The following is a 144,179-nucleotide window of genomic DNA, read 5'->3' as shown; positions in this document are numbered from 1 at the left end:
TCAAATGGAGTTTAAAAGCTGACATGATGGGGAAGACAAGCTATCTAGCTGCAATTTTCCCTGATGACCCATTCATTGTCAGAAAGTGGGGTGGCATGGTGGCTCAGTGGTTAGCACTGTTCAATTCTAGCCTCAGATGACACTCTGTGTGGAGTTTATTCCGGATGCTCTGGTTTCCTCCCACAGTCCAAAGATGTGCAGGTTAGGTGGATTGGCCATGCTAAATTGCACAGTGTGCACGCTTGTTGGATTAATCATGGGGAATACAGGATAGAGGGGTTGAGTCTGGGTGGGATGCTCTTCAGAGAATTGGTGTGGACTCAATGGGTTGAAAGACCTGTTTCCACACTATAAGGATTCTATTCTATGAAAATCTGCTCTTGAAGCTGCAGGGCCAAAGCTCCTCAATCCTGAAGAAGTAGCAGGTTCCTGTCTCAGATTAGTGAAAGAGGGCATCTCAAGATGAAGGAATCTTCAATCCAATCCTTTAAACTATCCAATTTCTCTCAAGAGACAACAGCATCACTACAAGGCCAGTATTTGTACCCATTCCCTCAATGCCTTTGAGAAGTTGAGCCAACTTTTTGAAATGCTGGAGTCCATCTGGTTAAAAAAAATCCAACTGAAAAAATTTAAGCAAATCAATGGCCAGGCCACTACTGTGGAATATCTCCATCGGATAGCTGCAGTGGAAGCCAGGCAGGAAGAGACAGCCTCAATGCCTGCATGGGAGTGCTAACCATCGTTTGTTGCTGATCAGGGCTGTGCACAGACAGGATGTCCTTTAAACACCACCAAGGACCAAATAGTTTTGGCCCAAGCAATCTGTCCTGAGTTGCCACTTGGGTCAATGCAGTCTGAGTGATCTGGGGGAACACACAATGGGGAAGAAGGTTAATGATCTTCTCTACTCTGCCAGGATATGTGCTACCATATTTTCTCTGATACATTGCACTTACTCTTTCTCTGCCACTGTTCCCACCTCCCATCATGGGTCATGTTCCATCACTTTCACTATTGCCTGCAACATCTCCATCACTCCCTGATACCACTAACTCTCTATGTCCTCTGCTCTGCTTATTCACTTGCTTGGAAGCATCTTTCCATCTGCAGGAGAAAAGGATGCAAGTAACATTTATCCGGTCTGTAGAATACTGGATACTTTATTTTGGGAAAATGTTTCCTCCTTAGCAGTTACCCAGCCTGAGAAACAAATGGGTAAACAGACTTGCTGGGTCTTTCAAGATCCCTACTATCCCAGCATGGGAGAAGCTTGTTGCTGATTTTTTGATACCTCGCACTATTTCCAACTTTAATTTATTTTGGTGGAGAGAAGACAAATCTTTCTGCAGGCAACGTGGGACAGCAGGGTTTCAAGAGAAACGGTGTGATTGTTCTACATTTGGACAGATGCTCCTGGCTTTATGCTAACAAGTACTTTGAGCAGTTGTTATTCTATCCATTCTGCTAATAAAAAGTCTGGATATTGTTAATCAACCCGTTCAAAGATATTACTCCATGATGCTGGATAAGGTAGGATTTAAACCCTAGTCTCCTTGTCTCCAGGTGGGACACCAGTAGGAAGTCTACATGGCAAGAATTATAATTACTCCAACTCCAATCAAAATTATTGGTCCAATTGATCAAGTGGAAATGAGCAATGTATGTCATTTTGATTAATGTTAGTCACCATGTGGGTAGCTAACTAATTAAAATATTAAATATAAAATAATACAAATAGTTATATAAAATAATTACACTGTACTGATCTTCAGGAGCTAATATTTTGCCAAATTACTCTTGGGATTCACTGACATTTTTATTTTCCAAACTGCCACCTGATAAAAGACATATGGATAATATTTAGTTTTCATGGTATTCTTGTTTTGATTTGGATAATCAGAGCTGGCCAACATGAAACTTGAAAATATATGCAATAGGTCCAAGTTTTATCTTCCAGTTACTTTAAAAGTGAATATCTGCTATTGGTTGTTTTTATATATCTGCTGTTGATTAGGAATGATCTTTTAAGAATAATGTTTGATGCATTCACTGACCTCTAAGTAGTTCAACCAATAAAATGTTTCCTTCATGTCATTAGGTGAGCACTTAGAAGCCACTAAAATGTTTTCTAAAACCAGGCATATTTTTAAAATAGCAATTTGACACAAGAAACTCAGTGCTGCAGGATACTGGAACACTAACACATTGCATAATCAGTAAAAATTAGGTTTTTCACTTTGCTGAAATGGGACTACTGGAATAATTATCACTTTACTTTCAGAATAGCTATTGAGCATGTGTATAAGGGCTATGTGGCAGTGATGTGTTGCTGGAAAAGTGCAGCAGGTCAGGCAGCATCCAAGGAGCAGGAGAATCGACGTTTCGGGCATGAGCCCTTTTTCAGGAATGCCCGAAACGTCGATTCTCCTTGGATACTGCCTGACCTGCTGCGCTTTTCCAGCAACACATTTTCAGCTCTGATCTCCAGCATCTGCAGTCCTCACTTTCTCCTATGTGGCAGTGATGTCAGACCATTCACATGGAATTAGAGTCTGCATCTGTAGGGCTCTAGAAGGATGTCCTTTCTTACCACACCTTTATACATACAGTATTCATCTTTCATAAAACTCATTAATTTTTACTTATAAGAGTGCTGACCATATTTTCTGACAGAAACCCTTCCTTTTACTTAGAGGAAATGTAAAATCAGAACAATTGCTTACTCATCGATCACTTCAAAGGAGACAATATATTAAATTGAGGATGATTGCTCTGAAAATTCAGCAGTTACTTTGTTCATTACAGTATGATGCTGGCAGACCAAAAGGAGACACTCAAACATTATCAAATGAAAAGCAACCAACAGGTGCACACACAAGATTAAACATATGTACTCATTATCACCTTTAACAGGTGCCTTTGCATGTTTGTGAATCCTATGTGCATATAATAATGTTGTAAATTCAACTTATCACCTGACAACAGCATTTTAACTCAATAAGTTTTACTATCCCTAATTTACTAGCCTATTTTAAATAATAATTGTCAGAAAATTTGATTTGTTCAATTAATTTTGCATCTATTAACTATAGACCATTTTTACTTAAATGTTTTACTTCAATCTTTGTTTATTTTTACCCAACTTCCCCTCCTCATGCCTGTGTCCTTGTACTTTGGTCTACAAGTTGTTTTGGCACTCCAGTACTTGACTTTCATGACAAGTCTTCACACCCCCTTTATCTTTTAAACATTGATAGCTAATTGAACATTGAGCAGTTGCACCCCTGACTCATATTTATCTGTCTACACAGTCACTTCCAACAAAAGTAAGTAGATAATCGAAGCCTGAAAGTGTTCAGAAAGTTTTCTAAACATATTATTTTCAAACTTTTGCAAACTTTTTCAAAATGACTTGGAGGTGCCAGTGATGGACTGGGGTGTACATCACCCGATGAAGGAGCAGCACTCTGAAAGCTAGTGCTTCCAAATAAACCTGTTGGACTATAACCTGGTGTTGTGTGATTTTTAACTTTTTCAAAATGGTGCACTGTAATCTGAATCTGCCAGCTAAATAAATTATAAATGCTGCAATGACATAGCATAAATCAAATCTACACCATGAAAATAGAAAACTTCAGCCACCTCTTTATTACCGCATAAATGGAAAACTATTCACTCTGAAGCAATTAGATTTCCTTTCTTGGATATTAGACCACAAACAGTTAGAATGACTTAACATTTGAATGGGCAAGAAAATTCCTATTTTTGGTTTTGTTGTTCCATTGTAGACAGCAGTTACTTGCATTGCACACCAATTTGTCTTTTCATGGTAGTTGGATTCCTGAATTTAATTCAACAATTACTTTTTGTTTTATTGAGCAGTGATCTGTTAACTCATACCACTATTGCTAAAGAATCTACTAGAACAGAATAAAGCTGGAACAGATATTTGATTTCAGAAAGTCAAACTGAAGTGGATCATAATGACTGATTGTAACAATGTTATAATCAGTTTGTATGTATTGTATTTCTCATTTTGTCTTTTACAAAAATGATTCCATTTGTTTTGTATCAAGAAAGCTCTCACATCCATGCCAATATGATATTTTGTAACTCTCTTGTGGGATTTGGAATGTATTGGAGCAGCATTTAGCATTCAACTCTAATTGCACTTGAGAAAGTGATAATTGAGGATGAGTTGCCTTCTTGAACCATTGCAGTCCACAGAGTGCTTTAGGCACTCTGATAACACTGTCAGTGAGGGAACTTCAGTCTTTTAATCCAATGACAGTGAAGGATTGCTTTTATATTTGAAAATCAGCATGCTGTTTGTCTTGAATGGAAACTTGTAGCGATTGCATATGTTGTTCTTGTCCTTCTTGATGTAAATCTCACAGGTATGGGCAGTGCTGTCAAAGATGGTACATGATTCGGAGATGCCAGTGTTGGACTGGGGTGTACAGAGTTAAAAATCACACAACACCAGGTTACAGTCCAACAGGTTTAATTGGAAGCACACTAGCTTTCGGAGTGACGCTCCTTCATCAGGTGATTGTGAAGGGCTCGATCGTAACACAGAATTTATAGCAAAAATTTGCAGTGTGATGTAACTGAAATTATACATTGAAGAATTGATTATCTGTTAAGCCTTTCACTTTTTAAATTGGGCTCAAAAACCACATAGATTCATGTCGAACTCTGAGCTCAAAAACTGCATGAATTTATGTAAAACTCTGTTATTTCACTTTTTAGATTGGAATCAATCTAAACATCAGGTCATAGACAGAGAACACAGAGGGCTAACACCTTCAACACATTGTCTAGCTATCACCATTGTTAACAGCTAACCCGAGAATGCAACTTTAAAAAAAGGGTTTTGTGATTTACACATGAAAGAAGTGAAACTATCACTGTATTCTAACAGATGAAAGGCTTAACAAACAATCAATTCTTCAATGTATAATTTCAGTTACATCACACTGCAAATTTTTGCTATAAATTCTGTGTTACGATCGAGCCCTCCACAATCACCTGATGAAGGAGCGTCGCTCCGAAAGCTAGTGTGCTTCCAATTAAACCTGTTGGACTATAACCTGGTGTTGTGTGATTTTTAAAGATGGTACACATTGCAACTGAGTGTGTCGGTGATATCAGGAATGATTGTCAGGACTTTGTTCAGTTCCTTGAATATTTTCAAAGTTGCAATAAACTGGACAAGGGGAGACTATTCCATCATATTTCTGTCTTGAGCCTTGTAGATGGCAGAGCAGCTTTGGCAACTCAGTAAGTGAGTCACTCTTTCCAGAATATTTTTCTAAATTATTCATTCACAGGCTGTGTTCAGTATTTGTGGCCTTGGGAAAGTAGTGATAAACCACCATTTAGAATTGCTGTAGTAAATCCACAGTGCCGTTGGGGAGGCAATTCTAGGATAGTGCCCCACCAACAATGCAAGAATGATGTAGTTCCAAGTCAGGCTTGTGTGTGACTCAGTGTGGAATTTGCAGGTGGTGATGTGCTTTCAAGCTTGTAGAGGTTGCAGGTTTCCGAGGTGCTGTCGAAGAGGCTTGATGAATTGCTTCAGTGCAACTTCTTGTTGGTACATACATCTCTACTGTGTCAGGGTAGAGTGAGGGATTACAGCAATCAAATCAACTGCTTTGAACCCAATGAAGTCAAATTTGTTCAATGTTGTACTCCAGTCAAGCAGGAGTATTCTGTCACCTTGTGTCTGGTAGATGATGGTCTTGCTTTGGGAAGTTAGAAGTTGAGCTACTTGCGGCAGAATTCCCAATCTTTTACCTACTCATGTAGCCACAGTAATTATGTAGGTGTGCCAGCTGAGTTGAATATGACTCCGAATAGGTTGATGGCAGGGGATTTTGTTGCAGTAATGACATTTAATATCAAAAAGAGGTAGTTTCCTGTCAGACATTGTCATTCTTGGCACTTGCATGGCATTAATGTTGATTGGTACATAAGAACCCAAGCCTGCACAGCATACAATTTTTCAAACGTGAAGGTACAGCCTGCTTCCTTATTTGAGAAGTTGTGAATGGAACTGAACATGATCTAATCATCCCCAATCATTGATGGGTGAGACGGTGTGTTAGAGTAATGACACTGGATTAGGAATCCAGAAACCAGAAATAATGTTCTGGAGACATGGGTTCAAAACCCATCGTGACAGATTTGAATTCAATAAAATCTGGAATTAAAATCTGGCCTGATGGTGTCTGTCTAATCACTGTCAATTAAGTAAAAACACACTTGGTTCATCAATGTCTTTCAGGGAATAAACCTGCCATCTTTGCCTGAATTGGCCTACATGCATATCCAGACTCTCAGCAAAGAAGCTGATTGTTAGTGGCATTCTGAAATGGGTGGCATCGTGGCTCAGTGGTTAGCACTGCTGCCTCACAGTGCCAGGGAACCGGGTTCAATTCCCACCTTGGGTGACTCTCTGTGTGGAGTTTAGACATTCTCCCCATGTCTGTGTGGGTTTCCTCCCACAATCCAAAGACATGCAAGTCAGGTGAATTGGCCATGCTAATTTGTCCATTGTGTTAGGTACATTAGTCAAGGGTAAATATAGGGTAGGGGAATGGGTCTGGGTGGGTTACTCTTCAGAGGGTCGGTGTGGACTTGTTGGGCCAAAGGGCCTGTTCCACACTGTAGGGAATCTAATCAAAACCATTCAGTTTCACCAAGTCAAACTTCAAAGTCTAAACCAAAGAATGAAACTGGACAAACTACCTGACATTGAGCTAGGCATTTGAAACAACACCACATGCGAAACCCTCTTAACCCACATATCTTCTGCTAAAATTATGAGAGCTGCCCAATGGCCTCATCAAGAACAGCCTAACATTGTCATATTCAAGATGTCATACATTACAGACAATGAGGATGGGGATATTTATGAAGCTCTCCTCCAATGACTTGTTTAATTGTCCACCAACATTCATGACTGGACATGGCAGGACTGCCAAGAGTAGACCTGATCTATTGGTTGTAGGATTGGTTAGCTCTCTCCATCACCTGCTGTTCATGCTGTTTGATATACAAGTAGTCCCATTTGGTGGCTTCACCAGGTTAAAACCTCATTTTTATGTATTCCTGGTGCTGCTCCTCACTCACCATTGGGTAAAGAGTGATGCCCTGGCTTGGTAGTAATGAGTGAGGGAAATGCTGGACCGTGAAGTTGCAGACTATGCTGGAGTACAATTCTGCTGCTGTTGATGGCCACAGTGCTTCATGGATCCCCAGTTTTGAGTTGTGGATCTGTTTGGAGTTTGACCCATGTATCACGGTGATAGTGCCACGCGACATGATGAAGGATATTCTCAATGTGAAGGTGAGACTTCGTCTCCACAAGGACTGTACACTGGTCACTCTTATTGATACTGTTATGGATAGATGCATGTTCAGGCAGCAGATTGATAAGAATGAGTTCAAGTATGTTTTTTTTCCCTCACCACCTATTATAAATTCTGGCTAGCAGCAATGTCATAGAATCATAGAGATGTACAGCATGGAAACAGACCCCTCGGTCCAACTCGTCCATGCTGACCAGATAGCCCAACCTAAATCTAGTGCTGTAGGACCTGACTATTTTGATTAGCAGTGCTGCTGCTGAGCCACTCTTGGTGGTGGACATCAAAATTCCCACCCAGAGTACATTTGGTGCCCTTGCCATCTTCAGGCTTTGAAAATGGAGAAAGATTTCCCAACTCTTATATTCATTCCTCTTGCAATAAATGCTAACATTGCCTGACTGATCACTTCTCGTACCTGAAAAAAAAACTAATCTTTTTTGTGATTCATTATTTGTGATGCATGTGAAGGGCATCTTAGGAGCCCAATGTCTTGTTCTTTTCCTGCTCTTCCTCACAGTTCTCATTAGCATGTCTTCAGAGAGTAGCCCTTGTCCTCACAGAGCCAGTCTCTGATATTCCATAAAGAATTGGAGACCAAAGAGATGTGACTGTATCAGAATGAATAAGTCATCACAACTTCCTGGATATCTAGTGCTAATGTGGTTGGTTACCTTCTAGTGATCACAAGCTGAATGAACTTTGAGGAAATGGAGTATGCTGTGATTGATGAATACCCCAAACTGATCTCAGGACATATTGATTGCTGTGTGTGCAGTCAACAATACTTTGCACCCTGAGGAAACCCAATCACTGTAGCAAAGCCAATGGAGCTCTGAGTCTGACAGCCATCCTCCAGGACAAAAGTTGTGGCCTTGGAATCAGGGCATCAGTGACCTGGGAGATGTGTTATAGGCAACAGATTAGAGATCCTGAAGATGTCACTAGCAGGTACATGCAAGGAGGTGATAGCAAAAAAATTCAGAGCTGTTATGAACTTCCTGCCCACTGACAATTAGTGGCCACTTTGCCAACTATGGGGTGTTCTTCCAAGAGGTTGCAGATTTCAACAAAAATCTGTGTTAAAACCTCAGCCTCTTTTCACATGTTAGCTGGGTCATTTTGAAGAAGTTGATCCTCTGTAGACTGGTTTAGTCTATGGTCTCCTTTGACATGCCACTCTTGTGCCTTCTATTAGTGGTACGTTGGTGTGGAGAAGGCAAATATATCTCCCTAGCGCTGTTGCTTGTTACTCCTCATCAGAAGTCAGGGCTACTGTTGCAAAACTCGCTGTCCTGCTGCATTGAAGGCTAACAGCAAGGAGATTGAAATAAACTCCAAAGAAACCTTTTTTAAAACCCTTGGAACTGACCAACAAAGTATAGTAGAACCTCCCTATCCCCGGATTTGGTTTCCGCAGTTTCAATTATCTGCGGTTTAACGCGGCCTGAAAATATTATATGGAACATTCCAGAAATAATTCTAGTAGCTGTCAGGGAGGTAAATTTCCCAATTTAAATGATAGAGTTCACTACTATCTGTGGTTTCGAGCATCTGCGGTAGATCTTGGAACATATCACCTGCTAATACAGGGTGGGGGGGGGGGGTGGGGTACACCTGTAATAAATTCAGTCTCTCACAACAAGCACAAACCTTTTATTAAGGCTTATAATAAACTTTGTAATTTCACTCTTTGAAAGCTCCCTTACATATCTTTTAGATTGTTCGATGTTCCGATTGTTGTTTCAACTTGTTGACTCTGGTGAATTTCACATTGGTTAGCATTTGCTGTTGAAAACAGAATGTTGGGTTAAATACAGAGTTAACTGCCACTTTGTACATTACAGGTACCTAACAGCTGCACTGGAGTTTCCTACTGTCTACAAACTGATCGAGATTTAATCTCTAAAATGAGTGGGATCATGTCAGATTCTCAAACTCATGTCACTTTCTGAGACTTTAACCAAGTGCCTCCCCTTATCATTGAAAAATCTGCTCCATGTCTCTTTGCCTGCATTTGTAAAGTTGTGAAACCATTGAGGAAAGTTGCTACCATAGTTTAAAAAAAATGAATCTCCAGTAAACAACCTTGCAAAACTTGACAAAATACTACACACATTTTAATGTTACTCCCATTTCGATTGTATATGATACCAGATAAATCAGAGTGGGATCAGGTCCAAAATTGACAATTTAAGTCAATCACCCCAGCTTCTTTTAAATAAGAATTCTTCCCATTAGTCACTGATGTCTCATCAAACCAATTAATACCTTTTCTCTTAACTTCAGTAGAAACAAGTAAAATGGCATAGTCCTGGAGAACATTACCCAGAAAGTTACGTTAATGTACATATTCAAATGCAGTGTTAATTACAACTTTGATTAACTTAAAATACAAACATTCCCAATATAATGTTAATCAATCAAAAACAAATCTTGAATAGAGAATCAAATATTTATTATTTTTCAAGACTGCATTTTGAATGACAGTGCCCAGGTTGGTCTTAATTTTTTTTTAAATTAACAGATGTAAGCAGATATTGAATACCACTTTTTCATAAACATATATTTTGGAAATGAGCTGAGAAAACAATCCCAGAGAAAAGGACCTGTTTCTGAAACAGTTAAAGGCAAATACATCTTCCCTCAAATGTTGTTACTTTGAGTGTATGGTTTTACTGGATTCATTAACACAGGCTGAAAGTCAACTGCAGCAAATTAACCAAGTGATAACTCGTATTTATTCGAGAATTAGAAAGCAATAATTTGGCAAAAGTATGTTTAACAAGTGAAATATCACAGGATCAAATAAAAATGAGAAAACTGCTAAAATAGGAGAATTGTGCTTAATAAAGTTACCAAAGTAAATCAACACACACAAGGAAATTTCATTATTACAAACTTGCAGAGACTGGCAATATGGTTCAACTTATTAAGGATTCATCTTATTGGAATTCTGGCTCCATCACTAGTTATTAATGCAGCTGCCACTGGGACCAATAAAAGTAACCTATAAACAACAGGGTCAAGCAACAACATTTATATTAATGAGGTTTCACTCCAGAAATCTATTACCTTACATTTAAGACAGACTGTTTGCTATCAATTATGCTATTTTTAAATCTTTGGTGTATCTAAAATATCTGAGTGGCAACTGTTAGATATATTTCAGTTTTACAATCAGATTATCGATAAAATGTAATTAATAGAATTCCCTAAGCAATTATCAGTTCTTTATAAGGCATGATTATACACATAGAACTCAAGCAAATCAACTGCACAATTGCTTTAAAAATAATTGAAATCAAAGAGAGATTCAACACACCGAGAGGATACTATTGAGTTCCTTGGGTGCAAAAGCTACAATTTTCAGCATGGCTCTGTCTCTGCATTTCCTGCTGATGTAGTCGTACAAATCTCACTCCCCACATAATTACCCAGGAATTACAGGCCAGTTAGTCTTACTTTGGTGGTAGGCAAAGTAATGGAAAGGGTACTGAAGGATAGGATTTATGAGTATCTGGAAAGACACTGCTTGATTAGGGACAGCCAGCACGGATTTGTGAGGGGTAGGTCTTGCCTTACAAGTCTTATTGAATTCTCTGAGGAGGTGACCAAGCATGTGGATGAGGGTAGAGCAGTGGATGTAGTGGACATGGATTTTAGCAAGGCATTTGATAAGGTTCCCCATGGTAGGCTTATGCAGAAAGTCAGGAGGCATGTGATAGTGGGAAATTTGGCCAGTTGGATAGAGAACTGGCTAACTGGTTGAAGTCAGAGAGTGGTGGTAGATGGTAAATATTCAGCCTGGAGCCCAGTTACAAGTGGAGTTCCATAGGGATCAGTTCTGGGTCCTCTGCTGTTTGTAATTTTTATTAATGACTTGGAAGAGGGAGTCGAAGGGTGTCAGTAAATTTGCAGATGATACGAAGACTGGTGGAGTTGTGGATAGTGAGGAGGGCTGTTGTCAGCCTCAAAGAGACTTAGATATGATGCAGAGCTGGGCTGAGGAGTGGCAGATAGAGTTCAACCCTGTCAAGTGTGAGGTGGTCCAGTTTGGAAGGACAAATAAGAATGCGGAATACAGGGTTAACGGTAGGGTTCTTAGTAAGGTGGAGGAGCAGAGGGATCTTGGGGTCTATGTTCATAGCTCTTTGAAAGTTGCCACTCAGGTGGATATAGCTTGTAAGAAGGCCTATAGTGTATTAGCGTTCATTAGCAGAGGGATTGAATTCAAGAGTCGTGAGGTGATGTTGCAGCTGTACAGGACCTTGGTACGGCCACATTTGGAGTATTGTGTGCAGTTCTGGTCACCGCACTTTAGGAAAGATGTGGAAGCTTTGGAGAGGGTGCAGAGGAGATTTACCAGGATGTTGCCTGGAATGGAGAATAGGTCGTACGAGGATAGGTTGAGAGTGCTAGGCCTTTTCTCATTGGAACAGTGAAGGATGAGGGGTGACTTGATAGAGGTTTATAAGATGATCAGGGGAATAGATAGAGTAGACAGTCAGAGACTTTTTCCCCGGGTACTACAGAGTGCTACAAGGGGACATAAATTTAAGGTGAAGGGTGGAAGGTATAGGGGGGATGTCAGGAGTAGGTTCTTTACCCAGAGAGTGGTGTGGGCATGGAATGCGCTGCCTGTGGGAGTGGCAGAGTCAGAATCATTGGTGACCTTTGAGCGGCAATTGGATAGGTACATGGATAGGTGCTTAAGCTAAGACAAATGTTCGGCACAACATCGTGGGCCGAAGGGCCTGTTCTGTGCTGTATTGTTCTATGTTCTATGTACCTCAACACTGTGTAAATAATATACCAACCTGACCAATGTGTCTGAACCAAACCTGTCAGACATTCCATAATCTGCTGTTTACTATCATAACATGAACAGTAACAGCAGGATTTAGCAAATATGCCTCCCTTAAAAGACCCCCCATTGGACTGATTTGTCACGCTGAGCAGGAGGAGGAAGAATCGAGTTGGACTTGCCGAAGACAGGAGCAGACCATAGACGCCATAGATCCAAGCAAATTCTGAGGGAAGATGGTTAAAGATCCATTTGCATTCCTATACTGTTTCAGAAGTCATTGGGTCTTCTAATTACACTCCTAACAGACCCCTATTGCCGATGCTTGCCAATTGATAAAATATCTATCATGGAAGCGCCTCAGTAGCCATGTGGAAGTGAAAAACTGTACTTCTACAACCTAAAAGCAACCTCATTCATAGTGAAAGTGACTCCAATTCATGAAATACATTCAAGGCATTTAAACCTCAAGTGTTCAATCTGTAATAAAAGCAAACACACTTCAACTCACAACGACATCTAGCCATTTAAAATATCAAGCAAAATGTGAACTCAGCCATCCATGTGAGGTAATATGTTTGTAGCTTTTGAAACTTAACCTAGCACTCACAATAACACAACTGAATTACCAGTCCTCAACAATGTCAACAAAAATCCCCACTGCAACTGTGGTACTGATGGTCAGATTTTTTTTCAAATACACACCAGATTGTCTGTCAATAAAAACAAATGAGCTTGTGTTTTTTCTTTAAATTAAATCTCTTCTTTATATTAAAATTTAAAGAGTAAAAGATTTTTATAAGTCTCAATCATGAAAATTAAGCAAATTGTTCAAGACAGTTTAACTATACTTGATTAATCCACACCTTGGGTTAAGTTCCTTGACATAACCAAAGTGGAGGTTGTTTGAATTTAGCACGAATATTAAATGGCCCGGCTGAGTCTGTATTTCTCACCTATGTGAGTAATGCCCAGCCTCTTCCTAACACTGGAAACAATTGGACCTTTTGTATGAAAGAGATATTTGCATTTTTTTCCCACATTTTTGAGCCTCTGGAAATGGCTTGAATCTGCAAAACATGTCCCCAAGCCGAATTCACTACCTGAAATTGTCTATTTGCGAACGCCAGGTTGATTTTGTTTGGTTACTACTATGGAGCTTAGATTGCTACACATTTTTATACCATCAAGTTCATGTTAGAAATTTCCAACCACTGGTATCAAACAAATGCCATTGGCTCGCCTTGCAATCATAGTAACATTTTTTATCCCACAATCTTCCAAAGTCCAAATCTTTCATATGACAAGGGCATAACTATTATTGATTTGTATTTGAGCCAAGAAGTACTATCATCTTTTAAGATGCATTTGATATATCACTTCCTAACCTCTGTTTCCCAACTCCAATAGCATTCTTCAGCTCTCTCAATCACACTTCTGAAAATTCTCCCGTAACCTTTCCACATAACCAACACTTCTTCCTTCTAAAGCCTCTTCACAATATATCTCTTTAGTTATATATTTGAACATTATCCTTATTGTTTTCTCTGCTAGGTTAAACCTATTCCCTTCAGTTACATAATGAAATAATGTATGTTAATTACCTACATAGAAGTGAAACAGGAAATAGCATTCCCAGGACACTCTCAAAGCAAAAAGAAATACCATATTGTACCAGTCTGGCTCAGATTTTCGCCAATTAGGCAGATTGTTTTAGAATGGAAATTTCCTAAACCATATCTTTTAAAAGGGCTTTGCTAGACTTCATTTTCACCTCAGGGAATCTGATTAGATTACCTACTGTGTGGAAACAGGCCCTTCGGCCCAACAAGTCCACACCGACCCGCCGAAGCACAACCCACCCATACCCTACACCTAATACTACAGGCAATTTAGCATGGCCAATTCACCTCACCTGCACATCTTTGTGACTGTGGGAGGAAACCAGAGCACCCGGAGGAAACCCACGCAGACACGGGGAGATTGTGCAAACTCCACACAGTCAGTCGCCAGAGTTGGGATTTGAACCCGGGTCTCTGGTGCTGTGATGTAGCAGTGCTAACCACTGTGCTGCCCATAAAGCAGAACACAACGCAAACTTCACCCTCTGCCATAGTTGACAGGATTCGAACCTGAGTGGGAATGCCCCAGCTGATTTCAATTCCATCGCCTTAACCACTCGGCCACAACCACAACTACACTGCTTAGACCATTCCTTAAGGCAATGCATTGCATTCCAGATCTTAATAACTGATTGTATGAAAGAAAAACATCTCCTTATCTTGCTTTGAATTATTTGGCCAATTAATTATGGGCAGCACAGTGGCTCAGTGCTTAGCACTGCTGCATCACAGCACCAGGGTCCCAGCCTTGGGTGACTGTCTGTGTGGAGTTTGCACATTCTCCCTGTGTCTGCATGGGTTTCCTCCCACAGTCCAAAGATGCGCAGGCCAGGTGAATTGGCCATGCTAAATTGCCCTTAGTGTTAGGTGCATTAGTCAGAGGGAAATGGGTTTGGGTGGGTTACTCTTCGGAGGGTTGGTGTGGACTTGTTGGGCTGAAGGGCCTGTTTCCACACTGTAGGGAATCTAATCTAACTAAAATCTGTGCCCTCTGACTTGTGACACTGGAAATTGTTTCTCTTTGTTCATTGTTTCAGAATCCTTCATTACTTTGAACATCTCCATCAAGTCTCTCTTAGCTTGTCTGTTTTAAGGAGAAGAAGGCTTCCTCAAAACTCAAGTTAGCCATGCACACACTTCTACCCGATCTTCACTGTGTCTTCTGAGGCACTTACCAAAGTGCATTGCTCTGAATTAGTCACAGTAGCTAAGTACCAGTTACATTGGGTTTTTGGAGGATTTCTCAGCATGCAACTGAATGAGATTTCTTGCCAAATGCACCTTCTTAATGACTTATACTCCCTTATGGCATTCCTCACATCCAATTCCTTTTGCTTCATACCACACGTCATTCTGGAACAACTCACCAATCAGTGGACATCTGCTGAAAGACCAGCATCCTTGTGCTTATGCCATTTGACATCCTATTCAGCTCATGGAAAAGCCTGGCATCTGAAAGATCTTCCATTCATAGTTCCTGACATTTGCCCGCACATGTCAGATACGTGGTAATTGTTGGCCTGCCTTGTGGGCAGAGAGTTAGACGTCTTGTTTGGATGGCAATGATGCATAAGTGGGATCGAGTGTGCCAGAACCAGCCATAGAGGCCATGACACCAGACCATGTCAGCCCAGTGCCTGATAGCATTAATCAGGGTGTCCTCTGTGTAGTTTGGGTTAACTCCCCAACAGCAACAGCACCAACAGTAACAGCTGTGTCACCTACTTCAATCTCCGGTAATACCCGCCACTCCATCATTTGAGGAGGAAAACAGTCCACCATAGGGTCAAAAGGCAGGTGGTGGGCTGCTCAACATTTAGCTCCTCAAAACCTTAATCCTGATTCAGATGTCGATCTTCCGTAATTACACCGGCACCACTCCCCACCTCTTCCTCCGCTACATTGATGACTGCATTGGCACCACCTCGTACTCCAGAGGAGGTTGAACAATTCATCAACTTCACCAACACATTCCACCCTGACCTTAAATTTACCTGGACCATCTCTGACACCTCTCTCCCCTTCCTGGACCTCTCCATCTCCATTAATGACGACCGACTTGATACTGACAATTTTTACAAACCCACCGACTCCCACAGCTACCTGGATTACTCCTCTTCCCACTCTACCTCCTGCAAAAATGCCATCCTGTATTCCCAATTCCTCTGCCTCCACCGTATCTGCTTCCAGGAGGACCAGTTCCACCACAGAACACACCAGATGGCCTCTTTCTTTAGAGATCGCAATTTCCCTTCCCACATGGTTAAAGATGCCCTCCAACGCATCTCGTCCACATCCCGCACCTCCGCCCTCAGACCCCACCCCTCCAACCGTAACAAGGACAGAACACCCCTGGTGCTCACCTTCCACCCCACCAACCTTCGCATAAACCAAATCATCCGCCGACATTTCCGCCACCTCCAAACAGACCCCACCACCAGGGATATATTTCCCTCCACATCCCTTTCTGCCTTCTGCAAAGACCGTTCCCTCCGTGACTACCTGATCAGGTCCACGCCCCCCTACAACCCACCCTCCCATCCTGGCACCTTCCCCTGCCACCGCAGGAATTGCAAAACCTGCGCCCACACCTCCTCCCTCACCTCCATCCAAGGCCCTAAAGGAGCCTTCCACATCCATCAAAGTTTTACCTGCACATCCACTAATATCATTTATTGTATCCGTTGCTCCCGATGAGGTCTCCTCTACATTGGGGAGACTGGACGCCTCCTAGCAGAGCGCTTTAGGGAACATCTTTTGGACACCCGCACCAATCAACCACACCGTCCTGTGGCCCAACATTTCAACTCTCCCTCCCACTCTGCCAAGGACATGGAGGTCCTGGGCCTCCTTCACCGCCGCTCCCTCATCACCAGACGCCTGGAGGAAGAACGCCTCATCTTCCGCCTCGGAACACTTTAACTCCAGGGCATCAATGTGGACTTCAACAGTTTCCTCATTTTCCCTTCCCCCACCTCATCCCAGTTCCAAACTTCCAGCTCAGCACTGTCCCCATGACTTGTCCGGACTTGTCCTACCTGCCTATCTCCTTTTCCACCTATCCACTCCACCCTCTCCTCCCTGACCTATCACCTTCATCCCCTCCCCCACTCACCTCTTGTACTCTATGCTACTTTCTCCCCACCCCCACCCTCCTCTTACTTACTTCTCCACCCTTCAGGCTCTCTGCCTGTATTCTTGATGAAGGGCTTTTGCCCAAAATGTCAATTTTACTGCTCCTCGGATGCTTCCTGAACTGCTGTGCTCTTCCAGCACCACTAATCCAGAATCTGGTTTCCAGCATCTGCAGTCATTGTTTTTACCACAATGATAGTTGCCAGTATAGCCTGAAGTACATCTTGAAATGCAGCAAATCATTATAAATGGTTCAGAAATGTGCCATGAAGGTTCTTAGAGGTTTGCACATGTTGGATGTCAGTATCTGTGCACATGGGATTGATGTAACTGGTGCTGATGGAGGATGCCTAGAGGTTTTGGTCCCCAAAGCCGAACATGGATGTCCTTTGGAACAAGCAGTAAGATGAAGTTGCCAGGTCCCCACCCCAATTCCCATTTGTTGGTGGTAAGAAATGAAGCGGAATATTAATGAGATGCTATTCGTAAGCCATTTATAAGCTATAATCCTCCCATACCTGGCACATCACAACTTGCCTAGTGAGAGACACACCTTGCTGCTCAGTAGATGGATAAAAGATGGAGCAAAACTCTCTATATATAGAGATAGCCTCACTGAGCTTCTCAAGCAATTCTGTCATGGATATCACCATAGGTCACACCTCTTAGATCCCTATCAGGTTCCACCCAAAATGCCAACAAGAGCTAAATAATGATTTTTAAAGATTTAGGATAATCTCCATGCTTTTGTACACTATAAAGTTTATAACGATTTTTCCATCATCTTGTCCTGCCATCATCATAGATTTGTGCACATACACCATGAGGTCTCTGTTCTGCATTCCATTAAAAACTATTTCATTTAGTTTATATTGCTTGTCCTCAGACACCGCTCCAAAATGCATGACTTTACCACTTCCCTGTTTGAAATATCATTTACCATGACCTGAAAGTTCCCCAAAATTAGCCAAGTTTAAATTTTGAGGTCTTTCGAGCAAGCTTTCTCCCCATAAGCTTTAGCAAGTTATCTCACCAAAATCCTTGCTGCTGACCTCATTAATTATACACAAGGTTTCTATGGCAGCATTCCCATGATATCTTACAGTCACTAGCAGTGAGTGGTGTGCTTACTGCTGCTGGGATCTTCAGGCATTTCTACGCCAGCTTGGCATCATCTTTCAAGCCCAGCTCTGCACCAGGTTAGCCATTGCCAATCATGAATACCATGTTAGAGTAGACAAAGTGGGAAGAAAATGAATAAAAGAAAAGCTTCTGGGGGAATATAGGTGGCAGGTGTGACACTTCATTGTAAATGGAATGCTAACTTTTATTGAACAACAGGAAAAACAAAGAAAGACAAACAAAAGCTGCATTTACAGTAAACTTGGCTTTCGAGCAACAATACTTTACAGTCAAGGAATGATGATGTGTTCACCCAAAGCAGCTTTATTGGAAACCTATCTGTCTTGTTACACGACATGAGGCACTGCTCTATCATGTTGAAGGTGATTTCCCTCCTGCTCAATGACCTCATGTACCTCATTAGAAGACGGTTGCTAACACTCTCCTAGCTCTTCAGCATCCAGCACATCCGCTCTTTGTCTGCTTCAGTTGTGCAGAGTACAGTGTGCAAGATTATGCAGGACACTCTCTGCAGACTGCAACGCGAGGACTGCCTCCCAGACTGATCCAGAAGGCCTATGGTTAAAGCATGGACTGCAGTGCATCTATGTTCAGGCCCAGTTAGGATGTTACATAATGAAGTAATCAGCCATAAGTGCAGCCCTTGTTTGCCAGTAAACATCCTTATAAAGCATCTGGCCCTTGAACTAAAACAAGATGTGAGCTTTTTCAAGGATAAAGACATCTTCATAGATGTCTAAGCTGGAGTACAAATGATCAAAGATGATGTAGACTTAGACTTTGACTGTACAGAATCCTTTTCTGTTGATGAAGTTTGCTGTGTTATCATATAGCTCTCTCAATGCAACATGTATACAAACTATTGCCACGCATCTAGAAGAAGCCAGCTACATTGACAAAGCTTACTGACTGGGCTGCAGCATCGATGTCACAGCATTATCTGTGTAATATTAATGTACCATAGTGTAAGTCATCCCTTAATTATTCACTGCAAGCATGACAGGATTATTATCCTTTTGTGTACCAAAAGGCAAGGCAAGACAGAAAACTCTGTCTACGATTCCTGCATGAGGCAGAAAAGCACAAAGGGCAAGGCAAGTTCAGGAGAATGTTCTGTGAGCATCAAAACAGGAGCAAAGTAAATGACCACTAAGAGAACAAGCTAAGGTCTCTGCTTGAATAAATAAGATGGATGACTGTTCCTAAGCATAACGTGTTGTGGCAGCAGCTTTGTAATAAAACTGGTCAGTAAGAACTGAACTGTATTATGATCGAGTCCAAGCGTGCCCGAGGTGTTGCAGCTGATGCTTGTGTGAGGCCACCTTCAGTGGATGGTGTGTTGTGGAAATGAGCAATCGGTCACTGTCCATGGAGTTTGCCAGGTGGTGTTGGGGTATACTGGCCAAAATAGATGCCCAGATAAGACGTAAGAAAGATGCAGCCATCAGGTACCTGCTTAGGCTTTCATTTGGGAAATAGTACCAACTAGCTTCTCACAATTGACTGGGAGAATAGCAACCAGCATAAAAATCAGCTGAGATTATATCATAATGAGATAATTCTGCATGAAAATAGACATTCTAGTAAGACTGTCATCCAGCCACCAAAACCTTGGGTGGAAATTCAGACTTTTTTGTCTCAAAATCATGAATCTCATTTGCCAAATTAACCATATTTCCAAAGTTATGTGCCTATGTCATACAGGAGCTGAGAAATTTCTGCCCACTGTGTCTGCTTAATTAGGGTCTGTTTCTATCTTCTACATTGTTTACTACATTTTGAGTTCCATCTGATCTGTAAACTTTGACAATATGTGTTACATATGCAAATTCAAGCCATTATAATAGAATTGGTTCTAATATATAGGGACAATTGCATACCTCCATCCAGTCTGAACAACAATCACCCCCTTTGCTTTCTATCCCTTAGTCAATTCCATCACTGCCTGTTTAATCTCAAGAGGATCAATTTTATCATATCTATTATGCAACACTTAAGTTTCTTAAGAAAATCCATATGCATAATATCAACTGTACTATCTTCTGCAGTCACTCCATTGCTTCAAAGAACTCCGGACTGGGTAATCAAACAGGGTTACAATAAAACAAAGAACTATAAGACCATAAAACATAGCAGCAGAATTTTGGTCATTCTGCTTTGGCATTCAATCATGGCTGTTACATTTCTTAACTCCATTCTCCCGCCTTCTCCCTGTAATCTTTGATCCCCCTAATAATCATGAACCTACCTATCTCTGTCTTAATGACCTGGCCTCCACAGCTTTCTGTGGGAATGAATTCCATAGATACACCATTCTCTGGCTGAAGAAGTTTCACCTCATCTCCATTCTAAAGAATCTTCTGTCTCCTCAGGCACTAGTCTCTCCTGCTAATGGAAATATCTTCCCAACATCTACTGTATCCACGCCTTTCAGTATTCTGTAAGTTTCAATTAAACTGCCCCATCATCCTTCTACACTCCATCAAGTAGTCCCAGAGTCTTCAAACATTCCTCATGGGTTAAGCCTTTCATTCCTAGGATCATTGTTGTGAACCTCCTCTGGACCCACTCTAGGCCAGTACATCCTTCCTGAGGTATGGGGCCCAAAATTACTCTCACTATTCTAAATGTGGACTGACCAGAGCCTGAATAAAGCCTCAGGAGTACACCCTTGCTGTTATATTCTATTGCTCTAGAAATAAATGCCAACATTGTACTTGCCTTCTTAAGTATCAACTCAACCTGTAAGATAACCTTAAGAGAATTTCTATTCCTGATGAAGGGCTTTTGCCCAAAACGTTGATTTTCCTGCTCCTCGGATGCTGCCTGACCTGCTGTGCTTATCCAGCACCACTCTAATCTAGACTCTGGTTTCCAGCATCTGCAGTTCTTGTTTTTATCTACCTTAAGAGAATCCTGGTCTAGTACTCCTGGTCTGAAGTGCAAGTCCCTTTGCACTTCAGATTTCTGAATTTTCTCCCCATTTAGAAAATAGTGTATGACTGTATTCTTCCTGCCAAAGTGTATGACCTCATTGTTGCCCATGTTGTATTCCATCTGCCACTTCTTAACCCACTTTCCTAACATGTCTAAAATCCTTCTACAGCCTCCCCGCCCCTTCAATACTACCTGTCCCTCCACCTATCTTTGTATCATCTGCAAACTTAGCCAGAATGCTCTCAGTTCCTTCATCTAGATCATTAATGTATAAAGTGAAAAGTTGTGGTCCCAACACTGATCCTTGCAGTACACAATTAGTCACCAGCAGCTGGTGGATGTGGATGCTGACAGACCTGAAACAAAAACAGAAATTGCTCGTGAAATACAGCCGCTCTGGTGGCATCTGTAAAGAGAAAACAAAGTTAATGTTTCATGTTTAGCGACCAATTTTTATTCTTCAGGATTCCTGAAGATGGGCTGATGCCCGAAACGTCGATTCTCCTGCTCCTTTGATGCTGCCTGACCTGCTGCGCTTTTCCAGCGACACATTTTTCAAAACAAAATTTTCTTCACTACAACTGACAATCTGGAAAAGTGACATTGTTTATTTTTCATCTCTTTTGCAACAAATTCAGACTGATCAGAAATGAATACTTATATATCTACAAGTTCCAAACCTTTTCAATCAAACCTATTAATCTGGAACAGCTTCAATATGGAATCAACGTTTTCACTGACAAGAAAATGTTTTTCTCAACTATCTGCACTAGCTAACCCAAGTAATTTACATTTAGTAAAAATGTCAACTATCTAATGACAATTTTGGAATAGTGTCATCACTGGACTCGAAATGTTAACTCTGTTTTTTCGAAATAGACTTTGCTAAACATATTGAGTTTCTTGAGCAATTTCGAGAATCAAACAGGGTTTACTTTTAACTCAGGAGAAAATTAATGATAAAAGCGAAGAAAAGGCAAGTTAAAACTCAATCCATAAAATTAACTTCCTTTTCTAATTTAGATCTTGTTTAAACAGACATTATTAGAAAACGATTTATGTGATAACATTTTAAGTGATTGGACAGTGATAGCAAAATCAATAATTTTAAAATGAAATATGTAAATCAATACAATGTCTCAGTGTTCTATTCATTTGTTGTTCACCTTATCTGTCTATGCCCACATGTCTTGTGGTGTACAAATAGCATTCAATAGTATCTGATGAAATCTTATATTAAATGTCTTCTTTCAAAGAGTTAGAGGAATTTCAACAGCAAAATATCCAAACCCTGCTTTCAGATATTGCAGTATAACAAGGCTTTTTTGTTCTGTATGGAGTTACCTACTTTATCTAGATAATGAGTTCAGTTACTTCTTTCACATTTTATCAACAGCAAACTTAATATTTTGAATTTCTAGCTTTTTTTTGTAAAATTCAACAACTTTTCTCAAAAGCTAAGTTGAACATTCCTTTACTAGTTTGAAATCATTTACCAGCTAAAGCTCTCTGGTAAAGGAGTTGGAGTAATGGTATTTTAACTGACCTGATGATCAGTGACCTAGGTAATGTCATAGGGACACAGTTCATATCCCAATATGGAGGATGGTAGAATTTGATTTTTCTTTATTCACTTGTTGGACTCACTGCTCATCCCTTAATGCCTTTGAGATGATGGTGGTGATCTGCCTTCTTAAATTGGTGCAGTCCACATGCGGTAGGCTGACCCACAGTGCTCTTAGGGATAGAGTTCCAGGATTTTGATGTAGCTACAGTGAAGGAACAGCAATATATTTCAAGTCAGGATGGTCGGTGGCTTGGAGGGTTGCTTGCAGGTAATGTTTCCATGTATCTGCTGGCCTTGTCCTGCTAGACAAAGATTTGTGGGTTTGGAAGGTGCTGTCTAAGTACCTTTAGTGAATTTCTGTACTGCATTTTGTAGATAATACACACTGCTGATACAGAGCATCAGTGGTGGAGTCGGTAGATGCTTGTGAATGTGGTGCCAATCAAGTGGGCTGCTTTGTCCTGCATGGTGTCAAATTCTTGAGTGTTTTTGGGGCTTCACCCATCCGGTCAGGTGAGGAGTATTCCAACCACACACATGACTTGTGCCTTCTAGATGATGGACAGGATTTGAGGGAGTCAGGAGGTGAATTACTCACTACAGTATTCCTAGCCTCTGACCTGCATTTGCAGCCTTTTTTTATATGATGAGTCTATATAAGCTTCTGGTCAGCAAAAACAAATCAAAAGATGCTTGTTGCATTGTTGCGTAGCACTTGGAATAGCAGAGCATCTTTAAGGCATTTAGATAACATCACAACATGATCAGGTTAAAAGGCTTTACTTTGCCTTCTGGAGTCACCATGTATTGGAGTCAGTACAGAGTGTGGTAAGTCAACCAGTCATGTCAAGTGTTACCGGCATATAATGTAACCATACACCAGTAAACACAGACCCACACTGAGATCTAAAAGCAATGTAAACTGATAGCGTTGTCAATAAACTTCAAGATGTCTTTCTCAATCAGAATCCAGTCTTTGTTGTATATGATACATCAGCTAACATATAGGGAAATCCTCAAACTGTATCACACTGGCAGTGGTGTTTGACCCAAGAAACGACTTCGGAGCTCACAATGAAGTTAGATCATTATCCTTTTAAATAACATTATTGGGCAAATGTTTTGTGCCACTGATTGCTTGAACTAGAGGGATTGCATTAACTGATCTTGTATGATCCAATATGGAAGATTATGTATAAACGTATTTTGAGAGGCTGTTTTGCTACACATTCTACATGTTTTTGGCACTCTTTAATCCAAAAAAAATCCTTGAAGCACTTACACTTTTGAACCAAGTTATTAATTGATGAAAAGAACACAGCTGAAATATGAATATTGTGAACTGTATACCATTTGGACACAGTAATTTTTTTAAAATTTAAGTGACATCATTTTCTTCAATTTTAATTCTTTATCAGCTGTCTTCCCACCTAATTGTTACATCTTCTATCCTTGTGGTCTTTCACTTTTACTGGTGCACTTCTCTGAGGATACAGAAGGCAAATTATTGGTTAATATCTCTAGCATTTTTCCATGCTCCATAAGAAGACTTTTTTAAAAAAAATTGAGCAGGTCGACCTTTAGTGTAACTAATCTTTAATTTTTAATGTACTTATAATATTCTGTACTACTTCCCTTCATATTACACATGCCAGGTTTTCATATAACTACTATTGGCCTTTCTAATCTCATTTATTGCTTTCCCTCTACTTTTTATATATTTGGCTTGATTAACTTTATTACTACTAAGGTTGTAATATGATTTCTTTTAAGCTTCATTTTAATTTGTATGCTCGTCGAAGGAGCTCCAGCCTTTGCTGCATCACCTTTACTTCTTTAGGGAATATGTCTATTCTATACCTTAATCAATCGAATATAATACAAAGACTCAAGAGATTTCCAGTCAGAGCTGGTAAATGGAAAGTGTAACTTCTTTGTGACCTAATGTATCAGAGATTCCATGAGAGGCAATGTTCCTTTCAACACGGTGTTCACAAATGACCTACATCATGCGCATAAATGGAAGATATAATAACCTTAGAGACAATAACTGCAGAATGATTCCTAAATACTGAATAAAGGGGTTAAATATGTCATTTTAAAAGGCTCCATTCATATTAAAGAGATGAGGAAACACTTAAAAAATTGATTAGTTGCTCAACACCTTTCTGGAGAAAGAACTTTTAAAAGTTGGCTTCCTCAACTGGTTCTTGGTGGAAGAGGAAATCCCACCTCTCACCACCCTGTCCAGCAGGACCTTTTGGTGTCTTCCCCCAAAGCTGGACATCAACGTTCCCCATATCTGGGAAAATGTCAGGAACTGTTCAGGGCAACATTGGACTGACCATGCTTGTTCGGGTACACAATGGCCTCTTAAAATGGTGATGGAAATGTGTTGCTGGAAAAGCGCAGCAGGTCAGGCAGCATCTAGGGAACAGGAGAATCGATGTTTCGGGCATTAGCCCTTCTTCAGGAAACCTGCTGCGCTTTTCCAGCAACACATTTCCATCTCTGATCTCCAGCATCTGCAGACCTCACTTTCTCCTCTTAAAATGGTGCCATCATCAGGGCTGCCGGTCAATTCTGGGATATCCACTGAATGGCGAGTTGTTCCAGTATTGGAGCATGGTAAGATTGTTTTAGAATTGAACAAGAGGGATGCCATAGAGAGGATTAGGTAGTTGATGAGGCAAGTTTCAAAGGGTACAGTAAGAAAACTCAGTGGACTTCATGGCAAGAAACCGTCAAGAAAACTCACTTATCCAAGAAACATAAGGTGGAGCCACATGTATGTTATTGCCAGAACTGTCAGCTGCATTTGTATCTGTTCAGTGTGATTCTACTCGCTGAAATGAACATGACAGTGGCAGCAGGAAAATGGTTGAAAACCATTCTTCTAATATCTATGTCATCAAGTAATAGACCTTTAATGTTGCTAACTCACCTGAGGCATTGCATCCCTCTGTTTGACTTTGCCATTATTGTTGTCATTTGTCACCATCCATCACTGTTTTTCTACCTTCTAAATTATTTCAAAACAAAAAACATCACAAAAACAGACATACAGTATACAGGGCTAGTGATAATTTACTGTGCTAAAAATACCATGAGGTATATAATGCTACATCAATGAAGTGCTCCACATGGCTATGTGACTTAGTAATGGTATTATTCATTCATGCTGTAAAAGTCATAGGTTGTCTCATACAATGAGGCTAAGTCCATTGGCACATTGATGTTATGGTTAGATTATTTACAGTATGAAAACAGGCCCTTTGGCCCAACAAGTGGGCTTGGATCGGCGCAACATCGAGGGCCGAAGGGCCTGTACTGCGCTGTATTCTTCTATGTTCTATGTTCTATAAGTTCACACTGACACTCTGAAGAGTAACCCACCCAGACCCATTCCCCCTGACTAATGCACCTATCATTGTGGGCAATTTAGCATGGCCAATTCACCCGACCTGCACATCTTTGGACTGTGGGAGGAAACCGGAGTACTCGGAGGAAACCCACACAGACACAGGGAGAACGTGCAAACTCCACACAGAGAGTCGCCCAAGGTGGGAATTGGACCTGGGTCCCTGACACTGTGAGGTATCAGTGCTAACCACTGAGCCACCATGCCACCCCACGGTTATCTGGTGACCTTTCAACTAATATATTGGTTGTTCCGTATATAGTTCTTTATGTCGCAGATCTGGATATAATCTTAGCTGAATTTACTGTTGGAAATTATCCTGAGGGTTAGGGTTGTAGTGACTTTCTTAAACAAATGGATAATAGGTCAAGGGGAGGGGAGTGAGGAGATGTTGTCAGGAGAAGTAATCATTCACCTTTCACAGTTACTATGCCAGATACTAGGTAAGTTCAGTAATGACAAAGATACTCACAAGTAGAAGTAAACGTCACAAGGAGGAGAAATCAGTTCTCCTCTGTTAACCCATTTTTTGTTTGTGTTATAATTCCAACTGATGTAATTACTGACAAATCAGACCCCAGACAGAAACCTGGCTGGACAGATCGTAATTTGATTTGTTTTTGTTTTATTGAAGTGATCTCTCACAGAAATATAATCATGTAATGTCATAGATTTTGCTTTGAAAATAAGACAGAACTTCATCAACAAATAAAGAAGCTAAAGTAGAATAAACCAAAGCATCTACTTACAATGCAAATTCAAATATCATTAAACACACAGTATAAATATAGTCTCATTCATCCCAACACACCCCTATATACATTGAAATGAAACAAAAGAGCTTTTGCACAGTACCCAAAACACACCTAGTACAGTATCTAAAACATCACTTGTACAACACTTATACCAGAGTTGCTGATTCTAACATCTCTGTAGCTTTAAGTCACCTGTGACTTCAACTTTTACACTGAAGTTGCAGATAGCTTCTTTAGGGTCATAAATCTATGGACTTTATTACCCGAGAGTATAAAGAATATTGAGACATTCAGTAAATTTAAGGAGGAAACAGACTGATTTTTAATTTGTAAAGGGCTGAAGGGTTATGGAGAGTGGGCAGGAAAGTGGAGTTGAGGCCGTGATGGGATCAGCCATGATCATATTAAATGACAGAGGGACTGAATTTCCTCCTCCTGCTCCCAGTTCTTATGTTCCTGGAGCCATTATATAGCTGAGCTTCTATGTATTCAGCTTTAAGTAAACTCTTTAAGGTTTTATCATAACCCTTTCGGTGTAGGACTAATGCTATTCTTTGCTCAAAGACAATCTAGTTTATTGTAACTTTTATTCCTCAGGAGTACTGGTCTATGCAGTCATTGGCACTCCAAAGATTTCACAGTATTGTCCAAAACTCAAAGTAAATCTCAAACCAAAGTTCTTTACTCTCTACGCTATGGGTGTTTATTTTAAGCTTTAATAAAGAAAACACCTTCCATTAGTCCAACTGAGATCCAATTGTTTTTCTTACTGGCTTGCAAAACAATCTAAGTTAAACAACCACCTTCACTCTAAAACCAGGCCTCAAAAGCTGTTTTAAAAGAAATCACCATTGCTACAGAAGTATTTTCAAGTGAATTATTAACCTGAGTCACACAAAAATCCCAGCAGTTATTAACTCAAGACAAACATCCAAATTTACAAGAAATTACATTAAAAATATACGTAATCCCACAGATAACATCACAGATGGTTGAAACAAATATTTTTATTTCTTTTTTGACACATAGTTATCACATTTTACTTGAAACATACTTTAAAAATCACTTTAGCCCTGAAGGTCTCAGGTATTAAAATCGGTTGATTTAAGTTGAATATTGATTGTCAATATTTACCATTATCATACCTATAGGCATTCACTGGATTCAGCCCATTCAGTTTATTCAAGTACACATTTTATTCTGTGCCCCAATCAATATTGTGTTCCATGGAGAGAATCCCTGTTGTTGTGGTTCTGTTCGCCGAACTGGAAGTTTTTGTTGCAAACGTTTCGTCCCCTGGCTAGGCAACATCATCAGTGCTTGGGAGCCTCCTGCGAAGCGCTTCTTTGATGTTTCCTCCGGTGTTTATAGTGGTCTGTCCCTGCCGCTTCCGGTTGTCAGTTTCAGCTGTCCGCTGCAGTGGTTGGTATATTGGGTCCAGGTCGATGTGTTTGTTGATGGAGTTTGTGGATGAATGCCATGCCTCTAGGAATTCCCTGGCTGTTCTCTGTCTGGCTTGCCCTATGATAGTAGTGTTGTCCCAGTCGAATTCATCTTGTTTGTTGTCTGTGTGTGTGGCTACTAAGGATAGCTGGTCGTGTCGTTTCGTGGCTAGTTGATGTTCATGTATGCGGATTGTTAGCTGTCTTCCTGTTTGTCCTATATAGTGATTAGTGCAGTCCTTGCATGGTATTTTGTACACTACATTCGTCTTGCTCATGTTGGGAAATTTCATTTATATACTTATACTCTTCTGTGAATTGATACTTCTTCATATGATGGAATGGTGAGAAGAAAGCTTCAGTAATACATGAAGCATGCTTCTCCTTCACTACACAATCCACATTTTCTTCTCCAGGGTGAGAATGTAGGATTGTTCAGGCTACAACACCCACCTTTTCTTTGGAAATCTCATTTGCGCGTTTGCTCAATAGATAATTATAGTGCTGTGGAGAGAATATAAAATAGCTCTGAGCAGATGAATTTAAAGATAAATATAATGAAGAAAGATGCCTAAATTAATAAAAGAAACGCAAAGTAAAGCCACATCCATGCATTCTATAATCCCAATTTACGTCAAAAATTAAATACATAATTATGTTGAGATTTACATTTCTAAACAAGTCCCGACTATAAAATCCTTCACTTCCTTGTTTAGCATTTATGAATAATGAATGGGTGTATGGGATGCTCTACTCATTTGAAACAATGAATGTTTGTAAGAACAGACAAAATTTGTTTACATTAGTATAGGTGTAGATTAATGTTTCATCACAAATCATTGGGAAAAAATATAAACTATCATCATATAAATCAAGGATTCACTTACAATGTATGAATTTTATACTATCTCGTGTTGTTACTTTCATATCCTCATTAATGGGGTATTGTGCTGAATATATGGCCAAATGGTTCATTCACATTGCCTTAACTCACCCAAAACTGGCTTAATTAGAGGAATTGTGTCAGACCTCATCATGACTCCAGAATGCTATGGTAATCAGTCAGCAGGTTTTAATGAACTTCTGTTGCTCTTTTCTTCTATTGCTGAAGTAAAATGTAGTTTTATTATTATCCTTTGGGCTATAAGGACCTGATTTTTCCTCATGAATCTTTCATCCGCTGTCTTTTTCCTGGCATTTGCATCTTCCTGCCTTCTTATCTTCAATGGGTATCACTGAGTTATACAGCTGCCAACTTCCTGTGAGTTAAGATATTTCATTTCCATCTACCCCTTTCATATTGCTTTATCACAAATCTAATTACGATACCGCTTAAAGCATACTCCTACAGTATTTTTTCAACATCATTAGAAGATGTTCTCCTAATTAAAGCAGTCATAATCTTTGATTCACAGCTAATGTTTGGCATTCAACTTCAAAGGAAAGGAGATCTGTCAAAATGATAATAGATTGCTGCTATGGGGTTCATAAATGCTAAGTGGCAAGACCTTCGCATCACTAGAACATAGGCATAAGGATAGATTGTTCAGCCCCAGAGCCAATTCTGTTTTTCAATTAGATCATTTCTGATCAACTTCCTTACATGCCTTTACTCTGTATCCGTTGACACTGACACCCAATGAAAATCATTTTAATCCCAGTCTTGAAAACTCGGGCCAAAATTTGTTGCCTTTCACACTATAGTTTTCCTCTTCCATTAAATGCAAAATGCTACCTGATTTCATTTCTAAATGACCTTGATGTAATTTTAAGATAGCATCTCCTGGTCTGGGATTCTCTCACCAGAGGAAATAATCTCTTAGCATCTATTTTTATCACTTTTAAAGACCTCAAATAGATGATCTCAGATTACCTTGAACAGCAGAAAATGCAGACCAATTCTATGCAAACTATGCAAGACTATAACTTACTCTTTTAAATCTCAGAATCTACCAACAGCTGTGCTCAAGTCTGGCATCCTTTTCTGTTTATTAATTCTCCTGTGGGGTCATGTTAATCGGGGGATTTGGGTTACCTGAGTTACAAAAATTTCACAACTCAACTTGGCCTCCAACACTTTGGGAGTTAGCAGGATTGAGATAGAAAAAGAGATCAACTTACTCCCAGGAAATAGGTTGGCTATTGAAGTGAGGCATTGAGAACGGACCTTCAAAATTGCAGATTTAGTCCTGCTCACCCAGATTTTCCTAGCCTCCAGAAATTCAGCATCTCTAGGGATGTAAGAACAGCTTCTGAGAAGAAGTAAATGCCTTTCCAGTGTACTTGTGGACCAGGAGAAGAAATAGCTTTTTCTCCAACCCATTAAGCTACCTGGTTCCTTGTCTTTGGACCACACCTCATCATTAAAATTTTGTCTGACACAAAGGTGACGCACTGCAGAGTGTGGATTGAACATTCCAGAGGCATGGATATGGATAATCCCTCATGCCCCAGTGGATTCAAGCATTAGAACCCCCACACTCCCACAGGAGTGGACCATTTATTCACTCAGGCCTGTTCTGCCTGTTCAGATAATTGCTACTCTGCAACTCGATTACTTGCTGCCTCAGTATCCCTTCATACTTCGGTTAGTAAAGTCTACCTATTTCAGTTTTAAATTACTAGTTGATCCAATTTGAATTGCCATTTGTGAAAGAGAATTCCAAATTTCAACCACTTCAGGTAAATAAATATTTACTAATAGATCTGGCTCCAATTTGTTTTCTGATGCTTGCTAGTCCTTGGTTCCCAATCCAATAGTAATGGTTTCTCTCTGTCTTCTTAATCTGTCCTTCAGTATTTTGAAAACTTTGATTAAAACGCTCCTTCTGAATTTTAAGCAAGACAATCATGGTTTGTTTACATTCACAACTTATTGTAATATTCATTATGGTAACTCTAAGCTGCACTGCCTCCGAGGCGTTTTCAAAGTCTTGGCTTAAGTCATTATTAACACAGTTCGAGAAATGTAGGTGAAATGCTGTGTTGAACAGTGTAGGATGCAAATCCTGTACATCAATAATTTTTACAGTGTCATCGCTCACTATATGTTGAAGATAGTCATATCTGTGAAGCTGAAGTAATCACAGGATATCTTAAAGATGTCACCTGTGGGCTACAAATCACAAAGAAAATCTAGAATTTTGTAGTCATGATTTGGAGATGCCGGTGTTGGACTGGAGTGTACAAAGTTAAAAATCACACAACACCAGGTTATGGTCCAACAGGCTTAATTGCAAGCACTAGCTTTCAGAGCAATGCTCCCTCATTAGATGGTTCAAACACCTGATGAAGGAGTGGCGCCCTGAAAGCTAGTGTGCTTCCAATTAAACCAGGACTATAACCTGGTGTTGTGTGATTTTTAACTTTTAGAATTTTGTAGACTGCATGAGGGCAGAGAACAGATTTCCTCCCCCTTGCAACTGTAAGAATTTGTCAACATTCTTTGATATGCAGTGCTGACTTTCTTAGGTGTATGGATCCGGGGAGAAAACTTGTCGGTAATCATGCAGCCCTTACACTCTCCGACAGTACTTTTGAGACAAAGCTTGTGTTGCGTTCATCAGAGGAAGATACCTCTGTCGTTGATCCAGGTAAAAGCATTTGATAGCCTTCTTTGTTGGACTGTTCCATGTCCTGCTGTAAGGAGGAATCTGCTAAATCATCACTTGGGAATGATGCAAATACTTACTGTTCACATTACTAAGGACTAGTTTTGATTCTCGTATTTCTGAAAGAGCTTCATTGGATATGTGACCAAAGGATCCCGCCACAGCAAGTATTATCATTGCGGTTGTTGTGGTACGTCAAAAAAGCAACAAAGCTGAGGCAGAATGGATATAATAGCAAGCCCAGGACCACCAACAACCTTGGGCAGTTGCTGAAAAGACTCCAGCTGAAGACAACACAGCTGAAGGTCTCCTCAGGAGACATACAGGAGGCCCAGAGTCTATCATCCTCAATACAATTTCCTGCAGATAAATGAGGTGCAGTGTTGTGTGCAGACTAAGGATGTCCGAGGACACTGTCACAGAACAATGGCAATTGCTGGAGAGGGATTAAATGAAGAAGAGCTGCAGAAAGCTGAAATACTAGGAGGTTTGGGGATACTTGTTCCTGAAACACAGAAATCTAGCACATAGCTGCAACAGGTAGTCAGAAAGGCGAACGAATGTTGGCCCTTTTTTCAAGGGGGTTGGAGCATAAGTGTGGGGAAACCTAATTACAATTGTACAAGGTGCTGGTGAGACCACATCTGGAATACTGTGAGCAGGTCCCCTTATGTAAGGGGATACTTCATTTCATTGGAGGCAGCTCAGAGAAGGCTCATGAGGATGAGCTTTGATGTGGAGGGATTGTCTTATGAGCAACAGCTAAACAGGTTGGGATTTTGCTCGCTGGAGTTTAGATGAATGAGAGGTGATCTTATAGAAACATTCATGATACTTAAGGGGCTTGACAGGGTAAATGTTAAGAGGATGCTTCCCCCTCATGGGAGAGTTGAGAACCAAAGGACATTGTCACTGAATAAAGTGTCCCAATTTAATATTGAGATAAGGGGTATCTTCTCTCAGAAGTTTGACAGTCTTTGGAATTTCTTGCCACAGAATTGTGAGGCAGAGTGCTTGTGTATATTTTAGGCTGAGATAGAGAGATTTTTGATCAGTTGGGCAATCAAAGATTATGGGAAAAGGGCAAGAAAGTGGATGTGAGGAATGTCGGAGCAGCCATGATTCTATTGAATGACAGAGCAGCTTAAGGAGCTAAACGGCCTACTCTTGTTCCTACTTCATATGGTCTAATGGGATCTGTAATTGAAGGAGTGGTTGTTCATCTTATATTGTTGGATGTCACGTTGACAGCTGTTCTAAACTTTTATACAATTGCCTATTTCCAAGGATCCACTTTTTACCTTTATGGGATCTCATGACTCTTGATTTTCAAATGTATCAATGCTTTCCTGATGTAACAGATCATACCATGTCACCTTATTTTCCTTTGACGAGGTTTGCAGTCTGGGCAGCAGACTTTACCAACCTAACTGCTATAGAGTTTGCATGTGTTGCATTGAGAGTGCCATATCACAATCCAAGTGACCTCATGAATCATAAAAACTCCACTCAATCAGGACGAGACAGCATACCTCAAAATTAGGGGGAACAGATTTAGGACTGAATTGTGAAGGAACCTCTTCACCCAGAGGGTTGCGAATCTATGGAATTTCCTGCCCGGTGAAGTAATTGACGCTACTCCAGCTAAGATAGAGTTTTTTGAAAAATAAATAAATTAAGGGATATGGTGAGAGGGCGAGTAATTGGCACTGAGACCATAAAAAGATCAGCCATGATCTTATTGAATGGCAGAGCAGGCTCGAAGAGCCAGAGGGCCTACTCCTGATCCTAGTTCTTATGTTCTTATGAACAAGTCATCTGTGAGCATCAGTAGCACATTTCAGAAAACCAGATATCCTGGGAGCTGTTGATATTTTTATGTTCCTACTGCGTTTCAAAGCTCAGAAGCCTAACAAGGTTGACTACTTGGAGATAAATGCAAAACTAGATTCAATGGGAGCCGGTGCAAGGGCAAGCTCTCCACTGATGGGAATCATACCAAGCAAAAATATGTTAGTTGTGGCTATTATAAACCCATCATCTAAACAGCAGGCAGTCCTGCATCCATTTGTGAAGTTGATCCAATCATCTTCATTTGCTTCTTCAATGGCTATCCCTTCATTATAAGGTCAGGTGGGGGTGTTTGTTGATGATAGCACACTAGGAGAAAGTGAGAACTGCAGATGCTGGAGGTCAGAGTTGAAAAGTGTGGTTCCACATTCCTGATCTCGACAATGATGATGATTGCACGCTATTCAGTACTGTTCACAACACCCAGCTGTTGTGCACCCTCCAAACGCTCTAGGCAAGGACAGCAAGTAGAAGGGAGCATCACCATCTGCAAGTTCCCTTCCAAGCCAAACACCACCCTGACTTGAAACCATGTCACTATTTCTTCATTGTCACTTGGTCACGATCCCAGAACTCCTTCCCTAATGGCATTATAGTTCTACGCTTTCTCTATGAACTATTGCGGTTTAAGAGGCAGTTCACCACAATATTCTCAAGGGCAACCAGTGATGGATAATATGTGCTAGCTTAACCTGTGAATCTATCAAAAGATTTGCCCATCCATTTACCTACTTAGCCAGCTCACTAACCAAACTAACAACCTCATCCACTTGCACATTTACCTCACCCATAGGTTTATGATACATTCAACCATTCGCTAATATTGAAAGACTGACTATTTAAATTTACTGTGTAGATCTACTTTCATAAGATTTGTCTTGTCTTCCCCAAACTCTGCTCTGCCTTAATGGAATTGCCTGATTCATGCTGTGCTCTACATTTCTGGAAATAACGTAAGTGGACATTCATGGCAGAAATGAAGAGCAGCTTCAAGTCGGAGCAACTTTTGATCCGATGTACAATTATGCTTTAACTTCAATACCAAAGCTAGCAGAATCTCTTAAATTTATATCTGCTATGGACTGCAATATAGCACCCTCTAGATTTTTGTTTAACGTCCAAATTCAGTGAGTGCTTTTTGACTGTCAAACTCTGTCAGACATAATTGGCTACCAGCTATTGAGTAGAGTTACTAGTATTTAGCATTTCACTTGGTCATTTCACATTTAAATAAAATAAGGTATCATTTTAAAATCTGGTTTTATAATAAAAGCTGCAATTTGTTTATGAACAGTTGAGGTGCTGCCCATATTCAGGAAGAAAGGACGATTTTCATTTTTGTGCAGATCTTTTTGACCTCAGGATGTGCCAAAGCTCTTTACTGTCAATGAAGTACTTTTGAAGTGTATTTACTGCTATAACGTAGAAATTGTCACTGTCCTATTGTAGAAAACATAAATATAATCTTGTGGAATGTGCAGAACTGAACATTTTAAATGATATTTTAGGAAGAGTAATACATGTGTGCAGAATAACAAAAAACAAAGATTAACAAAAAGTAATTGATGGGTTAGCTTTATGCCACTTACATTGTGCACAAAATTGAAGATAAACTTACACTTGGAGAATATGGAGAAAATGCAGTGTGGAGAATTTGAAATTCAAAAACTGCGTGGGTTTGGGTCTGGTGAACTGGATTTTTTCAAAAATTCAATCTAGAATCCTCCTTCACGAGCTTTCATGGGAGTTGGGCAATCAAATCTCTTTCAGAACCTGGTGTTCTTCTTGGTCTTTTTCATGAGCTTGTGTGCCTCAGGTTTGATCTGTATCATTGATTAATTTAGAAAGTGAGGTGACGATTGTTTTATGGAAGATATTTGGAGAAATACATTAAAGGGCACTGTTCACTTATTACACTGCTCTAAGTTACTTTCACTTTAGATTGAGGACTCATGAAACACACTGCTTAAAATAAGTTATCAGAGGTGTGCATCTGAAATTGTATGGACAGCGAGTTTTGAGAAGATTTGTACCTCAGGTTGAGGTTCTGTAGGTTTGCTCGCTGAGCTGGAAAGTTTGTTTTAATGAAAATAAACCTTCCAGCTCAGCGAGCAAGCCTACATGCAGATTGTGTGGATGTTTAGAACTGAAAAAAGAGTCACCTACTGTAAGAAACAACAAGGAGCTGTCCGCAACATCAAATTACTGGGTTTATCTGAAAAGCTGTGAACTTTCGAGTCCCTAGTGCTGTGAAAATAAAAAGCAATATGAGTTGGAAATGGAACTTTTACCAGATTCAGAGGCAAAACTATTAAATAGCTACAGAATTAAACAAAAAACCTGAACAAATAAGTGTAGTTATTCTGAACACAGAGTGTTTTAAGCTGTATTGAACACTACATCTCACTGAGGACAGAGAAGGTAGACTGAAGACTTTGAAGATACATTTTTAACATTTACTAATGTTACTTGTGAGCAACATGTGTTCGACATCAGAGTTCAGGGTAGAAGGAGAATATTGATTGGTATCCGATAACACTGATGCACAGAGTAGAATTGTGTCAGGTTTGACAACTGAAAGATGATCTCATTAGATAGAATAACCTTAGGCAGAAGAAATCCTGCTGTGGGAGCCCACCTGCTGAGAAAGGAGAAATTTACTTTCAAAAAAGCCATCAACATGTCCAAAAAATGATTGTCAGTCATATGCTAAAGAGTATTAATTAGAAACCAGATGAAGCTGCATATGAATTTGAAACAATTAAAGTATAACATAACAACATCATGAAAAAGAAGCAGAATGATCCAGTGAGTAAATATTGCAGTTAAAAGGGGAGATATGTCAACTATATCCTTAGTCTGTTCAAATCCTCCATTACCAATGCAAGTGTTCCTACCCCTCCACTAAAAGAAATGAGGATACAGACAGGCAGATTAGTCAAACCCCACAGTGTCTTTCCCCCGACTCAGAAAGCCTGGCAGTGACTTCAAGAGGAAGGAGTGGAAGAAAGATAAAAATATAAATAATTTATGATATAAATAATTAATAGCTAGAACAACTTTGGTGAGAGGTGTAGTATATAAGGTCATTCGTCATATGTTAATAGAGAGACTGTATCATCAATGATGTTGAATAATGTTGAGTGAAGAAGGTTCGAATGGAATGCTGCTGAACCTTGAATCTGTAAACACTGTAAATAGAAATTCAATGTCCATTAGTTTGCATTAACATGGTTTCAAATCCCTGACTATCTAAAGCATCAAGAAACCGCTACACCTCCACTCAGAAATAACTCGTGCAGTTTTTAGCTCATCGACAGTGGAACCTTTCATTCAAAAATGGTCTCACATTTTTATTCTTCTAAGTGTGCATTCTCCCTGTTCCCTGTGACAGTGCAAATAATTCTACAGAGCTGCAAGACATGTTTAAAATACAGGGAAGCTGTTACTGAGCTGAAGGCCTACCACACAACTATGCATTTGATTTGAATAAAACAATCACATATAACAAAGCAAATGAATTTGAGGCAAATCTGAGGTATGATTAACAGGAAAAGAAAATTGTGGGCACAGTGGTTAGCACTGCTGCCTCACAGCGCTAGAGACCTGGGTTCAATTCCCGCCTCAGGCGACTGACTGTGTGGAGTTTGCACGTTCTCCCCGTGTCTGCGTGGGTTTCCTCCGGGTGCTCTGGTTTCCTCCCACAGTCACAAAGATGTGCAGGTCAGGTGAATTGGCCATGCTAAATTGCCTGTAGTGTTAGGTAAGGGGTAAATGTAGGGGTATGGGTGGGTTGCGCTTCGGTGGGGCGGTGTGGACTTGTTGGGCTGAAGGGCCTGTTTCCACACTGTAAGTAATCTAATCTAATCTAAAAATAAGATGGCAACTCACAAAGGCTTGTAATAAAGAATACAATAATAGAGCCAAGATATGTCACACAAGAGTGATTCTATATCTCTCGCCTGTGTTCCAATCTCAATCTGAAACAATGCTGTCAATGCCTTGAAAGGTTTTATGAACTTCCTGGTTTTGTTGTTAATATGGGACAGGATTATCACTTGAATATACAATTGAGAGGAAGTCTTGTGGTGGAGTGACAACAGCATTGTCTCTGAGTCAGAAGCCACGGGATTGAATCCCAGCCCAGAACCTGATGGTGAAGAAGGGTGCATTCATAGATCAGCCAAATCTTTTGAGTATCTTCTGTAAATCTTTCCAACACATGTCAATGGTAAGCAGTAAGATTATGAGAGATTCCCATCATCAGTGTGATGGAAAGAAAATTGGTGCCTAAAAACTGACCCATTACAACATCTATTTTGAAAGTATATGTTGCCGTGGCAACCCAGACTCCTTGAATGATCTATAATGCATCACCATCCTATGAGTAAGAATGGAGGTGGGTGGCATGTAACTTTTCATCATTGGTCAGCAAGCCAACAGTTGGCACCATCCTTATCTCCTTGCCCAGAGCTATTATACTGGTTAGGATCATTTAATAGTCAATTATGGTCAATGATTAAAGGCAAGCTTGAACTTCCAAATCACCGGTTTGTCCTCATTTAATATCAGAAATATTGTAGCTGCCTGGAGGTAGCCTCCATGTGGCAGACCAGGCAACCAGCAGTCCAGAAAGCCACTGAGGTCACCCTCATTTACAAGTCTTCTTGTGGAAGGGCTCCTCTACTACAATGATGGCCTGGAAGATGTGAGTGTGTTTTACTGAGAAGGCATCTGAAGCTAGAGGCATAATCTCTCTCTCTCTCCCTTACCCAGATCTGCAATCCCTCCATAACAGTCATTAAAATCATTTTTGGATGCCTGCTCCCATCAATGTGCGGTAAAGACCACCAGTCAATTCCAGGGTCCCAACACAAAATATAAAATCCTACCCATGTCTTACTAAGAAAAAAAAACCAAAATCATATTTTTCTAATATTTGTTGCTATTTTTGCTCACATAACATTTGTGGCTATATTGAAAGGAGTGATTCACTGTTTGCAAAGTATTTTGGGAAATGCAAGTAAAAAGCTTATAAAAACAAATTATATTTTTCTACCAGCATTCTACCACTCTTTACCCAAATTCACTGTTTGTAAGTATTAGCATATAGCAGAGAATATGTCTTTCATTGTTCTGATTTGAAAATATTGAACGACTATATATTTAAATTAATTAATAGCTATTAATTATACATTTCAAGCTGCTTATTAGACAACCATAATCTTGTACCAACATCAATTATTCACTTTAACTCCTACCTACAATTTACTCATTATTTCTTCATAATGTCTCTTTACGGAACTATCCAATGTGCAACTCAATGTAAAATCTTATAAGCTGAAGGTAAAATATTTGTTATTATCTCTGAAAGCTTTCCCAGCTAAACGTGATCTTCAAGGAATGATAGCCCCACTAAAATGTATCTAATATTGTAAACTGCATGATAAATTCCCAAGTGCTAAAATCAGAAATGTGATTTTCCACAGCTATGGCAAATCACTACAGCCAATCTGTAAACTGTAAAAAATACTGCATACAAAATCTTTCATTCAACTTATTTTATTGAACATCAAATCAAATGCCCAAAGCTTTGTCGTGTATTTTCCAGAAACATACATAACCATGAGTAAAATTGTTAACCCCTATTGCGTACCTACATCTTCTTTGAGATTGTGCAGATTATCTCATAGATCATGGTCTTAGAATGTAAAACAGCTTATACCCTGTGTATTTTTCATAAAACTAAATACTAATTTACAACAATAAGACAATAGATACTGGAAGTACCATATATTTTATCTATGTCTCCATTAGATTGGGTGTAGATTTAGTGAAGTGCCTAGTTGTTCTAGTAGACATGACTCAGTTTTCCTCCTTTCTTATTTGTGAATTTTAGTTTATCCCAAAATAGGTGTTTTTTAAAAAATATGTTGCAAGTAATGATGCTTTCTAATTTTATCTTTCACCTCCAAGACCAAAATAAAAACAAACTTAATGCTTTTCAGATTGAGTTCAGATAACATTTAAAATATTGTACAGGTGTACATGATTTTAAAAAAAAAGCTGGATGCATTAAGCTAGGTGGAATACTGTGACGGATATAAATGCATTACAGCCTGAGAAATGCAAACCTATGCATTGCAACAAGGCATTCACATGACATGGACATGGTTGCAAATTAAATCAAGGAAACAAACCCATTTGATCTTTACATCAAAGAACACAGTCTGATCTTCAGTAAATGAAACAAGTAATTCGAATGAATAATAAAGCCTGTACAGTCTCTGTTCAGTTTGATTCTGTCTCAGCTAGTCTACAGGATCCAGTATCTGATGGCATACTGTGCATTCTAATTGCACAAGAATCCTGTTTCGAAGTCCTGGTGTACAAACCCAATTTCAACCATACAATCAATCATAAGGAGTCAGACAAGCATGTAATGCTTGCCCATGTAGACGGAGAAGAACAGGAAGGATAGAAAATGTTCTCAGTTGCTAGAAATATGATGTAATGGTGCTTAGGAACAATTCCATGTTCATCTAAGATTAGGAGTATTTCACTGTAAACAAAAGGACAAACTGAATACTTAGAAAATAGATAAATAATTGAAGAACAGTGTTGGAATGAGAAGCGTGATAATAGACAATTGTATTGCAATGAAAGAAATGTTGTTTTGTGATTTTGAACTTTATTGTAATTTCTGCATCCCTTTGCAATTTAAGATATAATGTACAAACATCTCCATCGGCACTTTTTGAAAAAAGGAATGGAGAATATTAAGTATCTAGCAGACAGTTAGATATACTGTGGCAGAAACATTCCACTTGGTTTTGAGATTTATTTGAATGCAAATGAAGGATATTCAACATTTCTTGCTATCTTATATGACATATGACTTTAGCCATTACAAATTGTGATGTTCTACTGTTATGCTCCCTATATAGTAGCGTAAGCACTGTTGCAAAGATGAAGAGATGTGACATGAAGAAAATATACTGTAAGTGACTGGGAGGCTTGATCTGACACATTTCAAGCACTGTTGTGTTTCCAGGTTTTTTTTTCTGTGGACCTAGTTATGTCAGATACTAAGATTCTCCTACAGAATAGAATTTGCTTCAATGAGACCATTCATTTCTTAGCATATCCTCTGATCAGGGTCCAAATCAGTAGCAAGTTAAAGAGAAATGCTACTTAGCAATTACATTAATATTCATGAAGACATTTCAGAGTTCTCTATTTAAACTTTCATGTTGGGCATTTCAGGATTATAGTTATGACAAAAGGTGTCTTCAATGACATGCAAGCAGTATGTGCAGGCCTTTTCCAATGTAATCTAAAGACAGGATTTTCTCCAGAGTTGCATCAGCTCTCCAGCATTATGTAAAGCCTCCTTTAAGAGGTAAGGAAATCCTTTAGAGAGATGTTTCACCAGCTGGAATTTCTTGCGTGAAATGACTAGGCATCACTCCATCTGCTCAAATGTCGGTGGGTATTATATAAGGTGCATGAAGGAAATATCACATTAACATTCAACACTATGAACTCTGCTGTTTTGCAGGATCAGAATATTTCAAGGAATGCAATCAATTTTTAAGTACTTTTAAAAAATAAATTATTTCTGCAGCCAATCAAGTTATGCTGGAGCAGGCTATCAAACTTCCTTGAAAAGAAAATTCATTTTCTGAGATGAAGTGGGCCTTCTAATTCCCCAGCAAGAATCCTGTTGAGAAATTTGGAATTGTACCTAACATAGACAGTCAGTAAGGGTAAATAGTGCATGTGTGTGTTGAACACATTCATGGCCTGCACTAGACCTGTGCACAGTGAGGAGTGGCTCAGTGGAGTGTCTGAAATGAAAGTGAGAGTGGATGATTGAAGCATTTAGGTTGCAGGGCAGTCATTGAGCTGAACTTCAGCCAGAGGTCATGATTTTGACGGGACTGGGAAAAGGTACCAACTGAGGTCAATGCTTAGAATCTAGTATTAAAAAGCTGCCAGTACTCCTACAGTATTTTTACCTTCTAAATATATTCAATGAATGTGTCAGCTATTGTAAAAGACTACATATCTTTCTTTTTAAGACCATAAACTGCAATGAAAGTCTGACGCGGCTGTATAGCTAAAATACTAGGAGAACTTTGTAACTTGGTTAAATCAAGTGATACACGTTTTTAGCTGTGCAAAACAATGTGACTTTTCAAGGCAGTGAGATGGGACATGCTCTTTCCCCAAGACCAGCAGTGGAAGCCATGACACCAGATCATGCCAGCCTGGCGCATGGTTGCCACCCAGGTTAAAGCTGTCTCAGCCATCTGAAGGAACACTCAGCACTGTAAGGAGAAGTTCAATTTGAAATGTCCATGTTGCATTAACCCACCACCCTATAACTAGCCACATATTCCTAAACTAATCTACATTCTATATTCTTAATCTACGCTGACACGTTAAATTATATTTATAAGCTAATAATATTTATAATTACTTTAATTATAATTTATGCCACCATCAACTAAAACCCAGTGATGGTATCTGCCCCAAATGTCCTCGTGCGGTTAACTGAATCCTGGCACTGTACAATTTATGGTAGTCATAAGCAGCAGAATGCCGAATACAGATTGCACTCCTCTTCATCTATCATCCAAGATATATAAGATCCCCAAAGTCAGGGCATTTGTTAAACAAAAAAAATCCTGGATGAATGACTTAAACATTGAATCCCAAGAAACATTAGGAGACTGTTCATACCACTATCACCTTACATCCACATAAAAATCAAAGGTAGGCAGGTTTGGATCCTCCAGTAAGCTCCTTGATTTCTTGGCTAAGCTGGTTACATTTCATGACTTTTTTTTATTCCAGTTGATTTCCTAAGACTTGATATGATCCTCAAATTGGATCGTAACACCAAAAACTGCGATAAGTTGATACCTTCTTAAAGATCAAGTCCGGTTTCCAAAGTTATCCCTTATGTCGTGTGTCGACACATCTTGTCCATTCAGATTTCCCCATATGCTCTTGTCTTTTAGCAGCTATCTTATTATACCATTTAATATGTATGTTTGTAATGGTCAGGCAACTATCTAAAATATGTGCTGACGTTCACAAAGGAGCTCACATCCTTGCAAGTGTATGGTCTATCTCTAGATAAAATAGTCATGGTGAGATATAAATTACATCATAATAATAACGAATTAATTGTTTTTGATGACTTAATATTGTTTGAAGATTCATCCAGATGCTTGTGTTCAAGTCTTTTTTAAAAGAATTAGTCCCAGATCTATGGCTTTTCAGGCCATTTAGTCATTTCCCAATCCCTCCATGTTCCATAGTTAATTAAAGGGACTAGCTCAGATGGTATGTTTCTTTCTCAAGGTTGTTTAGCCAGCCAGCATCAATAGATTCTCCAGTAAGGAGGAATGACCAATAATATGATAGAGAAAAATGTGTACAAACTACCAGAGGTACTCAGCCTGGTGAGGCTGTTATGGAAGACCCATTCACAAGAGTCATAGTTATTCCCACCGAAGGTACTTGCTCTACCATGCTTGTTATTGCCTGCAGCACGTTCACTAACACTGTCACATGCCCAACCCTCCAACATCATAAACCTGCATGTCTTCAGTGCTACTCACTCATTGTGACCCCTTCCCACCAGCACAACACTAACAGTTGTGTACACACTTTCATGTCTGAGTACCAGCAAGTCTTTCATTCCAGTAATGGGTGAGCCCTTAGAAAACAAGGAAACAGACTGGAGTTGTAGCCTGGACAATTCATGAGCTTCATGTCACTGAGTCCACAATGGCCTTGCTGCAGCATTACCACAAAGTCTTTTGAAACAAGCAATGAAGTCACCAAGTACCTGCTCTGGCTTCCATGTTGGGCTTTCTTGACATTTTGCTTGTTTAGAAAAATTGGTAAGTTGAATATGAATGAAGTGAGTTGCACTATTGTCAAGTCACTTAACAAGCTTTAATCATCATCAATTGGTAATTCATTGCTGCTTAGTGAGAATTTCACCATGTCATCTGTGAAAAGCATAAAAGATGGTCAAAATTGTTTCTGACAATAAGCTGAGCCTCCATAAGACAAATGATGTAGGAACAGAAATAGGCCACTCAGCCCATTGAGTCTGTTTTGCTATACAATGAGCTCATGGCTGATCTGATAATCCTCAAATCCACTTTCTTGCTTTTTCCCATAATGCCTGATTCCTTATTTATTACAAATCTGAATATCTGAGCATTAAATATACTTAGTGATTTTTGAGAAGATTTATAGCTCAGGTTAGTGATAAGTATGTAAGTTAGCACAGCGAGCTAACTTACATAATTAAATATACTTAATGACCCAGCCTCAACAACCTTCTATAGTAAATACTTTAACAGATCTACAAATCTCTGAGAGAAGAATGTTTTCCTCATCTCTGTCTTAAATGTGTGAACCCTTCTTTTGAGATCTTGTATGTTTCAATAAGTTCAACTCGTGTTCTTTTTATATATTCCAACAGCCACAGGCCCAATTACTCAACCTTCCTCATAATTCCATCCTTTCATGCTTGGTATAAGCCGAGTGAATCATCTCTGGTCTGTCTCCAATGGCGGTATACCTTTTTTTAGATGTGGGACACAAAACGGTATTCCAGCTGTGGTCTGAAAAGCATCGTATATACTTTTAGCAAAACGTTTTTATTTTTATCCATTCCCCTTGAAATAAAGGCCAGCATTCCATTTGACTTCAATAATCCATTAAACTTACATGTTAAGTTTTGTGATTCATGGATGAAGATTCTGAAATCCTTCTCTTCTGTAGCTTTCTGCAGTCTTTCTCCATTTAAATAATAATCAGTTCCTCTATTTTTCTCACAAAGTGCATCACTTCACATTTTCCACATTGTATTCTATTGCCTACTCACTTAATCAGTCTATGTTCTTATCAGACTCTTTGTGTCATCCTCAATACTTGCCTTCCTGCCAATTTGTGTTACCTATCAACTTGTCTATAATACATTCACCTGGCACATCAATTCATGAATGTATATTGTAAATAATTGATGCTCCAGCACTGATCCCTGTGGCACTCCACTACTTACAGGTTGCCTTCCTGATAATTCCCCTTTATCCGAATTCTGTAGCAGCCAATCAAGCTCTTTCTGAAAATCCAAATATATTACATCACTTGCTTCTCTGTCATTCCTGATTGTTACCTCTTTAAACATTTGTGGAAGATTTGTCAGACATAATTTCCCCTTTCATGAATCTATACTGACACTGCTTGATCATATTTTTTAAAAATCACACAACACCAGGTTATAGTCCAACAGGTTTAATTGGAAGCACACTAGCTTTCGGAGCGATGCTCCTTTGTCAGGTGACTATCGCTACGAAAGCTCGTGTGCTTCCAATTAAACCTGTTGGATTATAACCTGGTGTTGTGTGATTTTTAACTTTGTACACCCCAGTCCAACACTGGCATCTCCAAATCATGATCATATTTTGTTTTCCTGTAAAGTATACTATTACATCTTTTATAATAGAATGTAACATTTTCCCAGTAACAGATACTAAGCTAACTGGCCTATAGCTTTCTTTTTTGTCCCCTTCCCTTTTTAGTGAAGCTGTTATATTGGCAATATTCTAACCTTCTGTGATTTTTCCAGATTCTAAAGATTCCAATAAGATAACTACCAGAGCATTCATGATCTCTATAGTTATTTCCTTTAATATCATAGCATATATCCCATCAGGTTCAAATGACTTATTGATCTTTAGTCTAATTTGTTTCCTGATTTCTACTATTTCTCTTGTGTAGTTATTGTATTTATTTCTTTTCATCCTCTTGTCCCTTGAATATTTAGTCATTTTGGATGCTTTAGCATCCTCTATTGTGAAGATTAATGAAAACGTAGCTACTCAACTCCTCTGCCACTTCCTTGTTATTTTCCCAATTCACCCTCAAAGAAGCCTATATTCATTTTGGCTTCTCTCTTCCTTTTCATGTATTTAAAGAAGCTCTTACTGTCCGCCTTGATAATATCCACAAGTTTACTATCAAAGTCTGTTTTCTTCCCTTTTATGGGTTGTGGTGTATTTCGGGCTGAAAGCAGTATAGTTTAAACTGCATAGTAGCTGAATAGGAATCCTTTATTTTCTCATCATTTGTTAAAGTTGAGTGTGCTGCAATAAATAGAAATATTCAATAACAAAACTTGATGTGAATTGCTTTATTCCCTGAATAGCAGCCAATCAGACAAAATGGTCTCCTTAGTGGTCTAATTAGGATTTTATACATTTTGTGATGGTTTATGGATTAGCGTGGCATGCTAGTGTTGTACAGTCACTTGTATTCCTCTAACTATGAATAGACTGCAAGTGTGAGTGTTGGGTTAGGATGTCCATACTTATAATGTGAATCTCTGTAAACAAAAGCTGTATAAATGTGTAAAAATCAGTTCCAGTTCTCATCTTTGCTGCCCTACTTATTTGATTCTAACAGGCATTGTTCAGGTGCACTAGGACATCAAGGGTATAAACAAAACAGTCACTAAAGGATTGTACAATGGTAAGTATTGCTTGTTGTTTATATAATTGTTTATGTTGTTGAATAAAGTTGTTATAGCAAGGTTTATGTTAGTGGTGAAGGGGATGACATTATGGCCATTACAGATAGATATAAGGGTGGTGAATAATGGGTCCATGTACTTAAGTGACTTTTATCATTGAAAGCAGAGCCTAGTAATCTTTTGGCTTATCCCTGTCTGGTTACACGAATCTGAGGATATTCCTCACTGCCTCCACTTTTACCACCTCTTCTCTCTGAATCTTCTGCTGCTACTCATGGCTACACTGCAGACCAAAAGGATGTCATACGAGGGTTTAGTATTCCTCCATCCTCCCTGATTATAGGCACTAACCCTCAAAAATAAAGTCAGAAACATACTCTCAAGCATTTTGCAATACCAGAATTTGGCTACCTAGCTCGTTATGTAACACTAGTGTTTGCACTTTTGGAGTTGAAAGCAACATGATTGGTGGACAGAGATGTATAAATTCGTTGATTGGGACTGTATGGTCAAAGTAAGGCAAAAACCATTTGGGTTGAGTGGAATGGAATTGATTCAGTGGTCAAGTTTATTTCCTTTCCAAGTGACATCAGTAATACATGGGAAGACATGAGCAATATATCAAAAATTAAAGAGACTCAGGGGCAGAGCTGGTTATAGTGGTCATCACCAAAGGAGAAGGTCATAGAAAAGCTGAAAGGTCTGAAAGTGGATAAATCACCTGGATGGACTACATCCCAGGATTCTAAGAGAGAAAACTGAAGGGACAGTGGCGGCGTTAGTGGTTATCTTTCAGGAATCACTCGAGTCAGGGAGGGTCCCAGTGGACTGGAAAGTTGCTAACGTGATATGCATGTTTAAAAAAGGAGTAGGGCAAATGATGGTAAATTACAGGGCAATTAGCCAACCCCACGTCATCAATGTGGATTTCGCCAGTTTCCTCAATTCCCCTCCCTCCACCTTATCCCAGTACCAAACTTCCAACTCAGCACTGCCCTCATGACCTGTCTCACCTGTCCATCTTCCTTCCCACCTATCCACCCCACCCTCCTCTCTAACCTATCACCTTTACCCCCACCTCCATCTACTTATCACACTCTCTCCCACCTTCCCCCCAGCCCCACCCCCTCCCATTTATCTCTCCACACCCTCAGTTCACCGCTTCATTCTTGATGAAGGCTTTTTGCCTAAAATGCTGATTCTCCTGCTCCTTGGATGCTGCCTGTGCTGCTGTGCTTTTCTAGCACCACACTCTCGACTAATCTCCAGCATCTGCAGTCCTCACTTTTGCCTGGTAAGATTTTGGAATCTATTGCAAAGGATGAAATTTTCTGTCTGCTTGGACATGTATGGTGAAATTGGTAAAGTCAGCATGGTTTCCTCAAGGGGAGTCTAGATTAGAGTGGTGCTGGAAAAGCACAGCAGGTCAGGCAGCATCCGAGGTGCAGGAAAATCGATGTTTCGGGCAAAAGCCCTTCATCAGGAATAGCCAAAAAGTCGATTTTCCTGCCTCTATTCCTGATGAAGGGCTTTTGCCCGAAAAGTCGATTTTCTTGCTCCTCGGATGCTGCCTGACCTGTTGTGCTTTTCCAGCGCTACTCTAATCTAGACTCTGGTTCCCAGCATCTGCAGTCCTTGTTTTTACCTTCATCAAGGGGAGGTCATGCCTTTGAGGAGGTAATGAGCAGGTTAGATGAAGGAGAGCCAATGGATATTATCTACCTGGAATTCAAGAAGGCCTTTGACAAGGTGCCGGACAGGAGGCTGCTGAGTAAGATGAGAGCCTATGATATCAGAATCAAGGTACTAGAATGGATAGAAATTTATCTGTCTGTCACAAAGCAGAGATTGGGGATAAAAGTGTTCTTCTCAGAATGGCAGCTGGTGACTAGTTGAAGGAACTGAGGGCATTCTGGCGAAGTTTGCAGATGTTAAAAAGATAGGTAGAGGGACAGGTCACATTGAGGAGGCAAGGAGGCTGCAAAAGGATTTGGACAGGTTAACAGAGTGGGCAAAGAAGTGGCAGATGGAGTAGAACATTGGAAAGTGTGAGGGTCATGCAGTTTGGTAGGAAGAACAGAGGCTTGGACTATTTTCTGCATAGGGAGAAAATTTAGAAGTCTGAAGTGTCAAGAGACTTGGGAGTTCTCGTTCAGGATTGTCTCAAGGTGAACTTGCAGGTTGAGTCAGTAGCTAGGAAGGCAAATGCAATGGTGGCATTTATTTTGAGAGGACATGAATATAAAAACAGGGATACACTTCTGAGGCTCTATAAAGCTCTGCTCAGACCATATTTAGAGTATTGCGCACAGTTTTGGGCCCCATATCACAGGAAGGAGGTTCATGCCAATGATCCTGGGAATTAAAAGCTCAAAATATCAGGTACATTTGAGGACTCTGGGACCATACTCACTGGAGTTTAGAAGGATGAAGGAGGATCTAATTGAAACTTACTTAATACTGAGGTGCATGGACAGAGTGGATGTTGTTCAAAGTTTGTGAGAAGATTTGTAGCTCGGGTGCTCGTTGTTGTGGTTCTGTTCGCTGAGCTGAAAATTTGTTTTGCAGACACGTCTCGTCCCCTGTCTCGGTGACATCCTCGGTGCTTGGGAGCCTCCTGTGAAGTGCTTGTGTGATGTTTCCTCCGGCATTTATAGTGGTTTGAATCTGCCGCTTCCGGTTGTCAGTTCCAGCTGTCCGCTGCAATGGCCGGTATATTGGGTCCAGGTCGATGTGTTTGTTGATAGAATCTGTAGATGAGTGCCATGCCTCTAGGAACTCCCTGGCTGTTCTCTGTTTGGCTTGTCCTATAATAGTAGTGTTGTCCCAGTCGAACTTATGTTGCTTGTCATCTGTGTGTCTGGCTACTAAGGATAGCTGGTCGTGTTGTTTTGTGGCTAGTTGGTGTTCATGGATGTGGATCGTTAGCTGTCTTCCTGTTTGTCCTATGTAGTGTTTTGTGCAGTGGATGTTGGGCAGATGTTTCCATTGGTAGGAGAGACTAGGACCCAAGGGTATAGTGAAAGAGTAAAGGGAAGGCCTTTTAGATTGGAAATAAGGAGAAACTTCTTCTGCCAGAGAGTGGTGACTCAATGGAACTCACTTACCACAGAAAGCTGTGGAGGCTAGGTCATTAAGTATATTTAAGGCGGCGATAGATAAGTTCTTGATTGTCAAGTAGATCAAGGGTAACAAGGAGAAAGCGGGAGAATGGGGTTGGGAAACTTATCAGCTATGATTGAATGCTGGAGCAGAGTCGATGGGCTGAATGGCCTAATTTCTGCTCCAATGTCTAATGGTCTTATAGTCTTATCCCTTGAGCTGTGCTGGGAGCAACTGATAGGATGACGTGCAACCTAGGAATCCGGTCTGAGTAAGATTATCTTCAGCTGTGTTGCCTTCATCAGCCCTATATATATTATATTCACACATTGTATTTTAAATGAGTGACAAAAGGCAAAGTGGTTCATGTTGTTGTTGTTGTAATTACAGATGACATAATATTAGTATAAAGAAGGGTTGTAATGAGCATTAAAATGAAAACAAAATTCAGATAGCTTGTGATAAAAACAAAAATGATAATCTTGCCAATTAAGGCATTCTGGAGAACATCTCAGTGAAATGCAAGATGAAGAAATCTATAAAATGAATAAATGACATAAAATAATAATCACAAGAGATTTCATCTAATGCAAATGATTTGGCAAGAAGAGGTAGGAAAAGGAGAATAAGAATATTTTTTACATTGTGTTCAGATCTCCTTTCATATTTAATGAAAAACCTAACTAGAGATTAATCATTGCTGCATCTAGTAATGGGAAATGAGCCAGAACAAATAAGAAAAGGGAACATTGAGCCATATTGCTCATTATATAATAAGATTTAAAATAATTATTGAGCAATATAAAAGTAAAACAAAGACCAAAATTAATTGAATGGGTGAGAAAGAAACGAGAGAAGATAAGCCATTTTAAAAAGAAAATAACAGAGATAAAACAATGATGGGAAATATCTTAAAAGGTGATCAACAGAGTTCATGAGAATTATATTCTGCTAAAACCAAAATAACCAATAATGAAATGCAGTGGTGAATAAAATACTGAAATGAAAGACAACGGCGTAAACTGGGTACAGAGACAATAATGAAAAGCACGACAAAAGGGAATACAAAAGATGACAAAAGAGGTTAGGAGAGATGTCAAAAAAGCAATAAGGAAAGTAAATAGAATGGCAAAATTAAACTATCAAGAACTATTAAAAGATGGAAAGTATTGTGCAAGCAGATAAATAGGAAAAAAGAAAAGTCCCGGTGGAGACAGAACCACAAAGGGATTCACAAAAATAAACTCACAGGCAATTACAGTGAAGTGACAGAAATATTGAATCATTACACTTCCTTGATATTTGTCTGGAAGACTGTGCAGTAAATGAGACATTAGAACAAGAGAGAAAGAAGAAATGAAGACATTTAATTGGAAAATAATGAAGTTAACTAATAAACTTATCAAATTAAGACCATTAGACCTTAAGAGCAGAATAAGGCCATTTGACCAATCAAATCTGCTCTGCTATTCAATTACGGCTGATATGTTTCTCAACGCCACTCACCTACTTTCCCCTCCGTAACCCTTTATCTCCTTACCAATCAGGAACCTATCTATCTCAGTCTTAAAGACACTCACTGACTTGGCCTCCACAGCCTTCTGCAGCAATGAGTTCCTCAAATTAACCACCTCTGGCTGATTAACTTGCCTGTTATCTCAGTTCTAAAAAGGTAATTCCTTTACTCTGAGGCTGTGCCCTTGATTCTTAGTGTCTCTTACAGGTGGAAATGCATTTCACACATACACTCTCTTCAGGCCTCTCAGTATTGTGGAGGCTTCAAAGAGAACCTGTTCCCCCACCCCTCAAATCCTTCTAAACTCAGTGTCCTCAATCATTCTCATATGACTAGCACCTCATTCCAAGGATCATTCTTGTAAACTTTCTCTGCACCCCCTTCAATGCTAGCACATATTCCTTGGATACAGGCCCAAAACTGCTCACAAAGTTCCAAATGTGGTCTGAGCAGAGCCTTATACAACCTCAGCAGTACATCCCTGTTCTTGTATTCATTGCATTTGGCTTCCTAACTGCCAACTGAACCTGCATGTTAATCTTAAGAAAATCCTGAACTAGGACTCCTACGTTTTCTGAAGCCTTTGCCATTTTAAAAATAGTCTACACCTCTATTCTTCCTACTAAAATGAATACCCTCACATTCTCACATTCTATCTGTCACTTCTTTGTCCACTCTCCTAGCTTGGCCATGTCCTTCTGCAGCCTCTTTGTGTCCTCAACATTACCTGTCCCTCCATCTATTTTTGTTTCATCTGCAAACTTAGTTGTTAGTTCATTTATCCATATCATTAGCTCCTCCCTCATATCTTTGTAGTTACCTTTACTCAATTATAACACCGTTATATCTGATTCCAGCTTCTCCGTCTCAAACTGCAGGATGAATTCTATCATGATCAGTCGTCTCAAGGGATTCCTTCACATTAAGTTCCCTAATCAGTTTGCCTCATTACAGATCACCAAATCCAGAGTTGTGTGTTCCATAGCGGGTTCTACCACAAGCTGCAACAAAAAACCATCTTGGAGATATTCGATGAATTCCTTATCTTGGAATATGATACCAACCTGATTTGAAATGGATGAAAACTTTGTGAAGCTGCAGATGCTGGAATCCTTTTAGCGATTAACATTTAATTTGTGTTTGGATCAGGGGTCTGATTTTGGGATCAAATGCAGGTTTCCCTCCTCACTCTGTCAAGAACAGTCACCCATACTTGATTTATGTGTATTGGGCAATTAGTTGCTAGAGTCACACTTGCAATCATTTAAAAATGTTGTATGGTCTCGTGACACAGGACAGTCTGCCCTCCAGCATTGAAAGAATTGTAGTCAGGCGAGGGAGAAAGGAAGAGTGTTAGAGTGAGATCAGATCTCCTTTCAGGTGGAAAAGCTTTAATAATCTTTACTGAACGTAATTATTTAGAAAGAGCATAATCCTTCTGGATTCTGAACTCCAACAGAATCTAATTTCAGTTCCCTATGATCTGACAATCCTCTGAGAAAATTCCTTGTGTTCATGAACTGGAGCTATTCTGAGAGAGAAGATACATGTAACCCTTTCCGCTACATATCTCTCACACAAAGTCATTTAAAGTACCTTTTCAATTATTAACATTTAATTCTTCACTCCCACTTCCTTCACTATACCACTCTCCTTTGTGAGTCTCTTTCACCTTGGGATTTAATGCTATCAGCTGTCTTCAGATATATTCAGAATGTAAATATTTTCTTATCATTGCTTTGGGAGGTGGTCACATGGGTGAATGGCATATGGTGACAGCTGATTGTACAGCATTGAAGATCAGTGAATGAAGAACTGATTGAGGAGGCTAACCTCTTGTAGTTGATCTATCATAAACTCTGAAAATGATGATGAAGTGCAATTCTCCCTCTCATGTCAGATTATGATGCCTTCTGAGGCAGGGCTAAATCTGGCAGGATCAAAAGAAGAAGGAAAAGCTGGCTGAAGACAATTCTGGAGACTGGGGAAGGAAGACTGCTTCCTACTGCTCTTGGAATAAAAAAAATCACTTTGTATGGGCAGTGATATCACTTCCATGCATTTCCACACTAAACTTCAAGAGAAAGGGCAGGAAGATTAGAAGGATTTGAGGAAAATAATTTTATCCAGAGGTTGGTGGGAATCTGGAATGCACTGCCTGGGAGGGTAGTAGAGGCAGGAAATATCATAGCCTTTTAAAAAGTGCATGGATGAGCACTTGACATGGCATAACATTCAAAGCTATGGGCAGAAAAGTGGGATTAGTGTAGAAAGGTACGCACAGACTTGATGAGTTGAAGGGCCTTTACTTTGCTGGATGATTTTTATGACTCTTTTTCAGTATGATGTTGCTCCTCAACAGACAAGAACATCTTGAGAACTCCAGCAGACTGCTAACTGGGCTTCTGAGCTTTTATTCTAGCTGTCTCCTTCAGGTAGTTTCACTGCTCTAAATCTTGTTTACTATTAATGTCTTTAAACTTCTATTGAAGATCATCTTTGAGCTTCTCCAAGATACCTCTCAGCTGTTCAAGCTCTTGAGATTTGGCCTCTACTTGTTTACTGAAAAAGCCTTCTGGTGTTTCCATGGTTACTGATGAAACTCAATTGCATACTAGCAGCCATTTTGCTGGCTAATTATTTATGTTCAATATTCGTATGTTCCAGTTTTGACTTAATTGTATCCTTGTCCCTGGACAACTTTTCATTAGCCAATTACAGTTATTGCATTATGATGGGCTGTTCTAAGTTTTATCATAAAGACTTCCTTGGAATGTATCACATTTATCCCATTATTATAAGGATGCATCACATTCTGGTCATAGAATTGGAGTACTGTTTTCTCTTCCTGAAGTTTCAATGGTCCTAAATCCACATAATTTCCTGAGAACTCTGTTGTGTGTAACTTAAGATCCATTTCTAACCCCATAATTCATGGCTTCTTCAATATTATGGCCACTTTTCTGGCTTTACAAAATGTTGAAGCTTGCCTTGTTTTCACATATGATTGAACTACGAGACACTCTTCTTCAACTTCTGGACCTTTAAGTGTTAGGTCATTTATCATTTGTGCCTGCTCAATGCAGCTGTTATGAAACTGGGCAGATCTTTTCCCTTCAACTAAGTTTTCTATAACTTTGCTAAAGTCCTATTCATTTCTAGTGGACATGGGGATGGAGCTGATAGCATATGAGACTTCAGAACTTGATTCGTTTTTGCTTCCCTGTCATGTTCTTGTCGTCCACACAGAGGGAATTCAATCTTCTCATTTAGTTGCTGTTGCTGTTGTTGTATGCCATTGATGAGGTCAGTTAAATAAAAAGACACTTTTACTTCTTTGTTGCCCTCTTCAAAGTGATGAATTTTCACAAAACAAAGACTTCATGAACAATGACACATGAATCCAAGAATATAAGAAACTCTGAGACCAAAACTTCCATTAAAGGAACAAAGTGAATGATAGTTTAACTCTCGATCTCTCTTCGCATTGAAAAAGGAAGCCAAAGTCTAGAATATCCTCTTGGTGCTGGTTGTTATTACCTTTTCTTCCTGCCATTTACAGATTCTGCTTGAGAGCAATAAAGTATTCTTCCTATGTGTTGCTGAAATAGCGAGTAATTTTTTTAATGTATTGATTTCAGGTCAGTTTCTTCTGTGTGCTCAATGAAGAATATTCAAAGCCATATAAGCATCTCCACTTAATAAAGAGAAGCAATGATTAGAAATAATGTACAAGATTTGTGTTAGCTTTCTCCCATTGTAGCCAAGTGGGGCATACATTTGCCCTCTCACGCAGATTTTAATGCCACTGCGCACTGAAACTGAATGGAAAATTGACTTTCTTTGCTGCAGCCACACTATAACATCCACATTAATAGATGCGTCTGTTCTTGTATTAGATTTAAAATCATTTTCTTGCCTGTAATGATGATACCTGCATACCAGAGTTAACCTTGTGGGTCTGTGAAATTAGAGAAGCTGAAATTTCACAATGAAGAATTCTCCTTGCTCTTCAGTATCCTTCAAGTTTAAATGCTTGCAGACTACTGTGGTCTGTATCTTTTTAAAATTGCTCTGCTGTCAATGCAGCTCAAAATCATTCTTCCCTGGGCAATCGTGAAATACCGACTGGCCCTAGCTCTTGCCAGTACGCATCTTTAATGAAATCAGTATTGCCCATGCCCTGTTGCTTCCTATGCTTTCGATGGTAAACTTTGAGTATTCTTTCTTTTTACCTCATCTTTGTTAAAACCTCTAACCTGCTGAAAGACCTTATTCTTTACGATCAAGCGATTTTCTTACTGTTTGCTACATTCCCAACAGTGGACTTTTTTCTTTGCAACATTGTACAAGCAATCATTCTCTGTAACGTGGTGCCTAGGTCTGCCTTGGGTTTTATTTCTCACAACAAATAAACTGTTGTTGGCTCTTATTTAGTTGTCTTCCCCTACTATGGGATTAGATGGTCTGTTCACTTACCTCCGGTCCTGTGGATCTGATCAGCATTGCCATGTATGAGATCAGATCAACATTAAGGTGAGTAAACATTAGCAAATTTTATTACACATGACTGTTATATTGGGTTCTCTGTTTCAAATACCAGTGGCTTATGATTGGGGTAGTTCGGTACCATCAATCTTCCTTAACTGGCAGAGGACTTTTCTAATTATTAATGGTGGATGTTATAATTTAATAATTCAGATGTGATGTTTGAGACCTAATAGAATGAAGGTGATGGATATATTAATTAAGTATTAATTGGTTATGAATTGGTTGGAGAAATATATTTGTGGCTGGGGAGTTAGAAATCAGTGGGGGTGAATTTTATGGAGTGGTTAATTGAAATAGAGCTCCCACTAAAAATCTGGACTTTAAGTCAGTTCAAAAATATTTATCTTCTAGTTTATTACAATGGAGAATAAACTATTAAAGAATAATAACAAGAACAGGCACTTGACCTAAATTACAAGGTGTAATTCATGCTAGCAATACTTACAATTAACATAAACTATTATGGCATAATTACAACAATCAGGAGCCCAAGATGATATTTCTGTCTTCATTGGGATAATGTACAAGACTTCCCAGTCCTCCACCTTGCTACTGTGTTCCATTATTAGTTTAAACAGAGTTAATGCAACCTCAATAATTCCTCTTTTGAAACAATTTCTTATATAATATCTCCCCAAGTTTCCTTCCCCACATTTATGCACTTATGCACATAATTACCTTGACATTCACCATTTCCTCAAGTCTCTGACTTCACAAATATAAGTGGTCTGGAGATAACACCACCATTCTTCCAGAATGTATTGCCTTCTTTAACTGCAGACTTTTGTAGATGCTGGAAATCTGAAATCAAGGAAGAAGTTGTTGAAAGGTCATGTCAGATTCAAACTGTTAACTCTGTTTCTCTCTCTATATATATGTCGCTAGATTTGCTGAGTTTCTCCAGCAATTTCTTCTTTTGTTACTTCTGCATTCCTTTTGACTTGCCAGATTGGTAGACATTTGACTTGAGAACTGTTGATCTTTAATCTGATTCAGCATACATCTTTCATGAGCTGGAGAATCTTTTATTTCTCAGATACCCTTCATGGAAGCTGTCATTCTGCTAAAGCCAGCAGTTGGTCCTTTCCCTTCCTGAATTGTCTTCAGAGGTAAAACCTTCCCTACACATGCAAGTAGTTGCCAGAATACATAATCTGGGGGGGGGGGGGGAGTCTTCAATCTCATGAATACCTATTATGGAAGATGCTATGCGGTAGCATCAGGTACATTCTTCTTTTCAGTATCCTGGATTTCTGGACAGGCAATTTATTTCGTTAGTTTGAAAATACTCCATTTTTTTGCAGAATCCTGGATGTTCAGACCAGGCAACTACTTCTCTTTCTGTGTCCCGCTTTTTGTGGACATTGGTATAGTTTGATTGATGTTTTTTGCAACTCGTCTCCATTTTGTTTAAGCAGATTTTTACACAAAGAGTCATAGAGATGTACAGCACAGAAACAGATCCTTTGGTCCAACTCATCCATGCCAACCAGATATCCCAAGCCCAATCTAGTCCCACCTGCCAACACCCGGCCCATATCCCTCCAAACCCTTCCTATTCATATACCCATTCAGATGCCTTTCAAATATTGCAATTGTACCAACCTCCACCACTTCCTCTGGCAGCCCATTCCAGACCTCATTACCCTCTGCATGAAAATGTTGCCCCTTAGGTCCCTTTTATATCTTTCCCCTCACACCCTAAACCTAGTTCTCTAGTTCTGGACTCCCTCACTCAAGGGAAAAGACTTTGTCTGTTTATCCTATCCATGCCCCTCATGATTTTATAAACCTCTATAAGGTCACCCCTCAGCCTCAGATGCTCCGGGGTAAACAGCCCCAGTCTGTTCAAACTCTCCCTGTAGCTCAAATCCTCCAACCCTGGCAACATCCTTGTAAATCTTTTCTGAACCCTTTCAAGTTTCACAACATCCTTCCAATAGGAAGGACACCAGAATTGCACGCAATATTCTAAAAGTAGCCTAATCAATGTCTTGTACAGCCGCAACATGACCTCCTAACTACTGTACTCAATTCTCTGACCAATAAAGGAAAGCATACCAAACACTTTTTCACTATCCTATCTACCTGTGACTCTACTTCCAAGGAGCACTGTAAGGTCTCTTTGTTCAGCAACACTCCCTAGGACCTTACCTTTAAGTGTATACGTCCTGCTAAGATTTGTTTTCCCAAAATGCAGCACCTCGCATTTATCTAAATTAACTTCCATCTGCCACTTTTCAGCCCATTGGCTCATGTAATCTGGGGTAATCTTCAGATATGTCAATACATCTGAGTTGGAGTAAGTAAGATCTCTACTTCAAATTGTTAATTCATTTGGCCATCTTTGTTCCCTCTCTGTACTTGCCTTTCTGGTAAACTAAATATTTTCACTTCCAGTCATGCGTGTCACTGGGGGATCACTACACAAACAACACCATCTCCGTCACTGCATAAAGACTGTGTCTTTCTTTTTGTATTTTTAAAAGCTGTGGACTAAAATGAGAAATAATTGTTTTGTTTTAAAAAGTGTTTTAAAGAATGGCTGTAGTTTTGAAAGCAAGTAAACTAACATCATCATCAGATATTGTGGAAGTAATTGTTTCAAAAAACAATAGTTGCTTTTTTTTAGTTGCAGGTGATTTGGAGCGAAGGGGATGCTCAGGTGCAGCTTTTGCTGGCAACAAGAAGTTGATTGACCTATGGACTGGTGACCAGTTAGGAATGGCAGAGATCTTTTTGTCTGCCCATGTGCTGTGACTGGTTCTCAGGTAATTGATCGGCTTGGAACTGGGAACAATTTGAAGACAGGGAGAGAAAAAAAGTGCCCCATTCTTCCCCAGCTCCAGAGCAGTTTCTGTTCTCTCAATCAAAACTCACCATAAGCCTTGAGATAACCAAATTATTTTGCCTGCTTGTTTTATGTTATGACTTCTAGCTGAATTGTCAGAGACTTTTTATGAGTGTACCAGCCACTCTGTGTCTGTCCTCAATTATTGGAAGAAACCAGAGAAAGCTGATGGAAACAGCACGCTGTGAGTAGAAGATTCATAAGGATCATCTCAACAGAAGCTGGAACGAAAATTACTGAACTGTCTTTCCGCCTTTTCATCTATGTCCATAATTTATGTTTGTCTATCTGCGTGTGTGTGCAAGAGGAACTTTATAAAGGGATAGGCATTTACTTAGTAGCATTACAAAATGACTGTTTCAACTGTTTACCTGTAGGTAGACTCCAATTACCTGTAATAAATCGCAATTATTAGTCAGTGCACAAGACTTGATTGTGTTTACTATTCCCAATTCCTTCGTCTCCGCCGCATCTGCTCCCAGGAGGACCAGTTCCAAAACCAAACAACCCAGATGGCCTCCTTCTTCAAGGACCGCAATTTCCCGCCAGACGTAGTCGACGATGCCCTCCACCGCATCTCTTCCACTTCCCGCTCCTCCGCCCTTAAGCCCCGCCCCTCCAACCGCCACCAGGACAGAACCCCACTAGTCCTCACCTACCACCCCACCAATCTCCATGTACAACGTATCATCCGCCGTCATTTCCACCACCTCCAAACGGACCCCACCACCAGGGATATATTTCCTTCCCTCCCCTATCAGTGTTCTGAAAAGACCACTCCCTCCGTGACTCCCTCGTCAGGTCCACACCCCCCACCAACCCAACCTCCACTCCCGGCACCTTCCTCTGCAACCGCAAGAAATGTAAAACTTGCGCCCACACCTCCCCCCTTACTTCCCTCAAAGGCCCCAAGGGACACTTCCATATCCGCCACAAATTCGCCTGCACTCCACATACATCATCTTTTGCATCCGCTGCACCCGCTGTGGCCTCCTCTATATTGGGGAGACAGGCCGCCTACTTGCGGAACGTTTCAGAGAACACCTCTGGGACACCCGGACCAACCAAGCCAACCACCCCGTAGCCCAACACTTTAACTTCCCCTCCCACTCCACCAATGACATGCAGGTCCTTGGACTCCTCCATCACCAGACCATGGCAACATGACGGTTGGAGGAAGAGCACCTCATCTTCTGCCTGGGAACCCTCCAACCACAAGGGATCAACTCAGATTTCTCCAGTTTTCTCATTTCCCCTCCCCCCACCTTGTCTCAGTCAAATCCCTCGAACTCAGCACTCCTAACCTGCAATCTTCTTCCTGACCTCTCCGCCCCCACCCCACTCCGGCCTATCACCCTCACCTTGACCTCCCTCCACCTATCGCAATTCCAACGCCCCTCCCCCAAGTCCCTCCTCCCTACCTTTTATCTTAGCCTGCTGGACACACTTTCCTCATTCCTGAAGAAGGGCTTATGCCCGAAATGTCGATTCTCCTGTTCTTTGGATGCTGCCTGACCTGCTGTGCTTTTCCAGCAATACATTTTCAGCTGTGTTTACTATCAGGCAGATTGTGTTTACTATCAGTCTATTCCTGATGAAGGGATTTTGCCCGAAACATCAATTTTCCTGCTCCTTGGATGCTGCCTGATCTACTGTGCTTTCCCAGCACCACTCTGATCTAAACTCTGGTTTCCAGCATCTGCAGTCCTCGCTTTTGCCTAGTTGATTTTAACCTTACTTCGAATCCTCTTGTAAGGATGCCTACCTTGAAGAAGTTCTCCTCTCTCCACAAGAATCTCAGTGAGTCTCTCTCTTTAATATATTCTTGATGAAGGGCTTTTGCCCGAAACATCGATTTTCCTGCTCCTCGGATGCTGTCTTACCTGCTTGTTTTTCCAGCACCACTCTGATCTAAACACTGTGTTTACTATCAACCTGGCTCTGAAAATCAGGTAAATGGAGGAACTTTGTATTTTTTAAAAAATCTATAACTCCAGGAAAAGCGGGGCTTTATGTCCGGTTTGTTACCTCAGTGACTCATACCAACTGGCTCTGACTATTCTACTCGTAGAGACATTGGCAATGGGAATGGAAAATATTTCTACATGTTCTGTAAAGTGTAGAACTCCCTTCCTGTTGACAGTATGGATCAATTTCCTTATGTCAACATAGGTAGTATAGTTCTTTCTTTTCGGTTCCACCATGAATTTAGGAGGCCAGAGAAACCTTTTACCGACTGCTCCTTGAGAAGCTGTTTGAAAATAATTTGTTTCTGGAATAGTTGTTCTCATGGATCTAATCAACCTCCTCCTCTTACCACAAGCATGTTGAGGCCAAGGTACGCATGTAGGCTCAGAAGTGAGGAGTGTTAATGGTAAACCACGTGTACATTTTCAACTCTTGTATGCTGTTTATTGTGAAGGGTCACTGTGAATACTTGACTGAGTGCATGGCTTGGGGTCAAAGGTGTTGCTAATGCTAGGGATCCTGGAATGTACCGGTGATAGTGGGTACTTTTGCCTCCAATGAGAAAGAGAATCCAGCTTGAATTAGAAAAGAGGGACACGAATGGAGCATGTCACTTAATAAAGTGAGTTTAGGATGATTGCATAAGAAAACTCCTTAGGCCTTGTGGAGAGACAGTCTCCATGAAATTGACACAGCCAATTTCTCATAAAGTCCAGCCCTATGTCCTTCTCCAGCAAAAGAGCTTAAGTAGCTCATGTCTCTCTTTTAATATAATTTTGGATTTAGAGACATCACTGGAAGAAAAACACTATTATCTTTCCTCTTGACAAAAAAATCTTTTATTTACCTTATTCACATTTCTTGCCCTCATAGTTTTCAAACTATAAATTCATTGCTGTATTTAAAGCTGCAGTTTTATTGGTGGTGTTTACTTTGTGAATTCCTTTTTCAGATGCACCCTTCTGAATTCCAATACGTCCCATGGACAAGTTCCAGCACTTTGAATGAAGGTGTCCCACTTAATCACAATGGAAACACTTAGGAATTTGATTTTCACTTCCACCTTCCTTTCAGACCTGAGGAGAATATCTTGGGGCTGTCTTTTCCATTTACTCTCCCACTGTCTATCTCTCTCTCACGTTTCTGGGGATGAAAGACAAGGTTTAGTTTGATGGATCAGCTCATAATGGTCAACCACTTCCATTGCCTGGCAACCCTCTAATCTTCTACAAAGATTTTAATTACAAATGGTTTTTAATTTTTAACAAATTTCAAATGCTTCTAAGAGAATAATATTTCTGTGAGATTCACGTGTAGTTTTATTCCTGGTGCTCATATATGTCTATTGAAGTTACATTGTTTTACTTTCCAATTTTGAGATAACTTTGTTAGCTGATTTCTCAAATTCCAAACCTTCAGAGACTAACTTGTATGCAGCCAGAGTAGCCTTTATCACAGTCGAAAAGTGTGGCAGTGGAAAAATACAGAAGGTCAGGCAACATCCGAGGAGCAGGAGAAATGATGGAGTCATTCAGGAATGATGAAGGTCTTATGCCTGAAACATCGATTCTTCTGCTCCTCACATGCTGCCTGACCGGCTGTGCTTTTCCAGCGCCACACTTTTCGACTCTGATCTCCAGTACCTGCAGTCCTCACTTTCTTCTAGTCTTTACCACCACACAATAATCCATAGAAACTTCTTCTGACAATGGTGCATTAATTTCATCTGCTCAACTAGTCAACTTGTCTTGTATGGTCAACATCCAGTTTTTCTTTGGCTACTTCATTTGTTTCATTCTTTTCTCAAATGACATAAAAATGCATCTACACCTTTTTACTCAAATTTTGGTAAGGTCTGTACAAAATTAAACACTTCTCACCTGGAATTTAGATTATGACTGGAATTTTCCACATCTAAGTCTTCTGAAGTTTGATTTTAAGCCAGATTTCAGTTCAATTATTGAGACTTATAAACACTTAACTGGGAATAATGCTCTGATGATACAGGTCATGCCGTTATAAATGTGTGAATGCCCTCCAAAATTAAACCTCCACAATGATCAGCTTGCTTGAATGACTGCTATTTAGACAAAAACAATTCACACCAGCTTTGTCATGTAGCAGAAAATAATTTCAGCTATATTTAGAAAAATACATTTTTAACAAATAGCAAAGAACAACTAACAGATTATTCCTCTATAATTTAAATTATATCCCTTTAATTGCCAAATATACACACACACACACACACACACACACACACACACACACACACACACACACACAAACACTCACACACAATTCATTCATGAATAAGACAGACAAAAGGCAGTTGTGTATGTACATTTTAAGGGTAGAAACATATAGACAGAAAAATTAAATTAGGAAGATCCAAAATCCAGATCACAACAGTGAGCTAGATTGTCTCTACAGTTCTTTTTATTTAATCTGTGATGATGAGTTGTTCCTAGCATGATAGTCATTTTGAGTTGATAACGGATTAGGTGGTCACGGATCTTTTCTTATATTAGAATTCATCCCTTCAAGTTTCTTAGTTTGTTTGTCTTTTTAGAGTCATAAAGGTGTACAGTATGGAAACAGACCCTTCGGTCCAACCTGTCCATGCCGATCAGATATCCCAACCCAATCTAGTCCCACCTGCTAGCACCCGGCCCATATCCCTCCAAACCCTTCCTATTCATATACACATCCAAATTCCTCCTAAATGTTGCAAATTGTACCAGCCTCCACCACTTTCTCTGGCAGTTCATTCCATCCTACCCTCTGAATGAAAAAGTTTCCCCTTAGGTCTCTTTTATATCTTTCCCCTCTCAGTTTTGGAATCCCCCACCCCAGGGAAAAGACTTTGTCTATTTATCCTATCTATGCCCCTCATAATTTTGTAAACCTTTATAAGGTCACCCCTCAGCCTCCAATGCTCCAGGGAAAACAGCCCCAGCCTGTTCAGCTTCTCCCATAACTCAAATCCTCCAACCCTGACAACATCCTTGTAAAACTTTTCTGAACCCTTTCAAGTTTCACTACATCTTTGTTAACTTAGAGGGAAGTGAGTGTGATAAAACTCTAAATATATTAATATCATTTACTGCAGTTCTTTGAATTCTAGGACAAAGGCATGGGTTTGGTGTTAAAATTAGCTTTTAGAAACTATAACAGCCATACTTCAAAGTGAGAGAAATTTGTATTTCTAGAATTTCTAGAAAACTACCTAGATGGCTTAGGGGGAAAACTTTCATAAAATGTCATTATTAGTTTGTGCTGGAAAGTGGTGTTTGAGAGATGCCTGCATTAAAGACCAAATGGGTGAGAAGTTTTTCAATAGAGTAATATCTGCAAAGCAGCTTCTTAAAAAAAAGATTAACATAATGAAATTATCATAGAATAGGAAGTTATATTAATCCCCAACTTGAATGCTGGGATACAGTCGATGAAAAAGAAGTGAAGTTCTATGATGTTTTTTAAAAGGAGAAAAGGAATTGAAGCTGTGTCAGGGATAAAATAGCACAGAATGGAAGCTAAGTCAGAAGCATAATGATAATTAAAGAAGAGTTATCTACAGTTCCAGCATATGAATTGAAATTTAATTACTTCAAGCCAATCAAAGTATTAAAAGGAAAGAAACTGTCTCTCCTGTATTGAGTGAGGTACAGCATTAGATATTCTGCAAATTTTAATTAGAACAATGTTTGTAAGCTGTACCATGGTACACAGCTGATATACAAATTGTTGTTTATTTTTAATCTACAAAGAGTGCTTGGGTTATTTCTACTGTGTGGTTAAAATACTTTGAAGTATTAATAAAAAGAATTAAAATACTTTGGACTTGATTTACAATTCTTTTGGTTATCTTTTTTCTGTTAATAAACTTTTGTTTTATTGTTAAAATGAAGTCTGTGGGACTGCTTGTTTGTGTTTAACAAAAAGATCATTTTGGCAAGAAAAGCAAAATAAAACTATGATCTATTCAACTATGTTTCTGATGGGGATCTGACTTGTTCAGTATGAACATCAACTGGGCATTACTTTTTAACAAATGGGGCAACTAAATTATAATGACTGGAGGCTCATCATCATGCATATTTGAATTAAACACTACAAAGTAGTCCTGAGACATGAAGCAGTGTTTTGTGAAGTTTATTGTGTGATATTTGAAGATGGCTTTGAATGTTGTTTGGAGTTTTTTTAGAAGTAGAAGATATAAGAACTGATTAATTAAAATCTTTGACTAAAGCTAAACTGAAAAATTTCGCAGATACATTGAAGATAGACGTAAAACCAGGATCTCATAAGTATGAGGCACTTAAATGATTAAAGCATATTAAGCATTGGAAGAAAAAACACCTGAAACTGAGATGTTACAACTAGAATTAACTAATATACATTTAGTAATGTAAAGCAATTATAAACTTAAGGAGAAAGAGAAATTTAAACAAATTGGAATTAAAGGACAGAGAAGAAGAAAAACAGAGAAATACAGTGAGGGGTGAAACTAAAATATTATTAACTCCAAAGAGATAAGCGAATTAGAGAATGAGTTAGTAAAAGAAAAGTTTAGAATAAAGAGGAAAAAAAGAGGTAGGTGCTTAGCTGATGATACTGATTTGGATGAGGGATGTGGTTAAATAAGAATCTTTGCTTAGTCTCTACATTCAATGAGAATGGAGTTAGAAGGAATTTCACATTATTGAAAAAGTAGCCAGACAAATTAAATGACTAAAAGAGTTTTTGACCTTCATGTTACAGAGTGTGTTGACAAGTGCAGCTATGTCAGAAGAACAAACTGCAGAGAATGGCTGTCAAAAAAAACGTTCATGTGAAGTTTAAGACTGTAAGAAAGAAACCTATTCCAGCATTTGTGGAATTTGCAAGCGAGAAATAAATTCTATATGATCAGTGGTTTAGATCACTCATGCCAGATAAACTTTTGCAAATGTAGGGGAAGTAACGATTATGGAAGAATCCAATCAGTTTGCATATTGCTGCCTTCTAGCTGGAGAAATGGATGAAACTTCATGTATTTCTGCGATCACTTCAAATTGTTTGTACATGACAGCAATGAGATAGCTGTTTGTGAATGTGGAAAAGTGTCAGCTAGAGCCTATCATGGATAGGGTAAATCTGGTGAGATATCAGAAAGAAGTATTGAGAGCATATTCAATGAGAATATTGGCCCTAATGGGAGTAAGTTAGAACAAGTAGAAGGTGAACATAACAATTTTCTCAGACTAAAGTATTGTTGAAGAAGGTTAATCTGAGTGAACCATATTTCCTTTTATTTTAAGGAAAAAATTACAAATGACTAGTTGACTTGTAACACCTCAACAGACATTGAAAGTGAAAATCAAGTACCACTTAATATGAAAGGTACTGTTACTTTGATCAAAACCATTTCAAAAGCTGAAGACATATCACAAAGCCACTAACTGCAATTAGCTATGAATTTTAGCAGACTTAGATCAACAGAAGGTCTTGAGTCAATTGTGCTAGCTACTGGAAAAGCACTATGGCTAGTATAGCAGTGGCAGACAATTACTATAATCTGACTGGCCGAGTGAATAATATATTTGAACGATTAGAGATAATTGAAGACAATAGATTTATCACCTGTGTCCCACAGACATCAGACTTGACAGTTTCTGGAGGGGCTGATTTGATTGAAGGAACTTGTACTCAAAACCAAGTGAAATGTGATAACTGCTTCAAGAAAGTCTCAAAAGGTTTAGTTATGAAGGGTAGATAATTTATTAATGCTTGCACTGATTTCAGGACTAATTTCAGTTTAGACAAATACACTATGGCCAATATCCATGTTGTTGATCAAGTTGGCAACATAGATATAATTTTAATGAACAAAATTACTAGAACCAAATAGAAATATGGAAATGTTGCTTGTATTACAAAGTGGTCCGTTGTTATACTATGAAACAAGAAAGCACAAAGACGGCTAAAATCACCGCAGAGAAGAAGTACGGTTATAGTTAACTGATTTTAATTCACATGCAAAGGATTTGATTATCAGCCAATACAAAACAAAATTGAAGAAAGGTCTTGATTAACTTGAAGAGTTGAAGTAAGTGTAAGCTGCAACAGCAGTGCTTTCTTTACCTGTCTGTCACTGAAGATGGGAATCATTCATCAGACTACTGCGCTAAAATGAAGCAGAGTTACTATAGCTTTTGAAAATGCAAGATTGGATGTGTCCACAACATTGCTGGACAGTTTACAACATGATTGTTGAGGAGAGAGGCTTTAAGACCTGAGTTGTCATTTTTTTGGAACTTGGCTGAATATGGCACAGCTGTATCATCTGTTTTACAGGAAGTTAAAATTAACTGCCAGAGAACAATATAGAAAGTGCTGGAAAAGAGAATGCTTTGTGAAAGTGCATCCAGCAGAGACTCTTATGTAAAAACATTTGCTATCCCACCCTGTATATTTGTATGACTGAACTAGTGTAAAGATAATTTTGATGTGTAATGAAAATGTCTCTTTCTGATACATTTTAATTCTTCTTTAGGGTAGATGTGATGAAACTGATATTTTTACACGTATCTTAATGTTGTTTACTGTAAGTTTGGAATCTTGGAATTCTAAGTTAAACATATGGGTTTCTCTATGTATTTGGTGTTAACTATTAGTTTTTTAAAAACATGATAGCCATAATTCCTAGTTAGTCCCCAAATAACTGCCCAGAGATCTTTGGGAAGTACTTTCTAGACTCTATTTTCACTTTTAGCTTATGTTGGGAAGCTGCTTTGAGAAAGAAGCATGTCTTAAGCTCCAAAATGCTGGGAAATCTTTTGATAGAGCAACATACTATGGGAAAGAGTTTCAAGTAATGAAACTATCATAGAGTAAAAAATTATTATTAATCCCAGGCTGGAGTGGAAAATAAATGCAGTTAAGCTTTATAATAACAGTAGAAAATGAATTGAAGCTGCATCAGGGATAGTATAGCACTGGAAGGAAGGAAGGAAGGAACATTAGGAGCGCAATAATAATAAAGAAAGAGCTGTATATAGTTACAGCAAATGAGTTGAAATGTAATTACTTCAAGCCCCTCAAAGTATTCAAACGAAACAAGTCTCTCTCTCTCTCTCTCTCCTTCCCTCCCTCACTGGGTTGTGCTAGAAGTATAGCACTAGATGTTCTTAGAATTGCAACAAGTTTGGAAGCTATTCCATGGTCAACTGATTTGGATACACAGTTGTTCTGTTCAATCAACAAAAACTTGGGCTATTTCTAGTGTGTTTAAAAATCCCTGTATCTGTGTTACATGTGGGCTTTTGTTATCTGTCTTTGTTATTTGCCTTTCTGTTGTTAATAAATTCTTATTTTGTTCTATTATTAAAACAAAGACTGCAACATATTTTAGTAAAAGATAACATCAGGAATTGTGATGGTGCAAACTATTGTCAATTGTCCTAAAAATCTTTATGGTTCACTATTTTAGAAAATGCAATCTGCCAATTTACCTTCCCTTGCCTGAATGACAGATGACACCAGAACCACAGTAATCTGATTGATGCTTAAAATACCCACAGAAATGGTCAACTAAGCTGTTCTGGTGAGGGGCAATTAGATGTGGGCAGCAAATGCTCACCTTGCACGTGACACCACATCTCATAGAAGAATTAAGGAGAAAACAAATTTCAAGTATTGTTGATATTGAGGAATAACATAACAAAATACTAGAGGATATGAGTAAAGTTGCAGACATTTTATTAGCAACTAAATTTAAGCATTGCTGTGAATTAAGTATGAAATTTGACAGGAAGAATAAGAAGACCATATTGTGCTTGGATAATAATCTAAATAATTATCTAAATAATCTAAATAAGGCATAGGAGCAAAGGGATCTTTGGCTACAGATACACAAATCACTGAAGGTAGTAATGCAAGTTAATAACGCCATTGAAATTGAACAAACTAAGCACCAGGGCTCAAGTCTAAAGGAACAGAATTGAAAAGAAGAGAAAATTTGTTAAACTTGTATGGAATTATTTTTTATTTTTTTTTAATTCAGAAGATAATTGTTATTTTCAAGAATGGCCTGTTCAATGCAAGTACATTTCTTATCTTCTTGTGTTCCAACTTTAACAAATTCCAAGGGGTATCACAAACTTTTAATAACTCTTCAAGTGTTGACACTTTTGTAACAGAGAGTTATGCAACAGTAAAATGTATATAGCTTCTACAAATAGCTTTAATGATGTCAGAAGGATGGTACAATGTCAACAGGCAAACTCTCCTTGCTCTTACATTCACTTGTAACAGTAGAAAAGGTCTGAGTAATATTTGATCTGGAAGACTTTTACTCTCCTCTGGGAGAAGAGGATGTTTTGTTTTGGATTTAACAAGCATGGGCTCATTGAGTATGGTTTGTATCCTGCCTATTATTAATAACTAGAGAAGTATGCTATTTAATATATTAGCCAATCATTGGAATACGTGTATAGCATCACAAAATCAAATATCTCCTGTTAGATATTGTTAGAAACGAAAATCGCTTCTCAATAATCGCTCTAGACAAATTCAGGAAAACAAAGTTTTATTAGCAAGTCTGCAGAGTTGGGCACTCTTCTGAAAAAAGCACGCCAGGCTAACAAAGTTTTCGATTAAATACAGTTCAAGCTCCTCCCTTCTATAGCTCTAAAGAGTCACGAGGTTCACATTCTGAACATTCATTATTTTTCCATTCTGGACCTTTATCACAAAGTCTGCAGTATATGTCTCCCTAGTTGTTTTTCTAGCCTGCAGTCTTATCAGTCAAGGACTTATTCTTCTCTGTCAGAGTTAGTGGTCTTATCAATCAAGGACTTGTTTTTCTACTCTGTCTCGTTCTTTATTATAGAGAAGCATGTTTTACCCTACCCCCACGGCTCTATTCCCCTTAGACTCTGAGGTCATGCACATCTTAACTATTTGTACCGAAATCGTCTCTCACAATTCCACCCTTTCTGTTTTTAAGATGTGCATGACAAAGACAAGCGTCCTCCCATCAGGGGCCCGGGAAATCCTTCGTCTTTCGCAGCAACAGCACCTTAAGTTCCTGCGTTCCATGTTGGGGTACCGCCACTGCCTGGAGTTGGGAAATATTTTTCTGGATTAAAGATTGAACACAGGGGATCAGGCAGGGTAAGATGAGTAGAAGCATTACGCCCCCCCCCCAGCCACCAGTAACGCCGTGTGCCACCAACTACCACCTAGGAGACCATCCCACCATCCGATGCCACCAAGAGGGCGCCAGGATTGAACCGGCACATGGGCCAGTTTCCGAATTTTATCGGAAATCTTCAAAACCGCTTTACCATTATCGTCAATTTTCAGACAGCAGTTAGTCAGGTTAAACTTCCCGCACACGCCCCCTTCCGAGGCCAACAGATAATCCAAGGCAAGCCGGTTTTGGTATATAGCAGCCCTCATCTGATCCTGCTGCTTAGCCAGCAACTCCAGGGCCAGGGCGGTCTGATTAGTAATGACCTCTACGACTGCTTGGAGCCTGATAATTCGGTTTAACATATAGATAGGAGTACGGTATCCCCATGATCCGTCCTGTGCCCACGTAGCAGGCCCGTAGTATTCAATAATACGGGCCAGTGGCCACTCATCCCCCCAATCACGGACTTGGATATCCCTTGGCGACCTACGCAGGGAGTCAAAGAGTTTAACTCCCAAATCATCGCCTTCCTCCCGGGGTAATAGGAAGAATTCAGGTCTTATTAGACCCAGGAAGCATACTCCAGCCCATCCCATGGGCAGTTTGGAATATGCCTGATTACCGCATATTCAAAATAGGCCATCTGGAGCAGGCCCTCCCTGCCTCACAACGTCATCCCACAACTCCTTTACCCCAGGGACGCCCTCATAAGGACCAGGACCACTGCAATTCCAGTATTCGGATTGTTGGCCCCGTGGCAGAGTCTGGACAGGATTATTCCAGCATTGATTCCCCTGACAACCACCGCTCCACACTCTTTTCATGCCATCAGAAGGGTCAGCACTTAGCTCGTAAGAGGAGGAATCAGAACGTAACCGAATGCAATTTTGATGATCTCGGTTTGCAATGTACCAAGCAATATTCTCAGGCCACCATACTTGTGTGGTGGCATTCAATACACTCTGACAGGGACTAATTCCTACCTCCACGGTCCCCTTGCCTTCAACACATAACTGGCCCTCAGGGCTATTTGTCAGTCTCCACCCCTGGCTTTTCCTTTCGTTTACATGTGTCCAATTGTATTGAAGCAATTCCCATATGTCTAAGCTTTGCCCAGTCCACGGCCATTGTTCTGACATATATGGCCCCCCACAAACCCAGCAATTGCTAACATTTAAAACAGTGGCAATCCTAGAGGTGAGATCAATAAACAGGTTTTGTGTTACATCAGGGAGCTCAATCTGCTCTTCTACCTCTTTGTATATAGATGGCACTTTAGAGACAACGACCGTTCTCTGACGGTCGTTCTCTTTCTCTAACTCCTGTTCAGTGTTCTGAACTCTGGTCTCCTTGACTCTGTCAACCTGCTCTCTGAGCAACACGGAGGGTAGGCCCCACTGCCCATCTTTGTTAACACACACCCAGCGGTCATTTTTAGGGCACCCACGGACTTTGCCACCGTACCCTTTATTATACACTTGATGATAGGGTTTTCCATCCTCCCAACATTCTTGCCATGCATTCACATCGTAACACCGATCGTTCACATGGGAGTGAGACACAAATGATCCCGAGTAGATCTGACGCCCAAGTCTCACCGTAGTCTGACATTTGTCACATCTCCCCTCGCCCTCCCCCACATACAGGAGTAAACCGATCAATATCCCCACCAATACAGTTCAGGTAGAGTTCATTGTCGCTGTGTTTTCAGCTTTACCACCAATGGCTTGTCCCCTGGCCCGCATGTCCAAGTGCTCTCTCCTTCTGGCGGAACAGGCCCTTTATCCTCGATGTGTGGACCCACCCTTTTTCTTTCGTCCGAACAGCGGCTTCAGTTGTTAACAGGACCAGGAACGGTCCTTCCCACTGCGGCTGGAGCTTTTCGGCCCTCCAGGTCTTTACAAGTACCCAATCTCCGGGCTCCACCTTATGTAAGAGGAACTCGAGCGGCGGAGTTTGAGCCAGGAGACCCTTCCTCCGGAGTTCTGCAAAAGAACGGGATAAGGCCAGTAAATAGTCTCTGACAAATTCATCTCCCCCTTGTAGAGTGGGACACCCATCAACCTTACTCCAATATGGTAATCCGAACAGCATCTCATAGGGGGAGACCCCGATATCCCGGCGAGGTGCTGTACGTATCCTCAATAGGGCAATGGGAAGGCACTTTGGCCATGGTAACTTAGTTTCTAACATCAGCTTAGTCAATTGGGTCTTGAGCGTGCCATTCATTCTCTCAACTCGACCCGAGCTCTGAGGATGCCAGGGTGCATGGAATTTCCATTGGATACCCAGGGCAGTACAGATCAAATGGTGTAGCCTAGAAACAAAATGTGTCCCGCAGTCTGAGTCGATAGATTCCATTATGCCATATCTCGGGATTATGTTCTCTAACAATAGACGGGCCACGGTTGGTGCATCGGCTTTGGCGGTTGGGAAAGCCTCTACCCAGTGAGTGAAATGGTCTACTATTACTAGCAGATACTTCCATCTCTGTACTGGGGGTAAGTCTGTAAAGTCAATTTGGATCCTCTGGAATGGCCTAATTGCGAGGGGCTGACCACCAGTTGGCATAGAACGCATGGCTTTCTTGTTAATTCGCCGGCAAGTGGGGCATCCGACTATTTCTTGTTGGGCTAACGTGTATATCCCCCTACATACATAGTCTCTCAGGATCGTGTCACACATGGCTTGCACCCCCCAGTGGGTCTGATGGTGTAATCGGTGCAGAATACTCCGGGTGATCTGTTTGTTTAGTACTTGTCTCCCATCAGGAACCGTCCACTTCCCGTTAGTTTCCAGCCGGGCACCCAATTGATCCATTTTATCAATCTCCCCCTGGGTGAAGACGGGTTGTTTAGCGAGCCCTTCCCTCAACGGTATTAATGTTAATAATTGGACGGATTTTTCGACCGCTGCCCGCTTGGCTTCCTCATCTGCCAGCCGGTTTCCCACTGCTTCCGGTGTCGACCCCTTCTGGTGACCGGGTACATGGACTACTGCGAGTTCTGTAGGCAATGCCAGGGCTTCCAACGTTAGGCTGATCATTTGTTCGTGAGCTAATTCTTTTCCCCGGGAAGTTATCAATCCTCGCTCTTTCCAGATTTTCCCGAAAGTATGAACAATTCCGTATACATACTTTGAGTCAGTATATATGGTCCCCACTTTCCCCTCCAACAACTTCAGGGCCCTCTGGAGGGCGTACAACTCACAGGATTGGGCTGACCACTTCCCGGGCAGTCGTCCGGACTCGATCGTCCGTTTCGTTGCGCCATCTACGACCGCATAGCCACTGTACCGTACCCCATTTATGCACCGGGAGGACCCGTCAATGTACAGTTCCTGTCCTTCACCCAGCGGAGCCTCTTGCAGGTCCTCTCGGCTTTTGGTCTGTAAGTCTACAAATTCCACACAATCATGCTCCTGTTCCCCATCTGCAGGACGTCCGTATAGAAACTGGGCAGGGTTGCAACTGAGATCTTTTGCAAAATTGAGATCGTCTCCGGTCATCAAAATCGTCTCATACTTCAGGATGCGAGAGTCTGTTAACCAGCGGTGAGCCTTTTGAGCCAGTATGGTACTAACTGAACGTGGGGAGTATACTGTGATTCTTCCTCCAAAGGTAAGTTTCCGGGCCTCTTCTACTAACATTGCCGTAGCTGCCACTGCCTGGATACAGGTCGGCCATCCACGTGACACAGGGTCTAACATTTTTGACAAAAATGCAACCGGCTGACGTTTCCCTGCCCGCAGCTGGGTAAGCACACCCTGGGCAATTCCGCCGGCGCTATTAACATATAACTGGAACGGTTCCTTCAGGGTGGGTAAAGCCAATACCGGAGCTCGGATCAGTTTATTTTTAAGAATATTAAATCGCTGCTCCTCCTCATCTGACCAGTCCAGTTTTTGTTCTTCTTGTCCCAGTTTGTCGTACAAAAACTTTACTAGAGTGGTGTAACTTTCAATCCATATCCGGCAATACCCTACTAGCCCCAGGAACTGTCTGATTTCCTTCTTTGTCCTGGGTATTGGCATACCCGTAATCCCCGATATTCGTTCTGGCGTGATACGGCGATGCCCCTTACTAACCTGATGGCCCAGATATCTTACTTCTTGCTCCACAAACTGGAGTTTTGTCCTGGAGACGGGTAGGCCCTGTTTCCCCAGGAAGTTCAGCAGGGCAACGGTGTCTGCTCGTACCTCCTCTTCTCTCGGTCCTGAGAGTAAGAGATCATCGACATATTGGAGCAATTGATTCTCCGCGTTACACCGAAATCCTCCTAAGATCTGCTCTAGTATTTGTCCAAACAAGTTGGGTGACTCTGTGAATCCCTGCAGCAAGACTGTCCATCTTAACTGTCGCTTTCGTCCTGTGAAGGGATTCTCCCATTCAAATGCAAAAAGGTTCCGACTTTCTTCGTCAAGGGGGCAACTCCAGAAGGCATCCTTCAGATCTATTACGCTGAACCATTCATGTTCGGGGGGAATTTTACTCATTAACGTGTAGGGATTGGGTACCACCGGGTATCTAGCCTGGACTACTTCATTCAACCCCCGCAAGTCTTGCACCAGCCTATACGTCCCATCCGGCTTTCTCACAGGGAGTATTGGAGTATTGAAAGGGGACATACATTCCTCCAGTAGTCCATCTGTGATTAATCTTTCTATCACAGGTTGTAACCCTTCCCGTCCTTCCATAGCAATCGGATACTGTTTCCTTCTTACCGGGCCTTTTCCTGGTAACATGGTGATTTGGAGAGGTTTGATGTTTAGACCCCCTCTGTTCCCCTCCCGGTACCAAACTCCCGGGTCTATTTGTTGATCATTTTCTTCGGTGAGGGCGAACAACCGTACCACCATTTCCCCGTTACTTGGTACCGTTCCGATCCCTAGTTTGACCTGCAAGTCTCTTCCTAACAAATTAAACCCCGCCGATGGCAGTAGAAGGAGGTCTCGTTTAGTAGTTCTGTTTTCATACCCAATTTCCACGTCCTCCACTACTGGGACTTGCAATGTCTTTCCTCCAATGCCAGATACCCCCATAACTGTTCTTCCTGCTCGGGCGCCGGGGGGTATTTGGATTATACTTGATCTTTCGGCTCCCGAGTCCACCATAAATGTGATCTCCGACCCTTGGGGCCCTACTTTCAAGTTTACCAGGGGTTCCTGTCGATAGTCCTTTTGCCCCAAGGGTAGGAACCCCCGACCTCCCTAATCTTCCTCCATCAGGGCGTACGACCGCACTTCCCGCTTGCAGCGGGGGCACTCTCGCTTAAAATGTCCCTCTTCATTACAGTAGTAACATCTGAGTATCCTCCTCGTTTCCCTGTCGCGGCCTCGAGTTCCTCCACCCTTCCTTTGTTCCGGCCCCGGTCCTCTTTTCCTCTGCTCTTGCCACGACTCTCCCCTTTCCTGTTCCTGCCACGGCTCCCCCTTTTCCCTCCTTCCAGCTGTCACTTGTTGCACCGTCTGCATCATTATCTTTGTCGCCTTCTTTTGCTTCTCATCGTCCCTTCTCACAAACACCTTTTGCGCCTCCCGTAGTAGTTCACTCAGAGGTTTACTATCCCAATCATCCATTTTCTCTAACTTCTTTCGTATGTCCGGCCAGGCTTTTGACACAAACTCTACCCGTATGAGTTGCTGTCCCACTTCCGTCTCAGGGTCCACCCCAGCGAACTGCTGCAAGTTCTTCCTAATCCTTTCTAGGAAGTCTGTAGGGGTTTCTTCCGGGTTTTGATGATTCCCAAAGGCCTTGGTAAAATTGTGCCCCTTTGGGGCTGCCTGCCTTATTCCTTTTATCCAATATTCCCGCATATCCCTCATGTTGCGTCTTCCTTCTTCCGTTTGCTTATCCCACTCGGGGTCGGTGAGGGGAAATTTCTGCTCCCCTCCTGCTCCTCCCTCTCTCTCCCAGACCAACAGCGCAGCTTGTCGTATCATCTGTCGCTCCTGGCTAGAGAACAATGTTCCCATGATGGAATACATCTCATCCCACGTATAAGTATTTGGCCCCAGGAACTGATCTAATTGTTCAGCCAGGCCCATGGGGTCCTCCAGTAGGCCCTTCATCTCCCTCTTGTAATTCCATACTTCAGTACTCGTTAAGGGGACGTTCACATATCCCGTCCCTCCTTCCGCGCCTCCCATGGGCACTTCCCGGAGTGGATTCATTCTTGCAATCGGGACAGAGTTCCGTCTGTGACTCTTTTCAGCTTGAGATCTAGTCTGTACTCCTGAGGCACCTGGTGGTTCCTCCCCGCTTTCTTCCCCTTCCCCTGAATCGTCGCCACCCGAAGGACCATTTTGCGGGGCCGACGGGGTCACGTAGGGCGGCGGTAAGTGATCTAAAGGTTCCCATTCTTTCTGCCCTTTCGAGTCTTCATTGGTTACCTTCATTTTGCAAGATAGTGTGACTGGCAGCCAACAAAGGGCGTAATCACTTTCCCCCCGAGTAACATTAGGTTTCGAATTGACATATAAAATTAGAGCTTGCCGGACCCAGTCTTCATCAGTGCCGAATTTAGGCCACCACACTGAGTCTCCCTGAATAGGTGTTTGGGACCACGTTTGACAGTATCTCACCATCTTCTTTCTAGATTTTCCTTTTCTCCTACCCTGATCCCAATTATTTAACATTATTCCTAACGGACTATCGTCAGGTACCCCGGGGTATTTTTCATTGTCTACGCTCAAGCCTACCTTTCCCTTATTCGCCTTGGATCCCTTACATCCCATTGCCGAGGACTTTGAAAAATCGGAGATTCCTGTATTATCCCGTGATAATCTATCACTATTTAGCCAATTCCCGGACCTTCAGTCCCGTGATCGCCCAGGTCCCTTTGCAGGCACCCCCGGTCTTTGGATTCCTGTGTCCTATGTCTCTGTGAAACAGATCACAGGCACCCCGTAGGTCCACGTTCCTCCGCAAACACGGTCTCTGCAAAATCCCGCACAGACGAGCCCCGGTCTCTAGATTCCTGAGTCCCACGTCTCTGTAGAAAAATCTACAGGCACTCCGCAGGTCCCCAGTCCTCCGGAAAGACGGTTCCCGCAAGTCTGTTCTTACCTGGGTTCGGTGCACCGAAATTACTCGATCGTTAACCGTCCCCACTGCCTCGGCCACACCCCTCCTTTGTTCTCCTGAGCCTTCCGGATATCACTCGCTCAAGCCGCGCGGGGCGACAAGCAAGGAATCAGGGACTGCCGAACTCGGCAGGGTGCACCTTCTCCGATGTCCTTCCTCAGCCCCCCCTCGCGGCCGGAGTGTTGATCGGACGAGCCCCCAAGTTTGTTAGAAATGAAAATCGCTTCTCAATAATCGCTCTAGACAAATTCAGGAAAACAAAGTTTTATTAGCAAGTCTGCAGAGTTGGGCACTCTTCTGAAAAAAGCGCGCCAGGCTAACAAAGTTTTCGATTAAATACAGTTCAAGCTCCTCCCTTCTATAGCTCTAAAGAGTCACGAGGTTCACATTCTGAACATTCATTATTTTTCCATTCTGGACCCTTATCACAAAGTCTGCAGTATATGTCTCCCTAGTTGTTTTTCTAGCCTGCAGTCTTATCAATCAAGGACTTATTCTTCTCTGTCAGAGTTAGTGGTCTTATCAATCAAGGACTTGTTTTTCTACTCTGTCTCGTTCTTTATTATAGAGAAGCATGTTTTACCCTACCCCCACGGCTCTATTCCCCTTAGACTCTGAGGTCATGCACATCTTAACTATTTGTACCGAAATCGTCTCTCACAGATATGATTCTGTGATTAGGTATAGTGATATTTTCCAATCTGACTGCAGCCAGTATCCTGTGATATTTGTTATCTCCACCTGAATCTGGTGCTGGGTAAAGATGGTGTGGGGTCATCCCATTCAGACTGTACCAGAAGATTGCTCATATAGATAAAAAGGAAAGAAAATGGTATCCAAAGAAAGATTCTTGGAAATCAAGCAACATGTGCAAATGGAGTCCAGGGAAACTGAGATTCAACATCCAGAAATAACTAAGTTCAGAGAAATAGATAAGATAGCATATGTTAAGGCTGCCCATGACTGAGCAGAACAAAATGGCTGACAGTTGCACATGGTTAATGCAGCAGAACATGGCTGATAGTAGTTAGAGCATTTGTGAAAATATTTGATTAATACAATCTTCACAAGTAGAACAATAGTAGCTCTGTAGACTCAAAGTTACCAAATTGAGTTAGAATATGCAGCTGCAGTTGCTTACGCATAAGACATTTAATTAATGCTTGAGTTATTTAATCAATGGTTACAATACAAATAGTAGGTTTTAGTTAACATTATTCAGATAATCATAGATATAGATTCTGAAGCAGCTTTAGATCGACCTATATACAAAAAAAATCATTAAAAGCATTAGAGGAAAAGATTCAAACCAGTCTCAGTCAGTAAAAGTAGCCTCCATATTATGACAGGGAGATCAGAGAGCCCATGAAACATCATGAAGGACTGGGGATGGACCACAAGTGATATGATTAGCTTAATTGGAAATACATTGAAACTGCTGAGTGCAGCAGTATTTCCTTCTGGTAAAGGACTATCAATAGTTAAACTGTGTAACTACAGCAAGTAAAATGCTGAGGCAAGCTTGAACTGTATAAGGTGCTATACCAGAGCCAATTTCAAAATGAAAACTGGGCACTGCTGACCAGCTGACCAATAGTAAACAAAGGGGAGTATGTCTTCTTGAATTTTGAACTGTATAAATTAAGATATTCTGAATCTTTCTGAGTGTCTTATTGCTCTCGAGAAATGAAGCTATATTGAAAATAAAGCTATAACAAAAGTTTACCTGAATCCACTTCACCTCAGATTCTCATTAGAAAATATGAGATCTATTAGCCTATATTAATTTGATGTTCTATGTCCCTGAACCATCTCCTATCCTGAGATTGAGTAGTTATGAAGAGTTACAGCTTATCACAATAAATCTGGAGATGAATGAGGTCACACTGAGGATTGAGAGTCATAATAGTGAGAAGAAACAAGGAGGGACTGATACAAATGTACTCAGAGTGTTTTAGTGAGACAGTCAGAGATGTTTTCTAATTACCCTGATCAGAGATGTTATTACACACCACTGGAGCAGATGAGTCTTGAACCTAGACCTCCTAGCTCAGAGACAGGGACAATGCCACTGTATTGAGACTGTTAGGTACTTCAATGATTTGAAGATCACATTCCTATCAATCCCATAAAAATAGACCAATGATTCTTCCTCAAATCAAACATCAATAGAATAAAGAAGGAAATTTTAAAAGAGATCTGCAAGTGATCACATCAAGATGATTATCAGAGTCACAGAGCTTACAGATTTACTAAATTTTGTCATGGTGAGAGAGGACAGTTAAGAATTTGCTTACATCCCAAACATCTTAAACAAGTAATAAAGAAAAATCACTACCCAATTCAAACAATGGAAGAGATGATTCCTTCCTTGGCAGAGCCAAAGGCTTTCAGTTGAACTCAATGCTACAAATGGCAACTGGAATATGTGGCTTGCTGAGGATTCTTCAATATTAATAAGACTCATCACACCCTTTGACCAGTACTATTTCCTGCATCTACGTTGTGGCCCTAAAATGAAAATAAGGAGGTTTTCCAGGATGAAATATGTGAGACATATAGAGAATGGAAAGGTGCAGCCATTATTCATAGAGTCATACAGTACAGAAGAGGCTCTTCAGTCCATTAAGTCTGTACCAAATGGTTGACCATATCCATATAAAGGGTGAAGATGGAAAAGTCACAATCACCAACATGAAGAAATTGAGGAAACCAGGAAAGTTGATCTAAAGTTAAACATAGTCAAATACATTATGAAGGGGTTAGAATGCCATTCTTCAGAACAGTGTAAACATCTTGAGTCAAGCCAAATCTTGTAAAGGTCACAGCCATTTCTGAGATGGAAGCTTTGAGAAACAATAAGAGCTGAAAGTTCTCCTTTATTTGATCTAGTATATGGGTTTTTTTATAGGTGACAGCGAACACCTCCAAGAACTAATGGAAGAAGTTATTGATCATCAGCAATCAGAGTTACAGGTGAGAACATTCAGCAAACTCCAAGAAGTGATGTGCAAGGAGAAACCACATTAAAAAGAAGCCTGTCACTCTGAAAATTGATGTTTCTACAAAAGGAGTGGGAGTAGCCTGGTATAAAAGGAAAAACTGACAGCATTTGCATCCAAAGCTCTAAAACCAGCATAGACCAGATCTGTCAACATAGTAAAAGAGCTTTTGACAGTTGTTCATGAATCTGAGCAATTCTATAGATAATCACTATGGGAGAAAGTTCACAGTTCAAAGTGGGAAGTGATCATCTTTGATGGGAATTTTCTGCAAGAAGAGTCTGTATGAAGCACCAGCAAGTCTACTGAATTGCCTTTGAGGCTTAAGACTTGTAATTTTGTTCAATAAACTTGACAGAAGATAAATGGTATTGGCAAATATCGTTTCAGAGTTACCACAGCAGAAACATAAGATAGAGTAATTACGTCTATAGCATGAAACAGACCCTTCAGTGCTACTAGTGCACGCCAACGATGTTCCCAAACCAAACTGGTCCCACTTACCTGCATTTGGCCCACATCCCTCCAAAACCTTCCTATTCATGTACTAATCCAAACGTCTTTTAAATGTTATAACTGTACCTTCATCTACCACTTTCTCTGCCAGTTCTTGCACATATAAACCACTCTCTGTGTAACCGATTATTGGTGGGGGTGGGAGGGGGGACTGCAGTACAATCCCATCACGGTGATCATCCCTTTCTTATTTCTAAGTTCTACCCATATGGTTTCACTGGACGAACTGTCAGAAATATCCTTTCTAAGTACAGCAGTAATGTTACCCTTAATCAAAAGTGCCATTCCCCCTTCTCTCTAGTCTCCCTTTCTATTCTTCTTATAGCATCTAAAACCTGAAACATCGAACTGTTAGCCCTGTCCCTCCTTCAGCCAAGTTTCTGTAATAGCTTTAATGTCCCAGTCCCATGTTCCGATACATGCCCTGAGATCATCATCCTTGCCTGAAAGACCCCTTGCGTTGAAATAAATATAGTTTAATTCTTCAGCGTTACCCCATTCTCTGATTTGCTCTTGTCTGTATTTTATAATTAACTTGCTCTTTTCTGATTCAGAACCATCCTCAACTTTCTACTTTTACTGCTACTTAGGAACCCCACCACCACCCCACTAGTTTAAAGGCTTTCAAAATCTTCCTGCCAGGATACAAGTCTATTCTATTTAAAAATTCCATAGATTCATTATATGCTGAAAGCAGAGATTTTTCTTTTCCTGTGCTGTTACTCTGAGATTATGTCCTCTAGTCTTAAACTCTCTCACAAGAGTTAACTTCCTCTCTGTATTTATCTTGTCAAGTCCCTAAGAAACTTGTATATTTAAATAAGGCTTCCTCAGACTCCTCTGACTTTCAATGAGTAAAACACCAACCTAATCAACACCCCTTATTAGATTGGCTCTAATGCCAGAATGTCTTTCTTTAGTCAAGAGGACCAAAACAAGTGTATTCCACATATGGTCTGAATAGTGCCTTGCATCGTCATAGCTAGATCTTCAAATTTTATACTCTAATGCCTGTGAAATAATGGCCAACATTCCATTTGGCTTGAATATTACCTGTGTACACGGATGTTAGAATTTTGTGATTCTTTCACAAGGAGACCCAAATCCCTCTGTGCTGTCGCTTTCTGCAGTTCTTCTTCATCCAAATAATATTCAGCTTTTTTTATTTCATGCAAAAATGCATAAATAGTGCCTTGCATTGTCATAGCAAGATCTTCAAATTTTATGCTCTGTTGCCTGTGAAACAAAGGCCAACATTCCATTTATCTTGAATATTGGCCTTTGCCGAGAGGTGTGAGGGAGAACAAATGGCTGCTGGGAAGGTGAGTCTAACCATTTAAAACATTTACCTCAGGGATCGGGGCCTCCATTTGGCGAGAGTTGCAAGGGAGGAGCGAAGGACTGCTGGGAAGTTGCATGTTCCTCCTGCAGAATGTGGCAGGTGAGAGACACTTCACATGTCTCTGCCAACTACATCTGCAGGAAGTACACCCAACTCCAGCTCCTCGAAAACCGAGTTAGGGAACTGGAGGTGGAGCTGGATCAACTACGGATCACCTGGGAGGCTGAGGAGGAAATTCAGAGGATGTACAGGGAGGTGGTCACTCCCCAGACACAGGATAACGACAGTTGGGTTACAGTAAGGGGGAGGAAAGGGAACCAACGGTCAGAGCAGAGATCCCCTGTAGCCGTTCCCCTCAGCAATAAGCAAAACGTTTTGGATATTGCTGGTGGGGACAGCCTATCAGGGGAAAGCCATAGTTGTCAGGTCTCTGGCACTGAGCATGGCATTGTGGCTCAGAAGGGAAGAGGGAGAATAGAAAAGCGCTAGTGGTAGGGGACTCAGTAGTTAAACGGATTGACAGGAGATTTTGTGGTCAGGAATGGGTCTCCCAGAAGGTATGTTGCCTCCCTGGTGCCAGGGTCCGGGATGTCACCGATTGGGTTTACAGAATTCTGAAGGGTGAGGGTGAGCAGCCAGAAATCATGGTACATATTGGCACCAATGATATAGCCAGGAAAGGGACTGAGGATCTGAAAAGTAACCACACAGAGTTAGGTTGGAAGCTGAAGTGCAGGACGAGTAGAGTAGTGATCTCAGGTTTGCTACTGGTGTCACGAGATAGTGAGGTAAGGAACAGTCAGCGAGTGCAGCTTAACATGTGGCTGTGAGGCTGGTGCAGGAGGGAGGGCTTCAGATACCTAGACCATTGGGATACCTTCTGGGGAAGGTGGGACCTGTACATGAATGATTGGTTGCACCTGAACTGGAGGGGCACAAATATCCTGGGTGGGAGAGTTTCTCGTGTGATTTGGGAGGGTTTAAACTAGTTTGACAGGGGGGTGGGAATCAGAGCCACATATCTGAGAGGGGGACAGTTGCAGATGGGGCAGTGACAGGCAGTAATGAATCTATCGGGAAGGTTTCTCACGCGATGAAACAAAGGGATCGGTTAAAGTGTGTCTGCTTTAACGCAAGGAGTGTCAGAAATAAGAGTGACAAATTAGAGCATGGATTAGTACTTGGGGCTACGATGTTGTGGCCAAAACGGAGACGCGAGTTTCACAGGGGCAGGAATGGTTGCTTGATGTTCCAGGGTTTAGAACATTTAAAAAGACAGGGAGAGTGGAAAAAGGAGAGGGGGTGTAGCATTGCTAATCAGAGAGTGCATCACAGCTACAGAAATGAAGGTTATTGAGGAAGGTTTGTCTACTGAGTCAGTATGGGTGGAAGTTAGGAATAGCAAGGCAACAGCCACCACATTGGGGATTTTCTACAGACCACCTAATAGCAGTAGAGAGATTGAAGAACTCATAGGCTGACAGATTCTGGAACAATGCAGATGTAGTAGGGTTGTTGTTATGGGTGATTTCAACTTTCCTAATGTCAACTGGAACCTCCTAAGTGCAGATGGTTTGGATGGAGCCATTTTTGTCAGGTGTATTCAGGAGGGTTTCCTTACTTATTATGTAGACAGATCAACGAGGGGAGAGGCCATTTGGATTTGATGCTCAGCAGACGTCAGATTTAAGTGACTGCTGGACATGCACATGGATAGCAGTGAGTTTATGGGTGTGTAGGTTAAGTTATTATCTTTTACATTAGGATTAAACCTCGGCACAATATCGTGGGCCAAAGGGCCTGTTCTGTGCTGTACCTTTTTATGTTCTATGTTCTAAATATACATTTTCCACATTATATTTCATCTGTCAAGTGTTTGCCTAAGCATCAACCTGTCTATATCCCACTACAGATTCTTTCTATCATCCTCATTAGATACCTTCCCACCTTTTTGTTTGTCATACACAAACTTGCTGACAGGATATTTACTTCTCTCATCCAATTTATATTACTTCTCTCATCCAATTTATTAATATATGTTATAAATAATTTTGCCCCTACATGACCACTACTTATAGGTTGTACGCTAAAAATACTTGCTACTCCCAGCTCTCTTTCATCTATTGGGAATCCAAAGCTCTGTGCATGCTAATATACTGCAAGCAACACCATAGCCTCTTATTAAATGACTTGATATATGATACCCTATATAATTGGAAATTCAAAACCACAACTACTGGTTCCCCTTGATCTATTCTATGTATTACCTCCTCAGACAATCCTAGTAAACTTGCCAGGCATGATTTCCCCTTCATGAAGCCATGCTAACTTGGCTTGATTATTTCATGCTTCCAAATGGTCTGCTATTATATCTTTATAATAGACTCTATCATTTCCCCAATTACAGATTTTAAGCTAATTGGCCTATAGTTACTTAACTTTTTGGCTCTCTCCTTTTTTGAATAAGTTATTGGTTTTCCAGTCCTCTGGGACATTTCTAGAATTTAAGGATTCATGGAAAGTTACTACCAGAGGATCCACTATCTCTGTAGTTATTTACTTTAAAATCTTATAGCCTTTAAAATTCAGCAGGGCTACCCATCCCAAGAAATTAGCCCACCTTTATATCTCCCCTTGGCTTCTCAAAGCTAACACACCATCCATTTCCTCATCTCAACTAAGGTCCCAATTTCTTCCCTAGAATTACCTTGAGTCCGGCATCTATTGATTTTTATTTTGGGACTCCCTTAGAGACCCAGCAGCAGCCATTACCACTTTCTGATATTGTTGGGACTATTCCGCTGCTCGTCCATTGGATTGGCCAGAAATTGTTGAGAGTGGAACCATCTGTCCCTGAGAGTTGAAAGTCCCATTGTCACTTTGTTAAGGGCTCACCTAACATATTATCACTGTGGGGTAGCATGATTGAAAGTTAGCAATGTGCCTGCTTTGGAAAACCTCTGCAGCAATCTTGGCTGGATTGATGCAGCTATGTCTGTTTCTTGTCAACATGTATAGTTTTAGTGGTTGCACTGTCTTACTAGGCTGCTTTTATTCCAAGCCCTTACATTCATAATTTGTCCTTAACTTAGTCTATGGCTCTCTCACTCTTTGCAATGTCCTAAATTCTTTATTTATATTTAGATGTACAGTATACAGGTGCACAATCCTTTATCCGAAACGCTCAGAATCAGCTGGTTTTCAGAATTCATAATTTTTCGAATTTCAGAATAAGTGACAGTTTGATGGTGACATTTTTAAACATCTTGCCAAAGAACAGACGTACTGTGAGTAAAACAGGCCCTGAAACGGAATTGAGGCCTGCCAGTGCTGGGCCACGCCCCCACACATCACATTTGAGTCACATGCATCGAATGGGTGTGGAATTGGGTTAACTGCTTGCATGCCAAACAACCTTGTTAATGAGATAATAACTTCACAAAAAATCCTTCGGACTTTGGAGCTTTTCGGATTTCGGCATTTCAGATAAAGGGGTGTCTACGTTTACTTACTATAGTTCTCTCATTCTGTAACAATGGTTCTCTTTTATTTTTTGAGCCTTGATCATGTTTCTCGCTGCACTGCTGATGTAAGATCAGTATTATCCTTTACATCAACATCATTAACATCTTCATATCCCAGGTATATTGCAATACTGACTGACCATTTGATGGAGTATTAGTTGGGGTGGTGGGGGTGGAATTGTTCTGTACATTCCCTCCTCTTTGATTCTAAATTGTGTTTAGTTTGAACTTATTAGGAACAAGGTGACAAACAACCCACCCAACACCTTTTATTTAAAAGATGCTAAGAGGAGAACAAATTCATTTTTCAACAGCATCTGTCATTTTATTCTTCATGTGACATTTGCCTGATCGACTACATATAGAGACTTCAGGGTTGCTCTGCTTCAATTATCTGGTTGTCAGCAATCTGGCAAATGATACACTGACTTTGTGATGTTTATCATTTACCTTAAATAAAGAAAAGTCCAGGCTCCTAAATTTTGAATGCTGAGCAATGATACTGAAGATGCTCAATCACTGATATGACTTCTCCCCAGGTAAGATCTGTTTGCCTCACATCTTTCTCACTTTGTAGAAAGAATCCTTAATAAGCCCCAAATAGTCTGTTCCTGCTGTCACTCTTTTTGATTCTCCAAACGTTATCAAATCTCTTATAAATATCTCAAAGCACTTCACATAAAATGACTGACTTCAAAATTAACTGACTGTTCTTACAATGACAAATACAGAACAAATTTTAATACAGTCACTTACTACAGACCACAATTAATCTAGTTTTGGTAGTTGTGACTGAAAAACAAATTGTCTGGACAGTTCAACAGGACTAATCCCCTTTGAGGCAAGAATTTTGAAAAGAGGTTCAATGGAGATTCTTAAAAATTTTGATGAGTTTTCATAAGATGGATGAAGCAAGATTTTTTCTTCTACTTGGGGAATGGTGAGAGTTCATCAACTTAACATTCTTACTGAGGAACCAAGGAAAGAAATTAAAATAAATTATTTTTGAAGACAGTTGGTACTATATGAGATGTTTTGCCTCAGAGACCAATTGAAACATCTTTAACACTTAAATAATACAGGGTTAAGGAAAATAGAGTTATGACGATGGACTAGAGTTCAAATGACACTAGGTCAAATAATCTGATTCTGTGCTGTAACCCCTCGGTTTTCTGTTCAATGTAGGAGATTAGGATCTATTTAATATTTTACTCAAAGAACAGTGACTTGGAAGATGCAGCACTCTTCTGGTATCAGACAGGAATTTCAGTCCAATGTTTGTAATTAACGTAGCTGAATAGCCTTATATCTGTATCTTCTTAGATCATTTGTTGAATAAAATATTACAATACCTTGCTCATTTTTATTTAAATACAGGAGATTAACAGTTTTGGTAGAGTGGGACTCATATTGGTACTCTTCATTCTACATTTATTGCAGCAGGATCAAAGATTGTTATCAATCATTGAAAGTTCTCCTTCAGGTGATACAAACCGTGCACAGTGCCTGTCCTTCTGAAAACTCTAGGATAAGTCCTATTGAGGTACAAATTTATTGTATATGATTTTTGTTTCTGCAAAAGCTTGACAATTCAGAAATTCAGGGGGTGGTCAAAATTATAAGACATGTTTAATATTACTATTCCCATTGATCCAGCTATCTTGTATTTTACATCTTTCACTGGAATAGCTATACAGTGACCCCCCCAAAACAAATGCCTATAAATAATGTAGCCCATAATGGCACATGGACTATGCTGGAAGACACACATTATTAATATGAACTCCAACATTCTGTGAGACAGTCATGTCAATGATGATGATCAGTCTACACTAAACTAACACTTGGGGATGAATTTCCCATTTCCAGTTAAAGCATTTATGTTGAATGAGATTTGTGGTGCCTAGTCTACCATGCCTTGCAACAACTTTTCTAATGAAATCTTTTCTTTTAACATAATCAATTATATATCCAAGCTTTTGGCACCCTTCTCATGCAATTACACTGGAGGTGCAGTGGAAGTGCTCACTCTTGATAGGATCTTCTGGTGAACACACAATGGGCACCCTATTTAAAGCTCCGTTGTCCACTACTTCAGACACCGCAAGCCAGGAATCTCCTCCCCTACAATGTAATGCTCAACTGTTGTTAATAAGGACATGGCTCAGAAAGGAAAACATGCACCCAATTTCAAGGACAGAGACCTGCAGGTGCTGGTAGACAGGATGGTGGAGAGGAGAGGTTATACTGACCACCAGACCCAGCCAGACTGGACACATATTGCAGTCTGGATCAGCCTTGAGTTCTATGTTAAAAGGAATGCCCAGGAGTGCGGAAGTAAGATCATTGATCATCTTCAGTCAGCAAGGGTAAGTGTCACCAACTTTATTCTGGTACTTCATATTAATAGGGACACCACTCACTCTAACTTTGCCACTTCATATATCTCTCATACCAAAGTACATGCTAAAAGTCTGACCATTCTACACATCATGTTCTCTCAATTATTCTCACCCACTTTATAGTCTCAAACTACTAACTCTTTCTTTCCACCATATTTCATTCACTGGGTCACCTCTGTACATCTTCTGTTTCTACATTATCTTAATTAAAGAGTCAAGAGAAAGGGGCATACATTTAAAGTGAAAGCAGGAGGTTAGAGGGATGTAGCGATTGGAACAAGCAGCAGGTGAATCTCATTGACCATGAGATCCTTGATTCCTTGATTGTTGTTAACCTGGACCAGTCAGGGAATCTTGACTGACAGATATAAACAGGCAATAACTGGGATTTGAGGTTTGTCCTCCTCTCCCTGTAAAATGGTTGAACGGTAGGGTTTGGGGCCTGGCTTTGCTGCTCCTCTCCCTTGTAACATTGCTGTCTCTTATGTACAGCTGTAAATGTTTTTTGTAAACTGTTTGTTTGTAATAAAAATAAAAAAAAAATAAACAGGCAATTCAGAGAGTCTCCTCATTCTAGGGATTGGCTGGTCAGAGCCCATGTACTCTGCACATGTAAATAAAGGGGGACTTGATACTGGCTTCTGTGCAGTTAATTCAATTTTGAGGATTTGAGGGAACGTGTTTTCATAGGAAAGTATTGTCCTGTTTCCACCACGCTTCCTTCTTTTCCATATTAATGGCTTTCCCATGCCACTGGAGTTCTTCTAGATTCTGTACAGTTGTTCCAAGAGGTTCTTTCCCCAGCTATGTCCCATTCTCCTCCTCAATGGAATAATCAAGCTCTTAAATCTTTGACTCCATAGCAAAATAAATATCTTCTGTAATGAGCCTTTCAAAAAACTTCTTCTGTCTCAATGTAACAGCACTGTTAAGATGTCGTCAGTGCCATTTTAAGGTTTAGAATGTGAATGGAATTGACATACCATATTACCTATGTCCATTTGGAATTATCTTGGTACAAAACCATAAATAAAAAAAAACATAGTCAGAATTGGTACAACTGTGATTTGAAGATGTTTGCATACCCAGATGAACTTTCACATTATTGACAGTAATATCATGGGTAACATATCAGTTGAGACCTTAAATAATTGATTGCAGTCACCCATTTTACAGAAGAAGCACAATCCAACATTCATTGCTTTATTTATACATCAAATATTTAAAGCTTAAATACTGAATTATACCCTGAAATTAAATGCAACTGTTTAAAAATATGAAGGCCCAAATGCCGTGAGAAAAAACACAATGTGTAATAGTAGGGAGGGTGATGGTCCTTTTAAGAATCAGGTTTCTCTGAAATATTTCTAGTAAAGTACCTGGCTTTCACTAACTAATCATTTGATCTATTTGCCTGAAGATAAATAATAGAATATCAAATGGTCAACACAAATTTACTTATTAGGATGCATAGATGTTATGTTTGGCTCTGGTATCAAGCAGAGATTTTAGTTCAGGGAAAAATTACCTGCAGGGGAAGAAACTACTCTTCCTGGCAGAATTCATTTGAAATTCTGTGTTCTGGCTAAAAGTGTTAGAACCTCTTATTAATTGAAAGATTCTTATCAGCGAACTAGATTTCTGGGATAGTAAAGCTGAGAAGGGAGAGAGAGAAAGCAAGAGCATTTTGAATCAAGACTCCAGAGTTAAAGAATGTTAAAATCAGGAGATTACTAACCTGAGATGATTTTATTAAAATATTGATGGTATCTGTGTTGAATAAGGAGTCCAGAACCATGAGACAGTTGGAAGCAATCTGAATGGATAATCTCATCAGAAATAAATAGAAAACCCAAGATAATTCAACCCTTATAATAATATTTGAAACACTTCTGAGACCAAATGATAAATCTTCCAATTTTTGCACTTGAGTTATTGGGGATACAAGTCAAATCAATGTTTAAGTTGAATTAAGGAGTTTGCTTTAATGTATCAATATCTTTCTTCATTGTACTTTCAACATCTTTAATGCAACTGACTTGTTAAGACACTTATAGTTATTAGAATTTATACTTTTGATTTTTGTGTAGTGAAATTCTGTAAGTATGAACTTTCTCGCTTCATTCTTTTTAGTTAAATATGGGTTTTCAACTTCTTTTAAAAAAGGTTCCTGAGGTCCACTGAGGTCATAACAAAAGTGTTACTCACACAAAACCACACACACAAAAAAATTGATTAGTAACTGATTTAGCTGGTCAGCATCTTTATATGGGCAACCTTAGTCAGATATACTATGAGAAACTCTATGCACAGATTCTTTTAATTCTTAATTTTTTGTTTTTTCATGAAATTGCTTCACACTTTCGTCCATAGCTTAGCTTTTCTTTATATTGTTTCTTCATTTTGTAATCCCTACAGTGTGGAAACAGGGCATTTGGCCCAACTCGTCCACACCGACTCTCCGAAGACTATCCCACACAGACCCATTCCCCTACCCTATTACTCTACATTGCCCATAACTAATGCACCTGACCTACACATCCCTGAACACTATGGGCAATTTAACATGGCCAATTCACCTAACCTGCACATCTTTGGACTGTGGGAGGAAACCGGAGCACCCGAAGGAAACCCACACAGACACAGGGAGAATGTGCAAACTCCACACAGACAATTGCCTGAGGCGGGAATTGAATGTTTCTTTTCAGGAACATTCTCGTATTTTTACAACCTGAAATTACAGAAGATTAAAGATTTCCATTTTTTTAACGTGTACATGAAATAAGTACATGTTCCATTAGTTTCATGATTTGTACTAATGTATCTTGTAAAATTGAATTCTATGATTGTGAAAAACACATTCTTCGAAATAAAATATATAACCACTGTGGCTTAGTTGGGAGCATGCTTGCTATAGAGCCTCCAATGTCCTGGGCTCAATTCCCATTCCAGAACTAACATGCATAAAATCAAGACAGGTAGTCCAAAGGGAGCACTGCAATGTGAGAGCTGATAATGTTTGGATTGAGAGGTTAAACTGAGATACTTTGTAAAATGTCCTGTGGCACTATTTCAATGAAGAGCAGAGGGGTTAATGGTTCTGATAAATATCTATGTATCGATCAACAGCATTCACAAAATAATAGCTTTACTTGATCACTATCTCATTGTTAACAATGTTTATTAAGGAAACGTTGAAGGAAAATGAATGTTAAACATAATTCTTACACAGCCAAAGCAGAAGGCTCCATCCAAGTTCTTCAATTATTCCTTCATATATAAAATAGCAATTGATTACAAAATTATTTCTGAACTTGAGGTCGCCACCAGTCTAACATTATCAAGTAAATGACATAGTGGTGATATCTTCACAAGTGTTGAGATCTGTCTAAAGCTTTTTTTTTTGCTCTTTTTGTTCCTAGGCATGGTGTTACAACTTGTGACTGGAGTTACTATTGCCAAATAAAAACAAAATGCAGCGAATGCAGGAGATCGCAAATAAAAGCTGAAAGTGCTGGAGGAACTCAGCAGGACTGGAAGCATTTATGTTGAAAGAAACAGAACAAAAATTTTGTGTTCCAAAGTGTCATGTTGGACTCAACTTTGACCCTGTTTCTCTCTTCATGTGGCTGTCAGACTGACTAAGTTTCTTTTTGTCCTTATCACTATTGCCAGTTGCTTTTCTCTCCATACATATGCACCATAGAAGTTTGTTAAAAGACTGAGACAAGGCCTTAGTGATCAGAAGTGCAATTTATGAATTGTGGCTTTCAGATAACAGTCTATAGATACTGTTTCTACTTAAACAATCAATTGCTGCTCCTGATATTGTAGAAGTCATAATGCAATGTAAATCACGAAGCAAGTAAAAACAAGAAAGGTTATTTGGTCCATTCTTCTGCACAAGACTATGATCCTACCATTGCCATCCACAGCATTTGATAGCATCAGGAAAAGTTCCAGAGTTTTTGCTCTGTTGATACCATAGTATTTGGAGTCCCAGCTTATTCCAAAATGTCTTTTGCTTGAATAATTCTGAAATGTAAAGGGGTATTTGATCCTATCAGTTCAAAAAAAAGTTACTTGAGGAGTCAGAATTGTTGAAGGGTATCATACACTATCTGGGTAAATTCACAAAATCAGACTAGATAGGTTATCTAGCCTTTGTAGCCTTTAACTCCTATTACTTTCTTCTCTTCAACAGTTCCTCAGGATCAAAGATGATTTGATTCCATTCTACTTCAATGGTTCAGAATTGGTTGATAAGTGCATTACGTGATCATACTGTCACACACACAGCAGCTGTCCCCATTACAAGATTTATTCGTCTGGTTTTGGCTGCTGATTACTTGCTGTTCTGTCATAGATGACAACCAGTCATATAATTTCCAAGATGAGCTATTTCTGAAATTTTGCCCTGATTCTCAAGCTTAATTGATCAAAAAGCCTTAGGGTTTGAATCTAACATTACAGATTTCGTTGTTTAATTATGCCAAGTTATGTGCCACATTTGATCACTAACAAGCTCAAAATAGCTGTCTATATATAAAATATCCATGTCAGCTTTAGTGCCCAGTCTAAGCACGTCTAGAATAGCAGATATTAGTTCAAAGTACTTCCATATTCGACACAAAAATAATCATGCTTCAGGAGAATTTTGACTGGAAATATATAAAACTATAATTTATTGTGCCTCGATGAAAGCCTTTCCTTCTTGCCAGGCTATGCTGGTGATGTAATTAATAAGGACTACTATTGCATTCCATTAGAAACAGCCTCATTATGATTTTAATCCAATTTCAAATCCATTACAAGAGATTAAGGCCCTACTAAACTATGCAACTTGCTGTAAAATCTGCATTCCTAAATATTAGCACAGCTTTGCACTCCAGAGTCAAGTGACTCTGGAGTGCCTTTTAGGCCTGCAAAGTCATAATTTGCTTCTAATGGGACCACTTTGGCTAGAGATGGAAACCTACTAGCAATCTTACCTAAGTAGCCCAGCAGGAAACAAATCTCTGATTGCATCTTGGAAAAAAATATTCATACTTGAATAAAACTGTATCAAAATGCTCCAGTGACCAAAATTTTCTGCTTTGAAATAAGGATTTGCATTGAATCGAAGAGACACACTATGTTTTCCTTTTTTATAATAATCAGCTATTTTTAAAAGATTGAACTGACCTGGCAGTAACAATCTTTGATGACAGTTATTTTCTCCTACTCTTAGTATAATTTATTCAGCTTTTCTTCTATCCTGGCCTGTTATTCATAATCTCCTTGTTTACCCACCCCTTTCAGGAAGGATGTGGAAGCGTCGGTAAAAGTGCAGAGGAGATTTACCAGGATGTTGCCTGGTCTGGAGGGAAGGTCTTATGAGGAAAGGCTGAGAGACTTGGGTCTGTTCTCATTGGAAAGAAGAAGGCTAAGAGGGGATTTGATAGAGACATACAAGATGGTCAGAGGATTAGATAGGATAGACAGTGAAAGTCTTTTTCCTAGGATGATGACGTCAGCTTGAACGAGGGGGCATAATTACAAATTGAGGGGTGATAGATTTAAGACAGGTGTCAGAGGCAGGTTCTTTACGCAGAGAGTGGTAAGGGCATGGAATGACCTACCTGCTAATGTAGTCAACTCAGCCACATTAGGGAGATTTAAACAATCCTTAGATAAGCACATGGATGATTTGGGGATAGTGTAGGGGGACGAGCTAAGAATAGTTCACAGTTCGGCGCAACATCGAGGGCCGAAGGGCCTGTCCTGCACTGTATTGTTCTATGTTCTATGTTCATCTCGCTCTCTCTCTTCCTCTCTCTCTCTCTCTCTGTCTCTCTCTCTCTGTGCTCCATCTCCACATATCCACTCATCTCTCTCCCATCCCATCCCTTCCCCAAATTCAGCCTCAGCATAAATAGTTTTTTTAGCAATGTTTTCCTTGCTAAAAATAGTTTGGGTGAAGAGTTGACAGACTCGAAACACTAACTCTGCTTTCTTCCGACAAATGCTGCCAGGTCTGCTAAATTTTTTCAGCAACTTCTGTTTTTGTTTCAGATTTGCAACATCTGCTGTCCTTTATTGTATTTTGATAACAGGCTATTAAATTATGGGAAATATCTGGAATTTCATGATCTCCAGAACAAACAAAAAATCATAACTTATTTGTTTAATCATCCTCAATTTTAAAAAAAATTACAGTCTCAACAGTGCAGAAAGAGGCCATTTTACCCAATGAGTCTGCATTGAGCTACACACACACACACAATAGGAACAGAGACATGGACAAGCACATTGGGAAGCACATTTTGGAAAGGTGCAGGAGTAACAGGGTTGTTGTCATGGGTGACTTTAACTCGCCTAATATTGATTGGAACCTCTTTATTTCAAAGAGTTTGGATGGAGCAGTTTTTGTCAAGTGTGCCCAGGAAGGGCGCCTGACTCAATATGTAGATAGGTTGTCTTAAGGGGAAGTTATATTGTTTCATCATCCTCAATTTAAAAAAAATTACAGTCCCAACAGTGCAGAAAGAGGCCATTTGACCCATTGAGTCTGTATCGAGCTTCCAAAGCTTCCATGCAGTCCCATCACTCTATTCCCATTACCTCTCATTTAGCATGTACAATCCAACAAACTTACACATCCCTGGACTGTCACAGGACACCAGTGTACCTGGTGGAAACCCAAACAGCCATGAGGAGAACATGCAAACTCCACAGAGACTGTCACCCAAGGCTGAAATCATGCCCAGATCACTAGCCACAGTGCCACCCAATTTATTCACGTAATATGGGTATCAATGGCTATGCCAACATTTATTGGCCAAAGAGCAGTTAAGAATCAGCTACTTGGTATTGGTCAAGAGTCACATGAAGGCCAGACCAAGTAAGGGCAGTAGTTTTCTTCCTTAAGGACATTAGTAAAGTTCTGCAGCACAAATTGTCCAGTAAAAGTTATTCGAATGGGGGAAACTCTTAAGGAGCTAACAATGCCTCAATTATATTGCTGCTTTACAAAGATACAACATGAATCCTTCTTGAGATATCCAACTATTCCTCAACAGCTTGTTCCCTGCCGTTAGACTTCATTGGGAATTTTCTATAGATTGCCACCCCCCCCCACCCCCCCACCAATAGCAACAGAGACACTAATGAGCACATTGGGAGGCAGATTATGGAAAGGTGCAGGAGTAACTTGGGTGACTTTAACTCCCCTAATATTGATTGGAGCCTCCTTAGTTCAAAGAGTTTAGATGGAGCAGTTTTTTGTCAGGTGTGTCCAGGAAGGGTTCCTGACTCAATAAGTACGATAGGCTGACTCGAGGGGAGGTTATATTGAATTTGATACTTGGCAATGAACCATGTCAGGTGTCAGATCTCTTGGTGGGAGAACATTTCACTGATAGTGATCACAATTCCCTGACCTTTATTATTATCATGGAGAGGATTAGGAACAGATGGTATGGGAAAGTATTTAATTGGGGAAAGGGGAATTACAATATAAGCAGGAACTGGATGCCTAATTTGGGAACAGATGTTCTCAGGGAAATACACAATAGAAATGAGTAGGTTGTTTAAGAAGCACTTGCTAAGAGTACTTGGACAGGTTTGTCTCACTGAGGCAAATAAGGGATGGTAGGTTGGGTGACAAGGAATGTGGAACATTTAGTCAAGAGGAAGAAGGAAGCTTACTTAAGGTTGATGAAGCAAGGATCAGACAGGGCTTTAGAGTGTTACAAGGTAGCCAGGAAGGAACTGAAGAATGGACTTAGGAAAGCTAGAAGGGGGAATGAAAAATTTTTAGTGGGTAGGATTAAGGAAAACGCTAAGGTATTCTGTACTTAAGTGAGGAACAAGAGGATAACCAGGATGAGGCCAAGGCCTATCAGGGATAGTGGTGGGAACATGTGCCTAGAGTTGGAGAGGTAGACAAGGTCCTTAATGAATACTACACTTCAGTATTCACTACTGAGAGGTTAAAAATGACACCAAGTTATAGTTCAACAGGTTTATTTGGCAGCACCTGTTTGATGAAACTGACTGATAAGCTTGAATAGAATGATATTAAGAAGGGGAATGTGTTGAAAATTTTGAAAAACATATGGATAAATAAATCCTCCGATCTAGATGGGATATACCCTGGGCGAGGGAGAAATTGCTTTGTCTTTGGTGATGATCTTTGCGTCCTCACTATCCACTGGAGTAGTGCCAGATGATTGGAGGGTGGCAAATGTTATTCCCTTGTGCAAGAAATGGAATAGGGATAATTCTGGGAATTACAGATGACTCAGTCTTATGTCTATGGTGGGCAAAGTATTGGAGAGAATTCTGAGAGGCAGGATTTATGACTACTTAGAAAACCATAGTTTGATTAGATATAGTCAGCATGGCTTTGTGAGGGGCAGGTCAAGCCTCACAAATCTTATTGAGTTCTTCGAAGATGTGACAAAACACATTGATGAAGGTAGAGCAGTGGATGTGGTGTACATGGATTTTAGCAAGGCTTTTGGTAAGGTTCCCCATGGTACTCATTCAGAAAATAAAGAGGCATGCGATACAGGGAAATCTGGCTGTCTGGATACAGAATTGGCTAACCCATAGAAGGCAGAGGGTGGTGGTAGATGAAAAGTATTCAGCCTGGAGCACAATGACCAGTAGTGTTCACAGGGATCTGTTCTGGGACCTCTGATCTTTCTGATTTTTATAAATGATTTGGATGAGGAGGTGGGTTAGTAAGTTTGCTGATGACATAAAAGTTGATAGAATTGTGGACAGTCTGGAGGGTTGTTATAGGTTGCAATGGGACATTGACAGAATGCAGAACTCAGCTGATAAGTGACAGATAGAGTTCAACTTGGAAAAGTGTGAAATGATTGACTTTGGGAGGTCAAATCTGAATGCAGAATACAGGGTTAAAGGCAGGATTCTTGGATTCAGGATTCAGGAGGAACAGAGGGATCTTGGGATCCCTCAAAGTTGCCACCCAAGTTGATAGGGTTGTTAAAAAGGTGTATGGTGTGTTGGTTTTCATCCACAGGGGGATTGAATTTAAGAGTCACAAGATTAAACTGAAGCTCTATTCAGCCCAGGTTAGACCGCACTTGGAATATTGTGTTCAGTTCTGTTTGCCTCATTTTCGGAAAGATGTGAAAGGTTTATAGAGGGTGCAAAGAAGATTTACCAGGATGTTGCCTGGACCGGATGGCATGACTTATGAAAAAGTTTGAGGGAGCTAGGGCTTTTCTCATTGGAGTGAAGAAGGATGAGAGGCGACTTGATAGAGGTGTATAAGATGATGAGAGGCATAGATAGAGTGGATAGCTACAGACGTTTTCCCAGAGTGGAAATGGCTATCATGAGCAGGCTTAATTTTAAGGCAATTGGAGCAAGGTTTAGGGGAGATGTCAGAGATAGGTTCTTTACGCAGAGAGTGGTAGATGCGTGGAATGCATTGCCAGTTGTGGTCATAGAGTCAGATATATTAGGGACATTTAAGCAACTCTTGGATAGGCACAGGGAAGATAGTACAATGAAGGCATGCAGGTTAGGGTGATCTTAGAGTAGTGCAAAAGGCAGGCTTTAGGGCCTGTAATGTGCTGTACTGTTCTATGTTCTGAATGGACTCTCAAATTTTAAATTTAAGGCTGATTTTGTTCTTTGTGCACTTTCTCTGCAGCTAAGACATTGTATCCCTCATTCTCATTCCTCATCCTTTATGCACACTGTATCGTATGACCTGCCTGTACTGTATGGAAAAAAAAAACTTTTCACTGAACCTACCTACATGCGACAATAACAAATCAAATCAAATAAATTATTGGAACTGTTGCTTAAATTTTATTGTTACTTTTCTCTCAGGGCATAGATTGAGACATATGCTTTATTGCTGTCATTTTGTTGGTGGATGATGCCATAGCATACCATATGAAATGATACTTAAATGTGTCATATTGTAAAAAAGAAACTACAAAGATACACAGAATTCGGCTACATGTTCATTGTCAACTAAATAATATGCTAGAAGAGGCAAAATTTGCTTGAGTCACCTTGAAAAAACAACCAGGTTTTACTAAAGAGGTAAGTATCAATCTCCATTTCATTCATTTTCACGCATTGAACTTTATTTACTGAAAATATTAAAAGGCTTTAAATAACCAACAATTGCCAATAACTAAATTGTTTCATCATATTTTAACCAATGAATCATCACCCCATAATCTTATATTGCATTGACTCAGGAGCAGTTGTTATTTACGCAGTATACTCTGAAAACTAATACCTTTAAAAATTGTAGAAAATTAAGCAATTTCCTGTGGAGTTCTGTATGGAAAACAAGGCCAAGTGTAGCCTTCAAATGAAGCAGATATAGAGAAAAATGGTTAACTGAGCAAGTTAAAATGCTGATGTCACAGATTCCAAAACTAACATTCTATAATACTTTAGTAAAGTAGTCACAGAAGATCACTCTCTTATTGGACAGAGATGACAGCTTTTTTTTAACGTGAGGGTCACTATTCCTCAGGCAAGGGGAGAGGGTGAGAATGCAGCACACATTCATGGTAATCTCAGCTCATGCAGGAATTGAACCTGTTAGCATCATTTTGCATTGCAAACCAGCTGAGCTAACCAATTCCCAATATACTTTACTACCAATAAATTGGAAAATATTTAATTTGAAAAGCAGGGAAATAGAATTGCATCAAACATAAGAGCTTCTCTATATGCTGAATCTTACAATTTTTTGGTTGAGTGCAACTTGCGCTGAGTTTTTGGAGGGGTTTTTGCCTCGAGGCTTAGTGCATTTTCTCACCATTTCTTACCAAACTCATCTCATTTACTAATTGCCTGTTCCCATTTTAACACATGGAATCCTCAAAACAACTCACCACTGCCAGGATATCCAAGAATTGACCAGCATCTTTAATGGTTGAGCTATGTTTAGAAGCCTGCTGTGCACCCAGAGAGGCTCTGTCAGTCCAGAACTGCCCTATACAGTTCTTGACATTTGCCCCAGACATGGCAGGTCTTGTTGGGTGGGGTTGTGGAGAGGTGAGGCTTCCTTATCCATCAGGACCAACAGTGGAAGCCATGACATTGAGCAGGCCAACCTGATTACAAGTTGCCATCCAAAACCATATGAAGAAGATCAATGACCTTCTTCACTCACCCAGAGTAAGTGACATTGTCTAATCTCCAATATCTCACATTTACACTATCCCTGCTACTTTACCCACCTCCCACAAGGCTCATGCTGTGCCATTCTCGATTTTGTCTTTAACATCTTCCCTCACTCATTCTCACCCACCCAATTCCTGACACCATTAACCCTGTATGTCCTCAATGCTGCTTACTCACCAACTCAGGACACCTCTCCATCTGCATTGAAAGTACTAGCTGTGCCACCTATTTCTATATTGCGTACTACTTGCGTCTCTCATTCCAGCAGGAAAACCAGCCCCCAGTGTTGCAGATCCACTCAAGCTGGGTGCCCCTTTGTTACCCCTTTAATAGGGAGCCTCCTGATTCTGTCCACCCGAAGTGGCTGACTGACATCTCCAAACTCCCTGGTCTGCTATCAGAGGCTGCTCTTGTCTGATTACACTGAGACCCACTGAGTGAAGGTTATTCTCCTTAATTCAACTAAAACCTCCTGACAACCATGCCAGAATCCTTGCTTTTGGCAGAGAAAGCAAAGTTTAAAAAGGCAACACAGAGATGCTATGAGCATCCAGGTAGACTTTGAATTGTGAGTACTATGAAAGTGAATGAAGAGCCAGAAGGTGCTGCCTGGTCTTGTCGATCAGTTCTGTGTGTGCATCTGAGTGCAGTATGTCCTTGCAGCTGCGCTACAATGATAATTGCCAGTGCAGCAGGAAGTCCATCACTGAAGTGCAGAAGTATCTAGTAAGTGGATCAGAGATATGCCATAAATGTCCTTACAAACTGGCAAATATTGGATACCAATGTCTGTGGATGTGATGTTAGTATAACCAGTACCCCAGGAACACATCTTGAGAGTTTGGTGCCTGGTGCCCAAGCTGGAGGAAATTGAAGTTTCTAGGTAGCTGCGCTGACTTCCATGGTAACATTTCTTGATATTTAGCTTGCTTGCTGCATTTCATAAGCTAATCAATGATTATTAATGAGGCAAGTGAGATGTTAACATGGTATTAATCAAGCAATAATCCCTCTTAATTGGAAGCTCACCACTGCTAATGAGAAACTCACTGTGGCGGCTATCAAAAGCATAAGGAAATACAGAGCACATTGGGAGCAAGATGCTCCCAATTTTGAGACAAGCTGTGCTGGACTTCATATTCATAAGTAGTGTTTTGATTTTTTTCCTCCAACTGTTTGAATTGAGATTGTGACTGGAATCTTCATCAAACTTAAACAGACATCTATGTTTCCTTAAAAAAAAATGTGAATTTGTTTTGAGTGTTAACCTTGATGCATTTGTTATTTTCTACAATAAAATGTAATCATTCTGTGAATGAATCAGTTTTATTGCCGAACTCTTAAAATTCTTCAAGTGTAGATCGGTACTGTCTACCTGAATACACCGAACAGATAATAATGAGTTCTTGTTTGTAAGTGCTTATTAAGTTGCAATTAAAGAACAATGAGCAAGTTTACTCAGTTTAATTGACGCATGTGAATTCAAATATGTTTGATTAAAGTTGCTTTAAATTAAGCACCGGAGGGTGTTACCAGAGTTTAAGAGCTGAACAGATGAGGACTGAAGTGAAAAGGAGATGTGTGATGAAAAGAGTAATAATGACATAGTACGAAGCTGATCTTTACTAGAGGTGTTACAGAAGATGGGGAGATGGCCTCAGTTTCTGAGGTCCAATAGCATGTGGACATTCAGAATACAATTGTGAATGAGCTGTCCATCAATTGGCTATCAACGTTTCATTAGGATATGGGGCAGTAAAAGTGCTTATGATGATTTGTGAACCTCTGAGAATAAACTGTTTTGACATAGATGTGATTGCTGACCTCTTATCAACTTATGCAACTAGATCGTAAACTAAAAGCTGTACTCTCTATTGATATGGAGCACCAGCTGGGAAAAGTAAATTTGAATTTTCCCATGCAGGATCAGACATAATTGATGGCAATCAAATCACCACTTCATAACTGTATACAGTGTTCCAGTTCTTATCACCATAATGGGTTACTGCTTACAGAATTCACATGTAAACATATAAATCATTTGAATCTTTTGTATTAATGGTTCATTGTGACTGTACTCACCATTTAATAAGACACAGGGAAGCACGGTAGCTCAGTGGTTAGCACAGTGCCTCACAGTGCCAGAGATCCAGGTTTGATTCCAACCTCGGGCAACTGTCTGTGTGGAGTTTGCAAATTTTCTGCATGTCTGTGTGGGTTTTCTCCGGGTGCTCCGGTTTCCTCCCCACAGTCCAAAGATGTGCAGGTCAGGTGAATTGGCCATGCTAAATTGCCCATAGTGTTAGGTGCACTAGTCAGAGGGAAATGGGTCTGGGTGGGTTGCTCTTCGGAGGGCCAGTGTGAACTTGTTGGGCTGAAGGGCCTGTTTCCATGCTGTAGGGAATCTAAACTAATCTAACACGAGCTAGATAACTACAGAAAGACATGGATTATTTACTCCAAACATAGATGAAATGCTTATGTGGAATCCTTGGGTTCCTCAAGAAGGGTTTATGTTGTACCTTTGTAAAGCAGAAACATAGTTGAAGCACTTGTTAGTTTCTTAAGACTTTCTCTCGTTCAATTAACAGTCAACCCTTGCTGCAGGACTATGCTATACAGCTGAGTGCTACAATTTGTAAAACAATCAAGTTCATGCTTGCGAATTATTACCTCTTACGTTTTCAATATTATGGACTAGAAACATATTAATTTGGTATGGTCCAAGCTGAAGTGCAAAGGGACTTGGGAGTCCTAATCCAGGTTTCTGTCAAGGTAAACTTGCAGGTTGAGTCTGTAGTTAGGAAGGCAAACGCAATGTTGTCATTCATCTTGACAGGACCAGATAATAAAAGTCAGACCACATTTAGAGTAGTGTGAGCAATTTTGGGCTCCAAACCTCTGGAAGGTGTACTGGTCTTGGAGCAGGTTCAGAGGTGGTTCACGAGAATGATCCCGGGAATGAAAGGCTTAAGATATAAGGAAAGTTTGAGGACTCTCGGACCATACTCAATAGAGTTTAAAGGATGGGGGGATCTGATTGAAACTTACATAATACTGAACAGCCTGGACAGAGTGGACATTGGGCAGATGTTTCCATTGGCAGGAGTGACAAAAAACTAATGGCACAGCCTTAGAGTAAAGACAAGGCCCTTTAGAATGGAGATAAGGAGAAACTTCTTCAGCTAGAGAATGGAATCAATTGCCACTGTGGAGGCCAGGTCATTGAATATATTTAAAATAGAGATAGATATGTTCTTGATTACCAAGGAGATCAAAGGTTACGGGGAAAAGGGGGTTGAAAAATCTATCAGACATGACTGAATGGCAGAGCAGACTTTTTTTTTTAGATTACTTACAGTGTGGAAACAGGCCCTTCGGCCCAACAAGTCCACACCGATCCGCCGAAGCGTATACCACCCAGACCCATACTCCTACACTTACCCCTAACCCCTAACACCTAACACTACGGACAATTTAGCATGGTCAATTCACCTAACCTGCACATTTTTGGATTTTGAGAGGAAACCGGAGCACCTGGAGGAAACCCACCCAGACACGGGGAGAATGTGCAAACTCCACACAGAGAGTCGCCTGAGGCGGCAATTGAACCCGGGTCTCTGGCGCTGTGAGGCAGCAGTGCTAACCACTGTGCCACCGTGCCGCCCACACTGTGCCACTGTGCTGCCCACACTGTGCCACCGTGCTGCCTACGGTGGGCTGAATGAACTAATTTCTGTTCCTATGTCTTATGGTCTTGTGGTCATATGGTGTGGAACCTACAATCTGCAGCAACAGCACCTCATGTAAATCAGATCTGCTGTTTCCTCATGTAACTCATCTTTCATAAAGTAGAATGCTGGAAATATACTGCAGGTCTAGCAGTGTCAGTGGGGACAGAAACAATCTAAACTAATAATTATTTCTTAAGCTTTAAGCCAATATTATACCCAGCACATTGACATAACAGTCTGAAATATCTCTATGCTGTGGGTGTCTCCACATCCACTGTCCCTGAAGGTTCCTTATCCCCTATGTAAGGGTGTTCAAATATTCATAGAAGGTGCAATTCCTTCATTTGCATATGTGCAAATATTCATAGAAGGTGCCATTCCTTCATTTGCATATATGCATAATGGGTTATCAAATATAGCTCTCAATGTAGTGCCTAAGACCCCCACCCCACCGTGCTCCTGCTCATTCTATACAGGTAATTTATGTCAACTGATGTCAGTGATGTGATCAGCTACATCATCAAGATATGCAGAAATCTTACAATCTTTCGATATCCCCCTCAAGGTCCTGTGTACTTGACCTATGTTATTCCAGTAACTTAGCTTTACCTATTTATACATTGTAATCATTAATGTCATTATTGATGTCATTATTGCCATTATCTCCTCCCAGGACAATGATGCTGGATCATGTCTGAAACTGCTATACCACCTTGCACACGATCTTATTCAGTATAGATATAGCTGTCCCACATTCTGTGACAATCATGCTTGCTCATGCTTCTTGATTTGAGTAAGATCAATGCCTTCCCTGATTCTCCTGAATGTCCCTTCAAGTGTTCTGGCAATATAAAATCTCAGTTGATTCGTGTTTTTCTAATGACTGTGACTTCTTTTTCCTTAACCACATTTACCCCATACATCTCTCATTTTGTACAAGCTCTTCTGCTGTTATTTTTCACGAGTTGTTTTACCTTCTCATGGTCAGGTTTGCCTTGAGGCTATGTTCTAAATCTACTATATCCATTTCTTCATCTCCTTCCATTATTTTTACTGACGATGTTTGATAGTATTTCTCTTTAAGTAAAGCTTTCGGTAAAGTTAAATTTTGTTGTTTTTTAAGTTTTAGTTATAGCTGTAGAATATGATTTGATTTTTACAAGAATAAGGTACTTTGTCTACTCAATCCATTGCTGCCTCTGACAGTGCATTTGCTGTTACTTGACTCTCACCTGGATCATAAACTATTCCATAGCAAAATCTCATCAGCCTAAACCTGAATCTTTAAATGTGTGATTTAAACTTTTTGAGATGTTTTCAATCCTTCCTGATAGTGATGCTCCTTTGGAGCTAAATAAATATTGTGCATCAGTCATCAAGGTAGAAGACACTAATACCATTCTAAAATAAATAAATAATCAAGTGCAGAAAGGGAGTAAAGAAACATATATAGTAATGTCACTAGAAAAAAGAAGTACGAGGGAACTTAATAGAGTTAAAGCCTGATAAATCTTGGACCTGATTGATTGCATCTTAGGATATAAAAGAAGGAGTTATGGAGACAATGAATGCACAATAGCAATCTGGGGGAAAGTGAGGACTGCAGATGCTGGAGATCAGAGTCAAGAGTGTAGTGCTGGAAAAGCACAGCAGGTCAGGCAGCATCCAAGGAGCAGGAGAATCGATGTTTCGGGCAAAAGCCCTTCATCGGAAAGCCCCTGCTCCTTGGAATCTGCCTGATTTGCTGTGCTTTTCCAGCACTACATTCTTGGCACAATAACAACCTACAGAACACAGAGATTTTGGCTCTTTGTGTATGAATCAAAGCTCGCATACCAGTTCAGCAGGCAACAGGGAAGGGAATTAAAATGTGGCTTTAATTTCAGAGGGAATCATGTATAAAAATAGGGAAGTTTTACTAAACATATACAAGCACTAGTGAGGATACACCCAGAATACTATGAAACGTTTTATTCCCTTTATCTAAGGAAATATAGACTGGCATTGAAAGCAGTCCAGACACTGTTCACTATGTTGATGTCAGGTATGGAGGGACTGTCTTATGAGGAAAGATTGAGGCAGTTGGGCCTGAACTGATTGAAATTTAAAAGAATGACAGAAACATTGAACAAAAAAGATTCTTAAGGGCTTGCCAGAGTGAATGTGGAGCTATTACTTCCCATTGTGAGAGAGTCTAGGACCAAAGAGCATAATCTCAGAATAAGGGTCCCATAAGACAGAGAAGAGGAGAAAATTCTTCTCCCAGGGTGGCATAAATCTGTGGAAAACTTTACTGCAGAGGGCTGGCGAGCCAGGGTCATTGAGTTTATGCAAGGCTGAGGTGGATAAATTTTTATTCAGTAAAGAGATCAAAGGTTATGAGGAAAGGCAAGAAAGTGGACTTGAGGATTATAAGGTCATCCATGATCTCACAGAATAGGGAGCAACCTCAATCAGCTTTATGGCAGGCTTCTGCTCCTATATCTTCTGATCTTATAATATACTGGGATTTTCTCTCTTTCTAATGTCAAAGTCATAAAAGCAGCCTCATCATTTTAGTTTATATTATACCACATATACCATATTCTCAACTCCCTTTCAAAACTACTAGGATCACCCATCTCCTTAAAAGAATTCCATTTTTAAACCTTGTGTCCTGGCAAGCTCTGCCCCGCCTCTGGTCTTTATTTTACCAAAATGCTTGAACGATTTCTTATTGCCCAAGTCCATGTTCTTGTAGCTTCATGTATGAATCTCTCTGAACAGTTTACAATTGCCGTTTACAAAGCTGCAAGTGTCCTCCTATGTGGCTGTGATAAGGGTAAGTTTTGCTCTCCTGATTCTACTCAATCTGCATCTGAAGTTGAAAACAAATGTTTCTCCTCCCTCTCATACACTGTTATCTCTGGAGTCCCTTAATGATCAATCCTTGACCCCCCCACCCCCCATCCTATTCCTCCCTTATGTTCTTCCTCCTCATTTATTTTCACGTAAAAATATTCAGCTAAATTTTTGTATGCTGTCACCATCCAGCTTTTCCTCATCCTAATCCCTCTTTCCCCTGACTGTCTTTAAATTATTGTGCTGCTTGTTTAACATACAGTAGTGAATAAACAGGAAATTCTCCTAGGTAAGTGCTAGGAAGTTGAAAACTATTGTCTTCCATTTCATTATAAACTCACTTTCCTAAACACTAACTCTAACCCTTTGCCCACCAAGTAACGGAGGTGAAACCTGTTTGTAACTTTGGTGTTTGACCGTGACATGACTTGCTGAAAATATTTTCACTCCACAAACAATACTGCCAGCTGATACCTCTGTAACATTGACTGACTTCTCCCTGCTGACACCACCATTCATGCTTTTATTACCTCTAGGCTTAACGATTGGCTAGCTTCCCAAATTACATAACTGCATTAAATGCAGCATACCTAAAACGTTGCTATTCTTATTTTAATGCATACCAGGGTTGGTTCACCTATTATCCCTGTATTGACTGACCTATACTGAATCTCAATCTGATGTTACTTGATTTTAAGAGTTTGTCATTCATGTTCCAAATTCCTCCATGATTTTGTTCTATTCTACAACTTCCTATAGCCTCTTTGTGATCCATGTTCCTCTAACTCTGCTCTCTGGTGCTTCCTTGATTTTACTTGTCCATCTATTGGTGGTATTCCCTAAACCTCTAAACTAGGCCATGACCCTAAACCTCATCCTCTAAATCTCTCTATTTGACTTCTCCTTTTAGGTTTCTTAAAACTAATTGAACTAGCCTCTAGTTATTTGTTTACCTGCTTAATCTCAATTTTTATTTGATAATTTTCCTGTTAAACTCCTTGGGACACATTACTATGCCAAAAACATTGTGCAAATGCAAGTTGTATTGATATCCGTAAATCTCATGGTTGGCTACATCTTGTCATCTAAGTAGTTGATAATCAGGCCAGCATACAGCAGTTAAAGTTAGTTGCCCCTTTTATCACTGCTGAGGTCTGCGCATTCTACAGCTGAATTAATCCACTTTGCATTCTTTAGAGTTTTTTGCTGCTTTATAAAAGAGCTTAAGATTGATCATTAGTATTTCAGATTTCTTCTGATTGCTGACTTGCTGATTAAATCTAATACTTCTAACCTCCAAGAAAGTGACTTGACATTTTTTTGTTTTCTTATGACTGCATTAAAATGTGTGTACGAAATTGAATGTTTTTTGTTTCTATCAGAACTTGAAGAAACTCCTGGAATTTTTTTTTTGTATTCTACATTCCTATATCTGGCCTATGCAATCTGCTCAATCTGCTCAAAGCCACATGCTTGGATTGTTGGCAGTTGCAAATAACAGAAACAAATTATTTAATGAGGATGACATTAATTGTTATATGCAATACTTAACTGTCTATCAGGACAAAACCTGACTATTTGAGGACATATTGTCCATACAGGAAAATGTTCAGAAATTTTATAACTTCCCACGCAAGTAGAAAAATTACAGGCCATATAATCATTATTTCTAATGTTCAAATATATTTGTTCTTTTCTCCAAAATAAAATACAAAAAAAAATAAATTAGCAAGTATTGTATGAATATGTATTTGACAGAGTGAAACTAATCAATTTATTGCTATGAGCAAGTTTGTAATCTTAGTTTTTGTGAAGTCTGGCACAGTAATACTGTGGTACGTTAAACCCAAATTAAATGTAATTCTTTCTGTTCAGTATTACGTGAAATTAAGGTATTTATATTTCTTTTATTTAATGTGTGAACTATCAGGAGAACTGGTTAGCTCAGTTGGCTAGATGGCTAATGTGTGGTTCAGAATAATGCCATAGCATGTAGTTCTTTCATTATTCTGGCTGTTGGTAGATTTAGGAGCTGTCTTGCAGTAAGATCATGGCATAAGCTGTAGTTCAGCGATTCTTGAATCAGTAAGAATACTATTTAGATTGTAAACAGATTCTCATTCCAGCACATCTTGATATGATAATGCTATGATCCATCTTTCCTTTTAGTTTTTACATTTTATTACTCAAGACATTTTTTCTTTGTATTTTACGTATAAAATTGGAGAGCCTTTGCTTCGATTTGAACCCAAAGTTGAACTTCAGTATTTTCGTTTGAAGATTCTCCAGAAAAAAAACTTCAATATTTCTACCAACACTAAAGATAATCATTCTTTCTGATGTGATCCTCCATGAATGAGAACATCTAGTGGTTTATTTTTGTAGTTTCTCAGTGCATAGCTTTTTCCCATGTCTGTGATCATGGACAACATCACTGATAGATGGAAGCACACTAGCTTTCTGAATGTTGCTCATTCATTAGGTGATCCTTCTATCACCTGATGAAGGAGCAACGCTCAGAAAGCTAGTGTGCTTCCAATTAAACAACTGTTAGATGGAACATTGCAGTCAATGAGAGCAAAAGGTAAGAAAGTTGTAGCTGACTGTGACAAAAATGACTGTGCCTATTTCACCAAAATTCATTCCAGTCAGGAAACAAATAACCAGACCACAACAATTCTTTACATTAAATTTTAAACAAGCTGTAAGGTCCAAAAAAAAACAGAATAATAATTGAAATCAGTCTGTAAATCTGTTGGTAGGAGAGTATGTGGTTTCAATGAAAGAGAGGCTGTTTCAGTGTCAGACAATATCACGTATAGAAACCAGGATGTTTAACAGTATCCAGAAGTGCCAATTTACAAAGAAATTTATGGATTGATTATAATTGTAGCTATGTTTCTCTGGGTCTTGCAACTAGTTTAAGATATAATGTTACACTGGCTTGATGACAGGGATGCAACTGTATGTGCACAAATGGATCACAACAGCCATTTTTGCATAAATAACAGCATTCCATTTTCCCAAAACAACTTGAATGTTGAACAATAATAGCAGGCAGTGCTTGTGAGTATCGATGGATGCTTGTAAAATTCTCGATTGTTACAGTGGGGAAGGCGGCCATTTGGGCCATAGATATCCTGCTGGCTGAAGAATATGTATCCAAACCAATCACACTTTCCAGCTGTTGGTCATCAGCTCTCTGGATTTTGATACTTTGTTTCCATTTGAAATCACAATAAAAAGCTTTCATCTCTCCTATTCTGTCAAGCAATGTGTTTCAGATTACCAAAGTGCTCAGGTGGAAAAGTTACTCTGATCTCCTCTTTGATCCTTCAACCAATGACTTTACATTTATGCCATTATTATTAACTCCCCTATTTTACACTCTGTCTAGTCCCTTCAAAACTTCAATGTACCTCAATCTTCTCTTTTCCTCCTCTGTTTTAAAGAAAGTATTTAGCTAGCTAATATTTTCCAACCCAGCAAAATCCTTTTAAGTCTTCGTTATACCTGCTCTGCACACCACCACAGACAGCACATATAGATTACAATTAAATGTTTCCTCTTTTAGTTCTGATTGAACCAAGTGATGGCTCTTTGATAAAATGAAGATGTGTGGATGCTGGAGATTTGAAGCAAAAATAAAAATTTCTGGAGAAACTTAGCAAGTCTGGCAGATTCTGTGGACAGAAAGCAGAGTCAACATTTCAAGACAAGTGACTCTTCATCATGGCTCTTTGATATTGGAATTAGTAAATTATGTGCTTGTTTATTTTAAAGCTTAGGCTTCCAGTCACCTAACAAATCGTTTTAGAAGCATATATAAAATCTGACCTCACGTTGCCTTTATTTCATCTGACATCTGTAAGAAAATGCACTTATTTGTTGAGACATCGCCATGAAAATGTTTGAAATTAAGTTCTTGATAGTATTTGCATTTTTTGAAACAGATGAAAATTGTAAGACTTCTCAAATGGCACGATGGTGTTTAGATCAATGCCATTTGTGGAATATATAAATTTTTTTTGCCTTTTTTGATCCTTCCTCATTTGTAAAGAGACCCATCTATCAAATAACAGAACACTTCTCCTATCGCTAGACAGTATAACACAGAGACAGTCCTCATTAAAATCACTAATAACATTATATATGACTGTTTGACAAAGGTAAATTATCCCTCCTCATCCTTCTCAACATGTTTGCAACATTTAACATGTTGATTTCATCATTTTCCGATAATGTCTCACCATAGTTGTATAACTAAATGGGACTGTGCTTGTCTGATTTCATTCTTATCTATTTAGTCATAGCCAGAGTTTCATTTGCAATAGCTCTCTTGTTGTGTATGCATCATTCCTTTCGGTGTCCCCTAAAAATCCAGTGAGGATCTTTACTGTCCTCTCATCCTCATTCACATGGTGTCCTCAGTGATATCACCAAAAGCGCAGTGTTAGTTTTACATTCATAAAAAGAAGTGCCAGAGAAATTCAACAGGTCTGGCAGCAGCTGGGGAGGAAAAACAGTGTTGATGTCTCGAGTCCAATGATTCTTCTTCAGAAAGGATTCTGTTTGCTTCAGTTCTTCAGAATCTGCTGTTCAATTTTTTAAGTTAGTTTTATATTAATGCTGATCCATCTCATAACCATCTCGCTCGACTCATCCAACTGCATGAACTTCTCAGACTGTTGTATAATATGCGGCACTGGCTGAGCAGAAATTTCCTCCAACTAAATATTGGAGACTAAAGGCCACTGTCTTCTCTCCCCAGTCCAAATTGTGTTCCTTAGCTTCTGACCACACCAGTCTATCAGCCAACAGTCTCCCCTTCCTTGCCTCTCAGTTTACCTGTGGCTGAATCCAAAACTCAGCTGAACAGCCTTACATGTTCTATCCTCACAAAAGCTGAAGTCATCTAAAACTCTGCTACCTGTGCTTTCTCTTGAACCTGTTTATCTATCACCCTCATGCTCATTGTTTAACCAAATGCAAATTAAGTTAGTGCCTCAATTAAATTAGATTAGATTAATTACAGTGTGGAAACAGGCCCTTCGGCCCAATAATTGTAAAATGTTTGTTGTTTTCAAAGACTCCCAAGGACTTCAAACTGCTCCAGCATTGGTTGCTGTGCTCAAAACTGGTAAGGCTTTGAACACTGGTATTCATTCCCAAAATCCCTCCCCCTCTCTCCTTCAAAGTTAAAAATCACACAACTCCAGGTTATAGTCTAATAGGTTTATTTGGAAGTACAAGCTTACAGAGCGCTGATCCTTTGTCAGGTAGCTATTTATTCTAAATAATACATATTATTTATTATTTATAATAAATAGCTACCTGACAAAGGAGCAGCACTTTGATCTTTTACTATAAATTATGATCTTGATTATTATTTATAGTAAATTTATAGTAAAAGACCAAAGTGTCATACAACTGATGCAATGTATTGAACAAACCTAGAATGCTGTTAAGTCTTGAATCACTTAGAATGGGTTGTAGGTTTCAGTTCATTAATATGCAAATCCCAGAATTTCTTTCAAGTCAAATTCCTGAGATAACGTTTTATAAAAAAAGGAGACCTCTCAGCTCACACAATGCATTAAAGATGTAAGGTTAGAATCTGTCAGTATCCCACCTTTGAGTCAGACTGGTTCTATTTCCAAACTGGAAATTTATAAAATGGCACATGGACTGATTGCCTACAGATTGTGTGCTTTTTGAACAAACTATGAATGTATCTGCAAATGCAAATTCACCCCACAGGTGTGTGTGTGTGTGTGTCTGAGAGACAGCGTGTGTATGAGAGTGTGATCATGTGCAAGAGTGTGCATGTACGTGAGTGTGTGTAGTGTAGTGAGGTTGCCTGTAGTATGACATGAACCCAAGGTCCTGGTTGAGGCCATCCCCATGGATACTGAACTTGGCTATCAGCCTCTGCTCGGTCACTCTGCATTGTTTTGTATCCTGAAGTCTGCCTTGGGGGATGGTCACCTGAAGATCTGAGGCCGAATATCCTTGTCCGCTGAAGTGTTCTTCTTGTCTGCTGAAGTAGGAGGGAACACCCCTGTCTGGCAATTGTTGTGCGGTGTCCATTCATACGTTGTCATAGTGTCTACATGGTTTTGCCCTGGGGCATCCTTGCCTGCAGCATATGAGATAGACGTTAGCCAAGTCACATGAGTACCTACCATGTACATGTTGGGTGGTGTTCCCACGTGTAATGATGGTATCCATGTCGACACTCTGACATGTCTCACAGTAGTTGCCGTGACAGTTGTATGATGCTCTAATCGATGTTATCCTGAAGGCTGCGAACAATGGTTGGTTTAAGGTTTAGCAGTTGTTTAAAGGCAAGAAGTGGAGCCGTAGGGAAGATCTTGGTGAGGTATTGAGCATCAATAATGTGTTGCAGGTTGTGAAGATCATGGCATCATTTCTCTGCTCCCGGGAAGAACTGGACAACGAAGAGTACACTATTGGTTGTATCTCCCATGTCTGTCTCCTCAGGAGATCATTATGGTTTCTCAAAACAGCATGTTAGAACTGGTGATTGATGAGTTGAGCATCATATCCTGTTCTTATGAGGGTGTCCTTCAGCACGTCCAGGTGTCTGTTGTATTCCTCCTGCATATGTATAGGGCTTGTCCGCAGGGAATGGCTGTTTTAATATGTTTAAAGTTAAAGCTGGAGAAGTGCAGCATCGTGAGGTTATCAGTGGGTTTGTGGTAGAATGAGGTGCCCATTCCTGATGGAGAAATGTGTGTTCAGTAATGATACTAATTCCAAAGAGAGTTCCATGGTAAGTCTGATAGTGGGATGCAACTTGTTGATATCACCATGTAGTTGTTTCAGTGACTCCTTGCCATGGGTCCAGAGGAAGAAAATGTCGTCAATGTATCTGGTGGACAGTATTGATTGGATGACATGTGCAGAAAAGAAGATGTTTGAACCTGTGCATGAAAATGTTGGCGTATTGAGGTGAAAGTATCATCCCTATTCTGTGTTTCTGGATGAAGAAGCAGTTGTCAAAGGTGAAGACGTTGTGGTTGAGGATGAAACTGATGAGTTTTGGATGGTTCCTGGAGATTGTCAGTTGTTAGTATTGAGTGCTGACGCTGTTGCAGTGATGTTGGTTCAGAGTGCTGCAACATCCATTGTGTCGAGGAATGTTCCTGATTCGAATGGGAGCTGAGTTTCTGTACGAAATCTGTAGTCTCGTGACAGAAGCTGGGGGGTCCCCTGTCCAATGGATTTCAAGATGCCATCAACATAGTCAGAGAGGTTCTCACACAGGACCCCATTGTCTGATACTTTGGAAATAGAACCAGTCTGACTCAAGTTGGGGATGCAGACAGCCTCTAACTTCACACCTTTAATTCATGGTCTGAGTTGAGATGTCATTTTTTTTAATAAAACCTTAAGGTATCTTGAGAATGTGACTTAAAATAAGTTCTGGGATTTACATATTACTGAATCAAAACCTGCAACCCATTCTAAGTGATTAAAGACTTAACAACAATCGAGGTTTGTTCAAAACATTGCATTGGTTGTGTGACACTTTGAGCTTTTACTACAAATTCTGTGTCCTGTGATCCTGCCTCGCAAGCTATCTGAGAACGGAGCAGCACTCTGAAAGCTTGTACTTCCAAATCAACCTGTTGAACTATAACCTGGTGTTGTGTGATTTTTAACTTTGTCTGCCCCAGTCCCCCAACACTGGCACCTTCACATCTTTCCTTCAAGGCATTCCTCAAAACATACCTCTTTGACCAGGTCTTTGCTAAGTTTCACTTTATAATTTTCTTATTAAACATCTTTTTGGTATGTTTTATTGTGACAAAGGTGCAAGAAAAATACATATTGAGGATGTTTGATGCATTCCCTTTGCAATCAATATTTACAGCAGTTCATGAGAGTGTATCACTGGACATTTTTAACAAGATTTTGCCTAATTCTATTAAACCCCATCTTCTGTAATTTAAAAGTACCAATAATATTCCACAATGCCTGATAAACTAATCTTGATTGTTGTAAATATGACACCAGCAGCTGAAAATGGTATCTGATCCCTTCCACTATCTGCCATAATACTGGATAAGATCCAGACAAATGTGACGAGGAGTTTATTCTTGTGCGTGAGTCTATACATTTCTTCTAGGATGTCAATTTAACTTGATTATTACATTAAATAAAAGTGAAAACTCTATAGTTACCAGATGGCTCATAAACAATCTTAAATCTGTGCAAATACTACTATTTCATTTTCTGGTGAGATATAGTAAATTTTCTATATTGGCCCTGTGTTCATTACATCTCATCTCGCCCTGCTATGTCTTTGTGCAGTGGATCATGGGGTATTGGGCATTATTCCTATGTTCTATTTACTACAACATCTGTTCAATGGTCTTTTGCAACTAACCCTTTTTTTACTGGCAATCTGTGGATTGCAAGCTGTTCTCTTTTTATAATATATGAAATCTTGCTGTTTTACCCTGTCATTTCAACCATTATGTTTTGGCAGCAGTTACTTCTGTCATGCTCCAGGATATTTGTCTGCAAGTTGCAATGTTCCACAGTATTCAGTGAGGTTTTCCTAGAAATTCACAGGTTCAAGCTCCTCAAATGTCTTCACCCAGTTTTTAGTAACCATAGGCATTTAATTTCCAGTATGCTCCTGTGGAAAGATATGTCAAAGAGCAGTGTCACACTCTGTGGTCAGAAGTACAACCAATCTTTATTTGAGCTCTTTACCACATGTGCAAGAGAGGCCAGAGACCACTCTGAATCTGGCCTTCACATGGGGTCAGATGCCCTCTTGATCACAGCTCAAACCTGAAGAGAGGTCAATGAAGTTCTGATTTCCCAAGTGAGGTACAATATTTTCATAAGTTTCGCGCTACAATCATTACATATGTTGTCAGTTTTCCTTCCCCCTTAATCTATACATCCAATCCAGTAAATCAGCTGATTAATGGTGGACACATGACCTCATGATGTTTACCTGGCATCATATCATCAGGCCTTGATATCTTACAATGTATCCCATTAATTATACACTCAGGCATTTCCCAGACTTGCTTATCTCTGAGAAGTATTCAAATTCTATTATTCATTGTATTCATTGTTATCCCTATCAAATTCTGTTCCTCATCTTATTTCTCCCACTGTCCTAATCACAGAAGACACAAAAGAGGGTTAACTCTTACTAATTGCTATAAGATTCATAATATTAGCTCTTATATAAAATTAGTTATATGTAAAGTTTTATTGTTACACCTATTGTTAGCATTTTATAGCTAATGAGTTGTGAGTTGTTCATTTCTCCCTGTGCCGTACTTGCCTATCACTCAAGGACCTTTTAAATCTGGTGTTAAAGTTTACTATCCTCATTATTGGACATGCAACAGAATATTAATTTTTACTTATTGTTAGAAAAGTTGTATTATCAGTTCCGATAAAGCTATATGGTTAGACGTAATGTTAGAATTCTTTCAATAATAAGCCATATCACTTGTGTCTGTTGTTGTGGGATCGTACTTTTTCTTTTTGACAAACAGAATGGCTACAAACTTCAGGCTGTATGTTCCCGCACTTATGTATAAACTTTGAAGAATGTGTTGCAATTTGTGAAAATACAGGTTCTCAAGAACAGATAGAATAATAAATACTATTAGGAAATATAATTATAGCAAACAGTGAGGAGGTTAATAGCACATTTGAGATTTAATGCAGAGAAAATCATCTAGAAGGAAGGATCAGAAGAACTGTCCCCAACAGACATCGCAATTGTTATTTTTATGGAATTCCCTGCATATTAATTTGTAAGATTCTTTGTTCAAAGTGCACCTTATTACTTTGGGATAACTCTTTCTCAAAGCTACCACTGTCCTAATTTATGGCCTCACTTTAATGCTGGACTGGCAAGCTAATTCTGTTACTGCAGCCATATTTATGCCAATGGGTGACCATATTGTGCCACCTCTGACCAGGGGCTGCCCAACACGCCTGACTGAATCCAATAGGAGGCCTTGGCAATGTTACACTTATCTTCCATACTTATCATGAAATAGAGCAGTAGTAAGACGCCTTGAGAGTAGAGCTATTTCAGTGTGCTGTTCTTGCGTAACACTTATTTTTATGTATTCCCAGAAAATTAGCCTTAATCCTGGTAATATATTAATTAACGATTAACAGTACTGTTAATATTGTTAATTATATATCCTAGTTTGTATATTTATACATGATCTTAGATATCCTTGTCAACTTATTATGGTACCTCTGATGTACATGGATGTGAACTCCCAATTCACTCTGTTTCTGAAATCCCTTTCAAATTGTATTACAGTATATAGTTTATGATGCCTCCTTTAATTTTCATTCTAAGATGATTTTCTCTGCATTAAATCTCAAATGTGCTATTAATCTCCTCCCCATTTACTATATTTACATTTTCTAATAATATTTATTATTCTATCTCTACTCTTGAGAACCTGACTTTTCACAAATAGCAACACATTCTTTTAAGTTTATATCCATGAGATTGTCCTTAAAATGCCACTTCGCCTTTTTTACATTTCCTTGTGATACGTAAAGCTTCTTTCAAATTGAAAATATGTTGAAACATTGATGTTTGCCTATATTCATTCTTATAGAACATAATCATAGAGCATTACAGTGCAGTACAGGCCCTTTGGCCCTTGATGTTGCGCCACCCTATGAAACCAATCTGAAGCACATCTAACCTACACTATTCCATTCTCGTCCATATGCCTACCCAATGACCATTTAAATGCCCATAAAGTTGACAAACCTACAACTGTTGCAGCCACTGAGTAAAGAAACTACCTCTGACATCTGTCCTATATCTATCACCCCTCAATTTGAAGAAATGTTCCGAGGTAAAAGGCTCTCACCATCCACCCTATCTAACCCTCTGATTATCTTATATGTCTCAATTAAGTCACCTCTCAACCTCCTTCTCTCTAACGAAAACAACCTCATGTCCCTCAACCTCTCCTCATCAGACTTTCCCACCATACCAGGCAATATCCTAATAAATCTCCTCTGAGCACTTTCCAAAGCTTCCACATCCTTCCTGTCATGCATTGATCAGAACTGCACGCAATACTCCAAGTGCGGCGGCACCAGAGTTTTGAACAGCTACAGCATGACCTCATGGCTCCGAAACTTGATTCCTCTACTAATAGAAGCTAACATACCATATGCCTTCTTAACAGCCCTATCAACCTGGGTGGCAACTTTGAGGGAATCTATGTACATGGACACCGAGATCTCTCTGCTCATCTACAATACCAAGACTCTTACCATTATCCCACTACTCTGCATTCCTGATACACCTTTCAAAGTGAATCACCTCACACTTTTCTGCATTAAACTCCATTTGCCACCTCTCAGCCCAGCTCTGCAGCCTATCTATGTCACTCTGTAACCTACAACATCCTTCTACACTATTCACAATTGTACCGACCTTAGTGTCGTCTGCAAATTTACTCACCTATCATTCTATGCCCTCATCCAGGTCATTTATAAAAATGACAAACACCAGTGGATCCTTGTGGTACATTTTCCATCAACCACCACCTTCTTTCTTCTTTCAGCTAGTCAATTTCCAATCCAAATCGCTAAATCACCCTTAATCCCATGCCTCCGTATTTTGTGCAGTAGCCTACCGTGGGGAACTTTATCAAACATCTTATTGAAATCCATATACACCACATCAACAGTTTTACTCTCATCCACCTGTTTGGTCACCTTCTCAGAGAACTCATTGTTCAGTATATACCACAACCTTCCCATATCTTTGATACAAAATATTCATTTTTTTGTGTGAGAATTATCTAGGTATCAAATTTTTCATTTGTTTGAATATACCATATTGGCTTTATTCTAATAATGCCGTGATGGTAAAGTACTGGTTGGTCATTCACAATGATAGTTAATGCTAACTGCCTTCTTTATGAATATTTTATTTTTATAAATCAGAACTTCATGTGTGAGGGATACTTTGAAATTTTGATGATATTTACCCATGCTCTACAGAGATATATAATGCCTTTACATGAAGCCATTAGATAAACTAGTTGGAATATGATGGTTAGTAATGCTGGCATGTGCTGATTGGGGTATTTCTAGGGATTTGCTTCTTCGACTTTCCGTACTGTGATATCATTGAACTATGGTTAGCAACTCTCAGACAATGAGGACACCACGTGAAGACAAAGAGGAAGTTTTTATTCTGTAGGAATTTGTGAATAGGAATCAAAATTCAGGAAAATTGGGCATGTGTGAAAAGTAGAGAGTGGAAAGCACAGCAGGTCAGGCAGCATCAGAGGAGCAGGAGAATCAACTTTTCAGGCATTACATTCCTGATGAATGACCTACGCTTGAAATGCGATTCTCCTCTCCTCGGATGCTGCCTGACCTGTTGCGCTTTTCCAGTACAACATCTCGACTCTGATCTTCAGCATCTGCAGTCCTCACTTTCCCCATGTGTGAAAAGTAGTATAAATCTAGTGGCATGGAAAAATAACTTTCACCTTCTTGCTGTTTCTACTTGATAAGGAAAATATACCTTCTACCCTCAGTCCCAGTGCCACTTGGAGGTGTCATTCAGAATGTCTCATTTGACTTTTATCCAACGCATTATGAAATGATAAAGAATGAAAACATGGCCAGTGAATCAGAATGCAGATCCAAAGTATAACTCTCCAGGAAAAGCACATTTATATGCTTTGCCATAGTGAAACTCACATAAGTCTAAGTCTAATTTATACAACTATAAGTCATTTCATTTCAACTTTTTTTAGTGTATGCTTCTTTTATTTAACATATGCTAAAAATATGAGTACTTACATTTCTTATATCATATACCTGTAGTTAGATTAGGGAAAGAGACAGATCCACAAAACTATTTATTCCTTTATAGCATTGCCCTAATAAATGTCATCATTTAATTGAATTTAATTTATTAGTTGGAGCTATTGAATTATATCCTTGAAAAGAATGAGGGGAACATTCAACCAAATATTAAAATAATTGCAAGATTGTATTAGTCTAATTTGGTGATACTTTGCTCTGATTTTTTTTATGAAGGAAGTTTGAGATGGAGGTGTAAAGCTCTGGTCTCCACTCAGGGCCAATGGAGAAAACAGCATGTGAGGCCTTGGAGCTTTCTTTTAAAATTGGAACAGTAGAAACAACCTCAAGCATGGGGACAAGCTCCCACAGAAACAGGATTTTTTAGTTTTAGCTTGCCTCTTGCTCCTGGGGCATCTCGGAAGAAAGTCATCTTCAGTTGTTGAGGCTGTGATGTCCGCTGTGTCCAACTCAGACTCCAACGTTCTTTGACGATAAATGGAGGGGGAGAATCCACAGTTCCGACAGACTTTCCAGCTGTTCTGAGGGAGCAGGTACATTTTGCTCCTGCTCCATTTACGAGTTTGCATCTTTCATGGGGTTCACATGCTTACTCAGCACTGCTTCATCAAACCAAACTTTGTATGTCACAGGACGTGACCTTGTGTTGACCAGACTCTTACCCACACAGGGCCATTCCCATGATTTTGGCATCAAACTTCGTCCCTTGAAGTAAACTGTCTCTCTCACTTACAGGACTCTTGTGTCCAGCATTGGCGTTCCTGATGCCGTTTCACCCTTCCCACCCCAGGTCTGGGAAGTTCAGATTTAACCTGGTGCGGAGTCTTCTCCTATAGGCAACTCTGCTGGAGCTATCCCTGTAGTTGCATGAGGACTAATCCAATAATCAAATAGGAACTGAGACTATTGGGTATTGAGTGAAGCTGTGGCCTATTTCTTTAAGCCTGCCTTCAACATTTGGACTGCTCTTTCCACCACATCATTGGCCAATGGATGGCATGGAGCTGTCCTTGTATGCTGAATGTCATTTGACTTTAGGAGATATTTGAATTCCCTGCTGGTAAATGATGGCCCATTTTCTATGACCAACACTTCTGGGAGCCCATGTATTGTAAAAGATGCGTGCAGCTTTTTTGTCATTATCTCCGTGTTTGTCAAATGAACTCTATGAATGTCCAGCCATTTTCAGTGGGTGCCCATAATGATTAAGAACATTGAGCCCATGAAAATACCAGCACAGTTGATGTATAACTGAGTTCAAGGTTTACCCAGCCATTCCCACGATTGTGGGGGAGCTGCCAGCGGTAATGTTTGTCCTTGTTGGCACTCTGGGCACTGCCCCATCAATGCTGCTTTTGCTGCATCCAATCCTGGCCTTAACGTCTTGCTAATATCTTTATTATGGACACCCCTGGATGACCTTGGTGGAATTCACCCAGTATCTGGCAGCAATCTGTGCTCAGGGCTCATCAATCTTGCTCCCCATAACAGCACGTCCTTCTCGACAATGATCTTGTCTTGCCGGGTCCAGGAAGATTTCAGTTCAGGTTGTGATGGCCCTTTTGTTCCCCACTTCATGACCAGCTGTTTTAGTTTTGTCAGGACCTAATCTTTTTGTGGCCACTGTCTGATATTGTCAGCTGTGTATGTTTAAAACCAGAATGAACTCTTTCAGGAGCAGCACCACTGGTGGTGTATCTGCCAGTGGGAAGTGGCTCAAGGCATTCACATTTAATATTTGGCTTCCCAGATGGGGTTCCAACTTGGAATTGTACACACTTAGAATGAGAACCCACTGCTGAACTTGACCTGAAGCTATGGGCTGAACACCCTTATCTTCTTTGATTAACCCCGCAAGAGTTTGCGTTCTGTTACTATTACAATTTTACATCCACAAAGATATTGGTGGAACTTCCTCACACGGAAGATGACCAGCAAATGCCCCTTCTCTATTTGACCATATTTGCGCTCTGCTGTCAGCCAAAGCATACGTTATTGGGCTATTTGTGAGCCAACACTACCCCAATACCATCGTATGTCAGGACCAGATCTAGCTCAAGACTAAAGTGTGCCAACACCTAAGACAATACTAGCTGCTTCTTCACCTTCCTAAGCGCTCCGAGACCATTTCAAAGGCTGACCCTTTTTCAATGGCAGATGTAAGGGGGATGGAATGGCTGCCAGGTTAAGTATGTACTTTCCGTAATAAATCACCAATTAAGGAAAGACCTATGCTACGGTACAGACAAGGAAACAGGGGCACCTTTGATTGCCCTCACTTTATCTTCCAGTGGGTGTCACCTGGACTTTGTCAACTCTGTAGCCAAGAAGGTCACCAGGGATGCCTGGAACACATCTAAGGTGTATATCTGCCTTGGAGAAACATCTAAGGACAATGTCCAAATTGCTTAATAATAGCTCTTTCAGTCGCTAAGAATTTCCTGGGGGTGGAAAGGTCACTTTGGGTGTTTTGCAGGAGGTGAGCAAGGCAAAGCTTTTTCAAAATTGGCAAACAAGTTGAAATAGGAGTTGCCTGTGTCTATGAAGAAAAGGGAAATAATTGCAGCAATAGATCAACATTTACAATTGCTACAAATGCAAACAGAATTGTTGGAGATTACTAAAATGCAATGCAAATGACGCAGCTTGAATTAGGAGCAACAGCAAACACAAAAAAAGCCCTCGCAGATCAAAAAGAAAGAGAAAAGGAAATGAAACAGTTTGAATCATGACTGAAAGCAGAGGAGAAAGGAAAGGAAGGGATGGCCTCAGCAGAAGAAATGAGAGTTTTTGAACTTTTGAGGTTGGAACTAAAACTTAAAGTTGACTTAAAAAGGCAGAGGTAAAAATGAAAAGTAGGAGTAGTGATGAGGACAGTGATAGAGAGCAATCCCATTGTAGACAAAGGCCTGGAGGGGATCTGTTTAAATGTGTCCCAAATATTGCCAAAGTTTGATGAGAAGGATGTAGAAGCCTTTTTATGTTTCATTTGAGAAAATGGCTAAACAAATGAAATGGCTGGTGACCATAAGGATATTGTTTGTTCAAACGAAGTTGACAGATAGAGCTAGTGAGGTATTTGCATCACCATCAGCAGAAGTATCTGGGGAGTATGATGAGGTGAAAATAGTAGGTAAAGAAATTGAGATTTTAAGAGATACGGGAGCAAGTCAATCTTTGATGGTGAGAGAGGAGGAGATATGTAATTCAGAATGAGTATTGGCAGAAAAGGTGGTAATATGTGGAATTCATGGTGAGAAGAGCTGTGTTCCATTATATAATGTGAGATTAGAGAGTCTGGTAAAAAGTGGTGAAATGGTGGTAGCTGTAACAGAGAAATTCTCGATTCTTGAAATATAGTTTGTCTTTGGCAATGATATAGCTGGATCACAGGTGGGAGCAATGTCCACTGTAGTTGATAAACTGGGGGGAAATCAGGAAATTGAGGTGTTATAGCAAGTATATCCTGGGATTTTTCTGACTGTGTGGTAATCAGGTCACAAAGCCACTGTTGAAAACAGGAGAAGAAATCAAAGAATAAAGATAAGGAAATTGAAGTGCAATTATCAGAGATTATGGTTGATCAAATGGCTGAGAAAAAAACAAGTACATGGAGGACAAAGTAGATATTCTTCAAATTAGATTGTACAATAAGGAAATTCTCAAAAATTGAGATAAATTATAGAGTTACATTCTCAAGAAAAAAACAAAATGACATGCAAGAGTCATTACGTTCATATAAATAGATATATGGGGATAAACTAGGAAGTATTAATCTGATTATGCATGATATAACTATGGAATCATAGAATCCCAATAGTGCAGACAGAGGCCATTTGGTTCATTGAGTTTTCAACATCCTCTGAAGAGCATTCTATCCAGACCAACTACCCAACCTTGTTGCAGAATCCTGCAATTCCCATGACTAATCCATCTAGCCTGCACATCCTTGGACACTATGGGCAATTTAGCATGACCAATCCACCTAACCTGCACATCTTTGGACAGTGCATCTGTGAGAAGTGCTATTCCAATTAAGCAACATCCTTATAGACTTAACACTAGAGTTGGCACAGGTTCAAAAAGAGATGGAATGCATGCTCAAAGACAACATAATTGAAGTCAGTTGTAGCAAATAGAGCTCACTCACAGTAATGGTGCAAACTTAGATGGTACCCAACAGTTATGTGTGGACTCTTGAAAAATGAATGCAGTTACAAAATCTGATTCATATCCTATTCCATTGCTGGAACACTGTACTTAGAAGGTATAGACAAGCAATTTATATTTCAAAGTTGAACTTATTCAGATGATACTGGTGAGTACCTTTATCCAAAACACCAAAGGAAATTTCGGCATTTGTGATGCTGAATGGAATGTACCAGTTTGAAGTCATATCATTTGGTATAAAAAATGTGCCAGCCACATCGCAAAGATGAGCAAATAAAGTCATTTCAGGATTATCCAATTGTGTGGTGTACATCAACAATCTGGTCATTTTTAGTCACACATGGAAGGAACATTTGCAGCATTTATCAGAATTGTTCAATTAACTTCAGGAGGTGGCTTGGTAATAAACCTGGCTAGGAGTGAGTTCATAAAAGCCGAAGTCATGTCCTGGGCCATGTTATTGGACATAAATAGATGGACCCATAGGATGTGAAAACAAAGGTTATTGGAGAGTTCCCATACCATAGATGAAGAGGGAAGTACTACGATTCCTGGGACTGTCTGTTTTTTATCAGAAATTTGTACCAAACTTTAGCAGTGTGGTTGCTCCACTGACTGACGTGTTAAAGAAGTGCAAAAAATTTTAGTGGGTGGAGGAATATCAGAAAGCATTTGACAGCCTGAAGTGTTAACTGCTGCCCCAGTGTTAACTGCACTTCATCACGCAAAGTCATTCAAAGTAGCTAACAATGTGAGTGATGTGGGCATCAGTGCTGTACTCTTGCAAGAAGATGATGAGAAGATAGATAGATCTTTTGGACTTTTTTCAGAAAATTGAATAATCATCAACAGAAATATTCCTCAATTGAGAAAGAGATCTTGAGATTGGTGTTGGCATTGCAACATTTCAACTTTATATTGCCAGTAACGTGTCTGAGACAATTATATATACTGAACACAACCAATGTTTGGAGAAATTTAAGGATAAAAATTTCAAACAGTTTGGATGAAGCTTAATATTGCAGCCATTCAATCTGAAAATTATATGCATGGCAGGATGAGAGAGTATAATTGTTAATCCATTGTTATGAATTTAATGAAAGAAGATGGAGGCATTTGGTGGTGGGAGAAAAGTGAAGTGAAATGAACTGTAGTTGTGAATGTTTGCATGTTTACAGTCAGTGTAATATCTATGTATTGTAGAGTCCTAATAGTATAAGGCTATAGGTTTTTAAAAATGAAGCCTTCTTTGAATATTGATGGTTCCTTTCTTTAAGGGGGAGGTGTGATGATACTATGGTTTTTAGAGGTGTATTTTGTCCTGGTATTTTTTATGAAGAAAGGTTGAGATAGATGATCTTATTCCTCTCTAAAAGTTGGGGTTACAGTTTACAGCTGGGGTTCTCGTCATGTGACTAGAATTGAATGTGAGACAAATTGTTTTACTGAATTTACCTTTGCCAAGTGTGTATTTATGGGGTGTTAATAAGTAATAGTTAATATATCTATTGTTTTGTTAGGCATTTAGTAGAGTTACAGTAAAGCCAATTCTTTTCCTTTCTTTTTATTTTGTCTGTATTTTAATTTTAGTGCAAAAATAAAGTGTGTTTTTGCTTAATGTTGAATAGTTTTACCAATCGAATTGAATCTGAAACACAATATCTTATGGTTAACATTAAATTCAGAAAAAGTTTGGATTCAGGCTATCTTCTTAAAATATTTTGAGGGGGTTTGGTCTGGTCCATAACTCTAATAGAAAGGTATATGTGCATATTGGGCCTACCATAAATGAAACCTGTGTAAGATAGCTAAGATAACTAAGATAGCTTTCACCCAGAGTGACTTGCTTACTTTCTTGGTGAAAACCTTTATTTTTTTCCATTCATTATAGTAAGTTTTATTTTAAGTGCTGCATATTTTATTAGCTTCCAAAGGTTAATATTGGTTTAATACCAAGGCAATGATGGAATAAATTTCAGTAAGTGAGTTTAATGCCAAGTCTGAATGGTTAATATATTTTTGATAGCAAGACAAAAATAAAATAAATTCAAATGCATATGCTTAAGGGCAAGCTTGAATAGTTTTATTATACATAATTCTCTAATTTGGAACTCTCCTTCATTTTTAGACTGGTGTAGAGTCTGCACTGTTATAGCTTACTTCAATAAACCGTGGAAAGTTTAACCAAGATTAATCATAACCAGTTTGCTTAGATATTTCATCAATGAACACATCTTCCAGATAATGTGCCTTCATTCCATTGCATTAATGTCACTTAGTCCTGAATTATTGTTGGTGTTTGTTTTTTTAAAATGGTTTTGGAGCTGTCTCAGAGCAAGATTATTTAATAAACTTTTTTTTTGAGAAAGCATTATATAAACTCAAAATCCAACAGGATTCAATTTGGAGAGAGTAAAGAATTTGAAGTGGTAATAATTCAAACATCGAAATTCTAGTTCTTAATCACTCAGCATCACAGAGGCATTAGTATCAGCTGGGCTGTGATTAGCAAAGCATCAGGGATACTCCCATCAAACTCTTCAGAGGTCAAGAAGCTAATTAACCTCTGCCTTAATTCTTGAAGTGGCTCTCAATAGTGAAAACTGGATTCATAAAGAATTTGTGAGAATAGTCATTCGGCAGTAAGAATAGCCATCTGGCACGCTTATCTGGACATTTATTTAAGTAACTAAACCAAATGATTAGTGAGAACACTATAGGCTTTTCTTTTGCCATCATAAATCCGATGTTCCATCAAACTAAGACTTATGTTAAAGGGTATAAGATAATATGTATGACCAAGATGTCTTTATTCTGCCGTGGAAATTTGCGTTTATTCTGTATAAAAGATGGACTTTCTTAATTTGTGATATTTGTTCTTGCAATGTATCGCATGTTACATTTTTTTTCATTTGCATCTTAATTGTCATGTTGTAGGTCACCCCTTGTTAAAATTTCGGCATTTTTCTCATTTCACACACCGAGGCTGAAGTTTACAAGAAATTTACTAAGTGTCAATATTGAAGAAGTTCTCATTACGAGCTCCAGTGAAATACTCATGCCATTCTCCGAAAGTCACCTATTCATCACTATTCAAAACATCCCATCTATTTGGTCTTCCCTCTCACCAGGTGCCAAAGTACTCACCCAAAGCCAGGACCTCTGTGATTTCTGGCACCAGTGCCAGAAAAGTCATCTCATTACCTATTTGCAACACCTCTATTCAAAGCACCCCATTCATCTGATCTTCCTTCTTACCAGGGGCCCAAATACTCATCACCACTCTGTGATTTCTGACACCAATACTATTTTTAAAATCCAGCTGTTCATGGGACAAGCAGTGCCAGCCCATAGTTGTCCTTCACCATGTGTGTAATATGAGGAGAACCAAGAACAAACACTTCTTAGGGCACACAGATGGCACAGCTGACACTTTATTGCAAATGGAAATGGACATTTGTAAATTTGTTGATGTTTAAGGTCAAGTTACACACATTACCTGTCTTTGGTGTTTGTCTAGTTTAGAACCCGTCTATGGAACTGCTATTCCTTCTCCAATGCTCAGATTAGACAACATCCTCGTCATGCCAACAATTGTGCTGCACTGTTTCTACCAACCCCTATTAGAACCAGGTTCATGAGCCCTCCACATGCAGTGACCCCAGCACTGTTGTCTTAGATATTGTTTTTCCAACTTTGAAAAGTATTGCCCCTTCTGCATCCAGTCCTTAGAATTGATCTCTCCAAATTCTCTACCACAACATTGATCACTGATAACCACCCTTGACTTTCATTAAGCTGACCCTCAGGATTGAGGATAGTCTACCTCCTGTCTGATTTGATACACAGGCCTGGCTAATATGTTATAGGACCACTGACTGATTGTGTACAGCTCCTTGACTGACTTACTGAGATTCCCTGGACTGGCTGCACTTGGGCCTATAGGACTGCACAAACGTCCTGGCCCAGACAGTCTCAAGCTGCCAACTGTCCGTGTCCAAGTTTATGAACTGATAACAGAAAATGCCCTTGAATTGTTGTACTGAGGCCCATGATTGAAGTCTATCTTCTTTGGCCTATTCCGAGGACCAGTTGAATTGGACTCTAAGATACGGCCATTTTGTTGACGTGGACTGTTTATGCAAATACTGCTGGTGTGTGGTGCAGGTGTGAGATTGACGTAACACAGTATTGTTCAAGAACTTGGCCATGCTCTTGACTGATCTTGAGTGTTAAGAGAGCAAGCAAATGCTCTGAGGTAAACCCTGGTCCGATTTATAAGTTTGGGGGTTGTTTGTGTGTGATGTGTCTTTCTAACTTATTAAAATGAAAGGTACCTGTCCACTCTTAACTGAAGTGCAGACTGGTATTGTAAGTGAATCGGAAATGTACTTTAAGGATGTAGTGAGATTAGTACATGTCCAGTGCCAACATACATGGATGGTGTTGTGTGGGCAATCACTGTCCATGGAGCTTGCCCTGAGACCTTGGGCCAGAGGAGCAAATGGCGAGCTGGAGTCAGCTGGTAAACAATTTCATGTTGGAAATTTTTGCAAACTATCTTCTATCCAGTGAATGGGAGAATGAGAAACTGTATATCAATGAGGTGAGATTAGACACTAATGGGTTGCTAATTTATGCAAATTGACCTCTTGCCACATTTGGCAGGAGAATAAATGCTTATCATCACATTGAAAGTCTCATTTCTGTCGATCTCATCCTGTTTTTTCAAACTGACTTGCAAATGCCCATGTCATTTGGGGCAATGCCAGATTTCCTACCTTTGCCTCAATAAAATAGGGCCTTTTGTTCATGGTTATGCCTTGGTTCCTATTGCCATGCCCATCGACTTAGTGACCAGTGTTCTTATGCTGATTGTTAATACCTATCTGCGAATTCAAGATTACCCACATATTCAAACAGAAAGGAAAAGAATTACCTGAGTTTCTTATACTTCTGCTCTCTACCAATTTCTGCAATTTCTTTGGTACGGTTCAGTTTCTGCACGTTTGTGCATAATCCTTAGGAAATAGATTGTGGAAAGATGGATCACATAAGATGTGGGAAAAGAAGTACACAAGACAAAATCATGTAGTTTTTGAGAAGGGAGCTGGATGGTGAGGTTGTGAACTTATATCATTTTACGCAAACATGCCCAGTTGTTTTTGTATGACTACATTTTGAAATAGTTCACTGGCCTCTCTCTTGATAACATATGTCTTCACAAATTTATGGGAGAACAATAATGTTTTTAGTTGATAAGGTAAACAACATAGCCTAGCAGTTTTGTATTGGCCAATATTTCGGATTCTTAAAGAAGACAGAAAATGATCTTACAATATCATAGGGCATAAAACAGTGTATCAAAACCAGAAGCCATCTAATCCATTGAACAGATGGCAGTTCTTTCAAGAAGCTTTCAGTTAGATTCACCTTGACACCTTCCCCCTCTCCAACCATCATTTCCCCCATTGATACCCTACTCTTTTGAGATATCTCTTCAGTTTTTCTGCAATCTTTTGATTGGAATTAACATAATATGTTCAGATAAAGATTATTCTCAGATGAAATCATTGAAAGTCTACACACAGAAATAAAATGTTTTTGACTAGTTAGTCTCATTCATTGATCTTTGTAGTTGTATTGGATTGCTTAAGCCTGGGGGTGGAGCTGGTGAGTTATATAGCCACCGCACAGAGAATGTTCTGGAACTTGGGAGCTAGGAAATACAGTTAGTTTCAATGAGTTCTAAGGTTTTCTGTAAATAAATTGATTGACTTTAAAACTAGAGTTATCTCTGCATTGTTCTGAGATAAAAAACATAAAAAAGCAATACAAGAACTCAAACCAAACATACATGTTGTGATGAGAACCCAAATATAACATTGTATCAATTAATTGAATCTCTACAGGGTTATACTTTTGTACTCATAATGAAATATAAAAATGTTGCTTTTAAATTTGTGAAATCTTCCTTTTATTAAAAGTGTATGAGTGCTTGAAAATATTCATTCATTATAGGGTTTAAAATTGACAGTGTATTAATGTGGCATTTTTTCAACATTTAAGGCACAATGTACCAGATTTTGATCCGAGAGAAATAATTGTGTCTCATTAAACAGTTTTGAATATTAGTTTGAAATTACATTTCAGCACTCATTGTGGGGGTGGTTTCAACATTTTAATATCTGTACTGGAGCAGCTGAGTTTTGATGAGTAATTTTTATCAAAAAATGTGTTTTTCCCTTTAATTTAGCAATTAACTAAACATTTCTCTTCAAGTTAAGAGGAGTATAGATTTATTAAAGCCGTAAGTCAGGGTACGCAAGTTCTGAGAGAAATTGGAACTACCTAATTATTGGCTAGGTACAACCTTTTTTGAAGCTTTTTTAAAATTAATTCATGGAATGTGGGCAGCGCTGACTAAGCCAGCATTTATTGTCCATCAAATGCCCAGGGGACAGTTAAGAGTCAATCATATTGCTGTGGGCCTGGAATCACATGTAGGCCAGAACAAATATGGAAGGTTGTTTCTTTCTCTGAAAGACATTAGTAATAGTTTATAGATTTTCTGGCTTCGATACGATGCATTAGTTAAATAGAGAAAGAAAGTGATGGTGAGGGATGGTTCACACATACCAGAGAACAAACAGGCTAATGGTGCAGAATATTTTGGTCTCATTAAAATTGGGGTGGGGGAGTGGTGGTAGCATTTTGCTCTGTCACCCAGATGTTAGGGAATTCTTCCCAGGTCTTCTTTTCATCCATCCTCCACCTTAAATTGAGAAAACAGCTATCTGAGGACTTAACTTTGAAAACCACATCTAGTCACCCTGCAATAAAACTCTTCAAAACATTTTCCCTTTTAAAAAAAGCTATTTATAGGCACCAAAACTATGACTTGAAAAGATTGTCTACATTTAGGATTTTCTCATGAAGTGACTGCTAATTTAAAATATCCACCAATCAGACAGTAGCGAATAAAATTACACTTACCTGCCATCTTCAGGGTAAAGGATGAGCAGATAAAGCAAGAGCTGACAACCATCTGAATGGGTAATTCACAGCCCAACTGGACATCTGTGCAAAGTGTTTCTGAGAGCTGAAAAATTGAAAATAGACATTATGTAGCTCCAGCCTTTGTAAGGGGAGATTGATCCTTTTCTAGATCGATTTTCATAGCGCAAGTTATATTTGCATACCTGTTCTAGAATTGAGAATCTGTTGGAACATTTCCTGCGTAGTAGAAATTCATTCATCAGCATTTGCCTTATTGAAAAAGAACAATTTTTCACACTGACCTTTCTCAGAAAATGTAGTGAAATGCATTACTGATTCCCCATTCTCTGTACACACATAGTGACTTGGTGGGGCTCCGTCAAACTTTGATTAAAAACTAACCATATTGTTGTAGGACTGCAAACATTTAAAGGTCTGATAAGGCAGGAAAGGACAGCTTTTGCTTTTCTTGACGTTAGGAAAACTGAAGGACTGTTGCAACAACCTGACAGCCTCATGGTCACTTGCTGACATCAGCATGTTATTTCCACATTTTTAAAATATCTGAACTAAATTCTCAAATTTCTATGCCAGAACTCTCTCATTCTTTGATAATTGTCTGCTGTTGGGGTTACCGGTCATGACTGTAATTGTAGATAGATCACTAAAGTACCACAGAACTATAAATTTGCTCTGCAAAATTGTGAAAGTTACTACATATAATGCCCAAATACTCAAAAAGGTATCGACCCTAATACATTAACTCCCTGAATCTCACACTCTCCTAACCTGCTAAATATTTCCACCATTTTGTTTTTATTTCAGATTTCCAGCATAGAATCAAAGAGGTGTACAGCACGGAAACAGGCCCTTCAGTCCAACTCATCCATGCTGACCAGATATCCTAAACTAATCTAGTCCCATTTGTCAGCAGATGGCCCATATCCCTCCAAACTTTTCCTTTTCATATATCCATGCAGAAGCCTTTTAAATGTTGTAATCCGTAACAGCTTCTACCACTTTTACTGGCAGCTCATTCCATACACACACCATCCTCTGCGTGGAAGAAGTTGCCCCTTAGGTCCCTTTCAAATTTTTCCCCTCTCACCCTAATCATATGCTCTTCAGGTCTACCCCACCCTAGGGAAAAGATCTTGTCTATTCACCCTATCAATGCCCCTCATGATTTTATAAACCTCTATTAGGTTACTTCTTATCCTCCAACGCTCCAGGGAAAACAGCCTCAGCCTACATTGCCTCTCCTTATAGCTTAAACCCTCAAACCCTCACAACATCCTTATAGATCTTTTCTGAACTCTTTCAAGTTTCGCAACATTCTTCCATTAGGAGGGAGACCAGAATTGCACACAATATTCCAAAAGTGGCCTAACCGATATCCTGTACAGCCACAACATGAGTTTCCAAATCCATGTGAAGTATTTTGCATTTGAAATAGTCAGGGCATGATTTTGAATGTCAAAACCTGCTGAACAAGCCATTTGTCAGAATAAACAGATTATTAAAATTACGGCACAAATTAGTTACCATGTTTGCCAATACATCAGGACTGGTTGCGTTAATGCAATGTCTAATCAATACAATAACCATACATTATTTTCACACAGGAGACGGCTGCTCCTATTGCTTTTGTGCGGTGTTTTATTGCAGCTTAAATTGTGAAAATAATGTTTGCAGACCAATTAATTGAGGAAATAATATTAGGGGACCTTCGATAGCTGATGGCTGTAGCTCAAAACTATCTGTGAAGAATAGTTTCTCAATTTTTATTAGTTAAATTACACTGCTGTTGAATACAGGTCTCTAATGTCTACTTTAGATTTTCTGTCAAAAACTGTCATTAGCACATTGGATCTGGCTCGAGCTACTAGCTAGTGACTATACATCTGAGCAGCAGGTTAAGATATTGCTAATTCTTTCTTTTTGAGCCTGATTTCATTCAAATTGCAACCTTTTTGTGTTATGATGCTACTAGGTTTTGCAATTTACACTGACATTATGCCTTTTCATGTGGACTTTGATGATGTTAAGTGTGGGATTTATATATATTTTAGTATTGTTATTTGTAGTTTGGATTTTGAAATAGTGTGTGGGTTTTGGTCTGTATATAAGAGTGTTTAATGATTAACTTTCCAGTCTCTCTGGACGTTTTTCTTTAGAAACAAACTATGAGAGAGAGAAGAAGATTCCTGGAGTGATGAATAGAATATATTTGCACTGTGAGAATTTTATGATTACAAAGTGTAAACATTGAATAGCATTAGCTTGTGTGTAATTTAGAAACAGAAATTGGTTTTCTTTTCTTTTGAAAGAAAGACCCATAGATTGAAAACCTATTAGCGTCAATTAACAGAAGTAGTGATTAAAATTAGATGTAAGAACAGTTGCTCTTAGAGAAAGGATTTAGTTCAGAACTGTTAAAAAAATATGTTATCTCAGTGGAAGGACTTTAGTCTGTATGTCATTGCTTATCTGTGGCAACTCGCCAATTCAAGAGCCACCATAATTGCTTAACTAATGTTATGTCATTCCCCGGCATATCATGAACGATCAGTCAATATTTGTACATTTTTAAACCAAAAACACAAGGCTACAAACAATAGCCATCTGAGAGTCACCTGACGTTTTGTGGCTTGAGATGGTTCACTGTCTCAAAGGGAGAGCATTAACATTCCAGACAGATATTGAATCAATGTGTTTTCCTGAAACTAATCTGAAAGGACATTCTCAAATTAAATGGGTCATTTGAACACAAAGATGTAAGATGTCTTGAAATCTCATAGTATTAAGTGACAACACAGGTTGATGGAATACACACATTCCTTTGTCTGGAAAAGGACCTTGCATTTATGGAAATCACATAATGAGGGAACGATTCTTCTTTTAAGTGAGCTAGAAGTAACTTCTATAAAGATTTCCACTAAAAGTCATCGACGTAGCAGCAAGTCATCCAAGTAGCCAGGATAACAAACAGCAATACCTTGAAATGGGAGATCCAAATAAGAGGATTCACACACACACCACAACTCCCAATCTGTTCCAATTTCCGATTTACCTGACAACCAACTTCTTAACAATGCTACTGCAAGGAATCACACAGCTTGCTGAGAATCCTTTACATTATAAGACATTTCAATCTTAAAGAAACAAAACCATTAAAGAAATTACAGGTATAGCGTCAAAGAGACTGAGATATTTATCAGTCGTAACCATAAAATGCCTTCATATGTATCTAATCCTCATGTGTGAAATGAGTGAGACATTATGTTTTAAAATCTAGGATATGTTTGTGATAATGAGTGTTTATTTTAAAACTCTTAATACATGCTTTTAGAATTATTTAATTGGGATACTAAGACACTTTAAGACAACACAGTTTTCTTTTATAACAATATATTGAACATTGGCAGGAGAAGATAACGTGTACATTCTGGCTGTATTTTAGAACAGGACAAGTATCATTTTTTGAGGTACTTGGAACATTTTTCACAGCAATATATAGTAGATTTATTTTAGTAACCCAATTACTGTGTATGCAATGGATTCATTCAATTCATTATCAGATACCAAGTTGGGTAATAGGATCAATGGGAAGATGTGAATACATCATTCTGGTCCCATTAGAGTGCACTCTTTCTGGACAGTCACATTGGTCACTGAAGCTCCACAATCTTTTACAGTTAATTTTCTTCAATACGCAAGCACAACAGGAACCTTCTGGTGAAAAGGGAGCGGGGGTGGGGGACAGGCCATTAATAAAAGCAATTTTTTTTTTAACATACACTTGAAGGGTCAACATATACTATAACTTCACTGATGCCTCACTATTTCTTAAGCCATAAAAAGTACAAGAGATCTGATTAGGTCACTACACTTGAAGAAACTTGATATTGTAGCTTCAGTCTAGAACACAGAAAAATATGAGAATAAATTAAGTTATCTTTGCCCTATTTGTATTCATGTGGCATGCAAATTTGCACTAAAAGAAATGAAATTGCATATTAGCCAGACTTATTGCAGATATGCTTTCAGTAACACCATGAAAATATCAGATTATTTGATCATTATCATACTTTTCAATGGGAATTTGTGGAATGAATGGCTGCCATATTTGCTATGTTACAACAATGATTATATGTTAAAAGTGACTCATTAGTTAATAGATGAAAACATACTGCAGGTGATTTGGTTATGGGGTAGAAAAATCTTCAGTTTCATGTAAGAGCACTTCTGGATAAAGAGAAATGACAATAAAAGTATATAATTGCCTGTAAGGTAACTTGTACCATCCTGAAGTTTGGAAAGATGCTATATAAATGTAAATGTTTCAAGTCTGTGGAGGAGAGAGATTTAGTGGTTGAGGATATGTCTTAATTTGAAAATCCAGAAGGGGACTGAGAAAGCAATGATGCTTTTCTCATTTCTAACTTGATTTGATCAGCACGTATCAAACTAAACTGAGTATATTTGACCTGGCTCAATTCAACTGATTGTTTTGACATGCATATAAAGATTTGTGTCACTACTCATTCTGTTCCTGCAAATTAGATACCATCATTTGTAACTACATGAACTCTACTGTAGAGCTTAGTTGCAATTAAAGAATTGTAGACTTGATTTGTTTCTGATCAATAAGTAAGTATAACTGAAAAGGCTTGTGTTGAGGAATGCTAACAAGTACTTAATTTCCCACTCCTTAATGATGTCCACTTTGTGCCACTGCTTTCTATTTGCTATTCCAATTCATTTCTCTCCAACTGACAACACTTTCAAATTTCTCACAGACATTAGCGATGGTTGTAGACTTTGAAAGTCCTTTCACAGGAAAATCTTGATGTCAAATGTTGGTGTGACCAAAGATCTACAACTTTCTTGGGTAGCTTAATCATATGAAAACTAGTCCAGGGCTTCAATTTACTGTAAGCATCTTTCTATGCAATTTGTTATTCTCCTAGTAGGAATGGCTGACAACTTTAACACAACAGGAATTCTGGGTTATCTGATTTGATTCATCACGATTTTACTCAAACATGATGAGCTGGCTCAAGAGTGGTCGACTCACTTTAAGCAATACCTCTCTTTTCTTTCTTATTCTTAAAATTATTCAAAATAGCACATTGGAAAAGCTTTTCACCGTATTTTACCATTTTTCTCACTGTGAAATACATGTGACAATAAAACCATTAATTCGTTCAAATCAAATGCAAAAAGATGAACTCTGGCATTACTGTTCACAAAGATTTCCTCCTACAGCAGAAATGCAGCAGCTACCTTTGCGGTAATATCCGGTCGAGTGAACAACAATAGTATTCAAAATCTAAACTAAATAAAAGGGTAATATTTACTTTGTGATTCCAGAATAATCTAGCACCAGCAATGGTTGGTTAGTTGCTTTCTCTACACCAATTACATTCCTGTATGCTTTTCCTTTTTGTATGCAATGAAAGACATGAAATCAAACTGATTTTATATTATAAATTTAAAATGGGCTCAACCTGTGTTTGGATATCCTTACCATTGCTAAACATACGTCCAGGACTCAGTTTGAATTGATAAATGGCGATCATATCAGACATGGGTCACAAAAGACTATGTCAGACTGAAAAGGCTTGAAATGTGCTATTATGATACAAGTTACTGTTATTGGACAAATCAGATCCCAATCTAATTTCTGGCTTGATCAATCACATTTTGTATGCTTTTATTTCACAAGATGGTCTGCCACTAAATTTAAGCACGTAATGCAGCACATTTGGTTTTGTGATAATGAAATAGAAAGTTTGTGACCAATCCAGTTTCAACACCACCAAGACACATGAGCTTGTGTTACTATGTCTCAGTTCAATAATATCATTGTCCATCATGATCTTAATCTGTTCCCTCATTTGTGGTGATCTCTCAGAATTGAGTCTGCAAAGATGATGTGCTACTGATAATGCATTCCTCATATTAACATCATGACTGGTTAAAACCATTTTCCCTGCTTATTCCCATAAATTGATTTATGATTCTGTAGTAGCCTTCATAAGATACCCTGGCAGTTCTCTTGAAGATAAAAGCCCAGTGCTATCAAGCCATTCTATGTTATCTGAATACTGGAGGTCAACTTCAGAAATTTCAATTTCTGATTCATTTTCTGATTGCTCTCCTCTTTATATTCCACTACATACTCCTTTCACTATCATTAGTATATTTTTTCTATCATCTCTATTAAATCTCTGTAACATGTTAACATGACACACTCACTGATTCTTTGTCATGTTTAGAGTACTCACTACATAACTTAAATCTTGAATTTTTTTATGATTTGATAAGGTCCAGTTAATCTTGCTTTGTGTCTGTTAAAACAAAATTTCAAAACTTTGGTTTTGGATATTTGCTGTAGTTACATCATTTGTTGAGCACCTTTCAAATGTATTTTTAGTCAACATCTGTGCATTGGTCAGTTTCTGTCTGAAATTCAATATAAGCTGGAAGCATTGTGTCTGAGCTTTGGTTTATCATATATTTTTAATCATGAGGTTCCTTTACCTCATGTCCATATATTAGTTTAAAAAGACCAAATCCAATGGGCTAATTAGGAGCTTTAATCATAGTCTTCAAAGGTTGATGCCATCTGTCCAATGCAGTGACTTGGCTGATAAGGAAAGGATTTAAACTGTTTTTCTCTCAATCTAGCAACAATTTCTTTGAATATTTTTAATGTAAATTTTGAATGCCAACCTCTTTGGTTTTCTTTGGGTAAGCGATGTCTTGTGACAAAATTGAACTCAGTTTTTCAAGATCACCTCGGCCGCAAATTTTCTAAAGGCACTGCTTCAAGAAACCTTGTGACAACATCCCTCACCATTAAAAGATCCTGATTTTAGGTAAGAGTCCTATATTGCAAAATAGTTCTTTAAAAGCTAACATTAGAATTAAATGCACATGCTTATTAATGGCTAGCATTTTCCCATTACCCGGTATAGCTGGCAATGTTTATTATAGCTTTGTATAATCTTGGCCAAGAAAATATGTTAATATTTTAGCCTATGTTTTCCTATTACCCTATTAACCTGACATTGAAATTTTGTAAGCCACTCATAAGCTGTTTTATGATACTCAGATGGAATCATTAACTGTGGAACAATTGCCCATTCCTCAATGGCTGGTATTTGAGGTGCTCTTCATTTACTCATTGATACTTTATCTTTCTAGTAATAATGCTCAGGTATTGTTTCTAATTCAATTTCAGAGTAGACTGTTTGATATAGCAATTAATTCTGGATCTGATTGATACAGTTTGACTAAAGAAATTAAGTCTTTGAAAATTGGTTCTGGTAGTTGAATTTCCAAACCACCTCCCTTTTTCATAGATTCCTTTTCCTCCATTTAACTCTAGGGGCCTGAGATCTATTCATAATACAGTCAAGAAACAACCCAGGATATTCCTCCTGTAACATTTTAGTTTCTTTTACTTTCACTTATTTTTCCACCACCCTTGGTGAGGCCAATATTTTTGAATGACAGGTCATTTCTCAAAATACTGTCAATTTTTATAATAATTTGTTTCACTATTCCACAACATTTCCTTTTGCCAAGTCACTGTAATTTAACTCTACATGTTACAACACTGGTTTGTAATCTCTTTGTATACCTGTAATTAAGATTTTCTTCCTCACTAACCCCTCTGAAAGACCAATAAGATTAAAACTAAGCATTAGTGACTGACTTGCTACAGTGCCTCTTGATATCTTTATTAGATTAACTCCTCAATTCAAAGCATAAGAAATAATGCTCCCTTTTCAGATAAAATGCAGAATCCTAATGGTCAATTATCTTCATCATGACTGTTGTGAGTCATTTCATTCTTTCTTAATATAGTCTAAGGAAATTTTTCCTCTCTGCATGACTGCAACAGTTTTATTCACTACTTCTTTTACATGTGGCCCTTTTTCTGACGATTCCTGAGACATCCCTAGTACTGCATTTGATCTCCCATTTAAAGTAATTAACATTGGTGTGTTCACACTTAATACAGCTGAACGTGCTAACTTCTTTATGTCCCTTTTTGGTTCCAGCCTTTCTTTGACATCCTTCTATCTGTTTACTAAAACTAGTCCCTCTTCCATTTGCAGATTTTCTATTTCTCCAATTTCCTTTTTGATTTCCATAAGACTATCTCCCAATCTGTAACTCTCTCGGCAAGATAGCAGGTGTATCTACCAAAATTGCTAATCCTCTGATCTTTAATACTTGATGCTCTGCTAAATATGTTTTTAAAATCACAGGAATGACATTTCTGAATTCTTCCATATAATTTTTCACATTCTAAAATTCTGGTGATTGAAACCATTGATCTCATAGCATATTTTTCTTCCTTGCAAATGCTTCCAATTTCTGATTTGTTTTCTTTCTTGTAGATTGAAGTTTTAATTGAATCATTTCAGGAACAAGCTCAGAGTATTGAGTATTTACCTTTTGACAGCTTTGAACATTGCAGATTTTTCTTCTGAAAAATTGGTGTACATATTAATAGCTGTACCTGTCCAAACACTCTGTAACATTAAGTTCCAAACATCTTGGGGCTACACCATCTTACCTTCTCAAATAAGATAGAATACCTTTTGACTCCATCCTCAGTAAATTTAAACACTAGGCATAAGTTTCTTAATTAAATCAAATTTGTTATTAGAATCAGAATCATTATCCAAGGCAATACTTCATCTTTCCTTCTTTATTTTAAGCTTTTCTTCAGTGAAATCATGTTTCTTTAACTTCCCCATCCCTTTGGAGTTTACCTCTTTTAAAAAGAATTCTAACTGCCTTCACTTTTCCTTAGAGTTACTTTGCATTTTTCTTCATATTTCTTTTTCTTCAGTTTTCACCATCCTCTATTTCACTTTACCTTTCTACCCGCACATTAGCTAATTCCAACTGTGACAACCCAAATCTAGGTTTTCATTCTTGGAATTGCAAGAATTGGATAATTTCTTGTAACATTTCATGCATGTTGACCTTTATAGTGAGTACAGGAACAAGGACCTATGTCACTGGTGAGGTTATACCTGGAATATTGTATGCAGTTTTGATCTCCTTATCTAAGGAAAGATGCTCTTCCTGTAGAGGGAGTGCAGCAAAGGTTTGCCAAATTGATTCCTGGGATGGCAGGACTAATGTCCAAGAAGAGATTGAGTCAATAAGAAGTCAACTGGACTTTAGAAGAATGAGGTGAATGATTTTATAGAAACCTATAAGATGCAAAACAGGATTAGGCATGTTAGGTACACGAAGGATCTTCCCGTTGTTGGGAAAGTCCAGAACCAGGTATCCTAGTTAAAGGATGGCAGGTAAATCTTTTAGGACTCAAATGAGGAGAAGTTCCTTCACCTAGAGTCATGAGCTTGTGGAATTCATTGCCACAGGAAGTGGCTAAGACCTAAGCATTGTGCTTTCAAGAAGAGGGTAGATATATCTTTGTGGCAAAAGGAATCAAAGGATATAGGGGGAGGGGGCAATTAGGGTATTGAACTCAATGGTCAGCTACAGTCACATTGAGTGGTGGAGAGGGCTCAAGGAGTCAAATAACTTCTGCTTCTATCTTCTGTGTTTCTCAAACTTATGAAATCTTACTTTTACCTTCAAGTTTTATGGCAACTCTCTCAATTTATCTTTGGTCAAAGATTCCAAATAATTCATTTTAACACATCTTATTACCAGAAAACTCTGAGCAATATTTTAAGTTTTCTGCAAATTTCACACAATAAGCTTCTCCATAATGAAGCCATTTTATCTCCAGAACTATATATGTTAATTTAAAATTCCAAAACACCTCCTTTCTTCAAACATCTAATTTCTTTTAGGCCTTCTGCAAATTGATAAACAAGAGCTTTGCAAGATATGGGATTTTCCCAAAGCAAACAAAAATCCTTTTAAACAGAATGTAAGCTAACACTCCTCAGTGTTTGCTCTGTCTGCTTCTAATGCAAAGAAATTCCACAATCACTCTTGGGATGGCTCATCCCATACTGAGTTAAGCAAACCACACAACTCTAGAGTTTCTGACAAGTTACCAATTAAAGCTACTCATACATAAATCCCACATGCCACTGGTTTGAAAAATCAAACATGAAACTTTGAATTAAGTGATATTAAAATATTTTTGAACAATATGTTTTTACACATTGCATAACAATGCATATAAGTTCAAGTCACTCAATACATAAGATACTTGCTGAAACTTCTTCAGCCAGAGAGTGGTGAATCTGTGGAATTCATTGCCACAGAAGGCTGTAGAGGCCAGGTCGTTGAGTATATTTAAGACTGATATAGATAGATTCATGAGTATCAAGGGGACTAAGGGTTATGGGGAGAAAGCAGAAGAATGGGGTTGGGAAAATTATCAGCCATGATAGAATGGCGGCGCAGACTCGATGGGCTGAATTTCTTATAGTCTTTTGGTCTAATATTGTAGTATTCGATGGTAAAATATGTTTCAAATAATTATACATTTTTCTTTTGAGTGGTATATACGTTTACACTTTATTTTATAAGTTTTAATGTCAGCCCTTCAAAATGGCTGGTGGTTTTTGATTTCCTGCATGACTTTGTGAAAACCAATTTACATCGCAGAAAATTGGCCAACCACAATGCAGCAGTAATAATACTGATTTCACAGTTCTCAAGCAGCTAACAAGCCAAAAGAGAACCTGATAAGAATGCTGAGAATTTATGCAATTCAAATGTGGAGTGCAGAAAATTGAACAGCATTTACAAGTGGCAGGTCAAAATGTTTGCAATTTCCTATTTATGTAGATTCTTGTAATGCCATTTTGGGTACAGAACGCTGACCCAGAGAAATGAATGGTTGAGTGGCAAATGGTCTGCATGGGTTTGTATAATAAAAGAGTGAATTGATGAACACACAAATGAATTGTTCTCCTGCTGTGGAAACTATGGGAATGTGTAGTTAAATGCTGCAGAAGATGATTTAACTTGTATAAGATTTCACCCACCCATCTATTGTTTTTGTCTAATCCCTTGGATTTGTAATTGAAGTGTGTAGCTCTTTGTGTGCACTGAATAGATTAACATGAGGTTGTCACAGTGTGAATAGTCCCTAGTTATGTAGCTTTTGTATGAGGATGAAGAAAAGCCATGTATAAGACCTAAAATTTAAAGAATGCCCATTGTTTTATAGCAGCTATGAAATTATCTTAAAATCCTTAGTTTATGTAAATTGTTACAGTTGTAATTGTGACATCTCTGACCAAATAATCTGCAGACTGGGGTGGACAGGGCACACATCACTAAAAGTAAAGTATGTGCAGATACCTTACTTATCCTTTGTATGAAATTTCAGAAGTCAAATTTTTGTTGCTTTTGAATATTAACCAGCTTTACTTTGTTAATATTTTCATGCCCATTTTAGACAATGAGCAAATATAGATTAACAGTAAAAGCACTATTACTTTCTGCAAGTATTGTTCTCATATTTACTCCTTTTGAATATTAGTCGCAATAAGAATATATGGTCCTAAGCTATCTGCTCAGATATGAAATGGATTGCATAACAAACCACGGTAAAGGTTGCTTTGAAAATATTACAAGAGAGAATGAATAATTAGACTGTTGCATAAAACTTTGAAGAACAACAATGATAAACATTCAACTTTTCATGCACAATGTGCAGTCTAATGGAAAAGAGTAAAATGCTTGTGAATTGTATCTGACTCCAATTGATATGAATAGCAATTCCATCCTTGCGACAGAGCAAGCGTAGAGCAATCATAATGTTAAGGTGAAGTAGTTCAAGGTATACATCAAAGTGACATTATTAGTATAACTTAGGAATTTGGCCACAGATCTGTCTACTGAACAACTTAAAAGGAAAAAATGGAAAACCTTTCACCTTTCCTGCATTGCCATTCTTTCTGATCTCATCTCAAATATAACATAACTGTGCCAAACGTCCTGTAACTTAATGTAGAGAAACCTCTGCAAAAAATTATGTGTCGTTAACTTCCACTCCACCTCCGTCCATGGCTGCAATCTCAAACTTAGCCTAATATGCAAGAAAATTGGAGCATTGTCCAGCGTGTTTCTTCTCCGGTCTATTATCAAAAGCCACTTTCTTTCAACTCAGCAATTGTGTGACTTCAAATAACAAATATATTAGGGATCAGCGGTATATGCTGGCCTTTGCAGCAACAACCATATCCCATGGATGAATGAAAAAAAAACAAAACCTTACCTTCTCTCTGCCACCAAAGCTCTAATCCAATCTTTTATCACTTCAGGGCTGGATTTATTTGTCCTTACTGACTTGAGTTATAAGTTTTTGGGATATTAGTGTCAATCATGAGCAGCAAATGGACAACATCAATTATCATTACTCGCAAGCTACTGCTGCCTTGCTTGTGTTTCACAATAAACCATGCAGAAGGGACATCATTTTGTCTGATCTTGGCATTACAGTATATTCAAACCAAATATTAATGTAAAATTTAATTGTACAAAGTTTTCAACCAAGCTTTACGAAATATTTGTTACTCCATTAATGGTGCAGTGTGATGGCCAATTAAATGCTGCCCTTAGGAAAATATGCACTCTCAGAGGATGGAGATATGGACCATTGTGCTTATTTGAGGCTGAGATTGTGTTTTTTTTTAACTGTAATAGATGTGAGGGAGCTATGGAGTGTGGGACCAGGCCGAAAAGTGGAGTTGATGAAGTTCAACCATAAGAGTCATAGAGTCATAGAGACATACAGCATGGATACAGACCCTTCGGACCAACCTGTCCATGCCGACCAGATATCCCAACCCAATCTAGTCCCACCTGCCAGCACCCGGCCCATATCCCTCCAAACCCTTCCTATTCATATACCCATCCAAATGCATCTTAAATGTTGCAATTGTACCAGCCTCCACCACATCCTCTGGCAGCTCATTCCATACATGTACCACCCTCTGTGTGAAAAGGTTGCCCCTTAGGTCTCTTTTATATCTTTCCCCTCTCACCCTAAACCTATGCCCTCTGGTTCTGGAATCCCCGGCCCCAGGGAAAAGACTTTGTCATCCTATCCATGCCTCTCATAATTTTGTAAACCTCTACAAGGTCACCCCTCAGTCTCCAATGCTCAAGGGAAAACAGCCCCATCCTGTTCAGCCTCTCCCTGTAGCTCAGATCCTCCAATCCTGACAACATCCTTGTAAATCTTTTCTGAACCCTTTCAAGTTTCATAACATCTTTCCAATAGGAAGGAGACCAGAATTGCAGGCATTATTCCAACAGTGGCTGAACCAATGTCCTGTACAGCCGCCACATGACCTCTCAACTCCTGTACTCAATACTCTGACCAATAAAGGAAAGCATACCAAATGCCTTCTTCACTTTCCTATCTACCTGCGACTCCACTTTCAAGGAGCTATGAACCTGCACTCCAAGGTCTCTTTGTTCAGCAACACTCCCTAGGATCTTACCATTAAGTGTATAAGTCCTGCTAAGATTTGCTTTCCCAAAATGCAGCACCTCGCATTTATCTGAATTAAACTCCATCTGCCACTTCTCAGCCCATTTGCCCATCTAGTCCAGAACCTGTTGTAATCTGAGGTAACTCTCTTCGCTGTCCACTACACCTCCAATTTGGTGTCATCTGCAAACTTACTAACTGTACCTCTTATGTGCTCGCATCCAAATCATTTATGTAAATGACAAAAAGTAGAGGGCCCAGCACCCATCCTTGTGGCACTCTACTGGTCACAGGCTTCCACCACCACCCTCTGTCTTCTACCTTTGAGCCAGTTCTGTATCCAAATGGCTAGTTCTCCCTCTATTCCGTGAGATCTAACTTTGCTAATCAGTCTCCCATGAGGAACCTTGTCGAACGCCTTACTGAAGTCCATATAGATCACATCTACTGCTCTGTCCTCATCAATCTTCTTTGTTACTTCTTCAAAAAACTCAATCAAGTTTGTGAGACATGATTTCCCAGGCACAAAGCCATGTTGACTATCCCTAATCAGTCCTTGCCTTTCCAAATACATGTACATCCTGTCCCTCAGGATTCCCTCCAACAACTTGCCCACCACTGAGACCAGGCTCACCAGTCTATAGTTCCCTGGCTTGTCTTTACTGCTCTTCTTAAACAATGGCACCACGTTTGCCAACCTCCAGTCTTCCGGCACCTCACCTGTGACTATCGATGATACAAATATCTCAGCAAGAGGCCCAGCAATCACTTCTCTAGCTTCCCACAGAGTTCTCAGGTACATCTGATCAGGTCAGGTTGATTGTTAGCATAGGCTGTAGAATGCTGTTTCCCACTCCTTTATGTTCTTAGTCTAGGTTTGGGCAAGGACAGTGGTATTTGAAGAATTTTAAAGATCATAAGAAAGGGAAACAAGAGCAGGCTGTTAAGTTTTCTAAAACCTGCTGCACCATTCAATGAGGCCATATTGTATCTTCCACTTCAAAACTATTTTCTTGCATAATTCCCAAAAGGTCTACCCTTATTATGGGTCTCTGTCTCCTGTAAAACCCCAAATAGGGGAATCATTCTTCCAGCATCTCCCCTGTTGATCCTTGTCAGAATTTTGTATGTTTGAATGAGAACACCTCTCATTCTTCTAAACACTAGAAAAGGTAGACGTAGCCTATTTAGCTTTTCCTCCAGTGTAAGAATACACTGATCTTTGTGATACCCCTTACTCACAACATGTCAAGCTGAAATTGACAAACATATCCTTGCTCTGTTTTCCATTAATTAATCAACCCAGTCCATACCAATGTATTTGCCACTGCCTCCACGATCGCCAAATCTATGTGCTCCAATTTTATTTCACACTATCTTGAGGGAATCTTATTATAAGCCTTCAGAAAATCTGAAGGCTCAGAAAATCCTCTGCCATGTTTTCCAATAGAGGTGTGCAATCTAATGCTGATACCTCTTCTGAAGGAGACTGTTTCATTGTACTGACCTGTCTATGTGTTTCACCTCCTTCCTTTTTGCTGCTTAGAAGTTGTGTCCTACTTTTGCACATCTTCAGGAAGTGACCTCTGTTTTGTGGATGTAAAATTATTTTGTAATGGTT

The 144,179-nt window shown here is 39.4% G+C and overlaps 1 long non-coding RNA gene across 4 annotated transcripts; it reads right to left on the bottom strand.

Annotated features, from left to right (window-relative positions):
- Positions 1-35,973: 35,973 nt before the first annotated feature.
- Positions 35,974-129,528, bottom strand: LOC148147647 (uncharacterized). Of its 4 annotated transcripts, XR_015759482.1 has the most exons (5): positions 129,291-129,504; positions 129,085-129,190; positions 127,028-127,109; positions 56,083-56,205; positions 35,974-36,311 (listed from the first exon to the last, which is right to left on the bottom strand). It is a non-coding gene; the product is annotated as an uncharacterized LOC148147647 (long non-coding RNA). The 4 variants fall into 4 exon arrangements; XR_015759483.1 differs by lacking the exons at positions 35,974-36,311; positions 56,083-56,205 and adding an exon at positions 61,261-61,366; XR_015759484.1 differs by lacking the exons at positions 35,974-36,311; positions 56,083-56,205 and adding an exon at positions 112,784-113,695 and having other exon boundaries at positions 129,390-129,528.
- Between the last annotated feature and the right edge of the window lie 14,651 nt (positions 129,529-144,179).

Source organism: Chiloscyllium plagiosum, unplaced genomic scaffold (genome assembly GCF_037043375.1).
Source record: "Chiloscyllium plagiosum isolate Xiang-an unplaced genomic scaffold, Cpla_swu_hap1 HiC_scaffold_15, whole genome shotgun sequence".
NCBI classification, from domain to species: domain Eukaryota; kingdom Metazoa; phylum Chordata; class Chondrichthyes; order Orectolobiformes; family Hemiscylliidae; genus Chiloscyllium; species Chiloscyllium plagiosum.
This window is presented reverse-complemented; position numbering and strand designations above follow the sequence as displayed.